We start from the raw sequence: 142,994 nt of genomic DNA on the forward strand, positions 1-142,994 counted from the left end.
AGGCGGAGCTGCCCCGCCGGGTACAGCACGGGCGGTGCTGAGCCGCCGAGCAGGCGGCACGCCGCGCCCATGAGGGGGCACAGCCCCAGCCCCAGCCCTGCCTCCGTCGGGGTCGGGCACACGCAGCCCCGCAGGCAGAACGCCGGGACCGGGCTCCGCTCAGCGCCCGAGGAGACGGAACCGATGCCAGAGGAGCCTGGGGCGCTCCGGGCAGGGCCCTGCCGCTGCCCGCCCGGCTCTCCTGGGGCCATGCCAGGCGGCAGGGGCTCGCTCTGGGCCCCGCTCTCCCCGCCCCACGGCGCTCCGGCCGAGCGCTCGGCTCCTGGCACTGCCCTCGGAACGCTGAGGGGCATTCGGCGCCGGGACTGGGCTTGCCAGGGAGAGAATTCACAGGAGACTTGTTTAGGCCTTTTCCAAGATTAACTGAGAAACACCTTAAAATCCCAGGCTAAATCGTGTGGTTTAACGCGTGGGGATTCCTTGAAGACGCTTTGTAACCCCCCGTGGTGCCAGGCCGGGCCGTGTCCCAGCGAGCACCAACACCCAGCAGCTCGCTCTCATGTGTGCAGCACGGCTGGGACCAGGGAGACGAGTCAACATCTCTACGGCTGCCGGCTCTGCCTGCAGGGGGTGTCACGCAACAGCAATGTTCGAGCAAGAACAGGCATTTTACATCCTCAGCACCACGTGCTCTTGTGCTTCTGGTGGTGGATCAGAGACAAAAGCCAAATGGGACAGACTAACCTCGACTGTAGGAGAGGGATGGCTCAGCAGAGGGTCTGTGGTGCCAGCCAGTGATCGGGCTCTCGGACATAGCAGGAATACCACAGACTATCACACTTCAGCTGGGAGGGTATCAAAGCCCAGGGGTTCTTTGCTCAGCATCCCCCAGAGGCACCAGCTCAAGCTGCCACTGTTCCACCACAATAAAATTGTTTTAAGGATCCAGAGGTCTGACACTCTGCTACCAAGGACATTCCACATTTCCAATCTTTTGGGCACCTAGGAGCTTTTGATTTTGCTTTGCACACAAGAAAAATAAACCCCCAAATGTGCACAAGTAACTCCTTTAGCATTCCTCCTTTTATTTTCAGCTGATTGTTCTCTGCTACCTTGTCCTCATCTTTCCAAAATTCCTGTGCCTATTCAAGCCCAGCCTGCCTTTGTGCACACATTTTGTTTAGTTCTGTAGTGATTTATCCCCAGCAATCCTGCCAAGCACACCCATTTCAATGTTGCAAAAACCTGACTCTGGGCTGCAGGATGTGAATCACACACTGGTGTGGGAGATGGCAGAGCACCAGAGCAGGCACTGAAGAAGGGACATTCTGTAGATTAGTGAAGTGACTGCAAGAACCTGGCCTCTTAGAACTCTGGCAACATGGTTAGGAGTAGGGGACTGCCTCGGGATAGGGAGTTACCAGATGCAGACCCTTTGGAGCCACTTGCTGTACTGTGCCAGACACGAGCCACAACAGGGACCAGGCAGAGGAGAAAGGCGCAGGTCCTCCATCTGAGGTTTCACAACGAAGAGTTTATTCCAGGCAAAGACAACAGGACAAAAAGCCCCCCTGCTCTCTTGTGCAAGGGGTTTTATAAAGATACAAGTCAGGGGCTGGATACAAGCAGCTGACAAACAGGGAATTCTCAGGAGAGGAGTGAGGGGATTACTCAAGTGTCTGGGGCCCATTGGGGTAGGAAGGTGGAGAGGATGGGTCACATGGGCCAGTGGGGCTTCCAGGAATAGGGGAATTCCACAGAGGTGTTGCAGACAGGGTTTGGCCTGAAGATTTGGAACCAAGGGGCTGGGGTGCCATGGCAGGCTGGGAAAGAGCTGGGACAAGGGGCGGGGAATGGCATGAGGGACAATTTTGAGGGAGGGTGCAACCCACAGGTAAACCAATTCAGAGAAAGCATGGGGTTACAAGAGAATGAACCATTTAAAATGGAATCAATAAAATAAGTTTGGACTGCAACAGTCAAGAGTATCTCCAGGGACACAGCCTGACTGACCAGCAATGCCATCAGGCAAAACAAAGGTTTTACTGAGCAATGGCCCTTTCATGAAGCAAAACATTTACAATCATGGCAGTCCATTTGTACAGATGGGTGTACACTCAGGGGTACAGCTAAGGCCATGTGGTCACAGCAGGCTCAGGGGTCACAGCAGGCTGAGGTCACAGCTGGCTCTGAGGTCACAGAGGTCCCAGAGCCCTGTGGTTGCACAGCAGCACAAGGACCAAGCAGTCAGTCCCTGAGCACAACTGTTGCAGCAGCAGTGGCGGTGGCAGCAGTGGTGCTGACATTGGGACAGCGGTGTCAGGACAGCGGTGGCAGCAAGAGCTGCGGGACTGGCAGAGGGCAAGGCACCATGGCCCTTGCTCTGCGCCTCTTCCTGCTGCTCCTCCTGGCCGTGGCCCTGCCTGCCAGGGCTGCCCAGGCTGCTCCACTGAGAACACAGAGAGCAGGTGAGCCGGCAGCCTGGCTCCCCTTTCCCGGGACAGCGCTCCCTGCTCCCCAGGAAGCGCTGGGGATGGTTTTCCCCAGGCCTTTAGGGAGGGTTTCCTCTGGGGGAGGGAGAGAGCTCCCATGGGCCCTGGGCAGCACCTGTTTCCTCTCCATGGATATGTCACAGGGCATGGAAAAAGGGTGGAGAGTGGCCAGGAGCCAGCCCAGAGCTCCCCAGGCCCCTGTGCAGTTTGGCCTTGTCCATTCATACTGGGCTTCCACGCCTTACCCGACCCCCTTGCAGTGCCCAGTTCCCTAAGGCAGAAGGAGATCCCAGCACACCATGGAAATGGTTCTGGTCTCTGCTCCCGTTCTAGATTGGAATCGTGACATGGGTTTCCTGGAAGTCCTGATGAATGATGGTTTGAAGTTCTTAGAGGATGTTGGAGGCAAGTTTTCAGTGTGCCTTTCCGAAGAGAATAATCAGTGTCCATGTGACAGGAGCTCAGTCATGAGCTATTTCCCTTAAGATAATCTCACGGTTGAAAGAATTCTGAAAACCTTGCTCCCTTCTGGAGTCCTGAGCGATCCCACAGTATCACTTCAGTGGGAGGATGGAGCAATTAGCTGTCCATCTTCCTCCCGTGTGCAATGCCAGTGTGTCCTTTCGTGTGCACTGGGCAGCCACGGAGAAGAGCAGGGCAGGAAAGAGTCAGGCCTGGGCCTGTGCCCCAGGGCTGAGCCTTGCCTGCAGCCTGAGGTTCTCCTGCAGTGCCATGGGTGCTGTTCTGTCCTGCCTTTCTTTGCAGCTGAACCTGTTGGTGAAGGTAGTGCAGCTTCCCATCCCACAACCGGGACTGAGCCTCTGGGATATGGGCAGGGTAGGTCAAGGCCTTTCCCCTGGGAGAGCTGCCAGCTCAGAGCCCAAAGCTCGGCCAGGGGGCATTGCTGCAGGTGCCAGGACAGATCCATGCACGTGTGTGCCCTCGCCCTGTGCCATCCCCTCACCACTCATGCAGCTCAGTGGTGCCTGTGCAGATGAGCAGAGATGGCAGAAGGTTCTGTGGCTGTTGAGTTACAGGTGTGTCTGCAGGGAAGAATTTTCCTGCTCCTTTGGTGGATGCTACACGCAAGCCCAGCTCCCATCGCAGGGGTGAGTAGTGTGTCCCTGCTGACCCCACAGGCTGAGCCCCACTTTTGTGGGATCCAGTCCTAGAAAATGGAAATATTTTGCTCTAAGCACCTCCAAAAGGGAAGATCCAACTTGCAACAGACAAGATATCCCGGGAACCATCCAAACACATGAGGCAAATGCTGATAGAAATGCTGCAGAGAGCACAAGGTGGGTGCATTCCCTCAGCCTTCCCCTGGGGCTCTGCAGCCGGGCGCTTTGGCTGCACATCTGAACACGCCGTGCCCGGCACAGCAGGAAGGGATCCATGGCAGCCTCACTGCCCCGCTGCTGCTTCCATGCCCTGCAGGGCTGTTCCCCAGCCTGGCCTGGCTGCAGCTTCTCCCCAGCCTCTGCAGGAAGGCATTTGGCAGCAGCTGACAGGCAGCCCAAACTGCTCCATGGGCCAGGCACACTCTGAGGTCCCCTGCAATTTCCTGGTCTCAAGGCAGGGGAGATGTAGGGGCTGTTCGGAAAAGGGACGAGTCTGGGACAGTCCCAATATCCAGGGTGGTTTCAGATGCTTATCCATGCCTTTCACAAGCATTTCCTCCTGATGTTGTCACCTTCCCCATTCCCAGTGAGGAATCATTCCATCTGATCCAGCTGTCTCTTTTCCATTTTCCAGAAATGAAAGGAGAGGCTGTGCAGAAGGAAGCATTTCCCAGAGGAAGCAGTGATTCTAAGCCAGCTTCTGCTGCAGGAAGGGAGGCGATGTCAGGCACCGTCACTGGAGGTAATTACTGTGCCTCTGGGCCTGAGCCCTGCTGAGGCTTGAGCTGCCCTCTCTGCTGCTTGGCACTGCAGGCACAGCCAGGACAAGACGGGCACAGCCCAGAGGAATTATCCCGAGCAGGCTCAGGGCACTCGGGTACTGAGCTGTCCTGATGGGGTCCCTCCATGGGAGACACATCCCAAAACCTGGGAGCGGATGCATGGGGTGCCCGTGGTGGGAAAAGGGCAGAGGGGGAGAGAAAGGCTGCAGTGGGTCATGAGAGGGCCTGGCTGTTTGCCCTTGAGAAATGGGCACTGTCCCAGCAGAAGGAGGGCAGGAAGGACAGAGGGAGGTAGGGATGGCTGTGGCACTGCCTGCTGCATTTTTCCCCAGGGATTTAGGCAGGATTTCCTCTGTGTGTGAGGGAGAGAGCCCCCTTGGGCCCTGTACTACTGCAGCCGTCACTCCAGGGATATTGTAGAGGGACTGCAAAGAGGGTGGAAAGTGACCAGGAGCCTGCCCAGAGCTACCCGGGCCCCTGTGCACCTTTGGCCATGTCCATTGACATCTGGCTCCCCCAGCCTTGAAGTGCCCAATTTCCAGAGGCAGAAGAGGGGTCCCAGCATGCCCTGAAAAATGTTCCCATCTGTGCTCTGTTCTAGATGAAGTTGCTGGGAAGGCTTCTCCATTAGATTGGTTAAATAAAGTTTTGAAGCCATTGGAGCCTCCTGAAGGTATGTTCTCAGTCTCCCACCAAGGAGTAATCACTGACAACCTGGCAGGACCAGGTGACAGAAGCTTCTGTGGCTGTTGAGTTACAGGGGTATCTGCAGAAAGGACTTTTCCTGCTCCTTTTCTGGTTGCTGCACGCAAGCCCAGCTCCCATCGCAGGGGTGAGTAGTGTGTCCCTGCTGACCCCACAGGCCAAGCCCTGCTTTTGTAGCATCCATTCCTGGGAAATGGAACTACTTTCTCTTAAGGTCCTCCGAGAGGGACGAACAAACCAAGAGGAGAGAAAGAATGGCTTCAGTTGAAGGACATCTTGAAACAAATAGTGTTGAAACTGCAGAAAGGGAATGGTGAGAGCATTTCCCTCAGCTTTCCCTGGGACTCAGCAGCCGGGGGCTTTGGCTGCAGATCTGGACACACCATGCCCGGCACAGCAGGAAGGGATCCATGGCAGCCTCGCTGCCCTGCTGCTGCTTCCATGCCCTGCAGGGCTGTTCCCCAGCCTGGCCTGGCTGCAGCTTCTCCCCAGCCTCTGCAGGAAGGCATTTGGCAGCAGCTGACAGGCAGCCCAAACTGCTCCATGGGCCAGGCACACTCTGAGGTCCCCTGCAATTTCCTGGTCTCAAGGCAGGGGAGATGTAGGGGCTGTTCGGAAAAGGGACGAGTCTGGGACAGTCCCAATATCCAGGGTGGTTTCAGATGCTTATCCATGCCTTTCACAAGCATTTCCTCCTGATGTTGTCACCTTCCCCATTCCCAGTGAGGAATCATTCCATCTGATCCAGCTGTCTCTTTTCCATTTTCCAGAAATGAAAGGAGAGGCTGTGCAGAAGGAAGCATTTCCCAGAGGAAGCAGTGATTCTAAGCCAGCTTCTGCTGCAGGAAGGGAGGTGATGCCAGGCACAGTCACAGAAGGTAATTGCTGTGCCTCTGGGCCTGAGCCCTGCTGAGGCTTGAGCTGCCCTCTCTGCTGCTTGGCAGTGTGGGCACAGCCCGGACAAGACGGGCACAGCCCAGAGGAATTATCCCGAGCAGGCTCATGGCACTCGGGTACTGAGCTGTCCTGCTTGGGTTCCCTTCATGAGAGACATGTCCCAAAACCTGGGAACGGCTGCACAGGGTGCCCATGGTGGGGAAAGGGCAGAGGGGGAGAGAAAGGCTGCAGTGGGTCATGAGAGGGCCTGGCTGTTTGCCCTTGAGAAATGGGCAGTGTCCCGCAGAAGGAGGGCAGGAGGGACAGAGGGAGGCAGGGATGGCTGTGGCACTGCCTGCTTCATTTTTCCCCAGGGCATTAGGATTTCCTCTGTGTGGGCATGAGAAAGTACCAGCAGGCCCTGGGCTGCTCAAGTTTCCCCTCCAGGGATGTTGCAGAGGAACTGCAAAGATTGTGGAGATTGATCAGGAGCTTGCCTGGAGCTCCCCGGGCCCCTGTGCACCTTTGGCCATGTCCATTGACATCTGGCTCCCACGGCCTTACCCAAGCCCCTTGCAGTGCCCAATTCCCAGAGGCAGAAGAGGGTCCCAGCATGCCCTGAAAAATGTTCTCATCTGTGCTCCATTCTAGATGAGATTGCTGGGAAGGCTTCTCCATTAGATTGGTTGAATACAGTTTTGAAGCCGTTGGAGCCTCCTGAAGGTATGTTCTCAGTCTCCCACCAAGGAGTAATCATTGACAACCTGGCAGGACCAGGTGACAGAAGCTTCTGTGGCTGTTGAGTTACAGGGGTATCTGCAGAAAGGACTTTTCCTGCTCCTTTTCTGGTTGCTGCACGCAAGCCCAGCTCCCATCGCAGGGGTGAGTAGTGTGTCCCTGCTGACCCCACAGGCCAAGCCCTGCTTTTGTAGCATCCATTCCTGGGAAATGGAACTACTTTCTCTTAAGGTCCTCCGAGAGGGAAGTACAAACCAAGAGGAGAGAAGGAATCGCTTAAGTCAAACAACATCCTCAAAAAAATAGTGTTGGAACTGCACAAAGGGAATGGTGAGAGCATTTCCCTCAGCTTTCCCTGGGGCTCAGCAGCCAGGGGCTTTGGCTGCAGATCTGGACATGCCATGCCTGGCACAGCAGGAAGGGATCCATGGCAGCCTCGCTGCCCTGCTGCTGCTTCCATGCCCTGCAGGGCTGTTTCCCAGCCTGGCCTGGCTGCAGCTTCTCCCCAGCCTCTGCAGGAAGGCATTTGGCAGCAGCTGACAGGCAGCCCAAACTGCTCCACGGGCATGAGATCCCCTGCAATTTCCTGGTCTCCAGATTAGGAAAGGGTCGCGGTTTGGAGCTGGGAGTGCTCTGACCCAACCCCAATAACCTGGGCATTTTCCTGGTCTTTAACAAATACTGCCTTCTGTAGATGCCACCACCCAAATGGGGAACAGTTCCATCTGATCCAGCTGTCTCCCTTCCTTTCTCAAGAGATGGACATAGACTTTCTGTGGAAGGCGGCATTTCCTGAAGGAAGCAGTCGCTCCTCATTGCCAGCCCCTGCTTCAGGAAGGCAGGCCATGCCAGACATGGGCACAGGCACAGGAGGTAACTGCTGTGCAGGGATCAGCCCTCGGCGGGGCTGTGTGGCAGCAGCTCTTCCCCCAGGGCCTGCCCTTGCACGGCACAGCAGCAGCCAAAGCTGGAGGCACCTCTGGAGGCTTGGAGGCCTCTGAAGCTCGTTCACAGCCCCGGGGAAACGGGACTCGTGCACCAACGTCCCTCCCACTGCAGCTGCTCCAGAGCTGGCCCTGAGTGCACAGAGGCCCAAGGCACAGGAGCAGCCCCGAGCGGGAGCCCTGCCGTGAGCCCAGGGCCAGAGCCAGCCCTGGCACACAATGGAAACAGTTCTCATCTTGGTTTTATTCCAGACTGGGATACTGGGAAGGTTTCTCCATTAACCTGGCGGTATGAAGTTGTGAAGCCCACTGAGAGTCCTGCAGGTATGTTCTCACTGTCTCACTGTAGCAGATACAGGGCCGGCTATGGCCCCATGGAGGAATGCTTAGAGATAAGAATATGCTAAGTCATAGGAATTGAACCAGGAGTCCTCACTCTGGTCCTCCAGGCCTGCTTATCTCTCTGTGACCCCATAGGCTAGTTTCCCTAACCCTTACTATTGGTGAGTTTCCAAGCCCCCCTAACCCTATAAAAGGGGCTGTCTTGGCCCATTTTGTTAGAAGAGCTGCATTCGGATCCTTCGCGAATCCCTCAGAATAAACCATCGTGGAACACTCTGATGCCGCCTTCGTTCTCTTTCCAGTCTGCTCTTCTGAAAGCCACGATCAGCTAAAGCCCCTTGCTAGTTAAAGAGCTGAAACCATAAAAGAGCTGATATCACTAAGAGCTGACAATCACTGAGCTTGCTAAGGTGGCCACGGCTGTGCAGTTGTTTGGGCTACGGCACTCAGCCCCCGAAGGGCTGAGGTATCCGGCCTTAATACTGCTTGCCTGGGGCACTCTGATCCTACAGGGAATCAGCTATCCAGCTAAGAAGTTAGCCCCTGTGGCTTTTTTACATCCCACCAAGGCATAATCATTGACAATCTGGCAAGAACCAGCTGACAGAAGCTTCTGTGACTGTTGAGTTACAGGTGTGACTGTAGGGAGGACTTCACCAACTCCTGGGCTGGATACTACACACAAACCAAGCTCCCATCACAGGGGTGAGTAGTGTGTCCCTGCTGACCACACAGGCCAAGCCCTGCTTTTGTAGCATCCATTCCTGGGAAATTGAACTACTTTCTGTCAAGATCCTCCAACAGGAAAGCCCAAACACACAGCAGATGAGAAATTCCAGAAGCCATTTGAAGTCATGTGGCAAATGCTGAAGGAAATGCTGCAGGGAGGACAAGGTGGGTGCATTTCCCTCAGCCTTCCCCTGGGGCTCCGCAGCCGGGGGCTTTGGCTGCACATCTGGACACGCCGTGCCTGGCACAGCAGGAAGAGATCCATGGAAGCCTCGCTGCCCCGCTGCTGCTTCCACGCCCTGCAGGGCTGTTTCCCAGCCTGGCCTGGCTGCAGCTTCTCCCCAGCCTCTGCAGGAAGGCATTTGGCAGCAGCTGACAGGCAGCCCAAACTGCTCCATGGGCCAGGCACACCCTGAGATCCCCTGCAATTTCCTTGTCTCTGAGCAGATCAGCAGGCACTGTTTTTTGCCCAAGGGAGTGCTCTGGCACAGCCCCAAGAGCCTGGGTCTTTTCCTGATCCTTATCCATGTCTTTTAGAAGCATTTCCTCCTGAGATGCCACCTCCCCAATGGGAAACAGCTCCATCTGATCCAGTGTTCCTTTTCCATTCTCCAGAAGTCGATGGAGAGGCTGTGCTGAAGGCAGCATTTCCCGGAAGAAGCAATGGCTCATTAACAGACTCTGCTTCAGGAAGGGAGGCGATGCCAGGCACTGTCACAGGAGGTAAGTGCTGTGCCTCTGGGCCTGAGCCCTGCTGAGGCTTGAGCTGCCCTCTCTGCTGCTTGGAACTGCGGGCACAGCCAGGACAAGACGGGCACAGCTCAGAGGAATTATCCCGAGCAGGCTCAGGGCACTCTGGTACTGAGCTGTCCTGCTGGGGTCCCTCCGTGGGAGACACATCCCAAAACCTGGGAGCAGCTGCACAGGGTGCCCTTGATGGGGAAAGGGCAGAGGGGGAGAGAAAGGCTGCAGTGGATCATGAGAGGGCCTGGCTGTTTGCCCTTGAGAAATGGGCAGTGTCCCGCAGAAGGAGGGCAGGAGGGACACTGTGGCACTGTGGCACTGCCTGCTTCATTTTTCCCCAGGGCATTAGGATTTCCTCTGTGTGGGCGTGAGAAAGTACCAGCAGGCCCTGGGCTGCTCAAGTTTCCCCTCCAGGGATGTTGCAGAGGAACTGCAAAGATTGTGGAGAGTGACCAGGAGCCTGCCCAGAGCTCCCTGGGCCCCTGTGCACCTTTGATCATGGCCATTGACATCTGGCTCCCACAGCCTTACTTCACCCCCTGCAGTGCCCAGAGGCAGAAGGAGATCCCAGCATGCCCTGAAAAATGTTCTCATCTGTGTGCCATTCTAGATTGGTATCGGGACTTGGATTATTTGGAAGCCCTACTGGAAAATGGCTTGAAATTCCTGGAGGATGGTGGAGGCAAGTTCTCAGTGTGCCTTTCCTGAGACAATAATCAGTGTCCATGTGACAATAGCTCACCCACCTTCCATTTCCCTTAACATTATGTCAGGGTTGAAAGAATGTGGAAGCCCTGTCCTTCTCCCTTCTGGAGCCCTGAGCGATCCCACAGGATCGCTGTCAGTGGGAGGATGGAGCATTTAGCTGTCCATCTCCCTCCCGTGTGCAATGCCTGTGTGCCCTTCCGTGAGCTCTCTGCAGCCACAGAGAAGAGCAGGGCAGGAAAGTCAGGCCTGGGCCTGTGCCCCAGGGCTGAGCCTTGCCTGCAGCCTGAGGATCTCCTACAGTGCCACGAGAGCTGTTCTGTCCTGCCTTTCTTTGCAGCTGAACCTGTTGGTGAAGGTGATCTGGCTTCCCAGTCCACGACCAGGAATGAGCCTCTGGGATATGGGCAGGGTAGGTCAAGGCCTTTCCCCTGGGAGAGCTGCCAGCTCAGAGCCCAAAGCTCGGCCAGTGGGGCATCGCTGGAGGTGCCAGGACAGATCCATGCACGTGTGTGCCCTCGCCCTGTGCCATCTCCTCACCGCTCCTGTGGCTCAGTGGTGCCTGTGCAGATGAGCAGAGATGACAGAAGCTTCTGTGGCTGTTGAGTTACAGGGGTGTCTGCAGGGAAGACTTCTCCAGTGGCTGGGCTGGATGTTTGGCACCAACCCAGCTCCCATCGCAGGGGTGAGTAGTGTGTCCCTGCTGACCCCACAGGCTGAGCCCCACTTTTGTGGGATCCATTCCTAGGAAATGGAACTACTTCCTCTTAAGTTTCTCCAAAAGGAAAGACCCAAGATACTGGAGCCAAAAAGTCACATGAGTCAGATGAATTCCTGCGACAAACACATAAGGAAAAGCAGCAGGCAGAACAAGGTGGGTGCATTCCCTCAGCCTTCCCCTGGGGCTCCGCAGCCGGGGGCTTTGGCTGCAGATCTGGACACGCCGTGCCCAGCACAGCAGGAAGGGATCCATGGAAGCCTCGCTGCCCCGCTGCTGCTTCCACGCCCTGCAGGGCTGTTCCCCAGCTTGGCCTGGCTGCAGCTTCTCCCCAGCCTCTGCAGGAAGGCATTTGGCAGCAGCTGACAGGCAGCCAAAACAGCACGGGCCTGAGATCCCCAGCACGGGCCTGAGATCCCCTGCAATTTCCCAGTCTCTGAGCAGATCAGGAGGCACTGTTGTTTGCACAAGGGAGCGCAGTGGCCCAGCCCCAACAGCCTGGGCATTTTCCTGATTTCGAGCTGTGACTTTTACAAGCATTGCATCCTGAAGATGCCACCTCCCCCATGCGGAACGTTCCCATCTGATCCAGCTGTGCCTCTTCCTTTTTCAAGTGATGGACCAAAAGTCTGTGCAGGAGCCACACTCCGGAGGAAGCAGTGTGTTGGTGCCAGCCACTGCTTCAGGAACAAATGTGATGTCAAGCACAGCTGAAGGCACAGGAGGTAATTACTGTGCCAGGCTCAGCCCTCGGCAGGGCTGTGTAGCGGCAGATCTTCCCTCAGGGTCTGCCCTTGCTCGGCCTGGCAGCAGCCAAAGCTGGAGGCGCCTCTGGAGGCTTGGAGGCCTCTGGAGCTTGTTCACAGCCCCGGGGAAACGGACTCGTGCACCAACGTCCCTCCCACTGCAGCTGCTCCAGAGCTGGCCCTGAGTGCCCAGAGGCCCAAGGCACAGGAGCAGCCCCGAGCGGGAGCCCTGCCATGAGCCCAGGGCCAGAGCCAGCCCTGGCTCCCGACTGGGCAGGGGCTGCACTGGGTCCTGACAGGTTCTGACTCTGTCCCCTGGGGCTGGGGGAGCTGTCACGGGGCAGGGAGGGCCAGGGCTGGCAGGGGCTGCTCAGGGATGGGTTTGGCCCGTGTGCCTCGAAGCAGCGACTGCCCAAGCAGCTGCGCCGCCCCTGGGCTCTCCTCCCGGCCTGCTGGGCTCTGTTGGGAGGCACAGCCTTTGCCAAGGGGCGGCAAGGTGCCTGCAGGCCCCAGCTCTGGGGGAAAGGGAGAGCGTCCTGCCCAGATCCACTGTGCTGCCAGCTCAGCAGTGCAGCACAGCACGGGCTCACGCTCCCCATCGCTCCCACAGGTGCAGCCAGCCCCACAACAAGTGTTCCTGATTCCCAGAAGGACCTTGGAAGCGGTTTCTGTAAAGGAACAGGCTGCTGGCTAGGGTTAATGGCAGGCCTGCTTTTTTTGGAGTTTGTCTTCATGTTGTGCTGCTTTGGAATCTGGTATTCCTGTAAGAGAAAAGGGTGAGTGTTTTGTTGCTCTCCCCCTCAAACAACTTCTTTTGAAAGTCTCATGTAGACAGGAAACATTCTCAGAGAGGTTGCAGTGGAGTTGTGGACAGTCCATGATTGTCCAAATAACTCTGCTGAGGGTTCTGCTGCTGCCCAGTGCTTTCTGTGGCCCCTTCACTGCTGGGTCTTGTCCTGAGGGCCCACTGGGGCTGCAGCCAGTGCTGGCTCCCACTGAGGCTGCCTGGCCAACAGCAGCCCCAGGAGCACAGGGCAGAGGCAAAGCAAGGTGGGGAGGAGAAAGAGCAGGGACGAGCTTGCCCTGGAAAGGCAGAGGCGCTCTGGGGCCCGCTCCTGGCCAGAGACCCTGCCCAGAGCCGTCCCCTGCTCGCCGGGGCCGTGAGGGGCAGCTGTGCAGCTGGGCCAGGCTGTGCCAGCAGCTCCAGACATGCTGGGGAGCCTTGCCAGCTCTGGGCCCTGCTGTGCAGGAGGGTCCCTGTGTGCCACTGGCAGTGGGGCCTCAGCCACCTCTTCTCTGCACAGGAGTACCTCAGGACAGGAGTTGAAAGGCAGTGGCTGCACCTCGCCCCCAGAGATCTTGAACAGCTCGTCCAGCAATAATAAGGGCCTGGGCAGCCCTCTCAAGAGTCCTGAGAAGAGGACCCCGGAAAAGCCATCTACGACAAAACCTCCTATGCCCGTGTAGATCCCAGTGCCACTTCCTCTCCCCATGTGTATCCCAAAGCTACCTTCATCCGTTTTTGTATTTCCCCCTGTCCCATCCCAGCTCATTCCCAAGTTCTTCTAGAGACCCCAAAACCAGCCCGGCTCCCTCCATTCCCTCCAGAGACCATCATGTAGCTTCCTCTGCCCCTGAGCCACCTGGCCCTACCATCTAAACAACAGTTAAGGTTACACCCCCCCACCCCCACCAAGGTAGGCAATTGCTCCTTCTTCTATTACAATAAAGAGATGGAGCTGTCACCCCAGTGTACCGGTGGCAGCAGCAGCAAAGCCCAGCCAGCACCAGCCCTGGCTGAGCTCCATGGCCAGGGGCAGCCGTGGATGCCCATGGGGTGGGCAGGCAGGAGCCAGGCAGGGGCTGCTGGACCAGCGGTGGGGCCCCGAGGGTTGGGGGAGCCCATGCTGAGCGTCCCTGGGCTGAGGGCACATTTCCTTCTGCGGGATCATCTGGGCCTGGCCCTCCTCCAGTGGCATGCCCAGGAAAAGAGGAAAGCCTTCAAGAGCATCTCCAGGGACACAGTCTGACCAGCAATTCCAGCAGGCAAAACAAAGCTCCTCCCTAATTAACACACACTGGATAGGACCTAACTGATCCAGGGTGCTCCACAGGGTCTGCTCCTCTGGGCGAGGGCCAGAAGGGAAGGGAGGGGAAGGGCCCTGTGGCCTTGGGGCCCAATGGGGCTGATGAACAGCCCCAGAGGCACAATAACCCAGCTGCAGCTACACTTGGTTTCCTGGTCAAAACACTTGGCCTAGCTGGCCTGGGCTTCCCCGTAAGGCACATGGGGGCTTTGGAGGCCTCCATAAGGTGCACGAGGGGCTGGGGTCCCTTGTGAGACACACAGGGATATTCTAGGTTGCCTCTGAGGCATGGAGGGCGCTGGGGTCCACTTCAAGTCATGCAAGGGATTTGGAATTCTCTGTGAGGCATGCAGAGGGTTTGGGATCTCTCCCAAGGTGTGCAGGGTGCTGGGGTCTCTGCTGAGACACATGACGGGGCTTTGGGGTCTCATTTCAGATGTGGAGACAACTGTGGGCTCTCATAAGCGTCCCGGTGCTTTGCGTCCCTCCTGCTGCACGCAGTGGAGCTGGAGTCTCTGCTGAGGCACGCAGGGGACAGGAACCTCCCGCGCTCCCTCCCGGGCCCGTCCGGGTCGGGGCTGCGCGGCCCAGAGGCAGCCTCCGTGCCCGGACGGCGCTGGGGCGAGGGGCTGAGGCGGAGCTGCCCCGCCGGGTACAGCACGGGCGGTGCTGAGCCGCCGAGCAGGCGGCACCCCGCGCCCATGGGGGGGCACAGCCCCAGCCCCAGCCCTGCCTCCGTCGGGGTCGGGCACACGCAGCCCCGCAGGCAGAACGCCGGGACCGGGCTCCGCTCAGCGCCCGAGGAGACGGAACCGATGCCAGAGGAGCCTGGGGCGCTGCGGGCAGGGCCCTGCCGCTGCCCGCCCGGCTCTCCTGGGGCCATGCCAGGCGGCAGGGGCTCGCTCTGGGCCCCGCTCTCCCCGCCCCACGGCGCTCCGGCCGAGCGCTCGGCTCCTGGCACTGCCCTCGGAACGCTGAGGGGCATTCGGCGCCGGGACTGGGCTTGCCAGGGAGAGAATTCATAGGAGACTTGTTTAGGCCTTTTCCAAGATTAACTGAGAAACACCTTAAAATCCCAGGCTAAATCGTGTGGTTTAACGCGTGGGGATTCCTTGAAGACGCTTTGTAACCCCCCGTGGTGCCAGGCCGGGCCGTGTCCCAGCGAGCACCAACACCCAGCAGCTCGCTCTCATGTGTGCAGCACGGCTGGGACCAGGGAGACGAGTCAACATCTCTACGGCTGCCGGCTCTGCCTGCAGGGGGTGTCACGCAACAGCAATGTTCGAGCAAGAACAGGCATTTTACATCCTCAGCACCACGTGCTCTTGTGCTTCTGGTGGTGGATCAGAGACAAAAGCCAAATGGGACAGACTAACCTCGACTGTAGGAGAGGGATGGCTCAGCAGAGGGTCTGTGGTGCCAGCCAGTGATCGGGCTCTCGGACATAGCAGGAATACCACAGACTATCACACTTCAGCTGGGAGGGTATCAAAGCCCAGGGGTTCTTTGCTCAGCATCCCCCAGAGGCACCAGCTCAAGCTGCCACTGTTCCACCACAATAAAATTGTTTTAAGGATCCAGAGGTCTGACACTCTGCTACCAAGGACATTCCACATTTCCAATCTTTTGGGCACCTAGGAGCTTTTGATTTTGCTTTGCACACAAGAAAAATAAACCCCCAAATGTGCACAAGTAACTCCTTTAGCATTCCTCCTTTTATTTTCAGCTGATTGTTCTCTGCTACCTTGTCCTCATCTTTCCAAAATTCCTGTGCCTATTCAAGCCCAGCCTGCCTTTGTGCACACATTTTGTTTAGTTCTGTAGTGATTTATCCCCAGCAATCCTGCCAAGCACACCCATTTCAATGTTGCAAAAACCTGACTCTGGGCTGCAGGATGTGAATCACACACTGGTGTGGGAGATGGCAGAGCACCAGAGCAGGCACTGAAGGGACGTTCTGTAGATTAGAAGATGGTTTTGGTTTGAGCCTGACTGCCTATGCTGACACAAAACTGCCTGTCATGTTGCGTTGCTGTTTTGCAAAGCTGGATTTGTGTTTGTGATTCACATGTGATATATTCCTTTCAAGTGTGCCTATTTTAAGATGCTTCTGCCAAAGTAGCTGTTTTAATTTGAATTTGATATAAAATTATCCAACAGTTGAGGCATGTATAAATTTCCTGTATTTCAAGCTGGTCTATTTTTAACTCTTAATGTTAGTCATTTACAGAAACAATTTAAAATATTTTGGAAAATGATAGATTCTTGTTTAACTACTTAAATTTATCAACCTTGATAAACTTCTCATTCTGCAAACTGGCATTCCAGTCCAGATCCTAAGGCTGGAATCCAAAACTGTTTCAGGATGATGGCCCAACTGCTTCTCTTTTATTAGATAAAACTGTCTCAGCAAAGTGTATTGCAGCTAGTAAGGTTTGGAATAATGTTTTTTTGGTATGACTATATCACAATTCTTTATGTAAGTATTTGCTGGATGTAAGTATGGACAGAATCATAGCCTTATGAAGATTTCATGATGAAGTGTTTTTTCACTTAAAGCAATAAAAGCTTAGCTAAACAAGTAAAATTTTATTCTCATTCAAAGCACATTAAATGCCTCAATCAATTTTCTGTTAAAAACAGTTTGAAGCTTTCTCAGCTAAAAAAGTCTAAGTTAGGGCTTGATGACTACTGCTCAACACAGTGCATTTCTCTCCTGCAACACCTTCTAGAAATACTTTACAATTATTTAAGAGATCTGAAGGAAATACTGTCTGCTGTCAATAACAGATCTCAGGATCTGTCAATCTCTCCATTATTACTGTTGGTCTTACTTCAAAATTTCTGAAAGGAAAAGCAGTTTCACAGGTTCAGTCAATATTTATTTTCTGCAAAATGAAATCAAATATCTTTAATGTAAACATGTAATACATAAATATTAATCCATTAAACCTTTGAGGACCATGGCACTGAACTTACAGCAGTCATGTCACTCGACAATAATGTTTCTTGCCAATAACAGAGGTTTCCACATCAATAAACACATCGAGAATAGGAGAACCCTTCACAACATAGAAGAACAGTACCTGAAACAAAATGCTACAGAGAATGGTCACATGGAGCCGTTCTTTAAAACTATGTAGACTGAACAACTGCCACTAAAACTCCCTCTAAAAAAATAAAATTATTTGTTAATAACTTCTATTACCTGAAGTTAGGTAGATCATGCCAGGTAGCACAAAATACAGTAGCTGGAAAATGCAAAATAATTTGGTAGGCCAATCTAATGCTTTGGCAGAGCTGTGTAGAAATCAAGAAGGATTCTCTGTTCCTTCTTTAATCCTTTTCCTTTTTTCTTCCAGTGCTTGTTTAAATACAGTTTTCAAGGTATTGTAAACATATGGCCCATTCTCAGAATCGAAGCTTGTCTAATAAAAGAGAGAAATTTCAGTTCAGTTGTTAAAGAGATGCCATACAGCAAAATGCAAAGTAGATGCACAACATTAAAAAAGAAAGCTTTGAGATTTATCGGAGAAAATATGTGGTTTTGATGGAGTGCTTAATGCTAAGTGTTTTCAGTTTTATGCTAACTATAAAATAAAACAGAAGGAGAAATGTGGTGATTGTTTTAACAGGCAGATTTACAAGAGATGAGGAAGCAGCATGGTGAACATTCTGTTCAAGCTCAAATTTCATTGACTGAATCTGAGAAGAAATCTGAGCTGAGCAATAGCTTCACCTGTCACTGTTCCTCAATGAGCCCAAAGTAGAAATTAGTTACTCACATCCTGTGGTACAGGCCTGGAACAGAACTGACTTGCAGTGTAATTTCAGAAAGTGATTTAATCTGATGGAAAGAATTCACATGGTACAGAATCTACCAAAGCCTTTGGTAAGCTACTGTAGGTGATTAGTCAGTGTCACCCTGTAAAATTCTCTTTTCCCTAATCTGAAGATGCCCATGAACTGGAAGGGGTCCAGAAAGAGAAAAACGAGACTCCAGGATTAAGGTTGTAGTGACAGAATTTAATTTTGTTGAGAATATTTCCAACCCTTTATGTATGTGATTATTATAAAATGTAAACTCTGAAATAAGTAAGCTTCACACTGAAGCATGAAGGAATTACTGTAGCTTTCTCATAAAGGCCTCCCTCTGTTGTCTGATTCACCCTTCATGATTTAAACCAAGTAAATACAATATCTTGGATAGTTATTTGGGATTACTTGCCTTGGTGAAAGCTTTAATAGCACGATTAAGTAAGGCCTCCTCCACATCATCTGGCAGCGCTTGCAGGTTCACCACACAGTGTAAAATACAAAGGATGGTCTGACACTGCTCCTGGTGGGGGAAAGGAACAGCAGCTCATCAGAAGAAGTATTTCCATAAAAAGCAGTTTAGCAGTCAGATTTTGTTAACTGCTGTTTAAACACCAGGTTGTGCCTTCCCGTGCTGAACCTTCACGTGCAGGAGTTGGTGGGGAATTCCCACCAGCCCAAAGAGCCTCTGCGTAATTATTTCAGTCACTATGGGCAAACTCTTCTCCTGAGTGCCACAAACCACTCTGGGAATTCCTCCTTATTTCTGGGAATTTCAAGATTCCCTCCACGAACAGTAGCCTTCCTGTGAATCAGCATAGGAAAGGTGAGATTTGATCTTTTCAGCCCAAAATGCTGTACATGTTCAGGGCTTTTTTTCTCCATCTTGTACCTCTCTCTGTCCTTCCAAGTCTCTGTCACCACTGGAAGCTGGCAGAGAGCCAGCAGTGCTGTGAGGAGCAGTGCTAGAAAGGAGGAAGAAAGGGAAGAACAATCTTTGTGGCTGTTCCTTCCCAACCTTTTTCCAGCTTAATTAAGGGGCTGGAGCATTTGTCACACAAGCAGCCTGCTCTAGGTAACTCTGTTTTGAGCAAGACTCTTGGACTAGAAGATATATAGAGATACCCAGACAAGTCACACAATTTGATGCAGACTGAATTCTCATTCAAGAATTTCGAAAGAGAATTAAGTGGCTTTTTTAAAGAGCAACCCTTGCCTAAAGTGAAAAATGAATTGTCACATCCAATATATACCTTTCCCAACAAGTAGAGCGCATCCTGGGATTCTGTGCAATGTTTTGCCAGCATGTCAACATCATCTTTGGATATAATAGGTTCTTTCAGCTGCTCTATCCATGACCACATCAAGCTGCAGAGGATAAAAGGATCTCTTTCTGTGCAGATTTTATCCCAAGCTCCATCTTGAGAATTCAGTTCTTTCTTAAAATCAAAAAAAAAAAAACCCAAACAAACAAAACAAAACTGAAAATGCATCATCTATATACCTTTGCCAGCATTCTCTTTGATTGTAGCAGTATTTGGCTCTTATGTTCCAACAAGAAAATCCAAAAAAATTGTATTTTTTTTCCAGAGTTTCAACATTAATCAGCAGTAATACAAATGATTTTTTAAAACAGATGGATGACAGCAGCAGTGCAGCTGAGAACCTCCCAATACTCCACTGGAATACATAAACCAGCTTTGAATTACAACTTCAAAGCAAATGTTGCTAAGAGGATTTGGGTTTGGCAATAAGCAATTAAGGTTCTACTAAATTCTTTTTCTTTTACTCACAAACCCTCTAATTAGTTCTCAAAAAACACTGATGAAAACCAACTCAAACCTTTAAAACATGTACTATTTCTGTGCCACCAGCAGCCATGTTACAACCAGAAATAATGGCATCAATTTCCCCCAGTTAGGAAAGTTAACATAACCAGAACCTCCACCCTCCTGCTATAGACCAGAATGTGCAGGTGCACCTTGCCAGCCTGTGAAAGACCTGAACCCAGACCTCATATAAACTGCTATCCCAATGTGCCGTTTCATAGCCCCACGTGGCATTTTTGCCATTCCAGGAATTTACTGAGGTGAAATATGCAGAGCCTGTAGCATGGATTTGAGTTAAAAATTACCTGCCACATTTCTACCTTCTGCTTCACTTCATCCTCTCCCAGAAATTCATTTATATCTGCAAGTGCTTTGGCTGCCAAAATTCTTCGGGCTTCCAAACTTAATTCTGACTGCAGAACAATGTGTGGAATTGTCTCTGATAGCTCTCTGCTACTCTCACTTTCAGATCCAATGGAAAAGTTCACTTTGGAAGACGAAGAAGAAGAGTCAGAGTCCTCAGAGAGATACACTCTCCTGCCATATATATTGGTCTTGTGGTCCTTCCTGTGAACAGTCTCACTGGCAATGCTGTGCCTTTGCATCCCAGGTTCCTTGGGATTGTGCATGGACACGAGGCCTGAGGAATAGGTCCTGCTGCGTTGTACTTCTTTGGTAGAGCTCCTTCTGTGACAGGAGCCACCCCTTCGTCCATCCAAATGAAATCTCCCTTCATTCGAGAACATGCACGTGTTACGCACTAATGCTTCTTTGTTTAACTCCAGCTGTGGCTTTGCCTCACCTGTGGCAGAACATTCCTCTCCACTGTTCTGCTTGGGTTTGTTGTTCACTAAGATCTGAGCAGGAACTGTCCAGGCAGTGTCATCCTGTTCCAAAAGAAACTCAGTTCTCCTTAGGTCTGACTCACTGTAGCTCAGACGCCTTCTCATATGAGTAAGAGGCTGAAGGCATTCGACATTCCTTCTTTTACAGAAAGCATTACATTCGTGTCCCAGGGAGACGTGTGAGTCCTGGCTGTCGAGAGCAGAGGAATGGGTGTAGGACGAGTCCGACGTGTCGCTGTCGTGCCTGGCCAGCTCCCGCTCGAGCTCCATGGATGCCAGCTGGGACACGGTCTTCTCAATCTCAGCTGAGAGGTCTGGGATGTCCAGCAGCTCTGCCTCTACCACCTGTCTGTTCTCAGCCAGGTCCAGCAGCAGCTTGCACACCAGGTGGATGAGTTTTGGCACGTGCTTGAGGTGCCTGCTCTCGTAGCCGTGGAGCAGGTGCCTCTGGCGGGTCAGGTACTGGGACAGGGTGACCGCGTGTGCCTTGGGCTCGCAGCATGCAAAGACATTGCGGAGAGGGACCAGGAACTGGGAGAACTCCCTGACACAGAGCAGCTGCCCCCGGGTCTGGATGGCATTGGGCCTTTTGGCTCTGACAAACAAAATCGCTTGGTCAGCACTCATTCTGGTGGCAAAAACCAAGTAGCAAGCTATTAGAACACCTGGAAAATACAAAGACAGGATTAGTGAAGGAACTGTCCGACTCAAACAAATACTCAGTGGAAATGTGGGATAGGAATTAATAGAGGTGAAGACAAGAGTGTCCTCTGTTATGTGATGCTGTTACTTAAACGTGATTGCCTGTGAAGAAGACAAGACAGTGAAGCCCTGCTCACTGCACTGCAGTAGGAGTTCCCCACAGCCTCTCCAGGAGTTCCACCATTCGCAAACATGGGAGCAATGGTGGCTTCTATGGGAAGGGCACAACCAAAAAAGACTTGAAAGAAGCATATGGAATTTTAGGTGCTCCACCAAATCTACCCAGTTCAACAGTGACTGGCAGGTTTGTGAACATGTTATAAATACTGGACAATGAAAGTGTACCGGGGGAATCTTTCCCCTCTAGAAGCAGCTGTCAGATTTGAATGTAATGGAACAATTAAACAGATTAAAAACTTCTCTATCTTACAGGTTTTTTGTTTTAATATACTAAAACTGATCTTCTCTAGCCATTGAGGACATCTGGACACAGTAATTTAGCACTTTTAACCATTTTATAGAGGTCCATCTTGCAATGACACAGAATCTAGCCCAGTTATTACGGGTTTATAACCAGAGATGCTTGGAGTTTCTAGAGGAACCCTGGTGCTGCTCCTGCATGGGGCATGTACCTGTCCTCCCAAGTCCTGCGTGGCAGTGAACAGCCACCCTCCCCTCCTGCAGGGCGAAAGACATCACCTTTACCATGTCAAGGATAGTTGTGAGAGATGCCACTCCATAATCCTTCCATCCAAAATTATAAAAATAAACTGAAATAAAAAGAGAGACAGTGATTTTCTGCCACACCAAATGTGAACGGTGTAGTATAATTTGCAGAGTAAAGATTACTAATAAGAAATTATAGTACTAAAATTGCATAATGGAACTTAAAATCTGACTATATCTTGTTTGCAAGAGATTATTTTCCCATTTCAGTGTATGCCTGCTATTGAAACTTGATAGATACATGAAGCTAGCAAAGATTTGTCAAACCAACTTCAACTAAAATGTAAAAGAGGTAACAAAACAGTGATTCATGCAAAATTGCCCATCTATATATAGAAAGAGGGCAATTTTTTCTTTTCAGAAATAAAAGCACTTTTTCAGTCAGCAACTGCTTTTTACAGAGAGGCACTTTCTCCCTTCTCACCATAACATGAAAATACAAAAATAATGTCAAGAGCAGTGTCCTCACATGAAATAACCTTTTATAGTCTAGGTTAGAAGACACAAGTGTACCAGAATTTGTGAATACAGAAGAAAAAGAGAACTGTTGTGCTTCCTTTAGAAACACGTGAACACAAACCCTCCATCTCTCTCTGTATAATACGCAATCTTCAATAATGTGTTATTTGCTCTTCATTGTATTTGCCACGTTTTGTGCAATGTTTCCTACATAGCTGCATTTAACTCACAGGAATTCAAGTAAAAATATCCTTAAATGCCAAAGTCAATAATTAATGAGGAGCAAGAGCAGGAGGGAACTTACTGCCAGCCTCCATAAAGGCTTCAGGAAGGTAGGTGAAGCCACTCTCCTGCTCCAGGGGGTTCCCACAGCTCGCATGCTCTCCAGGACGCTGAAGGTTAATTATGGTTTTTATGCCACAACTTAAGGAAGGAATAGATAAGTCAAAGTATTACTGGCAGCCAAAATCTCATTGTCCCTTATTTTCTGAAACACATATTTATTCTTAGTGGAGAATAAATCTTTACCTGTAGAGCGTTAAAATGAAAGGATCTTTATCAACAATCCAAATCTATGTTGAAAGAGAAAATGGATCAGGAATTACACCAGTTATACTTACAATAAATACTGACTAAATTTGTTACCTTTTAAACTGCTCAATAATGTTGTACTTTTCAATTAATTCTGTTGAGGGTCGAGCCATAGCCAGGATGTTATCTGTTATCCTGAGAAATTAGAAAAGTAAATAATAATGTTATCATTAATAATTTCCTGGGTATGAGTCTTCCAAAATAAGAATACCGTTATATTCAAGAAACAGAGAAATACCTTGGTGATTATTTAGAAATTACTTTAAAAAATCTACTATGCCACAGTGTTAATGATAAATCCTATTAAACTGATACAGATGGAACATTATCAAAAGACAAATACTGGAACTGCTTAAATGCCAGGACATAAGTAAAAATTCCTTTGAATAGAAATCTGGACCCAGATCCCTGTTTGTCCCTTTAAGTTTTGTAAATGCTGCTTAAGCATTTGCTGTTAGAAAAAAAAAACCAGTAAGAATGTCAAGATACATTTCATGTGACTTTTGCTGCACATGAACGTCCTTCTGAACACATGCCCACATTATTTCATCTGCAGGAAATGCTTTTACTTTTCAATTTTATTATTATCATATTTAATTCATTTGCATCCTAATCCTTCGTAGCCCAGAACATCTTTTTGATTCATGACACACAGATATTCTTTTGGATCTGAACCAAACCCACTGTAAGTCAACAGGAACCTTTCACTGTCTTTCCTGACGGCCACTATGTCAGGTTCTAATTCCAGATAGAATTCTCGTTACGTTTCACACTTGGCAGCTGATTTTTCATAAGCCCAGCTATTTTGCCATGCTGAGCAGCTCACCAGGAGGAGTAGAGCCCCTTGATGGCCTGCTCATGCTCAGCCCAGCGCGCAGGGTTCTCGTACTTGCAGGCGCGGCCGCCGCAGGCCATGGAGCACTGCATGTGCCCAGGGATGACGTGGCGCAGCCGCTCCCCCATCTTCGTGTACTTGGCCGTGGGGCGCCTTGAGCTCCCTGCGACACAAGCAGAGCCACGTTAGACAGGAGCTCACTGAAAAATACCACTTCAGCCTTATGACAGAGTCACAACCATCAGAAAAACATGCCATGTGTATTTCAGGCTCGTTGGTCAAGGAAAGATTCTGAAGGGAAAAAATCGCTTGGATTACTGCCAGTATTTTTTCTGATGAAGTTAGAGGTTAGTGACATCCTTTGCAGCTCAAAAAAGTGAAGGTCCTCTTCAACCTGAAATCAATATAGTTAACCATGTACTCGGAGTATGCATGAATGTGTGCTTCTGTTTTACCCGTTGTTTATAACTGAGCTGTTAGAGTAAAAAGACTGCGTAAACACCTGAATAAGGAATCAGTGAACAAAAGAGAATACACAAAATACAAGAAGAAAATTAAACACTGCTATTTTATCCACACATAAAAAGTACAGTTAACAGAACAAAAGTATAGTAATAGGAGAAAATACCCAGAACTGCCAACAGTCTCAATGAAAAGTACTTTACTTTTTTTTTCAGGAAAAGTTGCATCTAGCTCCTCGGGGCTGAGCGACGACAGAGCCACCATGACACGGTGCGTGGACGAGGAGAGCAGCTCCACCACGGAGCTGCGGCGCCGCTGGCTGAGGCGGAGAAGGGGATCGGAGGAGGAATGCCTCCGCCCCTGGAAGAAATGGCTAAAGATGCTGACGGCCGAGCGCCTGCGGGGGGAAGGCTGCATGGCTGCGCGGCCCCAGCTCCGCCCGGCGCCGCTGCCCGGGGCGCTCTGAGCGCAGGGGAAGTTGCTCAGCGCAGAAGTTGCGGGAGCAGAGCGGAGCATCCCCGAGCGCACTCGGCAGCTGGTCCCCGGGGCTGAGCTGTCGCCATGGTAACGGAGGATGCAGGCGCTGCTGCCAGCCAGCCCCGGGCTGCTCCTTTCCATAGGGATTGCGTCTGCTCGGGACAAACTGTTCAACCGCTTGATGAAAATAGTTGCTTGTCAAGTAGGTAATTTTCAAAACGCGCTGGGAACAATCAAAATGTTTGTCATAAACAATAGGAGTATTTAGTTCCTGCTCAATAACAGGCATTCAGAACTGCTAAGACACAAAATACTCCATTCAACAGAACAATCAAAATGTAGCTGGAGGTTCTCCCTCCTGAGAGATCTGTAAGGAAGCACATTATACTCCCCCACCTCTTGGTTCTTCATTCCACAACCATCTCTCCTCCTCCACTTCGCTGCTCCAAAATGCATCATTAGCTTTGTAATGACTGGGATTAGTGTGTTCCTGCTGAAATGCTTCAGTACATGATGAATTGTAGACTGTTTGCCTGGACCATTCACATCTTCTAACAAAACACAATTTGTTATCCAAAACAAAAGGCTGGGGTTTTTTTCCAGGGCACAGCTTTTTCATGAAGCAAAGCTGTTAACCCTGCAGCCTGACAGAAAGCAGATCACGAGGAGGAGAAGGTGTGTCAGCTGAGTGCTTCAGGCTTCTGAAGGTAGGTATGAGGTGGCAAATTGCCTCCCACTTTGCTTCTAGTGTGCTGAGCAGGAGAATGAGGTGGCCGGAAAGATTGCAGCACTTGAAAAAGCTACTAAGCACAGAATGGATTATAGTGATGTAAAAAGCCTCTGTCATCCCAATGTCTGTGCATCAGACTGCACTGAAAGGGGAAGGCTGGAGAAATCAAGAAAATTCACTTTAACTTTGTCAATAAACAAATTAATCCCATTGCATTTTCCTAAAACACGTTTGTGTTTCTTCTTGTACCACAAAACCAGTAACTTGTAAAGCAGAATTTGCATAAGAAGAAGTTCCCTTCTGGGACAAATTCACCAGGCAGAAATCTGCTTCTTCCAGGCACTGACCAGGAACTGAGGGCCTGAACTTTGACTGCTGCTCCCCAGCTCTTACAGAGACCTGGCAATGTTTGCTATGGGTACCAGGCCTGAAATATCAGCAGTGATTGTTGCGGTGTGATCCTGTCTCTCAGATGTGCCAACTTACTTCCCCTCCCCCTGCCCCCTTGTCTTCCTTCTAACTGCTGTCTGTCAAGTTCCACATTCCAGCAAGGCCGTCGTGTGATTGGCAGAAGTTCAAAAGATGCTCCTCAGACCTGGGGTCATTGGCCTGTCCAGGTGTCATTGTCCCCTGAGACCCTCCCTCTCCCACCTGGTTGGTGGCTCACCTGTCCTCTCCCTCCCCCCTCCCTGTGGGCTTAAAAGGCACTGGAACCATGCAGTCGGGATTCTGCTGGAGCTGTTACTGAGATTCAGAACTGTGTCACCTTGGAATAAACTCTGGATTTAACCCTCCGACAGAATCTGCTCTTTTCTCTTCACCATCGCCTGAACTTTTTCCACTAGAGGTCAACTGAGTTTCTACTTTGCTTGGACTCATCCTGAGTGCCTAACTCCCACCAGCCAAGGGTGTCTCTGAGGTGAAAAACCACAGCTGCTACCTTTGAGCACTAAGGCTGGACAAGCCCAGGCACGCTCCACTCAGCAATATTTGGATTATATTCCAATAAGGGATGTTGTGTGATGAAAGGAAAATGTTCAAAACCTTGACTTGTCATTCATCAGTGGAACTGATACCAACAGGTGTAGAAACATGTTTTTATTTTGGGGGTTGCATGGAAGAGAAAGGAGACAAAAAAAGCTATTTCAAGTGCTACCTGTGAAGGTAGCACTTGAAATAGCACATTCCAAGGAATGTGAAAAATATTTTCTAATTAACTACATTCCTTTCTTGTATTAAATTATTTTTCTCTTTCTCTTCCCAGAAACTTAAGTATATATCAAATGATAGTGGAGACAGAAGCGAGGAAAATAAAATGCTACACATCATTATTTTCCTACTGAATCTAGCAGATTTGCAAACACCCAAAACAGTAAGAAAGAATTGTATCATGTACAAGTTTAAATAATTAGAAAGGGGAGTTTTGTTGAAGGCAGGTTTGTGTTTTCAGAGAGCTAGGCAGTTTCTCAACACAAAAAAGGCATAGTTTCTTCCATTAAGAGATCTGACAAAATGAAGATCAACATATTATCACCATGATGTGTTGATGAAATAATGCAGTTTGGTTTTGTTAGAGACATTTTACATTTATAAACATGGATATTATTGCTGTTTTTTTTAAAACTTTTTGGGGTTTTTTTTCTGGAATTGTTCTAACCATTTATTATGAATGGCACATCAGAGCCAAATTCTTACCTGAACTCATATTTGCCAGATACACACTGCTCTCTATCAGTGAGGAGTACGGTTGCTCATTTTTCAGCAAAACTCCTGCAGCCATTGCAGTACCTGTTGAAACAATTAAATAATCACAGAAAACCTACAAGAGAAGCTCAAAAAAGGCAGAACAAAGGCACATGCTCCTGGTTATGGAGTTGTTGAAGATTTGGGCAGTCAGGCATGGGCTGGTACTTGACAGACATATTGTCTACAATCCATGGCCCCTCGCTGCTCTCTTCCCTGTATTCTTGGGCTTTGGAATCACACCTGTCATGGTTCTCCTCTAACTAGAAAACTGAACCCACTACTCTCTCCAGGCAAAACAGATTTTTTCTCTACTGTTATTTCTAATACAACGTAGGTCCTGCTCTGAAGACCTTCTATCCAACAGAAAGATAAAGCAAGCTGTAAATATGAACACAGTAATCAGTCTGTGATGTTTAAATACACCCTTTGCATGGCTCTTGAGTGGAAATCCTTCTCAGTATAAGATCACCCTTCTGTTCCTCTTATCTCTATAGGAAAATAGCTTCAAGCATAATAAAAAAGAGCATTTTTATACCAAACTAAACACATCTCTGCTGCATCATTAACTACAGAAACTTTGCTAAATAGACAAACCTTGGGTTCCCAAATCTGCAAAACCAGTATTAGGATTCAGCATAAACAGGGTTTTTAAAGACTGATTTGCTAAAAACATACATATAAACATAGAAGAGTCCTGTGGGGATTAGGTGATACAACAGGCCTGTGTGGTGCTAACTGCTTGCTGTTCATTGTCCAGCTTTCATTTCTAATTCTGCATAATTATTTTTGTGGCAAATATTTAAATAAAATTTATTCATTCAGATATTACATTGTCTATCACATACTTGAATAAATTAAAGAATCCAAATGGACTTTATTCCACAAAGTCAGCCAGTGCAGCTCTGTTCTTTTCAAGATGCTAAATGGTGGGAATAGATCACAGATCCACATTAAGAATCCTTTCATAGAGCTGCACCCGTCCTCTCAAAGGGATGAGAATTACACTTGTCAGTGAAAGACAAAAAACCTTCTGAACCTTCATAGATGCTCAGAAGGCATCTCTAATGTAAGTATTTTAAAAAGAATATGAATCAAGAATACTCTTTAATAAAGATTAAAAGAGTATCTGGAGCATTTTCTACTCAGCTACTCGACCATCAGACTCTGTATTCTGAAAAGTCAATCCTTTAATAAAGTACCTTCATATAATTGCAATCTATTTTAAGAAGCTCCAGAACTTCTGGTTTTTTTACAATGGATTTTGAAATCAGTAAGGGGTGGCTTCCATTATCAGAGGAAACTTTGAACCTAAAGAAAGAACTTCATTTTATCCCCTTCATTTTCTATTTTTTATAATAGAAATTTTTAATAATTTCTTTTTTAGAGTTAATAATGCTGAATTAACAAAAATTATTAGTTTCTATTTCTCAGAAAGTTCTCTTCAAAATTCTTAATAGCTTGTCCAGGTAACATTTGGAAAAGGTATCTCATCATACTGGCAGTAGAATAACCACCATGATGACTATTTAGTTCTCTTATTTCCTTGTACTCAAGTGATTTTAAAAAAAGAGATTAAAAATCAGGGATATTTCTATCTAATGTTATTTCTTTTTTTTTTTTTTCTTTTTTTTTTTTTTTTTCTTTTTTATTTTTTACCCAGGAATCAGGCTGATAAGAACTCTTAACTGGAAAGGAACGAGATGGAGGTTAATGCAGAAGAGAATATACCTAGAGTATGACAAAATACTTGCAACATTCTTCTAAGTGGCAGAGGTGAGCTCTGTGTTTCTTTGCTGTCTAACCGATTTTATTTCATTTATACACCAAATCCATAATTCCTGTGTTGCCCAACTGACCTGAATATTTTGTCTGTGCCTTTTAGTTTGCAAAACCTGACTGACAGCTCAGTGCGATCAATGGGAGCAATTCCCTTAAATTTACTTCTGAAAAGTTGGTAATATTGTGACAAATGACTTTGAGTTACACGGCACTCCCTCAGACAGGTGTAAGGTGGTAATTTGGGACAGGTCAGTGCTGATGTTCCTACAGAGGGGCATCACATTCTTGCATCAATAAAAAGCATGCTAGAAATAAAAATAGTGCTTAGGTTAAAGCAGCAGCTCTCTCCTGCTTTGCCTCTGTACCAGATATTCTTGGTTTTTAAAGACGTTCTTCAGCATTTTGCTCATCTCATGAACACTCGGTAGCTGCGGAAGGCACAGCCCGGAGCGCTATTCCAGGTCGCGGTGCCATGAGCTGCCTGAGGATCTGAGTCAGGTACCTTGGGGCAATCACAGTATCGCCTTAATTAGCTCTGCTGCTTGATCTCTGCCATGCATCCCTATTGCCATGACAGCAAAGAGGCCACCCCTTAATCCCAGCTCCCTGAAGGAGTGAGAGGAGCAGGTATCTCCTGCGGTGGAGTCCCGTCTCTGTCCCATCCCAGAGTGAGAGGAACGGTATCTCCTGCAGTGCAGTTGCACCTCTGTTCCAGCACATGCAGCGGTGCCATCCAGCGAGCGGGTACACCCGGCTCCTGACACCAAACACCGGGAAATGTGTCTGTGCTGTCAGCTGGCAGAAGGTAAGAGCAGGACCACGCTGCCCAGGGAATCTCCTGGAATCCTCACGCCAAGCACTGTGGGGATTTCAAGAAGTCCCTTCCAGGTGTGGGTTTGATATGTGCTTTGATGTTTGTATGCGGTTTTGAGTTCCTTTTCTTTCCATACACTTTTGAGCTGAACAATTTCTACCAGAAGGGATTTTTGTCTCCTGTTGCACTGGATTCAAGTGTTGCATTTGGAAACACAATAGCTGTCGTGCCCCACTTGCTGCTGCGCATGTGCAGGGGTGCATTTCCTGCAGGGGATGCAGTGTGGGCATCCACACTGAGAAGGCATCCACCTTCTTCTGTACAGTGAAGCCTCTTGCCCACTCCATTTCCTCTGGAATAAAGGCCCTGCTTGCTGTAAGGTCACAGGGAAGCAGCAGGACAGCTGGGACACTGGGGGGTCTCAGCACCTTCCAAAGGCCACCTTCCACAGGCAGCATCCCTCACTGGCTCTCAGGAGCTGGCTGCAGGATGGACCCAGCAAACCAGCAGTGGGGTTTGCAAAAGAACAACTCTTCCTTGTCACAAAAAAACCCATTTCTTTCTGGTGTTTCAGGATCTGGAAACCAGTGGCTTCCAGTGGCTGGGCTGAATTTTTGCTCCAGACTGAAATGAGAGGAGCAATGTCCATTACTACAGCAGCCAGAAAACAATTATACAGTCAAAAAGTGAGGAGACAAGAAGATGCTGGTCTCACATAGTCTATCTTGGCAATTGGTTATTAATAAATGCAATTGCTGCCTTTTACTTCAGAACACGTTTTCAAACAGAGAGAAGAGCTTGCATTCCCAGCTGGAAGGATTCCAGTGAGGGCAGTGTAGCTGCTGGCATGGACAGTAATCCCATCATAAGGCTCCCCACTGTGCCCCTGTGCACCTATCTATGAATAGTGAGGGCCCAAATCCTTAATTCCTGTGGCTTTGGCAAACAAAGATGCCACAGCAGACCACACCCTTAAAAAGATTACCTGTATGTATTAACATTAAAAAAGAATTAGTAAGTTTTCCATTTAAAATATCAATATATGGGAAAATTATTTTAAACTTCAAATATATTCATACAATACAATGCTGATGCTTAGGCCTGTCACATGAAATTCTGAGATTATTTTTACTGTTTTATTGTCTTCTAAAGTGAATGTGTTCTCTCCCTGTTGCAGGCACCTGTAAGTAACTACCTAGCAGCCCAATTTTTAAAGAAACATAGTGAGCTTGCTGCGGGTAGGGGCGAAGGCAGCTTAGTACCTAAGCACTTGGCTGACACCTTTAAAATTTCCTTTGGCCTAATTCTGCAAGCACTTGAGAAGCTTTGCTTTAGTAAGACAGAAGTCAACAGAATGTCTAAATATAAGATCACATGGGATAAAGTTTCACTGCCAAAATGCAAAATCCTGTAAACAACACTAATGGAGATGTTTCAGGCAGATGACTAAAGATAACTTTGATGATTAAGACTAAGTAAAAATAGGATAGTGTAGTGAGGACTGGGTATATTTAATGAAGTGGTTAAGAGCTACTAAATTATAACCTTGTCTCTCAATTCAGGCTTTGAATCTGATACTTTAAGATTGGCAGATCAGGAGACTTTCTAGCAAAAAATCCTCTAAATTGGCTGAGACATGGTTAGTCACTGGTACAGGAAGCACTGGTAAATGAAAATGCATTTTAAATTACCGTGGATAATCTAATTTTAACATTGCCAGGAATAACAAAGCATTTCTAAAGATTTGTAAAAAAATGATGATAACTGAGGGTTTTGCTAAACTTGATTATTATGATTAATGAAAAAGATGCAAAGGTTGTTGTTCTAATGCCTGTACCAGTGAAAAAGCTCACTGGGAACAGATATTTCATGAATGCTTAAGCTACAATCTAACCATGGTCTGGAAGGCCCTTTTAGCACTGAGCACACATCTTTCAGTAGGCACATACCTTAATTCCCAAGGTGCTTTAAAAAGCTCAGTTATTTGAAATTTGAAATGTTTGCTACCTGTAAGCAAACACCAAAATACTGGAAAAGCAAATAAACACACAAATAAAGGACAGAGAGAAGACTAGGTAAAAATGTAAACAAATTTTCATATAGTTTAGTTATACACTACTTACACAGCAGGATGATACTACAGCTGCTGCGAAACTCCAGGGGTTTCACACTGGAACCACAACCAGAATGGATTTGTTATTTCCACATGTCTTATACCCTCTTTGGGAAAAAATATTCCCCACCTGTCTTAGTAAAAATGAATGTCATTTAATCATCACTTTTGATATTTACAAAGGACTCTAACTCTTTCATGTACAAAAGAGACAAGAGACTATAATTCATTAAAAGATTATGTAGGTGCTGGTTTGGTGATTCAGTCTTTGCTGTTCAGAGATTTTTGACATAAATAGCAAGAAACTGCAAGCTAAACTGATGGACAAGTCTCTCAATTGACTTGAGCCATGCTATTGAAATCACCTTTCTGTGGTAGGGCTAACCTAAGAGTTAACAGAAGGTATTTTAAACTACCTTGAACAGGCTGGCAGGCAGTAATTACTAGAGAGACTTATCAAGGAGATGGCGTAAAGTGAATATATTAACTGTTCTACAAACAAAAATGCTGGCTCTGAGACTCTTGATCATGAACATCATGTTTACCAATAGACTCTCAGACTCATCACACTGACTACATGCAGAAGAATGAAACAGTCAATAATTGTCAGCATTCTGACAGCACTGAAGTGCAAGTTCAAAAATTATCTCTGCGAGTTAGAGGATTTTTACATCTAATACAGACAAAACCATAGTAAATTTACAGGAGTTTTAATAGTTTTAGTAATTTCAGTGTAACACCTTACCTGTTACCCTGCAAAAAGAATGAGTGAGTGCTGATGCCTTCATTGCTGCCGTATCAGCCACAAGAAACACGGGGCAGAGCAGTCACGTTTTACAGAGAAGCTGAATGAATTCCCCTGGTGTTTCCTGTGGCTAATCGGATCGGGGATGGTAATCTGGGAGGAGCCAGCAACGATCTTTTCTTAACCTAAACGGTGCGGGATGTGCCTCGGGGACTATGCAGATAATCATCGCTAAACTGCTTTCTTCGTCTGCCCGGCCTTTAAAGGGATTGAGGCAACCAGGCCGCACCAGCCTGATGTTCTAATAACTGACTCTCCCAGCTCTGCTCTTCCTGTTCCCCTCACTTCCTATCAGCAACAAGTAAACAGGTATTTATTTTTGTGTGTCGACTTGCACAGCACAAACACAGAGCCAGAATTTTGTGAAGTGAGATTAATTAGTTAAACTGATACATTGATTTTAAAATGCCATGAAAAGAGAATTAGATAGAAATGTTCCATTGTTATCTGGGCCTATCATTGCTATCTGCATAAAACATTTCTTCTTACCCAGTAAAAACACAGAATGTCACTGAAGTATTTTTAGCAAGTATAAATTAACTGCATTAAAAGTAAGGTCTCAAAACCATAACAAAGATAAGTTCAGATAAATGTAATCAACTGTAATCAACTAAAAATATAATCAACTAAACCCCAAAGATTATGTTGATTTAATAAATACTAGATAAAAATTTTATATAAAATAGGATACAATATCTCATTCTATCTTTAAAATAGATCTTATCTCAAAACCAATTTCAAGCACTAAGTAGTAGCTGATAAAAAGGGCTTTCATCTATTCCCATCACTTCCCTGCATCCCTTCCATTAATGAAGCTAGGGATTAATTTCAAAAACCTCCCAATTATTTAGAAACAAACTATCCTTAAAATTGAAATCCAACCTGATCTGTTCTGTGATTCTAATTTTTTTGGGGGAAAAAAAAGGAAATGGGACTTCAGAAGATTTGTACACAATTTAGGAAAATCCACCAAGGTACCTTGACTACTTAAAAACCTGAACAGATTGTGGAGCACACCTTTCTTTAGTGTGTTGGTAGAAGTATCAACCACAAAGGGGCCAAGCAGCCACAGTTTCCCCAGCCTGCAGCTGCAACTGGGGGGTTCAGAATCTCCAAAAATGAATCCATGTAAGTTCTCAGAGTGCCAAGAGCTGGTGTGCAGTGCCACTGCTGCAGCAGCCCTGCCCAGGGCCAGGGGCCAGGCACACTCAGGTGTTGGTGAGAGCAGAGCCCCAGCAGAACAGTGAAGACTTCCTGGAAGGACAGACCTTCAGGAGGAATCTGTATTGGAAATGTGAAGTAGCAAGAATCAGAGGTCAGCTAGAATATAAATTGTACAGTGAAATAAATCTGCTCTTTGAAATTTGGCTGTGGTTTGAGGGTTGCCTTGGTTACCAGTCTGGGTCAATTCACTCAACAGGAGCAGCCCCATGGCAGCACTCCTTGGTTTCACATTGTTCACTCACTACAGAAGTGGCTCTAGAAATCTGAATCTGTGAATTATGAGTAAAGGGATACATGTATTTTCCAAGTGTCAGCACACTAAAATGTGTTAACAAATGGAGCATCTGGTAAAACATTTTGTAGGAGGAGCTGGAGGAAGCTGGCATCATTTCAGTTGACTAAAGAACAAAGAGCAGCTTCAGATAACTAATAAATATTAATTAAATTCTTAATATAAGCATACTCTTTCGGGGAAGTTCTGAATGTTCACATTTGAGAAGCTGACATACCTAAGTTTTATTTCCATGTGGGTAATATAACACTATTTACCTATTTGATTCCGGGATGGGGGCAGGGGGCGGGGGGGGGGGGCAGTTAATCCTTGGAGGGTTTGGATTCCTGGTGCAACAACCTCTGCTTTGCTGTATCCACTTGTAGGTGTCAGAGTTTTGCTGGCTACTCCTTTATCGGTTCCTACATTTGTACTTCTCACTATTAATGACACTTTGTTCAGCTGAGGAACTAATTTTTTCCAGTGCTCTGCAGAGTTTGGCTAATTCCAGGCACCAGTGCCAAACATGTTTGCTCAAACAGGACGTGCCACCATATTTGAGTCAAAACAAGGCTTTGTGCTAACTGAGGGTGACTTTTTGGGAGAATTAACCTACAGGGTAAAATAATTTGCCATTTCCAAGGAAAGAGTACACAGAGTAGGTGGGTTGCTAATGACTGAACAATCTTCATGTCTCTAGGCTTGGCATTTTCCTGTGTCAACAAAATGAAGAATCCCAAGTCCTATGGAAAATTCTGCTGAACTATGATTGACATTTAAAGCATTTTAAGAAAGTAGAACAGGATCACTCGGCTTCTGGCAGCTTCACTTGCACTGTAGGAGCTGCCTCATGGCTACTTCACAGCAGACGTAGCAAATCCACCTGTCCTTTGACCTTAGGTACAGGTTTATCAGATTAGGCAGGTAGAAAAGTGTCTAAACTGCCTCATCAGAAAGTCTGACCACTGCCTATACTGCACTGTTTTCAGTGGTACATAGAAAAAATCAAAACATCACATTATCCTAAAACTTAAAGCTGACTAAAAGCTAAGATTCATTTTCATTTAATACAAACTGTGTGTTTGGATTCCTAGCTGGCTTTGGGCATTTCCAGCTTCCCTTTTTGCTTTTTGCTCTTCTCATAGTTTGGAACATAAAAATCAATTTATGTTGCTTTATTTTCAGCCTGTATTGAAACTCTTCAGGGGAGGCTTTAACTTTGGGTAACTTTACAACTGTAAACATATCTATAAGTTCTGCTTTTAGATAGTTTACATATATATATCTATATATAGACACATGTAATTTTTTTCTGTCCATTAAGCATAATGCTGTACCACCACAAATCAATCACAAAAGCAGACTCAAAGCCTTTGGCAGACCTCAACTTTACCAGCAGTGTTACAGTTGTGGGAGAAATGTACACATTTAGCTGCTTAATGAGATCCCATAGAAGCAGCCCACCTGTGATCCCTGTCCTCTTTCATCATCTCTACTTCTGACAGTCTCTTTTCCTGTTGTTTCCACTGTTACCTAAAATTGCCAGTAAAGGACAAAATGTAGTGAAATGTTAGGTAAAGGCAGCAGCGTAATATGAAAATTTCAATTCAAAAGAGTTCCAAAACTGAAGAGTTGTATCAGGTGTTATTTATGGGTCATTCAATGGACTTACAATGCAAAAGATGACTACACACCTAGGAAAATAGTATAGAACCACTTAAACTAGATCTGGCTAGAAAAAAGAAAGCTCTGATTTATGAGACAACTATCTTCTCCATGTCAGATTTCTGAGTTTCTAGACAACTCATTACACAAAATAAAATAGTCATAATGATGTCCAAATGTTAAAACTGGATTTTCCAATGAAGTTAAATATTTGCTGAAACATGTGGAAAAAACGCTTTTCGGGTTGCTTTATGTGTCCAGCCAAGCAAGTACACCACTTGCTTGCAGAGAGAGGACTACATTGCTCATTGCATCTGAGGTGATACCCTCACAGCAGCTGGCCCTGCAGACTATCTCCCTCTCTCACTTCGTCTTGCCTTAGACATGCAGGTACTCCCTCTGTCTCACATAAACTACTGATGGAAACAAGAGATGGAAAAATCACAGAATCCCAGAATGGTTTGGGCTGGAGGGACCTCAAAGCCCAGACAGTGCCACCTCTGCCATGGCCAGGGACACCTTCCACTCTCCCAGGGTGCTCCAAGCCCTGTCCAACCTGGCCTTGAACACTTCCAGGGATCCAGGGGCAGCCACCACCTGAATCACAACCTGAAAATGCTTTCAAGCAATACAAAAGTGCAAACACATTTATTTTCGACACACTATTTTGGGATTAATTCCTCCACAGATGTGAAGCTCAGTGTTGCTCAGAGGTATGAAGGACCCCCAAAAACAAATCTCTGAGAAAAGCAAAAGCAAAGGATCTGTACCAAGAGAAAACACTGAAGTCTAAATTATTAACATATCAGGTAACTGTTAATCTTTTTGTTATTCCACTGAAGAGTGTAGTGACAGTCTGTAGCCAAAAGCAGTAATAGCTACATCTAAAAGGTACTGTTGAGTGTGTGGAGTGACCTTTGCATTGAGGTCCCTCAAGTGGGACTGACTGAGCTGCGTTTTTTCAGGGTGACTAAATGATGATTAGAGGTACAACCACTACAAAACATTCAGACACTGCTGAGAAGGGGAAAATCAGTTTCCATTGTGCTACCCTGCTGTCATTCATGGACCTCTCTCTCCCTGACAGCTGAGGGCCTTTGCAAAAGTAAAACTACACAGATCATTTATTATACTGAAAGCATTTTGAGGTTGTGATTCAGGGGGTGGCAGCCCCATCCCTGATAGTATTCAAGGCCAGGTTGAACGGGGCTTGGAGCACCCTGGGACAGTGGAAGGTGTCCGTGGCCATGGCAGGGCGTGGCACGGGATAAACTTTAGGATCCCTTTAACCCCAGACCAGCCTGGGCTGCTTTGCTTCGGTTCTGTGACTCTTCAACAGCGGGTGGCAGAGGGGCTGTGTCACCGCACATACCCCGGGGGACCACAGGCCGTTCTCGGCCACAGCCGGTGCCGGGCACGGCCCGGGGACAGCAGGAGGAGAGCCCGGAGAGCCGTACGGGACCGCGGCGGGGTCTCAGTCCTTAACGGAGGGGCCAGACGGAGCAACGAGCGCGGGGCTGCCCCACAGCCCGGGCTGCCCGGCGGGGCTGGGCGCTGTGAGGGGCTCGGACGCTGTGAGGAAGGTGCGGGGTACTGTGAGGGACCCCGGGAGCTGTGAGGAAGGTGCGGGGTGCTGTGAAGGGCCCCGGGCGGGCGCTGTGAGGAAAGTGCGGGGCGCTGTGAGGGGCGCTGTGAGGGGCGGGGCGGGGGCACGGATCCACCTCACCTGCAGGGCCGCTCGCGCCGCTCCGCCGGCACTGCCCCGCGCCTGCACATGCGCAGGGAGGGACCGGGGACGAGGGAGGAAGGAGCGGAGACGGCGGGGTCCGGATCGGGAACAGCGGGGTCGGGAACAGCGGGGTCGGGAACAGCGGGGTCGGGAACAGCGGGGTCGGGATTGGGAAACAGTGGGATCGGGAAGAGCGGGATCGAGGAGCACCGGGACCTGGAAAGGCGGGAGGCGGGGAACGCGCATGCGGGATCGGGAAAGGCGGGAGCAGGGGGAGCCGGAGGGGAGGAGTGGGAGCGCGTTCGGGGAAGGCGGGAGCGAGATCGGGGAAATAGAGCGGCGGGTGAGGGTCTGGGGCAGGTGCGTCTGGGGCTGTGGGTGTGTGAACATTTTCACGCCGTTTTACTGACACGGTTTAATGTTTAATCGTGGGCCATTGGGTTCTAGTGGTAAAAGGTCGGGAACTTAATTGAAAATGTCCAAGTGACCGTGTTTTCCAGGTGAATGGTTCCTACAGGTGGAGGTATGGTCGCACTGACACCCCGAAGGTTTCAGCTTCATCCGCCTGCCCCATCCACATCTCAGCAAGGATTTTATCGAGGAGATGCCGCACATACATAGGTCAGGGCTTTGAGAGGCTTAGCTGAAGATCTTTGATAGGCAGGAAAGGCATTTAGGTCTTGGACGGAGCAGAATAGGTTCGTAATGGTTTATTTTAATACTGAAGTTGAATATACAGTTGCTGATTAAAGGAGGAGCGAGAGCCATAAACCTCTGCACACGTTAGTGAGCTGGGCTGGAACATCTGTCCGAGGGTCAGCAGGGTGTTCTCGGAGTGAGTGCCTGCTACCACGCTTGGGAAGTCTAAGTTGTGGTTTTCAAGACACTCACAGACTTTAGGCAGTGTTCTTTGTCTGTCTCATTAGCCACATTAGTACATTAGCACCTAGAGTAAGTGTCCCTAGTATATCAATTACTTAACACTAGCAGGGCTTACATACTTTTAATTGACTTTTTTTAAAGGTAAAAACAGAGTGGGGAACTTTGTGGAAATGCTGACAAGAATTCTGTCACTCCTTTCTGCTAAGCTGAAGGAGTTGTCAGCACAGGGGACGCAGGGCTTTTTTCTTGAAATGTGTCAGTCCCATCAGTGCTGATGTGTCTTAAATATGTCTTGATTTTTGGCAGCATAACGTGTTCCTACAATAATAGTGATTTATAAACTAAAAAAATAAAAAAATGTTTTGTGACCCTTCTGTCTTCCTCTGAAAGATTTGTATAGGGTTTCCCTGTGTCTACCTATGAGAAAATGTTATTAAAATTCACAAGTTTCGTTTTTTAAATGAGCTTCAGGGCACACAGTAACTGTTGGTCCCACAGAGTGAGATTTGTGCCTTTGCCGTCAATTATTCTCATGTGTTTAGGGTTTGGCTGGCTTGGGCTTGGAAGCCATGTGTGATCACGCCATGTGATCTGTTCCCCAAATTGGTGTTTATCATTACATAATTACATGAATAAACAATCTTTTGCATGCGTCACAAAGAATTTGTAAAATTCACAGAAGAAAGCACAAAGCTGTTTTTGTTTTGTTGTAAAGATGCAACCACAAAGGCATGAAAATAAATGCTTGCTTTGCTCTTTCTTGTCTGAAATAAGGAAAAAGTTGAGGTTTTCACCACAGCGTGTCCTTGGTTGGGGTCGTGGTGCAGCTGCACAAACACTTCTGCTTGTGCAGTGCTGCAGAGGGGGCAAGGCTACTTCTGTCACAAGCTGAGCAGGGACAACCCCTCAGGACCATGGCAGAGAAATCTGTGCTCCTGGAATGCTCAGAAATGTATTTTGAATTATATGGGTTTTTTACTCCAGAGAATGAGGCAGAACCAGCAGAAAACTCAGTGAGGCTGTCCTTGAGCAGCAGGCTCCCACGTACAGCCAGGAAAAGGAGCTTTCCTTGGCAAGAAAAACTTCGGGGGTGAAAAGTGGAAAGGGAGACTTCTTGCTTTCCCAGAAGTGTGACTTGGGGTCGGCTGATGATCCTGGGAGCACGATGAGCCTCTCTCATGCTGCAGAGCTGAGCTGGAGCCTGACACTGAAAGAACAGCTCCAGGGAAACTGAGTTTGCCACCCCAGGTCTGCCCAGACCTTTCCTGGCTCGAGCTGATTTCTCATCAGCCCGTGCCACCGTGTGGAAAAGGACCACGGTGCACAGCTCCTCTTCCAGCCCCGAAACACTTCCTGCAAGGTTCTGCCCTCTTTCTGTGTTCCTGGGATTGCTGGGGGCCGAGGGGCAGGGTGGGTTTCATCTGCGAGGTTCTTGAGCTTCCTCGCAGCAGCTCCTGGGTCGCTCGGAAATCCCACGGGTTCAGCGTGGTGGTGTTCTGCACTGTGACGTTATTCCAGCACACAGTGTGCTTTGGGGCCAGCTTTTCTGAGCATTCCCCGATTCCAGCCAAGCAGGTAACTGAAGAATAACTGTATGGGGATAATTCATAAAGTGGGCTACGAAGCCTTTAACCTTTTGCCTTCATTTTTTCATCCAAATTGCTTGGAGTCCTTCCCTTGCACGAGCATGAGGTTTTGCAGCCTTACAGTGTTTTAAGAGAGAGAGGGACTTTTTGTCTGGGCAGACAGTGACAGGACAGGGGATAATGACTTTTAATTTAGGCCAGATATAAAAAAGAAGGTGAGGGTGAGGGTGGGCAGGCCCTGGCACAGGGTGCCCAGAGCAGCTGTGGCTGCCCCTGGATCCCTGGCAGTGCCCAAGGCCAGGTTGGACAGGGCTTGGACCCACCTAGGATAGTGGAGGGTGACCCTGCCATGGCAGAGCTGGAAGTGGATGGGCTTTAAATGTCCCTTCCAACCTAAATCATTCTGTGATTCCATAATTCTGTGATTTGAAAACTTTATTTCACTTTTTGTTTCTTGCCACCCCACTCACTCCCAGGGGATAGCAGTGTTCTTTTCTAGCATAAACACAGGCTTTACAGAGATGATTCAGGTTTTCTCTGGGAGCCTTTCATTTGCACTGTTTATGCAGGCACATTGTGCGTTGTACAATGCCTCTCTTGTTTGCTGTGAGCATCAGCATGGTGGGAAGGCAACAAAAGACTCCGAGGGATAATCAGCAGATGTAAGGAAACAATGCCAGCAGCAGGAGAAAAGAGCTGGAGAGGCTGCTCCTGGGGCTGGACAAGTCCTCAGTGGTATGTGACAATCCTGTGGTGAGTGTGGAGAGGATCCCAAGTGAAAGCAGGTTTGTGTGCAGAGTCACTGGAACCGGTGGATCTTCTGGATACTGGGTAATGTGCTGGAACTCTCACCTTTCCTGGAAACAATGAACTATCCCTACTGCCACAGGTATTTTGAGGGATTTAGCCTGGGCAGGATGCTGGTGGCAGCTCCTGTCGTTTGGCACACAGCAGTGCGAGGATGGAAACCCTCCCTGCCCACTGGCTGTGGTGTCAGAGCAGGACAGGTTCAGCAGGTGCAGTCCTGCTTTCTGTAGTGACCATTTCATATCCTTTCATTTGGCTTTGTGTGGATTTGGTTCCTATTTCTCCTAAAAATATGCAAATGTGTCTCTGCCAAGTTACCAGTCTTCTCCTGATTCTTTAGAATTTTCTTGTTCTGACTACTTTTTTTTTCTTGGCCTTTTTTATGGGCCTTTGTATTGAGTTTCCTTTTACTCACCTTTTTGGTCTTTCTATGATTCACAGTTGTTAACCTCAAGACCTTAAAGCTGTGCTTTGGCCCTTACAGCTCTGACAGCTTACTAAGTCAAGTGAGAAGTTGTCCAAGGAGAGTTAGTTATCACAAATGAGTAGATGTTTCCGTAGTTTACCTTCCCCACACTTTTCATTAAAGCAATTTTTATAATGATGAACTAATAATCATCCCATGTTTTACAACATCACAGGTAAAGTAATGGGAAAAGATCTGAGTGTTTTCAGTTTCCGGTACTTCAAAATAACAGTGAAGAAATTTGGAAGTCTGCAGCTTTGACTAGAGTGAATTCTTTTTCAAATGAGGGAATTGAGGAATTTTGAGACCCTCTTCTCTCCCCTGTGCATGGTGTGTGTCCTCCTTGCAGAAGGATGTTAACACACCAACATGGCAGGAGAGGAAGGTGTAACCACTGTGTTTATTTCAGAAACCTGCTTTTATCATTCACCTGGGTGTAACTGTTTGGCTCTCTAAAATGAGTGCTTAAATATTTTGCACTAACAAAGCCTACATTGGTTGGAGGTATATGTTGCAAAAGTGGAGTGTTCCAATTTTAAAACAGATTTGTTTTGGTTGTGGGCTCGTCTACCATCCATGGAAATCTGTGCCAGTAAAAACAGATGTGGAAGCTGTTTGTCCAGAGGGTGAACTGAGGAGCCTGTGCAGTCATGCTGGAGCAACGTGGACACTTGGTTCCTTGGGAACATGAGCAGCACCATGTGAAGAACCCACTTAGTCACAACCAACTGTTCTGGAAGTGACTTCAGAGAGTGATTTTGTTTTTAATAAAAAAAAATACAGTGCTTTAAAATTGTAATTGCACTTGAGGAAACTGTATTTGATTCAGAGATATTATGGAAGCAATAAAGAGATTTAAAATAAATCAGCAGTTTTCTGGCAATTATTTGCTCAGCTCAACTATTAATATTGGTTTGTTTGCCAGAACATGATCAAAAACATTTGGCAGGCAAAACTTGGTCAGGAAAGTGAGCCAGTAAAATTGAGCTGTCATCTAAGTACATACAGAAAAACTGTTCACTTGGCATGAAAAACAGACTGTTTACAGAAATAATAAACATGCCCTCGAAAATTATGTTCCTTCTCTCTAAAATCACGGAAGGTCACAAGACTTTGACCTTACAGAAGGAGCATAACACTTTATGAGACTCCTGTCAAAGCACATGATAAAAAATAAATACACTGCAATAAAGAAATGTCAGGCTGATGGCTCAAATGTGTCTTCCTGTCGTATCCTGTCTCCTTCCCACAGGATGTGGGGTGGCTGCTGCCAGGCCACACCAGCCCAGCTGGAGGGGAGGGCAAATCCACCTATTCTCCTGACAGATCACTCCATGTAATTAACTTGTGTTTCATCTCCCAAGTAAACCTTGCAAAGAGCGAAACGTGTCAGAGTGAAATAGAAGTTATTGAAAAATGTAATTTGCAAAAGCTCTTCTGGTGATTCAGCTGCTGGATGGAGCCCCAGCGCTGGGTGTCCATGAGGAATTCGGGATTTGGCTGCAGCTTGCTGGTTTCACTGAGCCCTGAGGATGGAGGAGTGGGCTCTAGGGAAGGATGGTGCCTGGCTACAGCTGGAGGAGGTGTTCACCCCCTGGCCAGCTCCCCTGAGGGCAGTGGTCTCACTTGTTTGCTCCTCAGGATTTCCAGGTTCACTCTTTATGTGAATTCCTCCTTCTGCCCCTAGAAAGCTGTTGGTTTTAAGGCTGCAGTGTGAACTCTGGCCCTGGGAGGGAGAAACACCAGTCACTCTTGCACGCCAGGGAACTGGGGTTATTTAGTGAAAGAAAAGGAGGCTCAGGGGGCCCTCATCACTTTCTGTTGCTGCCTGAAAGGAGGTTATGCTCAGGTGTCAGCCTCTTCTCCCAGGTAACAAGTGACAGGACAAAGCAAAGCGCCCTCAGGTTGCACTAGGTGAGGTTTAGGCTGGAGGTTATAAACAGTTTCTTCACTGAAAGGGAGGTCAGGCTTTGGAACAGGCTGCTCAGGGCCACGGTGGTGAAAGTGTTGGACAGAATGTGTAGGTGTGGCACTTGGGGATATGGTTTAGTGGCAGCACTGGGTGAACTGTTGGTCTCAATGATCTTTTTCCATCTGTAATCATTCTGTGATTTTTCCCTCCCCTAATTCCTTGCACACCCATTACTTTTCTACTCCTGCTGCCTCTGCTGGTTTTGGCTTCCCTCTGCAGTGCCTCAGGGGCACAGCCAAGGGGCTTTGCAGCTCAGGTGCAGCGGGGCTGTGCTCACCTGTGGGAGCAGCATGGGCTGCAGAGCCAGGGAAGCACCAGGACTGTCTGAAGCTCCACACTGCCTACAAAGAAATTGGTGTCACTGAGCAAGATAGAAAAAGAAAGGCAAGAAGCTTCAACTCTTTCTTGAGGGCAGTTCAGACTTGTAGTCAGCACTGCTGTGCTTCCTGGAGATTTTGCAGACTGACATGATGTCATACAGCCACTCTCCCTTCTTCCAGCCTCCCTGGAGTTCAGAGGGAGCAGAAGAGTTTCCCTACTGCCTTCCTCAGTTGCCTCCTCCCAGCACAGCATGAATCTAGCCAGATAAGCTGTATTTTGGAATTCCCCAAGTAGACCTTATACATATGCAGAACATAAAAGATACTTAAATTTATAAAGCCTCTCTGCGTGCTGAGGTTGAGTATGCAAGTATTTGGCTTTGAGTCTGTCTGCCCCAGCCCCACAAAACAGCTTAATCCAGAAAAAACAATCTAAAAAAACCCTAATTTGCTGGCAGTTTAGATTTTGTTTAGTTATAACTCACAACCTCAAAACATAAGAATTAAGTTTAATTGTTCATAAATTATACAGCACACAGCACATACTGTTGTAATCTGTGCTGCACATATCTATATGAACTATTAACACCAATGTTTAAACAATGTTTAAACAAAATACAAAGTCACCACAGGCAGCCTTAAAGCTCAGCTGTACCATTTTGCTGAACTATTTTGGCTATGGATGTGATTTTTCACCCCTCTACCCTCATATGGTATTAATTCAATTGTTTTAGATGTTATACATGCGTAAGAACTAGAAGGGATTTCCTCAAACAACAAACACTGAAGATAAAAAGGTCGATGTTTATAAAAATGTCAAACTCCAAGGCTCTTCCATGAGTTGTCAGAGGATTGCTCTCGGTGAAGACTCCGAGCCAGTCACTCAGGAGTCCTCCAGCGAGGGAAGTTAATCCTGAGTTTCCGCTCCTGCGTCTGTGGTTGGGTTCCTCAACTGAGCACCAGCAGCAGGAGTGCAGAAGGGAGAACAGGGAAATTTGGATGTGGTTTAAAAGATCCCAGAAGTTAAGATCACTCTGGTTTTGGGTTTGTGCTTGGGAGCTCTCTAGAAGCAGCTCCTACACAGCGCTATTGATGTTCCTGCAGTGGTCTGTGGCTGCCAGGTGCTGAAAGGGACCTCCCTGTCACAGCTGAGCTGCTCCTTTTCTGTAGCAGGGGGGCAGACAACAAATCTTTAAAAGACATTGTCTTAATCTTGTTAAAAGAGGGTTTTGTATGTTTCTGCTCTTTATTTGCAGCTCTAAGCACGTTCTGGCACACCATGCTCTGTCACGGGATGGACAGGAGAGTTTTGGGGGTCGCTGAGCTGTGCCCATTCCCTGGGGGGGCCTGTTCAGTGCCCCAGCACCTTTTCCTGCCACCCAATCTAGCCCTGCCTGACACAGCTCCAGCTGTTCCCTCAGGTCCTGTCCCTGGTCACAGAGAGGGGAGCTGTTGCCTGTGCAGATGTCCTGGTGCTGCCGGTTAGGTACCAAACCTCCAGTTCCCTCCACAGCCTCCATGGAACTGACTCCAGGAGCTCCAAACCCCTCCTGTCCCCACGAGCTCAGCATGGGCTCAGTACTGCAGCTGCAGCAGCCCCGGTAAGGGAGGCAAGGCCTGCTGGCAGTGCCCCCCCCCCCCCCCCAATGTTCCCTCTTCCTCTTGCCCTCTGCTCTCACCTTCTTCCTATTCGGCAGATCCCTTCTGTGGATGCCTTCAGGGCAAGCCGGGGAGCTGCTCTCAGCTCGCATCTGACCTGGAAACACAGAACGGGTGCCCTCCCATCTCCCTGTGCCTGCGCTCCCACCAACCCTGGCGGCTGGGACAAGGCTCTGGGAGGTGGGACCCTCCAACACACCCTGAGCCGGGGCACTGGGAACAGGGACCCCCCCCAAGCACCCTGACCCCACAGCACCGGCAGCGGGGACCCCTCAGAGCCCGGTCCTGCGACACTCGGGGGACACCTGGGGACAGCCGGGGCCACCTGCGCTCTGTCCTGCCGCCGCCAGGGGGCGCTAGCGCCGCGGGACACGGGACCCAGGAAGGGGGACCCGGGAATGGAGATCCGGGACAGGGGACCCGGGACAGGGAATGGGGACCCTCGAATGGGGACACGGGACAGGGGATGGGGACTCGGGAATGGGGACCCGGGAATGGGGCATGGGGACATGGGACAGGGAATGGGGACCCAGGAACGGGGACACAGGACAGAGCATGGAGAATGGGGGATACCAGATATGGGATATTGGGGATGGAGGATACGGGATGGGGGACACAGGGTGAGGGAAGAGTGGATATAGAATATGGGACATGGAAATGAGGGCTGTAAGATACAGACTACAGGACATGGGGGGAGAATACAGGAATAGATACAGGGGACAGGAATGGGGACATGGGATAGGGGTGCGGGAACTGGGATATGGGAATGGGGGTGTGGGAATGGGGGATAAAGAGTGCAGGATAGGGGGATAGGAGGGCAGGATACAGGGCACGGGAAAGGGTGCAGGGTGGGGATATGGGATGCAGGGTGTGCGATGGGGGGTGGGATGAGGGTTCATGGTGGGGTTGTGGGATGCAAGGTGTGGGATGGGGAGTGGGATGGTGTTGTGGGATAGCAGTGCAGCACAAGGCTGTGGGATGAGGGTGCAGAGTGGGGTGTAGGATGCAGGATTGCCCCAGCCCAGGAGAGAGGCTAGGGGAGAGGCTCCAAGCCCAGCAGGATGAGCAAGCCGTGGTAAATGGCTCCATCTGGAGCTCAGCAGATCACTATCAGTGGGTCTCAGAATGTCGTGTTAGTGTCCAAAAATTTGCAATTGTCATAATATATGTACAGAAAGGGAAATTGTTTAAACTTCTTAAGCAGCCATGGCCATATATGGGTTTGAAATGTAGTTCTGAGCACAGTAAATAGAAATTTGCCATATCAGATATAGGAATTGCAGTGTAAGCAATGTGAAACTCAGGTCTCATCTCGCCTCAAGTGGATGGCAGATCTCCTTCTGGTGGCTTCAGTGTCAGTAAGGGTTTCTCCCTTAGAGCTCAAAATCCCTGTTGCAGGGTCAGGGGCCTTAAATCCTTGTGAGGGTCCCTGTCTGTGTGTGAAAGGAAAATAAAAGACCTACTGGACATGGCAGAATCACTGAAAGGAATGGTTTGGAAGAACCCTTCATCACTGAATTGTTTTGTATTGTTTGGCCTTCAGTGAGAGCTCTTTGATGTTACCAGCTCTATGACTTAGGGAGATTACCTATGGTAGTGGTGCTTATGTGGGACAGGGAAGCTAGCTTTCATATTATTTTAATACGTATAAAACATGTTGATATTTTTAAATAAAGTGTTTCAATTAGCCATTATTGTGTTTAATGGTTTAAACATCTCCCTGCTGATCTATAAACCCAAATCATCCAGATGTGATGTAGCACTTGAGAACTGGGAACTAGAAGTGACTGGAAGCAAACCATAAAACTGAGGAGTGTAAGGATTTCATTCTGTTTCTTCCCTTTTGAAAACCAAAAGCCCCAGCTCTGCACAGATGTAGTCATTAACTTAATTTTATGAACCATAAACAGTCCCATTGCAGTCAGCCACGTGCGAGGGAACCACCTCAGCACACTGAGGGTGTCAGCAAAGCATCCCTGATTTTTTACACAGATGCAGGGCTGGGTTGGATTTCAGCTCACACATGAGTGATAAGGACAAATCATTGTTTTCTGCCTGAAACTCCTGAATCACCTAGAAATGAGTGGTGCAGCCAGATGTACTGTTCCAGGTGAAATATGGCTATTTAATGAACCACTGCAGTGGTGTTTAACTTGCTCTTTTGTGTGTGTCCCATCATTTTCAGAATGTGTCACCAGCAGTGTCACCTGCAGAGCTCTTGGCCATCGCTCCCGTGGCAGCCAGGACAGGTTTGGTGTGGGCTGGGCCTTGGTGCTGGGCACTGACCACAGCCCCAGGCCATGGCACCACTTGTCCACAACAGGCCTGGGCGGAGAAGGACAGAGGTACAGCTGTCACCAAGGGGAGGTGTCACTGCACTCACCTCTTACCGGACCCCGGTTTTAGGGGCAGCCACTGCCCTCCTGGCCAAGCTGGGGAAGGAGCTCTGAACCTACAGATCTGTTCATGGCCTGGAATCAGTTCACAGAAAAGAGGCTGTCCCAAAAATACTGCCTGGCCTGAAATCTAATCACGTGTGTGGCAGCTTACTGGTTTGTATTTCCGAGCATTGCATCCCTTGTCCATGAGCTAACTAAAAGTAAAAATAAATGAATAAAAATTTAAAATCCTGTGTGTAAAAAAAGCAAGAGATAGAAGGGGGCTTTCACAGAGTGTGCCTTACTGTTTGTGCTGGTTTGGGGCCCTGCACAATAAAAGATTTGGGCAAGTGTCACAGCTGGGTACATGTGTGGCACTCAGGTTTGTGGTACTTGAATGCAGCAGTGGGGATAGAGGTGGCACATTTGGGGAGCTTCTCATTCTGCTGGCTATTCCAATGGATATATATGAAATGGTTTCAGACAATAGCAGTTTCAGGGATGATTTCCTTATGCTTGGACAGAAATGGAGAACACCCAGTTTGTGAAGAGCTGCTGGGGTGTCGGAGGGAGGAGGATGGATGATGGACCTCGAGGGATAGGGAAATAAAGGGGCTACAGCCCTCACTCAAACCTAACTGCATCCTCTGAACATGTCTCTCAAAGATAATTCCATAGACTGACTTTCTGACAAGGCCAGGTGTTCACAGAAAATAATTTTTAGGGGGATACGTGTTTAACAGCCTCTGATGAAGCTTTACCCAGCCATTAAACATAACTTATTACTCAGGGCTGAGCTATTCCCTCAGCCCTAACGCTCCTTCCCAATTAGCCCGTGATGTCACGTTTTCCACTCTCTTCGTAGCACTTTGTGGATTTCCTGAATATTAAGTGCCGTGTGGAGGAAGCGGGAGGGACGTGGCTGTGCCTGACTCCCCTCCTCGGCCCCCCGTGGGAAGGGCAGGGACTGCGAGAGCGATGCCTCCGCAGGGCACCGGGGTACCGCAGTGCCCGGCAGGACGGGCGGGCAGACCCCCGCAGCCCCGGCACAGCGCCGGCAAGTCCCGGCACAGCCCCGCAGCTCGGGCACAGCCCCGCAGCTCGGGCACAGCCCCGCAGCCCGGGCACGGCTGTCCCGGCGGGCTCCGGGCACCGCTGCCCCCGGCGCTGGGGCGCGATGGGAGACGCCGGGACATTTTATTCGAGTTTTAGAAAAGGTGATGTTGAGAAAACAAAGAATTGGTTGTGTTTAAAAGTCATTGAGAGCTTTGATACGAGTTTTTATAAAACCCTAACAAAACCACCTCAGTGTAGAATTGATCTCAGCAGCGCTGCGGAGCAGCCCCGCGACTCCCCGGTCCCCGCAGCAGATCGGGGGTGACTGGGCTCCGGGCCCCGCTTCCGTGAGCGGGGACTTGGCTGCGAGAGCCTTGCTCAGCCTCTGGGCTCCGTGCGCTCCCCTGGGCTGCCCCTGGCAGCCACGATCTTTTCCCGGTTGGGATATTTCCCCTGGGATCCGGGAGGCGAGAAGTTTGAGTCTTACTGTTTCCCCCGTTACGGCTGTAGAAGTCGGGAGAACTGCGGGAATTCAGCAGAACTCTTCTTCTCGTCAAATCGGGAATGAATCAGCGGGGCAAAAGTATTCCCATCCCAGGGAAGATTTTAGATCACTGGATGAACTTATTTCTTTTTTCGTAGCAAAATTTTCACGGGTGGAAATGTCATTCTTCTCTGAGTTACTTAGCTGAAATAGAGACATCAAAATATCTGAAGCGTGAAAGTAAGCGAGAGGAGCCTATAAAAAACGCGTTCTGCTTTTATGCAAAACGAAGATCAGAAGAGCCTCGTAATATGATAAATGCATGGATAGTTTCTGAAACCAGTTAAAAACATTTGTATAAAAATTATTTTTAAAAAAGCTAACTAGAAATAGTCTGTTTGAAGCAGTCATATAAAGTCTGTACCTGGTGCAAGAAAAATAAAATCAACAAAACAACCCAACCCTAAACAAAACAAATAAACAAACAAACTGCAAAATAACAACAAAACAAGAACTTTAAAAACCCCCTCGGTAAATGAGGAGCAATTTTGTAAATAAAGGTGATTCCATTCTGGTTGCTGGGAGGAAAAATATTTGCGGTCTGCAGCTTGTTCATGTGGTTGGTCCCTAAAACCCCACGTATTTTGCTGAACTCCCACTCTAAGATGCTGCTTTTTATAAAAGTGGTTGCATGAATCTACCACACAAATCAATGTGAAATAAAAGTACGGGTTTTCGTGCTCTGTAAGAGTACTGGAGATTAGACATTACTGCACTAAAGGTAATAGTAGCAGTGGTAGTAGTAGTAGTAGTAATAATAATAATAATAATAACAACAACAACAACTTCTGTCCTTTTCACTACAGGGTTTGTTTTTCAACGATTTAAAATTCCTGACTGTGAGTACGGCCAGATGGTGAAGCTCACCCTCTCTTTCTTCAGTGCAGCATCGAAATGTTTCAATAGGAGATTTTTCAGAAATGCTATTTTTATTTAATTTTTTCGGTGACCTGAGAGGCTGTAGGCCTGCTCGCGGGGAGGATGTGGGATCCGCCGACCGTCCGTGCCTGCCCCGCTGCGGCTGCTCTCCAGCGCAACCTCGGGGTAGATAGATCCCAAGGATTATAAAAACTTTAATTGTCAAAGCAGATGGCGTATGATAGGAAATGATACCGGGTCTGTACCGTTCTGATCCTAACCTGCTCCGGGGTGGGGATCGAAGTATTATTATTTAGAGTTATTCTTGAGCTTTGATTTATTTTAAAGAAACAAAAAGCTCAAGGGAGGCGTGGGTAATTTCTTTTACGTGCAATATTTGTTTATGAGCGCGCTGGTCTAGGGGGTGAGGTTGTTTAAACAATCCGATGTGGATTTGCCTGCTCGCTTGAATGTGTCCAAAATTCTTCTCACTTTACTATAATTATTCTCCTCGTTTCATGGTAATAGTTCCAATGGCCTCTTTGGCATCGGCCGTAGGGAATCAGCACCTTGGCATGGGAGCACCTTGTGATCTCAGCAGAGCAGACGGACAAAGCACAGGCGGGCGGATGGGCCCGTCAGGAAATGGGGAGGCTTTGGGGTTGGGATTTTTTATTTTTTGGGGGGCCCCGTCGGTCTCGGTCGGGGCTCCGCGGAGCTCAGGTGTGCACAGGGACACGGCTGCCCCGACATCCCAGTGAAGAATTCGGGGAGGTGGGGGGGGGGGTGATGGAGGCGCCCAGTCCCACCGCCGCGCAGCATCTCGGTGGGCTCCGGTCCCCGCTGCTTCTCCCGGGAGGGGAGCGCCGGTGCCGGGCACAGCCCCCGCTCTCTCGCGTGTCACGAACTCGTTGGCGGTGCACACACCAAGATGATGTCTGAATAAATGACAACCCGCTAACAGCAGGGAGCACCCGGGCAGCTAACGGGGGTTCAGCCCGTTAGTGCTTCACAGAGCGAGTGGTGTAATTTTAAATTGAAGAAACGCGGAGAAACCAGAACAAATCCGCTCGGAACTGCTCTGTACAAGTCGCAGTAACCATATGGAACAGGTTATGTGGGCAGGCAGTGAAGTACAGAGCATAAATTAATTCGTTGTTGTCGCATGCAGGGGTGAATAGCACAGAGAAACAGCAGCAGGACTCAAATAGCGCTGACAGGAGCAGCAGGGCGGCCTCGTGTTCTCCGTAGTTCCCTGAACGCCTCCGCCTGCCCCTACCTCAATATATAGTTCAAGTTACAGGGCCGGGGGTTCCTGCAGCCGCATCTGCCGCCGGATGCGGGGCCCCCGGGGCTGTTCGCTGGCTCTGGGGGGGGGGGTGGCCGCGGCTGCGGGCCGGACGGGGAGCCACGCGTGGGGACCGACGGGGAGCCACGAGAAGCTCTGGAGCCCTCACGGCTCTGGGGAGCCCGGGGCCGGGGGAAGGTGTTCGGACACTCGGGCCCCGACGGCAGCCGAGCGCTGGGACTTGTCCCCCGTGTGCTGCGCTCACGGGCGGCACTCGCGGGTGACTTCCGTGGCCATCGCATCTTGCTTAGGGCTCCGAAACGGAGCCGGGCTAAGCCCGTGGGTGCCTCCCGCGAGCACCGCCTAGGCACGGTCACGCGTGGACATCTCTGGCCGTGGGCAGAGGCCGAACGCAGCCGAAGCCGCCCCACGCCGTGGGAACCCTGTCCGGGCTGCCGGGGCTTCGCCGAAACGATTCCCCCGCAATCCATTAGCGCCGACACTACTGGGAGGGATTTGGGCGTTCGGGTTCCTGCAGACCAATCTGGCTCGAAGCAAGTCAGTAACGAGCAGGGGCGGCTCGTAGGTCTCTGCTGTCGTGCGTGTCGCAGGCTAAAGGGAATAGAATGAATCACGTTGTACCGACCAAAATATCCATGTAAATGATCTAAAAGTCCAGGGAAATGCTCTTCTTCGTGCTGGGTTTTGTTCCCTGACCAGGTCCTTTTAGATGTTTACACCGCTTTGACCGAGGCCAGGCGGGAGCCCGGAGCTGAGGCCATCGGGGCTGGGCCCCTCCAGGGGCACCCCCGGCCGTCAGCGCCTGCCGGCCCTCGGCCTGCCTGGGTTCCGCCGGGCCCCGGACACAGCACCGGGGCCGCCCTGAGGGCTACGAGCGCCTGTGCTGCGGGGCAGGGACATGGGGCCGGGCCGAGAGGATGGGCCCCGATGGTCCGTGTGGCTCCGTGTCCCCCTCCATCGGCCGAGGCAGCGGTTACCCCGTCGGGGGAAGGGATGGGGAGGGCTCCGAAGGCTGGAACCGGAATGGGAAAGGGACCGAAGATTGGTGTGGGGACGGGAACGGGGATTGCGATGGATATGGCGACGGGGATGGGGCTGGAGACAGGGACAGGGATGGTCACGAGGATTAGGCCGGGACTAGGGCCGGGGCTTCCAAGGGGCCAGCGGTTGTTTGGGTGTCTGCTCTCCCGCAGCGAGCAGAACGGGTAATTTGCTTTATATGGCGGGGGATCAAATGCTGGGCTGTAACCCCCGCTGCAGGTACTCGCCCGCCCCGGCCCCTTCCTTCCTGCGCAGCCCCTCCCGCGCCCTCCCCCGCCGCGCTGACGGCCCCGCCGGGCCCGGCCGTATAATAGGCCGCCGCTGCTGTCCCGGGGCGGAGAGACAGACGCTGCCCGGTGCCGCGCCCCGTGTGCAGGCGGCGGGGACGGCTCCGGGCCGCCGCGCAGGGCCAGGGGAGGGGGCGGCGGGGCGATGGGCAGAGCCCCCGCTGCCCGGCTGCCGGCCGGGGTGCTGCGCTAGGGCGGCCCCGGCGGCCGGGGATCCCCCCCGCGCCCCGGGGGCGGCGAGGATGCAGCACCCGCTGGAATTGGGCGCCGCGCGCTACTTCCCGGCCGAAGCCTTCCCCGACCACCGCTCCCATCGCTACCGCAGCTTCATGATCGAGGAGATCCTCACCGACCCCCCGGACGCCAAGGGGGCCGCGCCGGCAGGAGAGCTGCTCAAGTTCGGGGTGCAGGCGCTTCTCTCCGCCCGGCCCTACCACAACCACCTCGGTACGTCCCGGGGGGCTCCCCGCGGCTGGGGGGCGGCTGGGGGCGGCAGGCGGGGAGGCATCGCCCGCCGGTGGTCTCCAGCGCCTTTGGGAGCCGGGTTCCTCCGAGAAAAACTTGAGAATTCTACCTACAAAAGTTGCTGCGGGGCTCTGCCGGCCGTGCGCATCCCCGCCGGCTCCGGCCGTGCCGCGGGCGCTCCAGCCGGGAGTTTGGGGCCTAAAAGCGAAGAAAGCGGCTTTGCTGCTCCAGCCGCCTCTGCACAGAATGGCCTTTGGATTTCGGGGAAGAAGGTTGTTGTCGATAGTTTTGTTTTGGGGTTTTCCCCCGTGTTTTTGGATGAGGTGAGAACTGCTAGAGCCTAGCAGCGGGGTCTGTGCATGGTTGCGAGAGGTGGCAAGAGGCCCTGCAGACACAGATTTAGCTGGAAACCCGACTTAAGTGTAATTTAAAATATATATACGGAGATATTATATATAGTATATAAATATATGCTATGTTTATATAATAATAATATAGCACATGTGAGGCATAACAATATTGTTCATATTATAATATTATAATACATGTTTGGGTTTTTCTTTTAAAACGGGAGCCAGCATTCACTGTCCAGTCGGATATAGCATCCAGGACAAATGCAGTTTATTAACATATTCAAATAGGTTTGGGGGTTTTGTAATTGTTGTTGGTTTTATCGTTTGGGGTTTTTTTGCGGTTGTTTTTTGGTTGGTTTTTTTTTTTTTTTTTGTATTTTGGGTGGGGGTTTGTTTTATTGTTTTTTTTTTTTTTAAAGGTAGTGTTTAATGCATTTTGAAGACTATTACTTAATATATTTTAAATGCCGATATTTAAATGCGTGATGGCGAAAGCTTTCACTTCCCAAGCCATCTTCAACTGCACAGCCGTAGCTTGACCTGAACAGAAAAGGAGTATCCCAATCTCATTTTCTGCGTTTAAGAGAAAAAGAGGAAAGAGTCAAGCCCCTGAGCAAGGGAGCAGCATGCATTAGAATATCTAAAAATTAGTATTATTTTCAGGATGAACTATTCAGAACTGCCCGGAGTAGCGGATCAGATAAAAGTCTCTTTACACCCCTCAGGGCTCAGTTCCGCAGGGATAGGTGGGAGCCGGATCGGGCCCTGTAGGAAGGGAGGCGATTTCAGGCAGGCCGAGGAGAAGACCCCGCAGAGACTCCCTAAAGCCCTTTCCCCGGCGCTGAGGTCGCTCGTGTGTCGCTGGCGGGGAGGCCGGGCCGAGAGGGACCCCAGCCCCAGCCTCCCGGCAGGCCGAGGCCCGGGAGCGGAGCTGGGGCGTCGGGAGGGACCCAGAGGGCCGGGCCGAGCCAGGCGAAGGATTCGAGCCGAGCAGCGCCGGGCCGGATCTGGGAGAAATGAATCGAGCCGTCCGAGCGGCGGCCCCAACCCGCTGGAGCAGCATTCTCGGGAGTGGCTCCCTGTCCTGTCCTGTCCCCGGGCGCCCCTTCATAGGCTGCTCTTCTCGGAGTGGGATAGAAATTATTATCAGATCGAAAATGTCCTGAAAACTCCTAGGAAGGGAATCCTGGGACCGTGCCCGCCCCCGCTGGTCTCCAAGTTCAGCCGGGTCCGGCAGCTGTTGGGTGACACCGAGGGGAACGCTTTTGGGTTGGTTTGAGTTATTTTCACTCGCAGCCCCCAAGTAACTCCGTGATTAGCATGTGCTGGTTAAAGGGTAAAACGTGTCTCTGTATGGCGGAGGTGGCGGAACCGGGGGGCTCAGGACCCGCGGTGGTGCCGAGGATGAAGGAGAAGGCCCCGGGGCTCCCTGCAGGCGCTGCTCCCCGGGCAGCCGAGGCACCCTGCAGCCCCGCGGGTCCCTGCCCGCCGCTGCCCACCTCTGACCGCCGCTCTCTCCCGCAGCGGTGCTGAAGGCGGAGCCGGCAGCCGTGTTTAAGTTCCCGCTGGCTCCCCTGGGCTGCTCTGGGCTGGGCTCGGCGCTGCTGGCCGCCGGCTCGGGGCTGCAGGGCGGATCCGCCTCGCCGCATCTCCCGCTGGAGCTGCACCTCCGCGGGAAGCTGGAGCCGGGGCCCCCGGAGCCGGGCAAGGCCAAGAAGGGCCGCCGCAGCCGCACCGTCTTCACCGAGCTGCAGCTCATGGGGCTGGAGAAGCGTTTCGAGAAGCAGAAATACCTCTCCACGCCCGACAGGTAGGCGCCGGCCGACCTAGGACCCGGGCCGCGACGCCACGGGACGGGGCTCATTTTACTTGAAAAAGTCGAGAAGCTGCCATCCGAGACGAAAGCTGCCGGCCTGACCTCCTCTCTCTCTCGCCCGCAGAATAGACCTGGCCGAATCGCTGGGGCTCAGCCAGCTCCAGGTGAAAACCTGGTACCAGAACAGGCGCATGAAATGGAAGAAAATAGTAAGTGCCCTTTATTAACAATCCTTCCCCTGGGCGCGTCGTGTCCGCGTTCGAGCCCTGACCTGCGGGCTTCGTCCTTCCGCATAACGGCCCTGGCACATTTAACGATAACGTTAAGGATAATTATAACAGTGGTGATGACGGTAATAACAATATGCCCCTGGTCTTTAACACCGTGCCTCTGGTCCAGCATCTCCTGGGCCCCGGCCGGCCGTCCCTCCCGGCCCTGTCCGAGCCCTCCCGTTGTAGCGCTCGGCCGCCGGGGCAGCGGGCGGTGGGCGCAGCCCGAGAGAATCCGCACCGGCAGCTTCGCTCCGGCGGACGGGCGAGAGAGGGGCTGCTGCGCCGCGGGCCGATGGCAGCTCGGTTTTGCCGAGGTATGCCCTTCCTCCGCCACCTCCTCGCCTCGCAGGTGTTGCAGGGGGGCGGCCTGGAGTCCCCCACCAAACCCAAGGGCCGCCCGAAGAAAAACTCGATCCCCAGCAGCGAGCAGCTCTCGGAGCAGGAGCGCGCCCGGGACGCCGAGAAGCCGCCCGAGAGCCTGGGCTCGCCGGCCGAGGTCAGCCAGGAGGAGTGAGGGGGGCCTGCCCCGCCGGCCTGAGAGGATGGAGGGCAGCTCGGACAGTGGCTGCGGCCGCCTTCGGCCTCGGGACGTTTGGACGCTTTGGCCGCACGCCGGCCTCCCTCGCCCCTCTGCCCCTCTCCGCGCCCGCGGAGCACCGCGCTGCGCCACGGCCGCTGTACTGTGCGACGGCCCGAGGGGCCAGCAGGACACTGGATCCCACCATCCACATCTAGTCGCTGTCCAAATCCCTGTGGTGCCCCTAGTTATTCGAAACTGCATTTTATGATCAGTTTTATTAATGCGAAGATATTTACTTTAATTCAATAAAGTATTTTATGAACTATTGCTCTGAGTAACGTAATGCTTTGGGGTTGATTTTTTAAAAAATTGTTGTTGTTTTTTTCCCCCCACGGAGGCAGATTAGAGATTCAAAACCAAGTCCAGGCAGACCTACAGAGAAAGTGCAAAGCACAGTGGTACTGGGAGGATTCTCCCATCGTTCTCCGCGACGGTTCGGCTGCCCGTGGCCGAGAGAGGTCAGACCCTCAGTCTTCCCTTGGTCAAATTCGGATGCTTTCGGATTTTAAAGATACGTTAGTTGGTGACAAAACGTTAATTAAGTTCTGCACTGCGCATCCTGAAAATGTTACTTTTAAGAAAAACTTTTCATGTGCTGCTGCGATGAAACAACAAAAATCCTACTACGAAATCCTGGCGCTTTGTTGTTCGGGTGGGGTTTTTTAAATTTTATTTTTTCGCTGGTTTTCCCCGAGTCTCTTCTCCACGTTTTCCGCTGGGATGTTAAATTACAGAGCATCCACCGAAACATAGAATTACTGCTATTCTGCTAAGAAAACAAGAAAAGAAAATAAAAGACAGAAGCAGCAGCGCAGGGAAGAACGAGAGGAGGAGAGCGAGGGCCGGGGAGCGACGGGACAGCCCCGGGCTGAGCCGCTGCTGCGGGGCCGCCTCCCAATTAACGGCGGTAATTATCGCTCTCGGATCGGGGCTCGTCTGTGCCTCCCAGCCCCGGCGGGGTGCGCTCAGGGCCGGCCGGCGGCGGTGCGGGACCGCCCGTCCCGGGCAGCGGGTCCAGGAGGCTCCAGCCCGTGCTCAGGGCACGGAGAGCCCGGCCCGGTGGGAGCGGAGAGCAGGGTCAGCATCGCCGGGCTTTAACCCCAAATCGCCCCGAATCGCCGTCGGCCGAGCCCTCGAAGTAAATCTGCTCTGAACCCGTGCCGGTCGTTCCCAGTTTTCCTCGTTTCTCCTCTGCTCCGGCCCCACTGCCGCCCACGGCCCGGCTCAGGAGGTGCCCCGGATCCAGCCCGGGTTAAATCAGCCCCCGGGATGAGCGGTGGAGGACACGGCCAGTGCTGGGTAAACAGGAAATAGCCTCGTATTCTTACACTGCAATGACTTAGATATTTAACCGAACAATTGGCTGGAAATGTTTTTTTTTAATCTGAGGATGAGGACGGATGCTGGAAAGAGGTAAAGCGGCGGCCGGGCTGGCAGAGCCGGGGTTTGCGGGACCCTTCGGCGCGGTCAGGACACAGTGGGCGTGTGGCTTTGTCACTTCCTCGTCACCGCTGGCTGCTGTTTCTGGTGCTTTCAGTGCGCGTGAGAGAAGCACCCGGTTTTAATTAAAAGAGAGATTGGCTGGCGCATTAAGCTAAATTAACAGGACGACGGGCTGTGTTCGTCACCGGTGTCACACACAGGGCTGGAACAGCCGGGCTTCACTAGGTGCTAGCGCCTTCGCGAGAGAATGTTAATCTTTTCTTTTCACAGCTGAGCAAGTGACGGAGAAGAGATTGTAATTTCTCAGATTATAAGGTGATGATTTTTTTTTCAGCACACGAATAATTAAATAGAGTAAGTCTTTTTTTATTTGTATTTTCTCCTCGTAGACAGCCGAGAGAGGGTTGGGGATGCTCTGGTGAAGCTGCGTTCTGCCGAGCCGGGGCCGAGCGGGGTCCGCTCCTGCCGTGCCCGGGTGCGGTGCCGGCCGCTCTGTCCGCGCACGGAGGTCCTGGGGCAGCGCCGGCTGAGCACCCGCAGGGCCCCTCTCCGCGGACCCGCGCAGGACACAGAGGTAAACATTTTTCTTGTTGTGCCGCGGCAGGAAAATCTCCGAGGGCGCTCGGGCGACCCTTCCTTCCGTCGCCCTGGAAGATGCCAGAGAGCCCCGCACCGCATGGGGCTGAGCCCGTGCCGGGGCCTCCCTGCGGAGACGCGCCCGGGCAGCGCGGGCACGGAGCGCCGTGGGTGTGCTGCCAACGAATACCGGCACCTCCGGCTGACCGGCTCCCCGCCGAGCCGCCTGCCCAGCAGCGCTTCGGTCACGACTTTAATGAACCATTTTTGCTTCGGGAGGAGCCGGTTACGGCCCCGAGAGGGTGCGAGCCGGGCTGAGGAGCCCTCTTGCCTCCTCGGCGACGCTAATGAAACCCAGCGTCCTTTGAGACACGGAAGAAGCCTGTTAGAATCATCGGACAATATACCTGACTAATGGGATTTCTTTATTGGTTGGTTTGTGTTTTCTTGTAATGTGTATATATACGTACACGCACCCACCCACATTTCGATTATTTTTAACGATTTTATGTATTGCTTTCTGTCAAAATTTAATTTCCCACAGCTTCTCCAGGTCGGCTGCTTGCTGGACTGGCCGGAGTGACAGCAGCTGGGAGTCGGCAGAGAGGTGCGCTCAGAGGGATGGGGTCCCTGCCGACGGCAGGGGTGGAATGACATGATCTCTGATGTCCCTTCCAGCCCGAACCATTCCGAGATTCTCTGATTCCGTTTGAAAAGCGAGGGTAAAGGCCACCGGCCGTCAGCGACAGCCCTTCCAAATGTGCTCGATAATATCCCAGTGCATTTAGAAGCAGGGCTGGGGCTCCCCCTGACTAGCACCGATAAACCTTGGTGGCCCATGAGTGACCATAAGGAAATCACAGCAGGCCTCACCTGCACACAGGTTTCGTGGTGATGGATAATTTTGGACAGTGCAGCATAATAATTTCATTTTCTAATTACATTTCCCAGCTGTGAAGAGCCCGTGTGGTGCTGCTGGGCTGCGATGGGCAATACCCGCAGAGTTGGCTCAGCCCAGGCGCTCGGAGATGCCCAGCAGGAGCTCCGGGGAAGATCTGGATGAATTCGTTCCATGCTGTAACTTCTCCTCAGAGCCCTGCTCTGCCTGTGGGAATGATCTCACTCGGCAGCACCCAAAGCTGCTGAAAAAACTGCGAGGGTGATTTGCCAGTGCAATGTAATTCTGGGGCCAGTAAATGATATTTGTAGCTAATACACCTGATGGTTGCTCTCTGTGTGTAAATAAGCCGTATTACCATGCACATTCATTCTGGGAGAAATGCATCCACACTGGGAAGCTCCACATTTTAATTACACTTGTGTAGGTAAAACAGCATGTGTTTTCTCTGCAAACAAAGTAGAAGGGTGTGGATTGAAGGCTGGAAAAGTGGGTCCTTCCATGTTTGACTGCTACTCCGGTCACAGGTAATCAGCAAACTTTTTGATGGTTTTCTTAACAAAAATCCATTTAAGGTGAGTTTCCAATTCAAACATCCTAAAATCCCTTTTTATGAAGCATCTCAAAGAAACCTGAGAAAAGTTCTGCTTTTTTATCAATGTCAATTTAAATATAGCTGCACGGAGCCAGGGGGTTTGAAGATGAATGCCATGGGTGTTTATTCAGAGGCAGCTCTGGCTCTGCCAGGAGCAGAGCGGACGCCAGGAGGGGCTGAGGGGCTGCGGGGGTTGCCCCGCTGCAGGGGGCGGTGGCCTGGCCCCGACTCCCTGCTCCACACCTACAGGCAAGGGGAGGTCTGCTCTGCCCTTCTGGAAGAAAAAAAATCATCCTAGAGCAATGCTTTGTGGGCACTTGTCACAAAAAACCCCTAAAGCACAGACTTGATGCTGCCTTTCCCCCTGCAGGGGGTGGGAAGTGTCGAGGGGGTGGAGTGGGGATGTGGATGGGGCAGTTCAGTGGGATGGGGAGGGTTTGATGAGGAATGGAGGGGAATGTGGGGGGATTCAAGAGGAAATATGGGGGGCTGTGAGGTTTGTGGGGGATGTGGGATGATGGAGGAGCAGGGATGCAGGGTGCTGTGGAAGGACACAGGGGCATGTGGAGGGGGTGATATTGAGGGATGTGGAGGGGATGCAGCGGTGTGGGGGGATGGGGGACTGGGTGGTGAGGAGGCTGGAGGGGGATGCAGGGAGGATGGAAGGGTGGGAAGGGAGATATGGGGGCTGGAGGTGTTGTTGGGAACATGGAGCAGGATGTGGGAGGATGCAAGAATATGTGTGTGAGATTGTGGAGGGTGGGGTAACATCAAGGGATATTGTGGGGTTATAAGGGAAGGGGTGCAGAGACATTTTGTGGGGCATGGAGAGGAGGGAGGGGACTGGAAGCTGCACCCCCATGTACTGATAAAACACATCACTCAGTACCATATATGAGTGCTGAGCCAAGGCTGGGGTGGATTTGGGGTGAAAAAGTTAACATCTATCTGGGGCTTTCCCTCACCATTTTGGTCCGAAAGGAGCCGAATGCAGAGGTTGAGATGACCTACTGAGTTCAGTCAAATTGTCTAAAGTTCATTAACTAACATGTGATGTCCTGTTATTAGATGTTTGTCTTAAGCCTAATGTTGGGTTGAGGTCATTGCACACACATTGGATTTGGTTGTTTCAGCTGAGTTGTAGAGTAGATAAAATCTAAACACTAAACTCCCGATTCCCTGAAATTTGGCCCAGCAATGTGTAAATAAAGCTCAGGGCAAGTTTGCATTATCCATGCTAACACAGCTCTCCATGCTGTTATGTCTGCTTGGCTGAGCTTTGCCATGAAATCTGTAGGAAAAGTGCCAGTAGGAAAGCTTGGGGACAGGGATGGTTACCTTTAATGAGGCTGGTGCCAACCACTGGGTCAGCAGGCAGCAGTTTTCATGGCAGACTTTAAAAATACATCCCTTACAGCCCAGCCGTGCGTGGATGGAAAAGTCCTGGTTATGTATGGACTCATCTGTTTACAAACAGAGTCCATTAAAACATGATTATGTACAACATGGGCTCTTCCTCTGCAGGGTCTCCAGATCCATTGTTTATACTGCACCTATACTAACAAACCACAAAATGAGCTCGTGGTATTTTCAGAACATGTTTCTTTTTAGGATGGGAACGTGGGAACTTTCTGAAATTGAAATGGGACACAAGGCCAATGAGTAAGGAACAGACTTGTTCCTGAAGTCTGAGTATTAGTGGAATGAGAAGATTCCACTTTCTTGAAATGGTTTTCCCCTCAGAGGTGCAGTTCAGGGAGCACTGGGCAGAGCACACTTGCTCTCCGAAGACACTGAAGTCAGTGGGGTTTATTTAAAGGAAGAACACCCCTGGGGGAGGAGATCTTGTGGCTGAGCTCAAGTTCAGATGTGCTTGCAGCACCACAGCCCTGCTCTTTCCCACTTCACAGTTCCTCAGGCGTGAGCTGCAGTGAAAATGACACAAACCCCATGAATTTCTGGCAATTGTTCCTGGGCTGATGTCCCTCGAGTGCCCGGCAGGGAGCTGCCTGTGCACCTTCCCCAGCCTCAGCACATCCTGCCAAGGAGGCAGCAAACCAAGGGTAACCAGAGCCCAGGGCAGGACAGGCAGATGAGCAGGAGAAAACGGCATGTCCTGGGAGCTCTGTCTGGAGACACAGGACTGCAATAACTGGGAGAGGAGAGCCTCAGAAACTACCCTGGGCTATCTTACATAAATTACAGCATTTTTATGTGGATTAGATTAATTTATTATCCAGCTCTTTACTTTGTGAAGAATGACCATTTTGTCATGGAAGAGTTCTGGGTAAAAATCTACATAGGGCAGGAGATGTCAGCAAAGCACAAGTCTGACTTTGGCTGGCAAGGAAGGTGCTCCCAAAATGCACATTTTTCACCACAGTGAGCCCTCTGAGGGACAAGCTGGCTGTTCATTTTGAGCTAACAGGCTTTTTCCTTCTCTGCTGCTTGACAAGGTCTTAGAGAGATCCCACGCTGTTATTGCTGCTAGAAATGCTTTTTAAGGTGTTTACTAAAGATTAAACACAAGGAATATAAATCCCAGATATTTTCAAATTATATTATCTCTTAATTGTATAATTTGCTGAAATATGGAAATGAATAACATCTTGTCTGAGTCAAAATAGATGTTTAAAGAAACGAATCATCTCTGTGTCTTGTCCTCTTCTCCTTTTTGGGAAAGTGAGAGCCGGGTTGCTGAATATTCCCATTTATGAAACAGAAATTCTCACAGAGCCTGTTCAGACTGTGCAAAATGCTGGATGTCTGTGCCAGTCCTTGCAGATACTCAGAGCCTCCTCTCATTCCAGCTCTTTGAGGCTCAGCGCTGCCATAGGTAAGGTTTAAAGGGTCCCACAGGGATTTTTTTGAATTCTGTGGTGTGCTGTGAACTTTCCACGTTAATGAGTGTGTAAATATTTCGTATTCAGATTTCGTACTGTTAATTTTAGAAGTCACAGAGTGCTGCTTGTTTCCTGGCGTGTCTTACCAGGCAAGTGTTGGTGTACAGACCATGGTGTGAAACAGAGCAGAGCATGTTGAGCTCAGCGCTTATTTGAAATTAAAATTCCTTATCCACCAGGATTTGTACCAGTAAAGTACAAGTGTTCAAATATTTGCAGAGAATGCCTGTGAAGAAGCTGCAAATATGGCTGAATTTGCCTCTGAATTTCTAAGAATATTTGCAGATTTTGGGCTAAGCTGTGGTGCATGTAATGCTGCAAGGGGACAGGTTTGTTGGTGCCAGTGCTTTACAATTGCCTGTGTGCAAATTGCAGCTAAGCCAACTGGATTTAACTCTTATTGATTTAAAGGGAAAAATACAGCCCAGCTTGAAAAAAATCCTAAACCAAACCCCTTCAAGAAAACACAGAGAACATCAGAAGCTTTAGATAAACACACACATTAGTGCTCTGCAGCTCTCACTGAAGCTCTCACTGCAGCTTTCCCTGGCTCCTGGGTGGAAAGGAAGCAGCGTGTATTTAACCCTTTCATTCCCAGGCAGCAGGAGCAACATGCACAGGCAGAGGGAGGAGTCTGCTGTACTGGGCTCACTGCTCAGGGATGAGTCCTGCAAGTCCAGATCTCCTCCTGAGGCCCCAGAGAGCTCTTTCTCTGGGTGGAAGGTAAGGAATTCACAATGGTTTTCAGAAAACATAATTTAGCAGAATTTTGTGTTTTCAGCCTGCAAATGGGTTCAGTGTGATCAGGACTCAGGAAGGAGTACTTGGCTCCAAAGGGATGCAGTTTGCTGAGGTTTGGAAAGCTTGGCAAGGATGCTGGGCAATGTGCTCCAAAGGCTGTCATGGCATCTGGCAGCTGCCTTGATACACGGAATTCCCAGTTAGTCTTGGTCCTCTTGCTGCACCAGGAAATATCTGGATGGCAAAACTTCCATAGATTTCTGTGACCATCTCTTGTCTGTCTCCCTAATGCTGTTGCCATGCTTATTTCTCTTAGGAAGATATTTATAAAAGCAACTGACATCCTGACAGACATTTCCATGACCATATTGAGTTGAGATCTGTTGGATATTGGTAAAAAATAGCAGGAAAAGGTATTCCTTTGTATCTAATTTTTTTGATTCTCTACAATCCCTCACAGTGTCTTCTCCTAGATGAGATAAACCCCAGAGAAGGTGTTATCCCCGCATGAATTTGGAAGAGTTATGTTTGGGTTGGATAAGAAAATACTGTCTTTATAAGCAGGGAGCCCAGAACTGGCAGCATCCAAAACTGGGTCAAAGACTGTGGTACACATTTGAGTTTTCTGCCCTATTAACATTAAAAACCCCACCATGTTTTCTTAGGCTTGGATAGATGCACTCTACAAAAATCCTCTTCTTTGACCTTTCATTTACAGATCTCACAATTTCCAGGAGTGTTTTTCCTGATGATATTTTTACTGTTGGTATTCATGGTCATTGTGTCCTTAGGGTCCACAAATTCTCCCCAATACATATTCTGTTCCAGCATTCAGTGCTGATGAAAGCTCCAAGGCCAAGCACAATTTTCAGGGTCAGAGATTTTTATAAATAGAGCTGCTGTACCTGAGAGATGCAACTTCTCCTCCCAGGAATGAACGGTACTTTAATCCTGAACACTTCCAAGAGCTGGTTTATAAAGAGACAGGGGGGTTGGAGAGAATGGTTCCTCTAGAGAATACAGGTGTCATCCTGTTCTTTTCTAATAATAAGGATTTTCCCTGCACTGCCCGAGTTCTTGAGCTGGGCCTGGCACAAATGTGTTAATTATATTTGGATCCCTCTTGTTTCTGTCTCAGTGCAACATTCAAGATTTGACTTGTGACAAATGAACCACTTCAACAGTCATAGGATGAATAATGAGATAACTCCAGAGATTTTACAGTCTGGATTACACTCCCCTTTCTTCACTTCAGTCTTCTGATTTCCATCACTTGTGGCTCGAGGATTTCCCGTGGCACAGGTGGACACGTGGATCAGGCTCTAGCAGGCAATTCTTGTGTTTGTTTGCCATTTTCAGCCAGGTTGTCTGGGAACAAGTTCTGTTGTCTGTGCAACAAAAGCTACTCCCCATTGTTTGCTTTGCTAATTGCCACCTGCTAATTTCACTTGTGGCACTTCTCCCAAGTGTTGTCACAAGGAATACAGCCTCTTCTCTCTTTTCCCTATGCAAATCTTGGCTTTATGGAGCTCTGCCATCATTCCCTCAATGTTTTCCTGCCTGGAGGTGATCCCCACTGGGCTGTGCTGAGCTTCTTTCCACTCTTTGGTCCAAAACATGATGGGTTGAATTTCTGGCTGAACAGCATCAGTGACTTGCCTGTCCACGGCAGGGAGGAGATGATTTTTATGCCCCTCCCAGCCCAAGCCATTCAGTGATTCTGTGATTCTTTGCAGGCACGTGCAGTGCTTTTAGAACCAGACCCTGGCATGTTCCTTTCTGCCTGGTGTTCTTCCATATCTTTCATCAAGAGCTTTCTCAGAGTCCTGGATGCACACCCATGGTATCTAAATTTCCTGCATGAGTGTTTTTGGAGAGAGTCCCAGTCCTTGAGCCAGCTCATGCTGTCAGGTTGCCCTCCAATGGTTTGCTCAGAGCACTCTCAGGCTTTCTGATCACCCGAGGAATTTCACTTTGATTCCCATGGAAGAGGCCTCAGTGTTTTATTCCATGAGGTTCTGGAATTGGCAGTGGAGCTGTGCTGCACAGAGGGAAAGGTGGAAGCCTCCATGGAGACTGTGGTTGCACCCCTGCTCATTTATAGGGCTGGTTTTGATTTCTTTTAATTGTACGTGTTAAGAGTTGGCATTCATAGATGTCAGGGCTCATTACTGAAAAGTGTTGGTGGACTGTTTAAAAATTTGGACTGAAGACAGGAGAATGAGAACTTTTTCTTATATGGCTAAGGTTTCATCCTATCCCTGAAGATTTTCAGTGAATTCAGAGATGTTCTCCAAAGTCAAATGGCACAAAACCTCCATGGAAACCAACCAAAAAGGAGAAAAATGGAAAAAAGTTTCTTGCATAAGTAAATGCAAAAAATGTTCCCTCCAACAATGAAAAATGTTGGAAGGTTGTTGTGATTTGATTTGAATTTGAAATACTTTTTAAAAAAAATTAATTTTCTGTTGTTGTTGTATTAAACCTAGGTAATATGATGCACTAAAAAACTGCTGAGGAAGACGGCGAATTTTAGCCCATTTGATTTTTTTTCATGCTGAGTGCTTCGTTCAGCACTGTTCAGAGAAAAATAAACTTGGGGGCTCTGGCAGTACCCTGTGCTCTCCATGAATCCATTCTGACTGCACTCAGGTGATACGTTCAGGTTGATTTTTCTCAGAAGATGTAACCGAGGATCTGAATTTGAGGAAAAAGACTTCTCTTTTTTCAGAAGAAGAATGCTGGCCAGCAAGACCGAGACTGCAGGACAGCAGAGCTGGGCTGCTGCATTGAGGGTGTGTTTGAAAAATCAAAAATTTTCACAGCAATACAGTTCTCCTCCAGATATCTCATGTGTCTGGGAGAAGGCTCCAGGACAACAGTGTTCCATGGAAGTTTTGGCGGTCTGGAGCACTGACAGCCTTCATTCATTTGCAAGGGTCTGGCCTTGTCTAGAGAAACAATCCTGTGGTGTCTAAATTGGTAAGCTTGACTCAAATCATAGACATGAGTGCTGCTGGGAGGTTAAGGGAAGCAGAAGGAATCTGTAAAGGTAGCAGAGCTCTATCTATTTTTATATAATAGCCTGCATAAGTTTCAAATCTGCTGCAAACTTAAATCAGGGTGAAATTTTGCAGTGCAGGGACACCCCTAAGTGGACCTGGGTGTTAGTGTATATTAAAGAAGGAAAGGGGGGGTGGGGAAAGAAGAAAAAGTCTCCCCAAGAGTTCAGAGTAGGATTCTGGTTTGTGTTGGATCCTTGTCCTGTAAGCTTAGAGCACTCTGGTAACCTGAAGGATCAAAAGTGTTTCAAGCCCTTAAATAGATGACTCGAAAATACTTGAAATGTGTTTCATTTTATGGTAAGTTTAATGTTTCTAATCTCAGTGCAATTTACAATTACAATAAATATCACGAAAAATTAATGTGGCCACTTCAAATACAAAGGAACGACAAAGTGTAATCTGAGAAAATTTTATCAACATGCAATTTCCTTAACAAAAACATCAATGTATCATTTCAGAATGCCAAGAAATATTTATCTTTTGGGACAGCAAAATCATTTGCAGAACATTTTAACTGCTAAATAAATATTTTACTGGCAACTTCTGAGGCATCATAAATGCAGTCAATATAAACAAAGCAATGTGGAAAGCAGCTCCAGCCTCAGTTCAGATGGTGCTGGGCTGGTTCAGGGCAGCACAGGACTCTGGGATGCATTTGGCTGAGCCTCTGTGCTTGGAAAGATCTGATTTCTTCCTGCTCTTATAAGCAAGTTTGCTTAGTTTATTTAGAAGTTCTGGCAGCGGGAGCCACAGTGAGCTCTTAGGAATGGCAATGCAAGCAGTTAGCATTGAGCTGAAACTGGCATTTAATAGTTAAATTTGGTTTTTTAATTGAATCCAGTGCCTATGAAAGCTACAGGATTTGCAGCCTTGGAGGGACAATTTGTGTGGCTGCAGAACAAGAACATCAAGGCTGCGGGGGCTCCAGCTTCCTCAAGGGTGTGGGCCAAGTGCTTCAGCACCTGGTTCTGCCCTCCCTGTCCCCTGCCCTGTCTCCCCTGACCGCCCAGCTGCAATGGCACTCCAGAGGGTGGCTCCAGGAGGCTGCATTTGGAAAGGTCGCTGGAGGCAGAGCCAAGACTTGTTCTGTAGCACAGTTGAAGAAAAAAGTTACTTCTTACACTATTATTCCCAAGGACAACATCAAATCTTAGACTGAGCTTTCCTTTCTGTGTGGTCATTACTCAGCAGCTGTCCCCTTTCAAGTGGTGCTTCTACCTGGGTCGGGTGATAATTGTCTGTTTTCAGCAGAGCTGCTCATTTCCATTTCTGTGCCATTATCGGTGTCTAATATGGAGCAGTGCCCTACTTTACGGAATATTTGTTGAGAAGTGTAACCTGTCTGTAACTCTCTGCATTCCAGCCATGGTTTGATGATTGTCCTGGTGACCTGTGTGCGCTGATTCACACATTTGGTGTGGCTGGGAGAGACTATTCCCAGTCACGCTATGGCTGAGGGAAAACTGGGGACTCCAGAGGCTGTGATGGTGATTCCCTGACTTTTGGGATGGCCTGGAACTGATGATGCAGCAGCAATTACTCCACAGATGGTAGAATGGGCTGTGTGGGAGTTCTCCTGGAAAGCAGCACGGATTCTGCTCACAGGCCAGCAGGGAGAACTCCTGGCAGGTGCTGGAGCAGCAGGAGCAGGGCTTGGTGGCTCCCTGACATTGCTGCTGCTGTGGCTCCTCAGCAGGAACGGGATTTGTGCCCCTCCGTTCCTCTCCTGCTGGCTACAAGAGAAGAGGTGATGGCATTACACGGTGACATTGCGTTCCCCGTTTGTCATCCAGGTGTTAATTGCCCCAATTAAGGAACTTACCTTGGGCGCTGATGTGCTGGCAGGGCCAATTCGGAACGGCTGGTTTGGTTTCAGGGCTCCACAAGAGGGATTTTCCACTCCATCTGTAATTGTGTGTGAGTTCCCACAGTGGGATCCTGTTGTGCTGCCAGTACCTGCCAGGGGGCTGAGTGCAAGGAGAAATCACATTCCAGCACATTTACTTCATGGAGTGAGCAGTTTCCCCCTGCATGACTGAACCATCCCCAGAATGCTGTATCATCCCGGGGAAGACGAACACACCCCTATTTCACAATGCATCTTTCAGATGGGACTGGGAAATGCATCCCTGTGTGCTCATACTTGTGTAAAAAAAACCAAGGCAAGAGAGTTTATTTAGTCCCAAATTCATTGAAATGGTGTATATTGCTAGGGTTTCTTGGAAGTAACTGCAATTTAATCCTTGCTTAAAAGTATTTTTTTTTATTAATTGAACACACAGGAAGAAGCCAACAATACTGTTCCTCACAAAAGAAACAGCTATTTTTAGGCATTTGCTTAAATTTTAGGTTGCTTTGTTCCTGTTAAATCTCAGCCTTTACTTTGGCAGAAATCCCATTTTAAAGCACACTCTCACGTTTGGGGAAGTCAGCAGGGCTCAGGGGGTTGCACGTGCTTGAGGGCTTGGCAGATGAAGTTTTAGGAATGGTTTTTACAGTATTGGGGCCATCAGTGGAGCTGATTGAGCCTTTTGCCTTTACAGGATTTAGGATGACATTTAGAGCTAGATTGGCTTTATTAAATAACAGCTGGGTAAGACCTGTGACTTAGGCTCAATGAAAAGTGCCACAGTAGGAGATTCTGGTAATTGTACTGAACTGGGTGCTTTTCTTATTGTTCCAGAAAATTTAAGAGTTAATCTTCATTGTAAATACTGGGAAAGAGATTTTCATTTTCTTTAAGAAATGGTCTTTGCATGTCTCAGGGGCTCGAGTTTCAGCTGTTCTTTTCGTTTTGCACTATTTTCATTCAGTAGGACCTCAAATGAGGTACAGAAAATGGGATTTGCATGTGTGTGCAGGTTGGTGAATGTGCTGTTATCCCCACCTGGACATCTGACTACAGCTTGGGGCAACCACACTCAGACCTCCACATATTTTTCCCTTGAAATAAACTATCTGAAAAGCTGGAGAGAATAATGAATATTTGCACCATTTAAAAAATTACGATCTGTTTCCTACCTAAATCTGGGAACTTTAATAGGATTTGGGATGCATAAATACTTGGCTGTTCTGATATTGGCAGGTAAATTGTTTTGGCCATTGTCTTCCAAGCCTTCTATAATGCAAAGGTTGTTCCCAGATCACTGAGGACACTTTAGAAATTATAATATGAAAAGTGTGATTAATCAAATATGCAAATCTTTCTGTTGTTGTATAGGGTGATAGGGGAAAATAATCCCTTACGTTTGTTTTTAAAATATGTCCATTGCTATTCTAGTGCTTTATTTCATTTTTGACTTCCAACTCCCTGACACTTTCGAAAAAAGCCACAGTTTATTTGCACCAAGAGAGAGAATTCTTTTGTGTTCAAGTTCATGAATTCTTCTCTTCTGAAACCTGCCTGATAAAGGCAGGAATAAATAATTGTGGGGATGCTGAGAGGTTTTCTCTGGTTAACAGTGTAAAATGTTCTGGGATCCGGAGGTAGGAAGCAATTTCAATGATTAAAGTGGGTTTTAAAAGTGTGCTTGGTATTGATGTTGGAGGTGGTGTCAAAAGAGAGGCTTCCCTGGGTGCTTCTGAAATTCTTGTTGTAAAGAGCCCAGAAGTTACTCTTAAATACATTGTGGAAATCTGACATAGTTCTCTCCTTAGTAATTTGCAGAATAGAGTAGGATTGGTTCATGGTAAATTTGGCTGCACAAATAATCTGGTTTTATTACAGAAATTATGTTACCTGCACCTGCATCCTGTTACTAAAGAGTGCTGAAGTGGGAGGGAACCAGCTCATGGGTCAGTTTGTGCAAGTATTACTTTAAATTGTCTTTTCTCCCTTGACAGGTGGTTAATGTATAACATTTTCTGGCTGATAGATCCCAAACCTTTCACTTTAAACATTGTATTTATCAGGTCTTTATTAAATATATGAAACAAGACCACACTGGCCAAAATCTGTCACAGCACATTTTGTTGTCACAGTGCATTTTGCTGTGTGCTGAGGAATGAGAGTCCAAGCCACAAAGTCAGCTCATTTCAGCCTCAATGGCTTTTTAAAAAGCTTGTAGCTTAAAATAATACATTATTAAGGTATTCAGACTTGTCAAAATTAATAATTAATATCACTTTCTGTTCCCCACACAGGCACAGAGTCTTTCATTCCCTTCCCTTGTTTGTGTTCCAGCCAAGCAGCTCCGAGCTGTAGCACTCTGCTGGGGCAGGAGGGTGCCTGGGGGGCAGCTCCTCACAGCTGCCTCCTGGACCAGGTAAATAATCCGTGGATTCGTTAAAAATAATATTACAAATGCAAATTGTGAGAGGGAGAGATATATAAAACTTCAATACTGTCAGTGTTTATTGCATCTGTATTTGTGACTGTCCCCTTTGCTCTGCGCTGGTGCAGCCTCGAGTGCTGGGAGCAGTTTTGAACACCATGATGCAAGAAGCCACTAGAGAGCACCCAAAGGGGAACACAAGGATGGAGGAGGGTCTGGAGGGGGCCTACAAAGAGTGGCTGAGGGCACTTGGTTTGCTTAGCTGGAGAAGGGAAGATTGAGGTCAGAGCTCCCCAGGGACTGCAGCTCCTCCCGACGGGCAGCTCCAATCTCTGCTCCCTGGGACAGAGACAGCACCCAGGGAACAGCTGGAGCTGGGCCAGGGGAGGGTTAGGGTGGACATCAGGGAAAGGTTCTTCCCCCAGAGGGTGCTGGGGCACTGAACAGACTCCCCAGGGTCCAGTCATGTCCCCAAGGCTGCCAGAGCTCCAGGAGCTTTTGGACAGCACTGCCAGGGATAGCCGGGGTGGGATCGTTGGGAGTTGGGGTTGAGGATCCTTGGGGATCACTTCCAGCCCAGGATATTGCATTGTTCTGTGATTCTACAGTTTGTTTTTACAATTAACTGAATTATACTAAAATGAGTTTCCTGGAAAACCAGGGTGCAGGGAGCTGTTGTCTCAGTACTGGGCGTTTTTAACCATTTATCCTTACTCTATGCAAATCCTCCTTGTTAGTTTACCTGGGGATTGAGGGATTTACATTATGGGTACACCTAAACTTGCTTTCCAGTGCTGAACTTGCCATGGGAACTTTGCACTCAACTACAACTCCTGGAAAGTTCCTGCACTTCTGCATCTGTAGAACCACACCAAATGTGGCTTCTTTGTTGCCACCTCCCTTTAGATAACCTGTCACATGTAATTTCACAATAAATTAATAATATAATAAATAAATAATGAATTAATAAATTAATAGATAATAAAGGGGGAAAAGGAGAAGCATGTGGTTTTAAACTAGTATAAGTCTCAATTTCTTTGTCTTACCTCTGTGAATCCTTGGCTGGGATACCTGAATTGGAATTGATAATTTAGGATACAGTTGATGTGCACTAATAGGGAATGAAATTACTGATGAATCCGTGCTTTACTGGGAGCTGCTGAAGAACCACTGTTGCCCCCTCTGTTCCCAGTGCTGTCAGGTTTGGGAGCAGAGAGCCCAGGTCCATGACTGTTCCTGGTTTTCTCTACAGCTGCACCAACCTGGAGGCTCTGCAGGTTTTTGTGCAGCTGTCCTTGCCCTATGCCCCACACCCCACATTCAATGGGTGTGCTCTGTAGGGCCTAAAAACCCCTTTCTGTGCACCAGAAAGGGAAAGGTTAACTCTGGGCTGAAGAAGGCTGGATGGGGAAAGCCAAGAAAACTATTCCCAGTCCAGAAAACTATCCAGCAGTTTGTACTAAGGAAACACATTTGCTTTTTCTCTCACCTTATAATGGATGCTGGTATTAAGGTGACTGCATTGCAAACCCTGTCCAGATAATTTGGGCAGGGATCATGCTAACTCTAATAAACAGTACTTGGGGCCCAAAGTGGTGCAAAACATTTGTAAAGAGATTTTTTTGGCTAGGTTCCTGCAATTTGGAGGCCATAGAACACAACCATTTGGGCTGCAATCTAAGAAGCATGAATTTAACATAGAGATTGTATTTCCCAAATGTTGGAGTACTCTTGCTGGAAAATGCAGCCTTCAGTTGGCCTCCTTTAAGATTTTAAGTTTAGACAATACGAGCCTTGAAAATCTATAGATGTGTGTCAGAAAATACAGAAATTGTGGTTGAGGCTGAGCACAAAGCAGAATGATGGGCAGTTTAGCTGGTGTAAATTTATGGCTGGAACAATTTACATTGAGAATAAACAGTTTAATGGATAGCTGGAAGGATTAAAGGATGCTCAATCCATCAGATTAAACATGTCTTCTGGCTGGTGGCTGGTGCCATTATCTCCCTGGGAAATGAACATTCTTTCAGAGATGTGTTTGCTGTATCTAATGCCCTAATTGTGTCACTGATACCCTGGCCCTGCAGAGCTGGGGGCAGAGCTTCCCTGGGCTGCACTGGGTCAGAGCTTTCTCTGTTAGCTCCTGCTGGGTGAAGCCCTGGGGGCTCAGCTGCCTGCAGCATTTCCCTCTGCAGGCAGAGCAGCCCTGGCACACCGGGGACTGGCTCTGGGGCTCTCCATGCTGCCCTCTTTGCAGCTCTCCATCCCACTCGTGCCGCAGCTGCCAGGCAGTTTCACCATCAGTGAGTGCTGCGCTCACTTCTCCTCTGAGATTGGGTACCCGGCGAAGGAAAAGCAGTGCTGCTTTGGAGAGAAGACAGGAAGAGCCATTTTCTGTGGATCATAACTAGTGAGGTGGCCCTTAATTTCCTCCCCTGTGGTTCCAATTTACCCAGTTCAGAAACAGAAAGGTCGATTATTTTAATTTTTAAATATTTATCATTTTTTTAAACCATCAGTCTGCAGATTTTAATTCTTTCATTAGCTGACCCAATGCAAGAAGAATCTTTTTCTTTTTCCTAGATAAGAAAATATTCATGGACTGTTTTGGTTTTTTTTTGAAATTTTATACAGTTTGAAGAAATAGGGCACAGTTTGAAGAAAATACACTTTAAATATTTAGTTTAAAATTTTAATATATTTTAATATAAAGCAAAAGTTTGATTCTTTGCTCTGAAGACTGTGTTTTTCATTAAAAAAATGGTCTGTGTCTATATAGAAAGACACAGCAAGCCTAGCAAGGTGCAGGATGATCCCTCTGCTAAATGTTTGAAAATGAGACAATAACCCCAGTTTGAGAGGGGAAAGGAGCCACATTACAGATCTATGGGCAAAGGATGGAAGCATTAACTTAGATTAGAAAAAAAATTTCCTGAGGTGAAAGAGGTGAAGAGATAATATTAGGTGAAGAGATAATATTTAGAATAGCCTTTTCACATGAAATGTGGAAAGTGGATAATAATGTGTAAAGAGAAAAAAAGGAGACAAAAATTTTACTTCTGAGAAGTGGAGGAGTAGGAAGAGACAAGGTGAGTGGGGCAGGCTGGAGGTATGTAATGAGAAGTTGTAGAAACAAGGTGAGATGTCTGAAGCTTGACATTTTATAATGGAAAGTCCAGCAGTCACAACTAAAATAAATTATGGACACAAGAGCAGCACATGAGATGTTTCATGGAAGTGGTATGCTCAAGTAAAAACAGTTCCCTTCTGAATATTTTTTCCTTTTTTTTTTAGAGGTTTATATATTATACTGTAGCTGATTTTACTTCAATATTTTGAAACTTAAACAAGGGTAATTCTGTGGTAGTAATTTTATCTTTCATAGGTGTCATGCTATTGACCAGCTTAAATATCAAATGGAGCACTGGGGACAAAAAGCTAATTATGAACCTACAAGTCCAGAAATTTACTGAAAGATCCATTTATTACAAGAGCCTGTTTATGCATTATGACAAATCTAAGTTAGGTTTTACAGCTGTACATGTGCACTGTGGATATTCAAGTTTTCAGTGTGTGACTGTTATAATAAAAGGCATGAATAATGTGAGTGGTAACTCTTCTCAGTGGGAGGAGTGCTGCTCATTTTGGTCTCCAAATGTAGCCCAGTTTTTGGAATGATGAGGACTCCACTGAAGCCGTGGTTCCTCAGAATTCATGCTCCAGCCTGGCAGGAGCAGGGTTTCACCTGTGTGAGCAGTGTTTCCCTGTGGGCTCAGTGCTTCCAGCTTCATCCTACCCAAAGGGATGAAAATCCAGTGGGTTCTGACACATCACTGGTTCCTCTCCCTCCCCACTCAGTGCTGAACACAGGAACCATTTTTGTGCCCTGTCTGCCCTGTCTGGCTCCCAGCAGCAGCACAGTAACAGCAGATTGAACAGTGCCCAGTGAGCCACCAGGATCCATCCCCAGCTCTTGGACTATCTCCCCTGGCCTTCATCTCTGTGCGCTTCACAGAGACAGACTGGAGGGAGGGCTGCTTCCAGCACAAACCTCAGTCACTCCTCTGGAATCTGCACATTTTTGTTTCTATATGAGATGCAATTTAATCATTAAGGGAATTTTTTTAGCGCCAGTGCAGCATACCTTCCTAGGAGGAAGTTGACCCCAATTTTGTAAGCGGGTGTTTGTGAAGTCAAAGGTGGACTCTTAAACAGACTTAGAAGCTGGGCCAGCAGCATAATGCCCAACCTGGCACACACAGGAGAAATTATCCACGATTAAAGACTTTCTGATTAATATGGCTTATGTGCCAAAACTGCACATGCAGCGTATGATCTCAATTAGAGTGAAACCTAATTCTTCAAGGCTAAGCTCCAGATTCATTCTGTAATTTCTTCTTTGTTTAACTTGGACATTTTCTGACAAGAGGATCTAAAAGAAATGTGGTGGAAGGGCACAGGACCCCCCTACCATTATAAATTGCAGTTCTGTAGAAAATATCTTCCATGGTGCTGGTCTGAATAACTTGACTATTTAATTTTTAGAAGGGTTGTTGTGCATTCCTCTAAGGCACTGCCATTTAGTGCTGCTAATGGAACTGTAACAGTTTTTGGGAAAGAATGAATACTCGTGTGCAGGTTTTCTACTGAAAAAGGAACTCCTGCCAAAGAAAACTGCTGGAAGGTGGAAAGGAATAAGTATATAATCACGCCACTGTCATTACCTCTGATATTAAGAAAGTAGGAAATGTCAAAGGCCTGTAAGAAAAATAAGTTCAGGTTTAATGAGTCTGCTGGAGAGGAATTATTAACATTAATCATTTAGCTAGTGGACTAACATAGCTGGCATCAATAGAATAACTTTTTCCATCCTGCTTTAATACACAGAAGTTGCTCCAGCTTGTTTCTGAGACTTTTTTTTTTACTGCTAATCTCAAAACATCCTGTAAACACAGCCTCCAATCTACCAGTATCTCTTCATTGCAAGCGTTCTCTCCCAAACTCATCTGAGTGCTGCTCAGAGGGAGTTCAGGCTCCCCTTGTGTGGGAGCTGGGGGGTCCCAGGCCCAGGGCAATGGCTGTGGGAGGATTTTGGAAGCTCCCAGGGGAGCAGGCACACAGCCCTACTTGCTGTGTGCCAGGTAAATCCCTGAGCTTGCATGGAGGAGCAGGGCCAGACTCAGAGCTGCTGCTCTAGCCCAGAGGGAAACGGCCTTGGGCTTTTTTTTTTATGAATTGCTAAACTTTGGTCTAGGAATCTTGAGAAAAGGGTCCTTTTTCAAGGAAAAGAGACAGGGACATCACATAATGTCAAATGCCGATCCAGATCTGATCTTGCTTTTCTGGGTCTCCTCAGTAAGTCTGGCTCTCTCACCCCCTCAAACCAAGCTCTAGGGCTGGGTTGGAGTCAGGACCGTGGCCCTTCTGGGGTGGAAGGCTTGGTCTTGGAAGGAAGCTTTGCAAATCTTACAATGCATAAAGCAAGAGATTTAGAACTGCTTTGTATGGATATGCCATTAAAAAATACATATTTTTTAATGGCATATCCATACAAAGCAGTTCTAAAAAAATACATATTTTTTTAAAAATACATAAAAAATTAAAAATAAAAAATAATATAAAATACATATTTTAAAAAATATTAAAAAATACATATTTTTTATGGATTCTTCTGTGTTAGAGCAGGAGAAAGTGGTGTTTGTAAACCACAGTAAGGCAAATACTGAAGAGGTGGTAACTTCAAAGTCTGGAAGAGGTTGTAGCTTCAGTTGAGTTGGGGGGGCTGTATCTTTTTTTAAAGAGGTATTAGTTGATTTATAAAGTCATACATGTTACAACATTTTATAGCATCCATATTCCTTTTTTTAAATTTAAATAATTAAATAGCAGAATGTTGTGCCTGCAGACATGTGAGCAATCTTTCAAAAAGCCAATTCAGAAAATTTCTAAGTCCATATATTTTTTGAGGTGCAAGGGAACCACTGCAGTTGGGCATAATCTAAATAAAATTTTCATTTTCTTGATGCAGTTTTACATTTAATGGGATGAAACTTCAGGTGTCATCCTGGAGTCCCTTCTAGCAGCAGACAAACCAACGTTGTGCCGTTGCCCAGAGTGGCTCAAGGATGGCATTCTGCTGTTTGTCAGGAACGAAAGAGAAGGAAAAGTGGCAAAAATGACCCATTTTGCTGCTGCTCCTGGGGCCGGCAGGTGACAGGTGAAGTTCAGTGCTGCTGCTCAGGGCCAGGAGGAGCTGTCTGCCTCTTCTGCTGTAGGGAAAATTCCACACTGGAGTGTCTCTGTCTCTTCCCTTGACTGGCTCGCAGCGGCTTCAGCGGCACGGCCAGCAGAGACAGGATTTGCACAGAGCCCTTCTCCTGCAGGGCTGGGGGAGCACATCCCCTCCTGGGAGCACAATCACCCTCGTGGCTTCTGCGTGGCTGGGGCAGACATTTGCCGTGAAATGGAATCCGTATGCTGGGCTGACCCTTAATGAAACCCTTTCTCTAATTGCTGCATTAGGCTTGCTATTTCCTAGTCACTGTTTATGCTTTTAAATCTAGAATATATTCCAAATTAGGTATGTTTGAATGACAGCATTCTGATCTAATTATAGACTTTATCATTGATTAGGCCAGACAATCCAAACTTAAGCTCTGCTGGAATGGCTTCATGAATAAAAGGCAAAAATGAGGTTCTTATTCTAATAAAGTAAAGCTATATAAAAATATTCCATTTAATAAATTAGAGCTTCTGACTCTGTAATTCTGCAAAATAGTAGCAGTGTTTTCTAGACCATGACCAGGTAATAATTTTCTAGCTAGCTATTTTTTTCTTCAAATTCTTGATTCATTATGTAATTTAGTTTTTAATATCCTTTTATTCTTTGCTTCCAGTTGTTCAGCATGCTCAAAATAAAAATGAATACAGTTAGCATTGCTGTGTTTTTATAGGGATTGTTTAGAAATGTGTTTTATAGCAGGATTTGTTTAGAAATGTGCTCAATTTCATACAGTTAACACAGGAAAGGAGCAATGGGCAGATGAAGCTGAGGGAGTGTAAACAGAGCAAACTTGTCAGATCCTGCAGTGTTCACAGCTCTGCAGTGTGGTGATGTCAGGATTGCAACAAGGGAAGTTCAGAAAGAGAGGGGCAAATGTGATCCAGGCAAAGAGAGTGATTGTGTAAGGCACAGACCTGGAAAAACGGAGAGAAAACAAAAGGCCTGGGCAAGGGATGGAAATGCTGGACAAGTCTCTGTGATAAGCTCAACCAGGAGAAGTTACCAATGCTAACCAGAAGAACTGTGATGACATAATTGCTTCTATAAAGAGTTTATAGTGCCACAGCAAAATAATTAATTAATGTGTTTGTGGTACAGGAATGCCTTGTAATGCCTTGTCCTCAGGGACAACACTGGGCAGTTCAAGAAGACAAAATTTTCCTATTAACCCCCAGACTTCCTAACAGAGAGACTTCCCAGAGAGTTTGGACTGCCCCTTTGTCCAAGGAAAGTGGAGGTAGGACAGGACATGGGAGTAGCTCTCACCATAGAGATCAAAGTCACTGCCAGAAACCTGGGTAACACTTTCTCAGTGTCTTTGTGCTGGTGCAGACTGGGGGTAATTGACTGGAGATCATTTCAGAGCAGCTGCAGGTTCTTAAGAAGGCCAATGCAATACGTATAATTTTATAAGCCTGATGTTGCCATACTCTCACTTGCGGTAGAGCTCTGCACAGCAATTACAGCACAGTTTAATTTACAAATCATTATTGCATTTAGCTATTACCAGTACAAAGTAGTTGCTTTCTCTGTGCAATTGAAGCCTAATTTTCATGCCAACTGAAACTCTCAGGCATCAGGTAACACTTTATTTTATAAGGAAAAAATAACCATTTATTTAAATTATAAAATCTGTGTATTTACAGAGTGGCTGGTTTTGCTCTTCAGGCTTCACAGCAATTACATTGGAAGCTGTTTCTGAGAATCTGGGCTCTTATTTCTGTAAAAATAAGTTATCAGCAATTGCTTCCTATGCTTGCATAATTGCTTGAAGAATTGTACTCTACGAAGAGAAGGCAATTACCTTTTAATGCTGCCTAATAATTCTGGTAGTTTGTTACTCCACAAAGAGCGCAGGGGCTGTAAAAGCTGTGGAACTTGGATGCTGAGGCAATAACCTGGAACAGTTCCTTGTGCTGCTGGTGAGAATGTGTTTGCACCTCGTGAGACAAAGGGCATTCAGAGTTAATTTGGGGTTTAAGTTGAAGGAAAGAACCTTCAGTCCTGGGGACACAGAAGGCAGCTGACTGGAGTTTATTTGGAGAGGCTTTTACCTGGATCACAGGCCAGTGGAACCCTCTCCTCTGTGCGCAATCCCACCCCGGGTGTGGGTTCCACGGTTCCCTTCCTGCCAGGGACTCGGTGCCCATTTCACACGTGGGGACTCCCCCACAGAACTGCCGGAATTTTGCTGGATACATTGGCATCCCCTTTTCATTCCTTCCTTAGATTCCCTGGGGGAAGAGCAACAGGAGTTTTGCAGAACTGACTGTAAGTGCCTGTCCCAAATCCACACCCTCAGTGCAGCGCTGGGAGCTGGCAGGGATGGGCAGGACTCCATGGCAGTGACAGCAATTCTTTCCCGAGACCTGTAGGTTTCAAACAGAATTGCCAAACAATTTTTTTTTTTCTCTTAAAAATGACTTCCTGTTTAATGTAAGGCCTGGGTTTATGTGTAGTACTCTTTGCACGCTTCACATCACAAACATTATATTGCATAAAGGACTTGCATTCTTCATGGCACAACCTAGTCTGTAGGTTTTTCATTAAATTATAAAAACACCAGACAAAGCTACCTTTTATTGAAACCTGGACTACTGAGATATGGGTGAGCTTCCAGAAAAGGAAGGTTTTTCAGTATACCTCCATTTTTTTCTGGTAGGAATAGTTTCAGTCTTTGGAGGGGAACACAGTTTTCCTGCAGCAAGGGCTCTGAACGCCTTTATTTCTTCATGAAATTTCTACCTTCATGATCTTTTTGTTCCCAGAATGTACTCTGAGTGCAATCTGTGTGCAGCCTTGGGCTTCAGAGACTAACAAAATTTAAATCAGTTTTATACAAATAGTTTTGCTCAGAGAAGCTTGGTCTTGCTGAATAAATTCCACAGATTATAAAAAGTGTTTAATTACAGTATGTCATTAGCCCCAATATTCCTGTCAAAAATGCTCCCTTTCGAAGTACCATACACTCTGGGTTTTGTAGTTAGCAGAAAGACTTAACTGACTGGCACTGATTCCGTCTTTCACTGCTTTTCCCTGGACCTGTTGGATGTTCATCTGGCAGTGGCATCCACTTTTTGAACTTTTCCTATGCTTTCTTATTTTCCACAGCTACTAACTTTTAAATGTTGCTTGAAAGTTGCTTTTGGCCTTTATCTTTTATTTTCCCAGAATACGATGTCATTAATTGTTATTTTGTTCATCTTATCATTCTTCTTATGCATTTTATCTCACGTCTGTGATTCTTTGGTTTTCTTATTCCACATGCTTTTATGCAGTAGCAAAGACTGATGGGGAAAAGATACAGGCTTGGAGGGCACATGGCTGATAAAAGAGGTGCTGAGAGTAATTAGGTATCCATGGTTTTCAACAATACCAATTTGTTAGATCTAGGATCCCCAAATTAATTTTATTCAGGCATATCTAGCAATCTCTATTTTCAATTAATTCTTTTTAGTGAATATAAGGTTGGATGGAGAGGCCTAATCAACAGTTCTAAAAGACCCTGTTAGCTGTCTCTGGACCTCTCTGATGTCTCAGATTTTAACCCTTCCTGTCCTGTTGGATCTCCTTCAAGGATAGGACTCTTTTAGAAAGGTGCATGTCCAGCAGGCCAAGCCAGGAGAAGGAGCAGAAGTGAGCAGCATTCTAAGGAAACACCTTGTCCTAGTATTTCCTAATTATGCACATAACTTCCTAATAAAGGTAGAGAAAGAGTCTCAGCCTCCAGCAGGCTGGGTTTTTTGGGTTGGTTTTCATGGTAGCAACGTTTTCACCCATTCTCTAGGCCGTCCTTCATCATGCAGTGATTTTAAGGTAGGAATCCCACTCTAGCCCACTTTAGAGGATATTTTAGAGGGTTTTCGGGGATCCTCGTTAGCTCTGCTGTGTTTAGGGAGCACAGGCACTGCCTAGTCCCCGTGCCCTGCCCTGGGGCTGTGGATGTCTCCACCAGCAGATGGACATCCAGTGGTGAGACCAGCCCTGCAGGGTCCTCGTGGCCATCACCTCATCCCTGGCTGCCACTGCACCCCAGTGACACTTCCATGTGCTGGACCTTCAGGTCTGATTTCAGACCAAGGACCTGGAAGCCTTTAATCCTCTCCAGATGTGGGCTGAGAACCTGGACAGCAGAAGCAAAGATGAGATGAGTGGGCACTGTTTGCTTCGCAAACACATTATAGAGTTCCTGTCACAAAGGACTGTAGGACTCCTTTCCCTGCAGTAAAAGTACTATAATCCCTAGAAATGGCCATTTATTGGAGGTATGCTCTCTACTTAAACTCCACTTACCATCTTTACAAACCCTGAACATTCTCTGGATGTTCTTGCTTGGTTCAGATTCTTGGGTAGGGACAGAATATGTGTAGGCTGCCTGTTTAAAAACAAAAAAAACAAACAAAAAAAAGAAATTACTACTATTTTGTATCTTAATCTTGCCTGTTCTGATCACCTGACTTTTGGGAAAATCATCCATCTTTTGCAACAATTGGCTGAACCCCTAGCCGTGTTGCACAGACCAGACTGTTCCATGGAGCATGGCTCTTACTGATGGCAATCAGAGAAAATCCCCTAGAAGAGAGGTGAAAAAAAGGAACCTGACAATACTCAACACCCAGGGGACATCCTGCTGAGGGCTTGGGGAGTGCAAACAATCTTCAGGGGCTGCCTTGCCTTTAGGAACATGGAACTGGTGTCAGCCATGTCCAGGTCACTCTGAAACTGTTTCTGAGAAGCTAATGCATTGTCACCAGCAGTCAGCATGGAAAAATGCCTGGGAAAAAAGTGTGGCCACATGTGTTCAGAACTCTTCAGCTGTTGTGGCGTGCTGTCATAGTTTGTCTCAGGTATCCCGGTCCTTCCCAGGTGCCAATCACCTTTCCTCCCCCCACCCTGACCCCTGCTGAGTGCTGTCTGTCAGTCCTGGCATTCCAGAAGGGCATCGAGTGATTGGCAGAGTTCAAAAGATGCCCTGCATCCCTGGGGGGCCATTGGCCCACCCAGGTGTCCCTCGCACCTGAGACCTGCCCACCCTGCACCTGGTTGGTGGGATCCCTACCCCTTCCCTCCCCCTCGCCCTGGGGTTAAAAGAGCCAGCGACCACGCGGTTTGGATGGTTCTGTTAGAGCTGTTGCAGGATTCAGAAGCTTGCAGGTCAGAATAAAGCTCTGGATTGAAACCCTCTGGCAGTACCTGACTCCTTTTCCTTCACCTCGCCTTAAAGCATCTGCGCAGAGGTAAAACCAGAGCTCTGCATGTCTGGACTTGGCTCTGGCGCTAGCTGCAGCACCCAGCATAGCCAGAGGTGTCCTAAAGTGAAAACACCACAGTTGTCACCTTTTGGTCAAGCAGGAGAGGCCAGTCAAGCCCAGACTCGTCCCATCCGGCTATATTGGTAATTATGCCAATATTCAGCTTTTTAAAGCAGTATTGAAGTCAATTGTGATGCTTCCACCTACTTGAAAGAAAAGGCTCAAAGATGCTGAGTGGGCATTAAAGGATGACAGTGCTTCAAACCCAGCTTCAATTTAATTGCGCCTTACCTTTCTGCAGACACCAGCTGTTTATAAACACAGCCTTTCAAGAAAATGCTCAAGTACAATATTTTAAAAGGTGTCCTGAAGCCCACCAAACATTAGGCCTTGTGTTTATAGAGGAGTGTGGAAAATGACAAGCAGAGGTGTTACAGGTGCAGTCCAGCCTGGTCTCTGAACTGCATTTTTAGTAACTGCATGCTAATGATCCAGAACATGACATAAATAATGTGCACAGGTGCAGGCTAGGAGGATTCCACACCTATTTTCAAATAACAGATATTGGAGAATTAAGATATTTTTAATGGCTATCTGTGGAAGCAGAGGGAAAAAGAATATAAGAAAGGACACCTGGAAATGATGGGACATTTTTTGACATATAGAGGCTATAATTAGAGGTTTTTAATATTTTCCTTAAAATGTAAAACACCCGTTTCTGTAAGAGTTAAATGACAAATATACAACAAGTGTGAATATACAATTACCTGCAGTTTTTAAGGCACAACTTTAGCCTCTGGAAATCTTAAGCTTCATGTACAATATCTGCACTTTTCTGGCCTTCGGCACTGTAGACATCATCTGACTTTCTTGTCCTTTCCCTTGCAGTCACACATGACATGAGAATCATGGCCAAATTGCTGCATAGTGAAACTGAAGGTTTTGATACTTTTTTCTGAGCTTGAATGTTATGTCTAATTTTTCTTTCATTTCCTTGATAAATACAATTTCAGCTTTTAGGGTAGATTTTGTTTTGGTTTTGATTGGCTGGTCTGGGAAGCCACTGCCATGGCACCTGTGTTTACACACTGTCCACACTCACATCTCTGAGCTCCAGAGCTGACCCAGCCAGATTTATATGTCTGGACAATTCTGAATTTCCTGGTTCTTGGGCTGGGAAAGTAAAGGGAGGGCAGTGATGAATAAATGCAGGAACTGGAAAGTCAGTGTGCAGGGCACAGCAGCAGGCAGGGCTCTCCAGACAGAGGATCCATTTTCACACTTCTTGGGTTGTTGGGCTACCCTCACCTGCCACAGTTCCTTGTGGTAAGCCCTTCGTAAGCTGTGAATAAGGAGCCAGACAGCAAAGGCTGCAAATCTTGGTTAGATGCTCCTGGGATGGGACAGGGACCAGGATTATTCCATGGACACTGGACTCAGCAGGGCTTCGGCGCTCAGTGTGGGGCCAGAACCCAACAGCTTCAGGCAAGTCGTGGGGCTGGTGGCTCTTGCTGGGGCAAATTCCAGAACGGGTTTTCAGTTCAAATGCTGTGAGTTTTAGTCCACCCCTCTCTCCCTGGACTCTGGGAGCTCTGTGTTTGTATCCTAAGATGTCTTGCAATTGTCTAGTCCTGGTGATTTCACCCAAGAAGCAGACCTTTTTTTCCCAGAGAAGAAAAACTTTTATATTTACATTTACAGTATCCAAAGTCCTGAATCCAAGACTATGAATATTTTTTTCCTGTTACTTCAGGACTGTGAGCACCAACAGCTCTTCCCCTGTGTTCATGCCCATAGACCTACACGCCAGAGCAACTGAAATCCAGCTGCAGGTTCTGGCTGGGACCAAAGTTAGCTGTGCATGGAAACAAAATCCAGAGAGGGAGTACCAGCGGTCAGTGCCTTCTATGCAGCCTGGAACTTCATGCTTGTGCATATATAAGAACTGACAAACCCCAAATCCTGTTTTGGTATGAGCAGAAAATATTCACCGTAAGAGGAAATGAAAATTATTTAGATTAAAGTCAAAACAACAATTTAACATCCCTTTGTGTACACAAACACTCTTCTGAAAGTCACAAATCATAGATGCTAGATGTCCAGAGTAATTTTAAATGCTACTTACCTAAAGCCAGGAGATGAGAAACATGTGGCAGACCTTTTTTGCAAAAGTTCAGGGCGGGAGGGGAGCAAGAGGATGTTTGCATCTGGAGGAGGAGGGCCTAAAAATACTCTGAAAGCCGACAGTTCACTTAAATCATTAATCCTACACTGAAGACATTTCCACATTTTAATGGACTGCAATTAAACCCAATATTTCTTAATACGAGTGTCAGGTGTTTTCAGCAGTGATGCAAATGACTTCTTAGTGCTGTAATTCTGAGGGGGAAGGCATTTAGACTGGGCTCATTTGAGCAGCCAACTATAAACAAGAGCACATAATTCCATCTGCTTTTTGGCAATTTGTTGTTCCTTTTAGGTTCTCTTTCCCCGTTTGTCTTGTGGACACAGTTTGCAGGAAACGTCAGCCAGCGTGATTGATAGCATGAGATTGGATGTACTGACTTCATGCTTTCATAAAGCAAGACAGCTGTTGGGAGAAACCTTCCTTCAGGAGCTGGAAAGGTTTAAATTTTCCATCTCTTTGACTGTTTGGCATGATGAAGGATTGGGTTTTACCAGACAAGTAAATAAAAAGATGGCTAAGATGTACTAGAAGGTCATTCAAATGATCTTTAAATAGCAATTACTGGAGGAGGGTGGAGGGAATGCCCTCAAGATTCTGAGTCAGCTTCAGTGAGCCCTAAAAAATTATGCTGGTGTTCTCTTGGTTTTTTAACCACTCTGTACAACAGACAATTTCTAATAATGTGATTTTACCCTGGGAGTTTTCTGCAAGTGATGGAAGGGATTCCATTGAACTCCCTGGTCATCACCTGACTTTCTGTGGCTGTAAAATGTTGGTTCTCCTCCAGAATCATGATACACCTGTTTGCTGTTCAATTTCTTGCTCAAAATAGATATGCTTATTAAATATTAATTAATTTGGGGTTTGGATAAATTACTTGTATCTATCAAGTACACTTTCTTTGCAAGGCAGAAAAGAGAAAGAAAGTGTGGTGTTCGGTTTTGCAGTTAAATCTCCCTCTGGAGCATATTATTTTATTTAGAAGAATATGTCAGTGGTTATGAGCATAATTATGAAGAAGATCAGTATGGGATGCTCTTTTTTTTTTTTTTTTTTTTTTTTTTTCCTTCCCCCATGCAGAATGTTTGTGGGGTTGGGTGGTATTTGATCATTTGAAAGACTAATAACTGGGTTCTTGGCTATGCTGATTTTGAAAATCTTTGCCAGATCTATGGTCTTGCTGGAAATGGACCGGAACCAAAACTCAGGAACTGAAAATGCCTGGAAGTGAAATTTTGGTGGAGGCTGCATTTCAAAGGTGGTTTGAGTCAGACTCCAAATTCCTCCTCAGTCTCGTTTTTGTTGTATTCAGTCACATCAATATAAAATGTGGCTGCTCAGGAGCTGTGAACAAGCTGGGCTGGGTCTCACACTGTTCCTTGACTGCTATGGAACTCTGCAAAGGAAGTGTCCGAAGTCAGCAGGAATAGGAACAATCATGTGGTGCTGTCTTTAAAACAGGGAATGGGGCAGGTGTGATTGTCAGGGAACCTTGAGCAGTAACAGCTCCCTGCCAAGGAAAGCATGGCCAAAAGCCCCACACTCTGTGGAGCTTTACCCTGGGCAGTTCAGAAGTGAGGCTTTTCCCATGGATCCCCCTCAATTCACACAAGAAATTAAGGAGAGTGCAGAGTGCTGGATTAGCCAGGTTCTGTGTCCACAGCCCTGATTTAATGGGGAAAGGTGGAACTGGAGAGCACAAAGCCCTTCTATGCCCACCCACAGCTCTCAGTGCTGGTGTGGAGCCTCTGCCTTGCTCAGCTCTGAAGTCTAAATTCAAGACAAAATGCTCTGAGAACTGGAAAATGAGTTTAAGAAGTGGTCATGATTGTAAGAAAATTTGATACCACAGAAAATCCTGAAAAAGACCTCAAAGAAACTTTAGAAATGCTTTAGAAGCAGATTGAAATAGCAACAGTTTCTTTGGGCAGCTGAGGGATGACGTTGGCTGCTGTGTGGGGATGTTTGGCAAAGCTCTTGGGTAAGGGGATACCAGGGAACTCTGTGGGTCACTTCATTTAGATCCTGTAAATGTTTCCATAATCAGTAATCATCTGCAATGTTTCCTAACTCTGTGTGGATCACTGTAACAGTCTAATCACTTACACAAATACACAGTTCCAACACCACTGATTAGGATTCTGCAGAGCTGGAAAAAAGCCAGTCTGTGTTCTACATGTACAACCAATTTATTGTGAAGCATTCAAAGAGCCAACAATTTATTTAAACCTTAATGAGAACTTTTTTTCTCTTAACCATCTTTTAGTATTGTTGCATTAAATGTTGGGATGTGATGCCCCTGGAGAACTTCCAGTCTCTTTGCTGCCTCAACAGACTTTTTTTCTTTTTTAAAGTATAAGCAGCTAAACATAATTTACATTTGAAATGAAAGTCCTCATAACTTCCAAAGCATCCAGAAAACAATTACACATGCTCAGAACAGTTGTCTGCTGCCTAATGATAACTTGTTGTATTTCATACACTTCATCTGAGAAATGTGGGAAACCTCAGATTATCAAAAAGTAATTAGGCAAATTCTAGTCACAAAGGCAGATTCTACAAATCCCATATTCCTACAGATTTTGCACTAGAGAGTCATTGGACAGCAGTGATACATTCAATCTTGTGAAGGAATAGTCTAGGTACTGACTTTATCCAGGATTGTGTATTTTTTTACAAACTCCTCCCTTTTCATTGGAGAGCCAAGTAATCTTCCATTCTTTTCCCTCCAAGCATCCATTATTTTTCATCTATGGCTTGACATGATCCTTGAGCAAAAATGAACTGCAAGAAAATCAATGAATTGAGTTATCCTATACCTTTGTTGTGTGATTAAAGAAGAAATTGAAAGCTCCAAACCATACAAACTTTTCTTTTTTTCCTTTTCCTTTACCAAGTGAGTCAATACCACAGAAATAACCTTATCCATTTTTAGTCCTGCTGTCCTACTTCCTACTCTGAAGAGCTGTCCGTGTCATTTTTAGCTGTAAAATTATTTCTTGCAAGAATAGAGAAGACAGCAAGAATGTAGTTTAGAATTTTAAGACGGGCAAGTGATACTTTAAGCAGAACTTTTCCTACAACTCTGCAGCTCTTGGAGCTCAGGTTTGGTCCCAGAAACATCTGGGGATTGGATTCTGCAGCTCTTCTCAGGCCTGTGCCGAGGTGTAAGGGAGCACAGCTACATCATTGCCATTTTAAATCTTTTCACACTGTTGTGCAGTTTTTATTGCAGCCTTAAATCAGTATAAACCGATGGCTGCCCCCAGAAGTAGCTCTGACATATAATTTAATGTATGAATTGAGACAGAACGTAAAAAACAGGCGATAAAATATTAGGCCCACACTGAGAACATTAAAATGCTGATGTTTGGAACAGCTGGCTTAGCCTTTTTTCTCAGCTGGAATAAATAGTAATATTAAAGGATTAGCATAAGCAACAACAAGTGTTGAAGGAATTGATTTCATTCCAGGCAATAAGAATCTTTAGGAACCAGTATTTTGAGCTTTGATCAACAGAAGACATTATTTCATCCAAATGCACTTATAATAATATTGTCTAGATATGTTTATTATTATGTTTATATCAGTTTGATTTTTAATTTGGAAACCTTTAGAGTATGAGTTCTTGAGGCACAGTTTTGGTCTTGGTATTTTACTAAATGTTTTTGTGTGCCGTTATTTAAAGAGTATATCTTGGTGTTTTTAAGAAGGACCTTTCCTTGGTTTACCACTACTAAATTAGAATAGAAGTGGAGGAAAAGTACTTAACCATTAGAAGACATCAAGATCAGACAAGGAGTAAAGGTGGATCCAATCTTTTGTATGTACATTTGAGATCTCAAACCAGATTTCAAACCAGTAAAACCTAAAAGAACAAATGAAGAAAATGAGAAAGGTTTGTGGTGGTGTCATTCCTACAATGAGAGAAGGGGATCATGGGGCAGCTGAAAGGTCAGAAAATTGAAGGCTGAATATCAAATAGATATATTCGATATCATCCCTACAGGAGATCAGTGCAGGTTCTCAGAGTGAGGGTTCTGCTCCCTGCTCCTGGCACAGGGCAGCTCAGCAGGGACCAGCCCTTCCTCTGGCCTGGTCCGTGGCTGTCCTGAAGCTGAGGGAGAGGAATGGACAACTGGGGCTCTGGGGGATCATCTGAAGGAAGATGCACACAGATGGCTGGAAAGAGCAGTGGGGCAGCATTCAGCTTTGTCTTGCAGTTTGCTGCAAGTTTGGGAAGTTAAAATGGTTTTTTAGGGCCTTTCATTAGTAAATCCTTGGAATTAAAATAAGAGAATGAGGAGTACTATTTGGCTCTCTGGCAAATCCCACCACTTTTGTGATTTGGTTTTCTTTCCTGAATGTCTCAAGAGTTGAATTTGATGCCAGCTTAATTGTTAGGGTCTCAGGGTAGATCAGCCAGCTCTTCATTCATTTTTTAATGAATGACTTTCTGAAGTTAAACGAAAACATTTCACTCATCAAAACACCCTTCTGCTTTTCTTTCTTTGAATGTTTCCATGGGGAGACCAGAGCCAGGCTCTGCACTGTGTCCCTTCCGTGCCACCAGTGCAGAGTTGAGAGAGGCTGTGAGAGCTTCACTGTGCAAAAGGACAGAGGCTCCTGCAGGGGTTGGAGCCCAAGCTGGGGGTGTCTGTGCATGGCCAGGAGCTGGACTTGAGGGTCCTTGTGGGTCCCTTAAACACCATTTTGTGGTTCTGTAATTAAGTTTAAATCCCTAGATGACAGTGTTTTCCTTCACCCCACAGGTATAGTGAGGCTGAGGGACTGTGGTGTACCCATTGTGCACAGACCACGGGTTTGGACCCTGCTCCCAGCAGAAAGGGCTCCTCACCTTCCCCTTCTGTCACTGGGGACAGAAGGGGAAGGTGCTCTGTCCAGCTCAGCTGCCCAGGAGGGGGTTCCCTCCCTCAGCTTGAGCTGCTGAACAGAACTTGCTCGTCCCCTTGCAGGTTTGTTTGAAGTTAAGGCATTGAAAAGAGCTGCGAAATTCAGAAAAGGAGGGAATTGTTTAAAAGCTTAACCCAATGCCTTGGGTGTGATAACAAAGGAAGCTCTGGAAAGGTAAGATGGGCTTCCAGACAGCCCGGTGATGTCAGGGGAGGCTGATGGGAGAATGTGCATTTACAAACTGGAGTTAGAAAACCACAGGGAATAGTAACAATTCATTGACGTTTACAACTCCACAGTTATCAGAGGCACGCTAAGTGGATTTTATGAAGTGTGAATCCTCCAGAATGCAAATATTTATCTTTTTCATTATTTTATTCAGAATTTCTGAAAAAAAAAAATCTGAATTTGTGGGACATCCCTTTGCTACAGAAGGCAAAAATTAATTAATTTTCCTTTTAAATAAAGACTGATTTAAGGCTAAATTATCATTTTGTTTTCAACATTTGAAAGTTCCTTGGGAAAAAAAAAAAAGTTACATTTGGGAGAATATAAAATCACTAATTAAAAAGGGGTAATGTTCATCTCATGAAAAGTGACCCTGTGAAGTTTACAGAGTGACACAATCACCACACTCATAATGACCTGAGAGAGAATTTGCAGTTTTATGTGGGGGCTGTTTTACCACAGGTGTCATGTCCCACATGTCTCACCAACCTCCCACGAGAAGGACATGGATGTTAAAATAACCTAGGGAGGTTAAAAGATCTTCCTTGTTCAAAAAAGAAAACACTGACTGTCCGTGAATTTTGTGTTGGAATTTCACTGTATCCCATTTTTTGAGGAGTTAGTGAGCATTTACCTTTCAAACAAGCTGTCCAGGAGGGCACAGGCTGTGGAGCTGTTAGGACACATGTCCTGTTTCCACCAAGTGCAATGCCTTTGTTGTTTGTGCATCAAGATACAAAGACTTCTTGTTCCCATAATGGATACAGCTGGTTGGGTGGGGGGCAGGGAGGTCCTTACAATAAAAAGGCATTTGATTGCTGCTGGGATCCTTGTCAGTAAAAAACTCAAAGATAGTTAATTGGACATTAATGTGTCAGATTTTCAACAAAATAACAAGAAATTTGCCAAAAATAAAGCCTGAAGGAAACATGCCTCCAAATTCAACAGCAAAGCTTTGTTTAAAATAGAAGTTAAAGCAGTGAAGATTTATGACATGTTGACATAACTGATGGTAAAGGAGTTGGCTGAAGCTAAGGGTGTGAGGGTCCAAATGAGAACATCTGCATTAAGAAGCTAATTCTCTTAAACATACTGATCAAAATATTAATGCTACAAGTAAACACAAGTGCTTTATCTGACAGTGATTTACATTTGGAACGACCTAATCCAACTATGCACTGCATCTTTATTCATTACCAGCAGCCTTTACTTAACACTTCATGCCCGCTTGCACAGGTGGACAATCTACTCAGAGTGACTATTGTGTTTATGTTATTTTTTCATAAGCAGGGTTTGAAATTTGTCAAACTGCATCATTGTTTAACTATGTGCCAGTCAAAGGGAAATTGCCAGATGGAGCGGCTTTCCCCTAACCTTGCTCCAGGCAATGAAATTACACATAGGCCACAGTCTTATGTCAAGTCTTTAAAAAAAAAAAAAAAAAAAAAAAAAAAAAGAAAAAAAAAGAAAGAAGAAGAAGAAGAAAAAAAAGAGCCAGGCCATAAATAGGCATGACTATGTGCATTCACAAAACCTAGCTTTCTTATGCCACTAATTTTATATGAAGGCTCATGCCAATAGTAAATAAAACTTCATGTCCGTCATGTCACTCATTAACTAGGTGCTCATAATTTATGTATTTCAGGCTTGCTTGTCCGCCAAGCAATCAAACAGTAAACCATGTTTTATAGGTGTTAGTGTTTATAGAAACTGTAAATAAATGTCAAACAAAAAAAAATCAGGTTTCAGAAAAATTATCAGGGTTAAGTCATTTATCATTGCTCCAACTGCAAAAATCTGAGGACCTGTCAGTGCCAAAGCAAATGTTTCTCTGGCTTTTTCTAACATGCAGCTTAAACTACCAGATTGTAGAATTCTTTAGCAAGATTTGATTAAATGGAAAATTTGCAGATGATGTGTTTTTGCTGAACCTCCTGCTCAAAGAATGGGGCAAGCTGGCTCTTCTTTACTACAGTGGCCATGCATTGTTAGGCTTGGTTGCCTTTTTCCATTTATTCCGCACCCCAACGCTTGGTTGAGATGGTTTGGGCAGAAGCCAGGCTGCTTTGGAGCAGCTCTTTGGGAGTGAAGGCAGAACAGTGTGACCCCTCTCTGAGGTGGGCACTAGCAGCGCTTCAGTGCCTGCTGAGGGACTGTTTCCTCCCAGACAGGGCACAGGGAAGAACCTACAGGCACCTCCTCCTTGCTGTTGTCAAGTTGGTGATCTCCATCACTCAGAACTACCCTTGTGGGCCCCAGGTAAGTGTATTACAGCTGGTTGTAGCTGCAATACACTTACAAGCTGCATGTTCTACATGCTGCTCACCCGTATTGTAGCTCAGAGATTTGGAAACGAGGAGATTTGGAAATGAGGAGATTTGGAAATGAGGAGATTTGGATACTGAGAGGCTCCTGCTGGTGTGCACTGATGCTGCAGAGCACAGATGCTACAGGTGCTACCTACCACATCCAGAGCTGAGCACAGGATCTGCTCTGAGATGTGCGTGCACGCCAGTGCTAGATGCAAACACCTTTGGTGGTTCTGGTGGCTCTAAAAAATAGTGTGTGATCCTAATGCCTTCTTGATTGGTTTGTCCCTAAAATTTGCATTTAGATGGAGCTCCTTGATGGGTTAGAAATTCATGGAGAACCCCCTCATGGCATAGAGAAATCAGTAAGGTGGTGTAGCCCACAGGAAAAAAGAAGTGAACAAAGTGTAGGTGAAGGTGGTGGCATACCTGTTACTGTTTCAGAAATATTATTAAAACATTAGTACAGGTATTCTTATGACTATGAACATGAGAGACGTGACTTGTGCTTTGAGAGGGAAAGTTAAACTCCCTGCATGTGGGAGTGCCTTGAGCATTCCCAAAATCTCCTGCTGGTACAGTCCAATTTGCCTGTATTGAGATGTTCACAGTGAAAATAAATTAAAACCAGCCAGAGGATCCAGTGCCTCTAGAGCCTTGCTGAAGAGCTACTGTTGTCTGTGAGGTACCAGTGCTCTGGTGGTGTCTGGAGATGTCAGAGGGAGGTGACCCTGATCTGCTCTGGCCAGAGCAGCAGCTGACTCCAGGACTGCCCTGCCTGGGTGTTCCTGGAACGTGGGGCTGCTCCTGTTCCCCCATCCCGTGTTCCCACAGGCTTCCTTCTACTGACTGACAGTGCCAGCACGTGGCACCAACTCAAGCTGTGGTGGACAGCTTGTATACTCTCAATAACCAGAGAAAGATCATTCAGCTCTGCCTTCATCTTGATCCAGATCCTCAGAGGATGGAAATTGCCTTGGCTCCACTGATGCTGGTGGGGCAGATGAAACCTGAAGGTTGCTGAGGAGCTCTATCATCTAGTAAAGGCTAAGAATTGTGCTACAAAGTGATGGCTCTGAAAAGTATAAATAATCTGTGATTGCTGACTTGAAGTCAGTTTGCTTGTTATGCTTCTGTAATCACTCTGTCCTATACTAGAGCTCAAATTTGTCTATAGTTGTATACTATTAATAAATAATGGTTGTACTTCATTATACTCTTTAGATTTTTCGTTGTTTTCTCCCTTCATGCTAAAATTAGTTTGAGTCTAAATTATTACATTTTCTTTTTTAAATTGTCATTTCCATTTTTATTGATTTTCCACACATTTTGAGTAACATTTGCTAAGAAAACTTGCCTTGGTAGGTCTGGCACAGGCCCCTGGGATGCATCTACAAGTCCTGTTTCAACAGCTCTGGTGAAGGGTGCATGACAGAGCAGCTTCAGTATTTCTCCATGCTGTTGTGCCCACCATAGATAACTTCAGTTCTGAGTTATTTCAAAGCTCATCCAAATTAAACAAATGGGCTCTCATAGTATTGAGTAGGGTAATGTGTGGTATCCAATTTCATGGTGTTTATAGGGAATTTTAAGTGACATTATTTCCGTCTGTTTGACCAAATTCTGAGGCCTGTGTTGAGGGCTCCACTGCAAACTGCGCTGTGCACCTGTATCAGGGACAAGCCCTCAGATTTCCACTGAATCCTTACTCAGCAAAACTCCCATCCAGCTCTGCTGGCATCTGTGGCTCACCAAAGTCCACGGAAAAGTTCTCCTGATTGCTAAAGCTGCTGGTGCTTGTCCATGATCACTCGCATCTATTCAAGGGACATTTGGAATGCTCTTCTGTGGTTGAATTTGACTTTCTGGTTTATGAATGGGATTTTAAAATATACGAAGTATATCTATTCAATGTTTTCTTGCTTTCTAAGGATAGCCTCTGATTCTACAGGCTTAAAAAAATGCAGGCAATAAATACCTTTGTATAGTTACAGGCATAATTCATGCCTTGCAATGCATGTTCTAAAAATCAGGTCTTTTTCTGGCTCATTACCCAGCCCGTAGACTTGATTTTTTTTAAATTAATGTGAGAACACCTTCTTTATGGCATGTTCATGTTTACCCAAAAGTCACATCATTTTTCAAATTATACAAGGTGTCAGTGCTCAGGGTAAAGATCATTATTGCTCACATTCCAAAGTATTTTTAATTTTTTTTTCCTAAATCTGTCCAGAAAAGGAGAATCAAGAATGTTTTTCCCCAGTAGGATTTGCGTTCTAGACACAAAAGCCATGAAGAATCCATCAGGTCTGCTTTGACAGGAGGTATTGGGGAGGGCTCAGCTCCACCAGGCAGCAGCAGCAGCAATGCTGATGGACACATGTGGGCTTCTGTGCATGTGAGTTGCCTGGGGTTCCTCAGTGCTCTGTGAGCAGAAACACAACAGGACTGCAAGAAAAAAATGTCAGCACCTGGCAGCACGACATTCGAAAAACTGACTTCCATATTTTCCTGAAATCATCTGATTTTATTAACTCTGATGACTTCCAGTGTGTGAAGCCTTTCAGATTACAGAGCCTGTTAAGCATTATCGTTCTGAACACCCAATAGCTGTCATAACTTTATAATTTTGATTCAATTTTTACATCACTTGCTGTTATTGCCAAGTCTAAAGGTATGAGAGCTTCTCCTCGCACAGTTTTTCGGAGATGTGCAGTTCCCAAAATCAGCAAGGCTATCACTCACAACAGGAGGGCAGGGGAGCTGTGTTGCTTTGGCAGTCTTTGATCAATGCTCATTTCAGCCTGCCTTTGATGCTGTCAGTGTTTGCATGGAATATCCTAAGCCATCCGTGTCAGGAGCACACGTGGGTTTCTGGGGAAAATTCAGCCCGTGGTTGTGTTTTGTCTTGGTAGAAATCCTCCATGCTTTAGAAACCCTCAACACTGTAAAAATCCTCCAAGCTGTGTGCTCCTCCAGGGATGTTAGAGCTGCAAGAAGACTGAAGCATTTTGCCTTTGCCCCCTGCAATGGGACCTTTTGCTCACATGCAGCTGATGTGGATCCTCCCGAGCACATTTCACACCCCCAGCTCTCCCGCCTCCCCCCCACCCCAGCCCCACTGTACTGGCAGAATTGTCTGTGGCAGAGGAGCCCAGGGGTCTCAGCAATGCCCAGCTGTCATTTATTCAATTATCATCAGAACTCAACAGCCCCAAGAACGGAGAAGTGCAAGTAATTCTTGGCTCCCACGCAATATTTTGGCAGAGCAGGATCATTGCCCCAGTGTTAGATGCTGGGGAACGTCTTTGCAGACTTGCTGTATTTCTGACAGCTCAGGGAATTTTCAAAGTTGAAACCTATTAATGTTTCTTGATGACTTATTCTGTTTCCTCCTTCAGTACAGAACATCTCTTAGTGGTTTAAAAATATGGGTTAAGGCTAAAGTTCAGTCGTTTATAGTGCTGAAACAATATATAAGAATCTTTCTAAACTGCAGGGGATGATGCAGATTTTTTTCAGTGCTGTAGCTGAACATAGATCCACATTCTTTCTGAGTCATAATGAATAAATGTTTCATTCACTGGTGCAGCAACCTCACTTTCCTGAAACACCATGTACAGTGCCATAGTTTGGGTTTAGGGCCTTTGTTAGCCTGGAGTTCCCTGGAAATCATGTCAGGAAAAGCATGACCTCCCTTCCTCTCTGCATATTATTCAGCTGAGTAGGAGATGAGTTGTCTCATCCTCTTCCCAGGATGAATTTTAGGCCATGGTTTAGTTTGAAGTCCCTTCTGTTGTGTCTCCTCCACAGGAGCTTGTGACAGTGGCAGCAGCAGAGTCCTTGGCAGGGGGACAAGAGTGTGACAAGCCTTGGAGGGCCAGGGTGGGGAGGGAACTCTCTCTATAGGGAAAGGGTGTTATCCCACTGCTTCTACAAATTCCTGGGACAGCTTGAGGATCAAACCGATGGTGCCTTGGATATTGATAGAATTGTCATGATGGCCTTAGTAATGGTGCGACTTTTGACTGAGGGAATGAAATTAGTCAAGAACCTAACCCTGTTTTGGAATTTTCCTCTCCCAAAAATGCTGTGCAGAGTAATTACAGTGCCTACAGTTAAAACATGGATCTTAGAGCTGCTCTTTGTACATTGCAGATGCCAGCTAAATATCCAGATAATAGCTTTTCTTAAATTGTACAAAGAATTGTAGCCAAATGTCAGTGTGAACTTGAACTGTTCACAGCTTAAATCCGACATTCTTTTTTACAGCAGTTTTTTAGAGTGGCTGACCTCAAGAGCATCCTGGTGTTCCAGGGGATAGCATTCCATTTTTCTCTTCACACATAATGAGCAGTGAACTCCTTGATTGTTGCTGTCTGTTCCCTCTACTGAGAGACCACTGAAGCCAACAAATCCAGCGTTTCATGCTGCAATCTAAACAGAGTGATGCATTGCAGGTGCTTTCCTCATCTCCTCACACCTCACAGAAACATTAGGGGGGATTTTCAACTTCCTACTCAACTTTTAAATGGAGAGGCAGGTCAGTCTGCGGATTAGAAGACTAATAAATCTTCTGCCTTCCCTTGTTGTACAAGTATCCAGCTAATAATATCTCCTGTAACCCTGGCTCGCAGCGCTTGCCGTGCTGACCTCATTCCAGGCTGGCTGAGTGATAGCTTAATGAATATATCTAAAGACCAACCATGAATTGCAAGCAAAGAAAACATCACTTCTCTGATGGTTGTGTATAAAATCGGCCCCTAAATCGCCTTCTCCCTTCAGCATTCTTTGTTTGAGTTCCCTGTAGGTGGCCGTTCCCCAGGATGGAGACCCGGTGCTGTAAATAAAGTCCAGCAGGATGCAAGGTGCTGAAAAGAGTGACTTCACTGGCTCTGCCACCCCGCCGCAGCCAAATGAACGATTGTTGATTTGTATTTAATGCTCAATTTCCTCTCCATTATTACAAACCATGCAAGGCAGGCCTCGTTTCAGGCTATTCATAGGAGAACTCAATCTATCCAGTTTCACATCTGCTAAAAGCCCCCATGTCATGCTAATTACGGTCTTCCCCTGGAAAGAATTTGAGTTTTAAGTCCAAAGAAAGATATGCTTATTTGTAACTAATGCTCTAATCTATACAGTTGCTTGTTTGCAAGCTAGAACCCTATTTGTGCAGCTTTATTTGTGTTACAAATGCAAGAGGGATGCAAAAGGATGGCAAACAAGTGTCACGGATGTACCTTCTCTAAGTATTTTACAACAAGTGTGTGCAAAATGGAAAGCCACAGTGTCCCTGCCCTAATTTCTGTGCCACGGCAATTACTTCTCCTTGGCCCTTGGCCTGTGCCCTACCACAGAGCACAAGGTAATATTTGTGCTCCTTCTAAATCAAGGGAGATGACAGATTAGCTCCAGACAAATAAGCCAAATGAGCAGTGGGAATCTTCAAAGGCTATTTTACCTTGTTGTGTGCAATCTGCTGCTTTTTCAGGGATCTGTACACGTGACTTCTTTTATGATCAACCCCAATCTTCAAAATAGGGTTTTGTTCACTGTTTCTACTAAAAGCTTATTCCAGCTATTGCTTGAGGGTTTTATAAATATTTTTCTAAATTTTAAAATAAATGCATTATCACCAGTACTATCCATGTACTCTTCCACATCACTGCTACAGCGTACACTTCATTTCCTGGCTTTTGCCTTGGATGTGAATACTCTGGGAGGGAATTGGAGGAGCTGTTAATTCCCTAGGCAAAGGAACTGACAATGACTCCCCAGGTCCTCCAGGCTCCCTCCCCAATCAGATGCAAGGGGAGCTGTTCTGGAGCAGAGGTACCCCAGCCCATCCCTTGTAGGGTCCCACATTCAGCCGCGGGGCTGTTTCTGAAGTGCTCAATAACAGACCCTTAAGGAAGGCACAGGAACTTGTCTACTATGGAATTTTGCTCCTCCTGCAAAGCTTGAAGACTTCCTGAGCCAGAGACTGTTTCCTGTTGCTCAGTAGCCCTTGATGAATATTCTGCTCTGAGAATTTGGATAGTAACTTTGGAATCCAGGCAAGGTTCTGGCCAAGGGGCAGCTCTTCTCCAGCTTGGCACATGAAGACCTGCTGCTTTCTGTTTGTCTTAAACCTGCTTCTCACTAATTGCTTTTGATGTTCCAAATCTTTTCCTATTATAGGAGGTAGGGAACAGTGGTTTACTACTCTGTGTCACAATTTGCCAAGTCTTTCCCCACTTCTTGCAGTTTTCTTACAGTTACTATAAAAGACAGGGATCTGCCACATTATATAACAAATTCCATAAAACAAATTGCATAAAACAGAACTGAGATCCTCTTATTGCAAATAAAGTGTAGCCTGTTGGAATCTGGGGGTTTTCACAGGCACTTATTTGCAGGTGTTCTAAGCCAACATTTAAGTAAGCAAAAGAATATAATTTCGAATTTCATATGATACTCTGTACCACGAGCATGCTTCAAATACAGCAAATTATTCAATACATAAAAGCCTTTAAAAAAAAAAGTTTTTACTCCCACATGACCATTTTCCTGTGAAATGCACATTACATTTAGTGCTTGTTTATATTATAGTGAAGTGAAGCCCTATGCCTCAGGTTGCAAATGCAAGGTGTGGCCGGGGGTGTGGGTTCTGTTGCCAGCTGTTAGAGGTGGGACTGGTATCTGCTGTTAATGGACCACCTGCTAAAACCTGGTGGGGCAGTTTTCTTTATCTCTTCCACAACCAATCCTCCCTCAGGGGAGATACCTTCTGTTTTTGGGCCATTGATGGTCACTGCACGGCTGATAAAAGTAAATCATCCCATTGTGAGAAGCTCTGCCCAGAGGGAGGAGCAAAGCATTCCTGTCTGGGAATAATGTGACATTTGGAAGACTACAGGCAACCTTTTCCACTGGATTCCCAGAGGAGCTGCTTTCTTCTCCGCTGGATTTCCAGAGAAAGACCAGGCCCATCTACACCACCACTGGATCTTCAGAAGAAGACTACACCCTTCTACAGGATCACTGCTCCAACAGAACCACACCTGTCACTGCAGGAGGACTGCAGCCACCACTTAATGGGACTGTTGCCACCACCCTGACCCACTGGGTGTCAGTTCCTATTCTTCCTCTGTCAGTGTTGTTTTGTATTATTGCATTTTTATTTTTCCCTAATAAAGAACAGTTATTCCTGTCCCCATATCTTTGCCTGAGTGCCCTTTAATTTCAAAATGTTAATAATTCAGAGGGAGGGGATTTGCATTTTCCATTTTAAGAGAAGCTCTTGCCTTCCTTAGCAGACACCTGTCTTTTCAAACTGTTATGAACAAAAAAAGGATTACCCATTTTTTCCCAAAGGTTGTAGAATTACAGGTTTACCCAGTTCTGGCAGAGAGGAGTGCTTTCTTAGCTGCATGTAGTAATCACCTGTTAACCATCTCTTGTTGAGAATTCACTCTATTGTATCAGCATTACCCGGCTTGTGGCCAGGTGGGAGGATGGCATTCCCCCCCCCCCCGCAGACGGTAGAGGGGAGGGGACCAGGAGTTGATATGCAAATAAGTTTAGAGCCAAGATGCAACGGGGCAAGCCCCCCACCAAACACAGCTAATAAACCCCTAAACCAGCGAGCCAATATGGAATTTAGAGATCAAAGTGGTGTCTGGACAGAAGCCAACAGAGATGCTGAGAACCTTAGTTGTCCCTCGCCCAAGTAAAGAAGACCTCAGCTGGGGCCAGTACCCTAGATGGAAATGTCCAATGTTGTGATCCAGAGGTGTATACCCCCGCCTGCTCTCGTGAGGATGGATTCCCAGGTCTGCCCACCTGGTAGACAAAGCTACCTTTTCCTCCTCTAAGTCAGTCCTGGGAGCTGCGATGGTGAAACCGCGAACCTGTCAGGCCTCCCAACCTTGAGCTGATCACTTTTCATAAAGGTGTTAGAAGGAGAAAGATCTACTGTCCTGTTTATTTCACACACCAAGACACTGTACGTGCCCTTAACCAACAGGTGTGATGACAGGAACTTTTGCTAGGAAAATTAATGCACAAACATCAGAGGTTCATGTCCAAAAAGGAGAGAGAGGAGTCCTTTGACTATTCGAATAAAGGGAGAGGCCATGGGGCATTCCCCTGGGATCTCTCAAATTTTTGGAGGATCCAGCCTCCTTTTTATCCCAATTTCCCTTCTCTCTTTCCCCATTGGCTGAGGCACTTGAGAGGTACAGACTCCCCGATATGCCTGATACTGAAGATTCCCCTCTAATGTATAACCCTCCCTTTTAATTGTTAATTCTTACAGAGTTTAGGGGTTTTTCTTCCCCATTATTTCTTTCATCTTTCAATGTCTAATTTCATTTATCAGCAAACCTAATGTCTATTTGTAAAAGCAAATATCTTTTTGCATTCATCAGTCAGTGGAATCCTTCCCATGGTTTCTTTTATCTCCCAGTGCTGTTTTATCTATCAGCAGCCCCACAGCTTGTTTGGAAAGACAAATCTGCTATTCCTCTCACTTTGATGGAGGTTGTTAAACCTGCTTTTGCCCTGTTTTTTACTTTCTTGGGGAAATGTGGAATAGTGTCGACAGCCAATATCTGTGCTTCAGTTTAAAAATATTTCATTAAGAAAATAGTTGTGGAATGTAATATGAACAGACACATAGCACAAATCTGGATTACTGTGTCTCAGTATCACAAAACAAAAGTGTAAGCTGTTTAAATCGGAGCCTTTGTCCTCAAGGTGATGCAGGCAGTTCAGTATCATTCAAATTCCATGTTAAATAATTAATAAGGGCACTGAAGAGATCCCACCAGTTCAGCTGGAGTTTGTGGCCAGGTGTTTTAGTTGCATCACTGGTTTTCTTTACATAAGGCTGGTGCTTGCTGTGTCCAACACACTGAGGTAATATGTAAAGGAAGAATGTTTTTATACAGAGAGATACAATTGCATCATAAATCAAATGTCATTGAGAATTTCTTGGTACTGTTTATGGTTTATGAGTCACAGCTGCTGAAAGCTTATGATGAAAAAGTGATACCTTAGAAATGGCTGCAGAAATATGTGTTGCAGTTTATTATTGTTTTTTTTTATAAATATGGTAGTGTTTTGATCCTCAAGTTCCTTTCATTCCATTATAGCAATTGTATAAACCCAGCAGGAAAATAAATGCACAAATAGATGTAGGCCTGTATATTTCCTCTGAATTAAATTTCTTTCTTTTTTGCATGTATACTCTACCCAGATGGGCATCACAAATGCCATTTCAAAGGTGTTTACTCATAAATGGCATGAATTTTTTTCCCCTTTCCTATATTTTCTCTTTTCAGAAATCCAGTTTTGCTATCAGGACAAGGGGATTGTGACTTTATGGGATGTTGGTGACAACAGAAAATCTTGAGCCGCTGAGTTGAGGCCTTTTCAGACCCCATACCCAGCATGTGTTTGCAATGACTGCACAGCTTTTATCTGCATACAGAATTGTGTGACTTTAGGTTTGCTACAGAGGCAGAGCTGCAGAGAATAAAATTGGAAATATCGCCCTCACATAAAGTCAATGTAATTTGTTTTGAGCAGAAATCCTAATAATTTTAGTCTTTTTATTTCCCTTGGCTCATCCAAAGATGTGACTGTCCAGTGCTTGTCTTGTATCAGGTCATCTGCTGATGTTTTCATTTGTAGTTTGGACTTTCCCCTTTTTTTCTTGTAAGATCAGTCCCTATACCCTGTACTTCAGGCATATTTACAGCATGAGACTCACTGGATTTATGATGGAAGCAGCCCAGGAAACAACCTATAGAAAGCTCCTTAATTTAAATTATTCCACAAATAATTGGATTGTATGTCTATTTTGACTAATACCCAATAACCAATTCACTTGAAAGGTTTTATGAGGACTCATTGATACAAACCTGCTGTGGTAAATGTTTCAGGTAACAATTCTATTTTTTTCTTATAGACTGATAATTTTAAGGATTTTTTTCAAGATCTTTTGATACTTTTCCTTCAGTTTTGTTTTTAGGAACAGTTCTAACCTTGTTTGGACTGAACTCTGAAAAAGGAGTTAAAATAAAAGGAATGTTTAAGTTTTGCGTCATGACACAAATAAATATTGGAGCTGCACAGGATGTTTGAACTCTATGCAGGGCCAAAAGGAAACAAGAGCTTTGTTACCGTGGTGGTGGCTTGACAAATCTCTAGGTTAGACGTTTTCATAAAAGGCAATAATTTGTCTGATTTCTTTGTTTACTGTCCCACATGATGCTGAGTTTCAAGGAACTGTCAGCTTGCTGTGGTTTATTCCTTTCCATGGCAGACAAGAGACAAAGCAATGTTGAAATGGAAAACAGTCCTGTTGCTTGCATCTCCCTTTTTTCCTGCTGGAGCCAGTGAAAGCCTAGCATGCATTGTAATGGATGGGTGTCACTTTACAAAAAGACCTTGGGCTGGCTTGTGCTTTTCAGTATTTCAGCTCTTCACAGCACTTTGGATCTGACAGTGATTTTTTTACTTCCTCAAGTAAAGAACAAAATACAGTTTATTTCCCTCAGTAAAAGTGAAAAGGAACAACAATGCTGAGGTCTTTTGAATGGGAAAAAGACAGAGTGCAGGCAGCCCTGGAAACTGATGCAGGGCTTGGCTTGCCTGAGGTGCAGACATTTGCTACCTTCGTGTCTTCCAAATAATAAATAATGAAAATACAAGTTTTGTGCAGTCACCATTACCAGCATTCATTTGTACTGTACACAGAAGATAGGCTGGTTTGGGGGATTTCTCCTCTTTGTATCTTGCCTAGGCAGGGAAAGGGACTGGCTGGAGTCCCCAGTATTCCTTCAGAGCAGTTACTCTCCAGCCTGCTCTGGGCAGACTCAGCCCCTTCATTCATCTCTGGATGACAGGGGAAGGGTCCAGGAGCTCTCCCTGTGCTCACTGGGAGTGACTGGAGAAACTTCCCTGGCCCTGCTGGCACCTCTGCAGCTGCAGCTCTGGACATTTTCCTTCCCTCTGCCTGGATCCCTGCACAGCCCTGGGATCCCTGCACAGCCCTGGTGTCCCTGTGATCCCTGTGCAGCCCTGGGATCCCTGTGATCCCTGTGCAGCCCGGTGATCCCTGTGCAACCCTGGGATCCCTGCACAACCCTGGGATCCCTGCACAACCCTGGGATCCCTGCACAGGCCTGGGATCCTTGTCATCCCTGCGCAGCCCTGGGATTCCTGTGCAGCCCTGGCACCCCTGTGCTCTGCCCACAGCTTGGGCCAGGGGAGGTGAGGCAGTGCCCACAGCTTTGGGATGGGACTGAGCAGCCCTGGCTCTGGGAGGGTAAGGGAGCAACTCAACAATGCTAAAAGAGGTGATTATCCAGTTCCTGTGTCTGCTCCAGTGGAAAAAACCCTCCTGTAGCCTACTCGTGGCCCCAGACACTACAAAACAGATATTGTTGGTAGGGATTATGAATTCCAGTGCTCTTTATGGTGCATATCTACTTTTCTATCTGTATATGTTGCAATAAAACAACATGCACAAGGTTATAAAAATAGCCTGGAAGTGATTGACATGCTAATAATGCTCAATCAAGTCAATAACGCTCGTGTAACAAGCTCCTGAGAAAATAATATTTTTGGTCAATAAGACACTTTGTAAAAATGAACTGTTTGTTTTTAATTAACCTCATATTTAGCCATTTAGTCATGCCATGTCCATCAAGCACAGTGGAGAAAAACACGTGCTGTCTTGAAACACTGCGTTGTTGCCTTAAACTTTCATCTCTTCCTTCTTGGCTTTCTCTTCTGCATTCCACATCAGCATGTTTGGGAGGATTGAGGCAAATCATGGCTTGTCATGTTACTTCGAATTCAGTGCTTCCCTTTTGTAAGGAGGGCATTAGGTAATTCATCTGTGACAGAACATCCCATTATGTTGTGACAGACTGTCAGAGTGAACCTGCTGTAAGTACTTAATAACAATATAGTGCTTCTAATATGTCACTTGACTCCTTTTCTTTTCTCCTTTCTTCCTTTTTTTTTTTTTTTTTGGCTAAAGGCTGACAGATTTTAATCCATTAAGTGATCCAAAAAACCAGTGTTTGGGATTGTGTAATGCTCAGTAAAATTGAGCAGGACAGACGGTGCCCACAAATTCCCGACAGGGATGAGGGTGTTGGTCCCGTGGTCTTCCGACTCTTCTTGTCACATGGTGTTAAGTAGTGGTGTCTTGTTTGCTTTGGGGCTTGTTTGGATTTTTTAAGGGAAAATTATATGCAATCAGGGGAAGGATTTTTAAAAGAAAATGGATTCATGTCCCAGTTATGAGGGAGATCTGAAATAAATTCGAGCATTTGTGAGATGACTTTAAGGTACGTAATTTTTTGTGCTGTTCTGTTTCTGCACTTATTTGCATTTAATGTTTGGGTTAGGCCAGCTCTGGAGGTCAGGGTTCCCTGGCTGCTGCTCTGCTCCAGGGACTTCACAGTAGCCTCTTGTCCCCTGCACAGGGCTTGTCATTAATTACAGCATCCTTCCAGCCCTCTCATTAGAAACAATCTGTTGTACTTCCCAGCACAATCAGACTGGATGCCTGAATTCAGATTAAGAACAGGGCATGAAGATGAACTTCAGAGACTCAGAGACTGCGGGCTGCCTCGCCCTTTTGTAAACGAGGAGCCTTAATTAGATGCCTGAATGTCATGTCAGGAGCATGTCCTCAGTGATCATTGCTGGGGAGTTTTGTGTGCCCGTGTGCTCACCTGAGGTTACAGAGCCCATGGGAAACCCCACCCTGTGCTGGTGCCAAACTCACTTATCTTCCCCAAAGTCAGGGGGAAATTGATGACTTACACAAAAATCTGTCTCATGGTTTTGACAAACTTACAGTAGATGACATCCATCAAGCTGTGATTACTGGGTAATGTGCTTAAAATAAGGCAAATACTGAAGGTTAAAGGGAAGACAGAAAAGGGAATTGGATGCATTTTTCATGTGAAAATGAGACCTACTTAACCCTTCAGTATTTTCATAGAGGCATGGAATCCCAGAATATCCTGAGCTGAAGGGACTCCCAAGGATCACCCAGCCCAGCCCTGGCCCTGCACAGCCACCCCAACAATCCCACCCTGGGGCTCCCTGAGAGCTCATGGAGCTCTGGCAGCCTCGGGCAGTGCCCATTCCCTGGGCAGTGTGTAATATGAAGAAGCAGGAGAAGAAAAAAGCCTGGAGAGCTAGAGGCCATGGAAATTTTTCCAAAACATGTCTGCACAGTAGTGCTGCCTTGTTCTGGTGTCTCAACTGGGGTTGAAGCTCAGGGAATTTTTTCTTGTGCTGCTGCATTTACGAAATCTGGAGCTGTGGAACTGTTCAAACCATGGATATTTTGATTAATTTCAAATACTAGACTGAGCAACAGTTTTGGATATTCCTTACATTGAGGTGTTAATTAGATTTTGCGTCCTTGATTAACAGACCCTGAAGCTCTCCAGCTCCCAGGAGAAGGGACACTGGCACAAAAGGACTAAATGCAGTGCTCCAATTCCACCCTATTTTGCAGCTACATTTTGGGGAGTGCAGAGCTCTTCATGCCCTCCCTGTGTGAGCAAAGATCAGGGAGGTGTCTCACACCTGACACAGAGGGTGACCAAAGCACAGGGACAGCCCTGAGGATGTCCCTGTCTGAGGGTAACAGAACTCCTCCATTCCCCGAGGCAGTGCTCACAGACCTCTGGCTTTATGAGGTGCCCAGGGTGGCTCCAGCAGTAACAGGGACCTGTCCCTTGTAGGATTCAGTCCCTCCACACCTGCTGGAGATGAAATGAGCAATACCTCAAAGCACAGAGGCCAAGTCTCTATTCTAGGACCTCCTTGGGTGCTGCATGACTCTTTAGCTCTCCCCTGGGAATTGGGAATTTCTCAGGAACCCTCTGGTTCTGCAATGCTGACTCCTGGTCGTACTTACGGGCTGAGTTCCACAACCACCACCCCAAACCTTCCTGCTTATTCGACCTGCCCTCTTCAAGAATGTCTTAGATTATTCTGCCCCAAATTCTTTATTGTAGCAGAACATTAAGTCCTATTCTCACCTCTTTTCCATGTCAGGAGAGCTCTGCTTTTTCCCTGTTAGCATTTTTCCACTGGCTGTAGCACCTTGCCCCATGGATAAGTGTGAGGAAAGGGTTGGACTTCCCTCTGTGTGGTCCCTCTGAATAAACACAGAAGTTGGTCTCTGGTCAACATTTTGTGAAACTTTCTTTGTGTCCTGTTTTCCATCATATACAAAGCACACTAGTAATTCAGCATTGTGGGGATTTGCATTCCACTACTATTCATTCATATGCCATGGAGGACTATAAAAGGAAGAAAGACTTGAAATGCAGGACATAGAGGACTATAAAAGGAAGAAATACTTAGATTTCTATTCCTAATAAAATATTATTGAAAGTCCTTATGTTCACTTTAATACAGGAGTACAAGTAACGGAGACTTCGGAGATGCACAGAGATTTCTTACCCTGTCTAAATGAAGCTGGATGACTTTTGGGGCCAAATCTGAGGGACAAATTACTTTTTTTTCTCAATAATTTTTCTTTCACAACAGTTTCTGATTGCCAAGAGCTGGATGACAAAAGATGTGATTTGCCAGCCACAAAGTGTCGCATCCTTGTCCTAACCAACTCAAAAGCAGTGTATTTCAACAAACATAGAAGAAAGCAATATGTAATGTTTGGAACACTGCAAGATGTTTCTGCTTCTTCCAAAAGTGGATATTTTGAGGGAGTTTTCCTCTAAAAAGATACTACATTTATGGAAGTTCTAAAATAAAATGTTACATAAGAGAAAATACTTTCAATTTTTACCTCTGCACAAGAAATTTTCATTTAGCAGCTTCTGCAAGATGAGGATTTAATCCCCAGACTTAAAATTTGTATGTCCTCTATTGAAGGTTTTTGCTAGGCTGCTTAAATTGTTGCTAAACTGTCAGGCAGATAAGTGAATGAACTGGAAATAAAAACTGCTTTGGCTATTTTGAGAAGGAAATCCTGAAAAATGTGGGTTTTCTATTTCCTATTGACTGAGTTTTGTTAGGTCAGTCCTAAAAGATTTTAGAAAACAATATGTGTAAAAATCCGTTGAGTGTGCTTGGTCTCTCTCACCTTTATTCTGGAGACACACCAGTAATCAGTGATTTGATTCACTGCCCATGGTGTAAAAGGCTCCTTTCAACCCAAACCCTTCTGGGATTCTGCATTTAAAATCTTCCTCCTAATTCACTCCTGCTGTTTCTTGAATGCTCCAGTAACGACTGGTCAGGAATTTGCCCCCATCGGTGCTCTATGAGTGTGTGAACAGGTGAGGGTGCGATTTAGGGTGAGGTGGGGAACCTTCCCTGCTCAGGCTGCAGCTCATTGGGGTGGGTGCTCTCAGACAGCATCAAACTCCTGAGCAGGGCTCCTGGCAGGGCAGCCACCAGGGATTTCTCCCTCTGGAAATTCCGAGGTGCACATTCAGGGGTAAGGAAACATGAATGGCATTTCCTAAGGGAGGCTGTGGCTGGCTGGGGCTGAAGGACACCTCCAGGTGTGACAGTGGGGAACATAAATGGGCTCTTCAGCCAGAGGAGGATCTGCTGAGCCTGCCTTGCCCTGGGAGGGCAGGGGAGGAGCACTTTGGCTGTCCAAACCTGCAGTGTTAATTGAGTATCTGAATACACTTCAGATGTCACTGGCAGCTCTTCTGGGAACAGCAAAGGACGCGCAGGAGATGAAGCACAATTTAAATGCTTCATCAGGAAAGCTTCTGCTCGCTCAGGGTCTGAGGGACCCTCTCTCTGCAGTGATTTGGTTGCAGTGAGGAGATAAAAGTCTGACCTGTGCTGGTTACCTGAATTGTTCTGTATCTGATCCCACCTTTAAATAATGGATTGCAAAACCCAGGAGCACATCTGTGGCTCTGCAATTAAATAGTTTATGCATTTACACCTGTGATCTCTCAGGCTTGCAATATTTATTTTGCTTTAATTATAAATCTACTTTTACTTCTACTTACACATTGACATAAGCTGGGAATTGGAAATGGTAAGACCTACAGTTAAAGTGTCTGTGTTTCGAGCCCATAAGGAGTTGGAGTATTAAGCATCCATCTGCATACCCAGAGGTTACCTCAGGTGCATGGAAGGAAGGTTTTCATCTTTACTTTTGATACTTGATATGTTAAATATCAAACTCAGCCATACTTTCAACATTCTCTACAAATATATTTGGGTTATACTTGTCCAGGTGGGACAACATCTTAGCAGCACTGCCTGGCTATTCTCCTGCTGGCCCAGAATTCCTCCAGCAGCCTTGGCCCCAGGAACAGAGGTGAAGGGCCTTGTTTGCCACATTAATCGCTTCTGGATGGGCCCAGCAGTGAGTCAAGTCTCCAGAGCAATGAGGGAAGTGTGTAAACAACACTTGCTCAATAGGTTTTTGTTGAGGGAGCTCCTGCCTGCTCTGTTTGCTTTGTGAGAATAGGCAGTGAGGTGAGAACATTCAAAAAACTAATTCTAATTAAATAATTCAACTTTTGTGTTTCCGGGAAAATTTTGACCTTGTTGGTTTTTGCGTGCACAAAAAATGATTCCAAGGACTATGCACACCTAACATGTTTCACATGCAAAAGTTTTCAAGAAGTAGCTCTAGAAGTTATTTGACAATAAATAATATACTCATAGACAGTTTTAAAAGGGAAAGATGTAGCCACTACCTATTTCTATTAGGTGACTGCTGGTAATTCCCATTACACTTCTGGATTTCTCAGGCAGGCCTGGCAAGCTTCCTTATCCTACTCAGTAGAGTTAATTGCATTGCCTGCTCTCTGGTTTGTTTTCCAGAGTGCACAAATACCTTTGGTTTTAAAGGCAATATTGAGGCAAACATTTGTGCTGCTATTAAATACCATCGTGGCACAAGAGAACTACTTCACACTTTAGCACTGGCCATCTGAGGACTTGAGGTTTTCTCTTTTTTGGGTTGATTATGCTTTGGAGCACAGGCTTGCTGAGTGATTTCTCTTGAACCAAGTCCATCTGCATGGCTGGGCTCACCCTGCTCATCTACATACATGCAGCCCTGGTGGGCTTTTGGGTTTTTTTGTCCAATTTACTCCCTGGCCTCTGGACAAGTATCCATGGTGGAGCTGAGCTAGCTGTCTAGCTGTCCCCTTGCTGTCTCTGTTCCCAGCAGCTGCCAGAAGATCACCAGGTTGGTACTGGCAGGTTCTCATTCAGGCTTTTGTTGCAGAGGTGGAATCACAGATTCACATGGTGAACAATCCCTCTGAGAGCAGTGGGTCCAGCAACAGCTGGGTGCTTAAATGGTGCATCTCTATAAAGTTTAACAGGTAGATCATAGACCTTAAGAAACCTTTTGTGATTCTTTTGTGAAACTTTTTGTGATGTCCTCTCATCAAGCTCTAAGCCTGGTTGATAATTGTAGGTTCTTCTTGACTTTGAGGAGCCAAGAACTGGCTGGATGGACGGCCCAGAGAGGGCTGGTGAGCAGTGCTGCATCCAGCTGGCAGCCAGGGGTGCCCCTCAGGGCTCTGTGCTGGGGCCAGCTCTGTTCAGTGGTTTTATTGACAACACGGATGAGGGGATTGAGCCTCTCATTAGTAAATCTGCAGACCACACTAAGCTGGGAGCATGTGTCCATCTCTTGGAAGTCAGGAGGGCGCTGCAGGGAGACCTCAAATGGTTGGAGGGATGGGCAGAGTCCAATGAAAGGAAGTTTATTAAGTCCAGGTGTCCAGTCTTCATTCTGGCCACAATAATCCCCTGCAATGCTCTGGGCTGGGGACGGCGAGGCTGGACAGTGCCCAGGCACAAAGGGACCTGGGGGTACTGGTGACAGCCGGCTGGACATGAACCAGCAGTGTGCCCTGGTGGCCAAGAGGGCCAACAGCTCCTGGCCTGGATCAGGAATGGTGTGGCCATCAGGAGAAGGGAGGTTATTCTTCCCCTGTATTTGGCACTGGTGAGGCCTCATCTCGAGTGCTGTGTCCAGTTCTGGGCCCTCAGTTTGCGAAGGAGGTTGGGACAATTGAGCACATCCAGAGGAGGCAACAAGGCTGTGAGGGGCTTGGAACATAAACCCTGTGAGGAACCACTGAGGGAGCTGGGGTTGTCAGACTGGAGAAAAGGAGGCTCAGAGGTGAGCTTGTCACTCTACAATGTCCTGAAAGGTAGCTGTGCTCCGGTTGGGTCGGTCTCTTTCTCCAGGCAGCAACAGACAGAACAAGAGGACACGGTCTCCAGCCATGCCAAGGGAAATCTAGGTTGGATATTAGGAAAATGTTTTTCACAGAAAGACTGATAAGGTTCTGGAATGGCCTGCCCAGGGAAGTGGTGAAGTCAACAACCCTGGATGTGTTTAAAAAAAGTCTGGAGGTGACACTTGGTGCCATGGTTTAGCTGAGGTGTGGGGACATGGGTTGGACTTGATGATCTTGAAGGTCTCTTCAAACCCAGGATTCTGTGAATTCTGTGAATTAAGAGACTTAACAGAGCATCTGCTCCAGGGACTGGACCCAGGGCTTTCACCACTACCCCTTGTGTCAGAAAAGTGATTTTTTAGGTGATCCTCTTGCACCATCATCTTTTCTGCCTAGCTGAGCTTTGCACTGGACTCCTGGTATGTAAGATGGACTTATTGAACTGGACTAAACAGCACAGTGAGCTGTGCATGTCAAGAGCTTTAAAGAGTGGAAACATTTCTCATAGAGAGGCTGGGAAGTGCAGGGCAATCTTGCTTCAGTGAGGAAAAGGTCCCTTATCCTGAGTGATGGAAAGGAGATGGAGAAGAGAAGCTAAGACCATGATAGTAGCCAGACGGAACTGCTCTGCAGACTGTATCACATTGGGCATCAGGAAAGCATCAGGAAAATGTAGGTTGTTCCTTGTGGTTACAAGCTACAGTGCTAAAAAGTGATTTTTGTTATTCATTACAACCATGTTTAGATTTCTTGTGGTGACTTTTTGAGAGGATGTTTTGTTGTATTTATGAGACAGATGTAATTACAAGAAAACTGTTTTTCTTGTGTCAAAACTGCCTGTGAACATCCCTGAGTAGGAAGCAAGTGCTTTCATCATTACAAGTGTTTGTGGACAAACAGCTGGGGGGGGGTTTCCTTTACCTCTTCTTTTGAAACACATAATGGTGAGATAAAAAGACATTAATTGGAATTGTAAGATGAATTGTGGAGGCCTCAAAAGATGTAAGATGAGTGGACAGTGTGAGTTCTGGACCCCTCTGTTCCTTGACTTCCACCTCTGACTTTGGCAGAGGCTCATCCTGTGTTTATTGGAGCACTGGGGGTGATAATGTCAAATCCACTGCCTGTGTATTGCTGTTTAATTTTGAAAAATGAGGGGTGGGGATGACTTCTGAGGGGCAATGCTGGCATGACCTAAGTAGAGCAGCACATTTGTCTCAAACACAAATCAGGACTCCACCTTGGTTGTTCCCATTGCCCTTGGGATAACCTTCAGAGAGAGAAAAATAGGCTGAGGAGGTGACACCACTGTGTGAAGCTGTCTCTGCTAATGCAGGGACCTTAATCCACCTTGAAAGCAAGTTATCTGATAAATCCTGCATTTCTTCTCTTTCTGGAAGGTTCTGTTACCCAACTATTTCAGCTGAGCTGAATGAACACAAAGGGAGCTGCAGAAATGAGGCAAGAGCTCAGCATGAGAGGATGCTGAGAGTCTCTAAGTCCCACTGATGTTGCTCTGTGACTCCATCTCTCTGTACAGGCACATTTGCTCATTAGGACCAAAAGCAAAAAATCTCTCTGCAGTTCTGCTTGACAAGACTGCGTGGTTTTTGTCCCCAGTGCCAAGCACACAGACACCCTGCTAGGGATGCAGAAAGAGCTGTAATGGCTGTGCCTTGACTAAAACTCCTGGCAGCAAACATGGCACAAGGCTGTGGGATTTATTACTGTCTGTGTGGATTCTGTTTGTTTTTTCCTATGGAAATCCAAGTTTATACAAAGGCCATCGGATGGAACCTGCACGCCTTTATTATTACTAATAGTGGCTGGGAGTGCAGATCCAAATGATGCATAACATTTTTTTTAAAGTAAACCATAAGCCAAGTTAAATGAACTTTAAAAGTGAACATGATTCATAACAGATACCATTTTAAAACTGACCAGACACAGCAAATGTAAATTCTGTCCTTTTAACTGTAAAATGTTTAAGCTTATTTGCAAAGGAGTTTGAAAAATTAAAACCATACCTTCTCTGTGTTTCTCCAGCCATGGAGAAACATCAGAGTTTGCATTTGAAAGGATGGCAATGCAAACTGTAGAGACAGGCTGGATGTCTACTTGAATTATCCTGCTTGTTGAGGGGAAGTCTTAAACTGATGATCACATATAATCTGTAATGTATTAAAAGCATATTCTTTATTGGAGTCCCCATATTACATTTCAAATACATTTCCATGGAATGTTTCAAAATGTCATTTAAAATTATTTATATTTTCATTGAAATGACATGTGTCCCCTCAACACTCATCTAGAACTTTATTATTATGATTCTTTGGACAGTTTAAAGACATGAGATCACTTTTTGTGGTTTTGTGTGCCTCCCACTACCTCTGTTCCTGCTTCAGTGCTAATGCCAGCTCCACATTCCCCCAACAGTTAAGCTCCAGCTTCTTGGCTTTTATAGGCTCTGTTTCAATTGATCAGAGGTTTGGCTAACTTAAATATTTAGGCAATATATAATAACTGTATCTCAAACAAACACTTATTGTAACCATCATTCGAAGTGCTTGCTATCGTTAAGAAACAGAGTTCTGGCTTCCATTCTAGCACCTCTTTTTCAATTGTGTTTTGTTTCAGTGGGCTTTTTTCATACCCCCAGAGTGATTTCTGTCACCTGGAGAGTGATTTTTCAAGAACAGAGACTTTGAAGAAATTGTGTCTTGAAAAGCTGGAAGTTAACAAAGCATTCACAAGTACAAATAAACTAGAACCTTAAATGTGTTCCAGAATTATCCTGAGTGTTTATACTCTAGCAGCAAAACTGAATTTTATATCTTACATAACCCAAAAACAACCCAAGAGAAACATGAATTTTCAGCACTGAAGATAGGCCAGGAGTGGGAGCTGGACAGGTGCTTCTTGTAGTCAGAGAGGTTGCAAGGTATCATCAAAGTACTTAAAATACAGGGGCTGCTGTGCTGAAAGGGAAGACTTTGAGAAAACTTCACCCCCACTGATTTAATTCAGTTTATACTTTTCAGTAGCTGAGCTGTCTTGAGCCTGTGTTTGTTGACTTCACTTATTCATCTGACTTAGCAGAGTTAAGACACCTAAAAAAGAGGGTGGCAAGGCCCTGGGCAATACCCTGTGCTTATTTTTCTCCACTCCTCTTTCACTTGGGACAGTGGAATTTGGTGGAAACATCCCCCATATTTAACTGACAAAGAAAAGAAGCTGCTAACATATTCAGCAGAATCTAATCATTAATGGATTTAAACCACTGCCCTTTTGAGTGATTTTTCTGGGACTGCCTGAAGATTGACTTGAGGTGTTCACTTAAATCCCTCTCCAACAGCTCTTGTTAAATTATATGAGTCAAGCAGTAGCTTGTGGACATATGTGTGCTTAAACCTTGTATTTTATTTACAACTGATGGCTTTGGGAGAGCTCCTAAAACTGTTTTCTTGTAACTGATGGATGCTCAGACACTTCTACTTTGAAAGAGAGCACCTCCTCTTGACCAGCTTATTAAAAAAAATTAACTTTCTGATCACAAAAATGCTAAAAGAGAGCAACAGGTAAACAGACCTCTCTGTCTATTGGCTCCAAAAAAACTTGGGCAACTTGGGAGCTTAGTCCTGTGTGTGCTGCCATCCTAGCAAGTAAACTGAACCCTTGAAGATTAGTTGTGAAATTAGTTCCTTGTCCTCTTGTGCCTTGATTGCTGCCCTTGTCAGAGCCAAAGGCAGCCGTGTGGCTTTCCCCAGCCAGATAAAACACCATCCTGTTAATGAATAAATCAAGATTACTTTTATGTGTAATATCAAAGAGGTCTGGCTGAAGATAACCCTGCTCATTGCAAGGGGAGTCAGACTAGATGGTCTTTAAAATGTCCATTCCAACCCAGACTATTCTGTGATTCTGCAATTTTGTGTTTCTATTCTTTAATTTTTGTGCACATTTGTTTATGGAGAGAGATTACATTCAGAGCTTTTGGTCCCAAGGGTGTGACATCCACCCAGGCAGCAAGGCTGGGAACAGTTCAGACTTGCTGAGATTTCTGCACATGTAAAATGGTCAATGCATCTTGGGCTTCTGAGACCTTCTACTTTCCATTATTTCAGCTCTTATTTCTATATTTCAGCATGCCATCTCAGGTGCTTTCTCCCAAGGAACCTCTGTTCCATATCATCTGACTGTTTCAGGAGCACTTGGACAAGAAGAAAAACACGACAGTCAATTAAAAACCAATTTTTTTGCTCTGGTGTCATTAATCAAATGCACAAGCAGTCCCAGCACTGACACCTGGCAGGGTTAATGTTTAAGACCTGTGGCAATTATAGTTCCCCTGAAAATCGCTTGGCCAGCTAGTCACATAAAAGCCTGTGATTATGAAGGAAATGGGAATTAGCAGAAAAAATTAGGGAAAGCAGTTGAAATACACTGGTAGCAAGGAAGGCAGAGAAGAATCTGACTGATTGGAGCTTCCCTGGGGAGAAGAAACAGGGTCTAAGGGTCACTCCTTCACTGAATTAGAAGTGTCTGTCATGTGAAACCAAAATAAAGCAGCATCAGAAGTAAAAGATTTTCTGTAGAGAAATTGGACCCTGTTCTCTTGCACCTACAACCCAGGGAGGCCAAGTGCAAAATAGTGGGCTGATTTTTACTATCCTAATTCAGCCACAATTCTTTTCTCTCAGATATCTATTTCTTGGTACAGAACATAATGCCCAGAGATTTGACACACAGATACTTTCAGCCATGAACAATTCCAAGATTACACACAGCTGTCATTTCCGTCAGCTCCTTGCCCAGCACATCCTCTGTTTTGCATCTTTGCACTCCCCAAAAGTGACACAGCTGGAGTAAACACAGCTCCAATGAGAACTCCTGTGGTTAGAGCAGACTGCAGGACATGTGTTTTCCCTCTCTGAAGAACATGAGCTGGGTGCTTTCTGTGCCAGATGCAATCCTACCTGCAGAAAAGTTCTGGTAAGTAAACAGTTTACAGTAAGTAGTTTAGACAAAGAACTTTGACTATTGGGAGACAATTTATTTGATATCAATTGCTAGAAAAGCCTTAGGACAACTGAAACAGCTCCTTGTTGCAAGTGTGGGGCCATAGACCAAGTTTTGTGAGTTTAATTTAGTGTTAGAATAATACTGAGACACAAAGAGTGGCCATGCTTTCTGCTTGGCCAAAATTTCTGTGTTTCACCTGAAAGTGTTTCCCTGATGTCCACAAGATGGGTCATTCTTTGTGAGGTCTGTCACAAACATTTCAGCTCTCTCACAGGGCTGCAAAGAATAACTAACCTCTGATTTAACGCCTAATTACTTGGAATTGTGGCATGCTCTAAAGAGCAAGTGACTAATTACAAATTTTAGGACCAATTCAGTAGTGATGGAGAAAACAACTGATGAAAATGCCAAGCTGTGGTAAAGGAAACACTGAAAAGCTCTGAGGCAGTGCCAAATTTTGGGAGAATTTTGGGATTTAGGTCCAAACCACAGTCATGCAGCTTCCGTGCTGCAAGAGGGAAAGTTGCTTTAAGGAGCACAAACAGCAGTGGAGTAGAAATGACCACAAACAGGATGGTCTTTAGGGTCTCTCCAACACAAACCATTCTATGATTCTGTGAAATGGCTAATTTTGACTACACAATGATAATTAGGATGGAAAGAAGAGATGGTTATGCAGTCTAAATGAAAATATAGCAGAGATTTTCTGTTTCCCAAAGGAAAAGATTCATTCCTATTATTTTTTAAAATAAAAATAGATCCTTCTTTATTTCATTGCAGAGTTAGTTTTTGTAAAGCTCAGAGTCACTGAGATAACAGAGTGGGTAGATTCCTGGAAGGTGCTCCCAGGTGGAATATCCACTCTGGGAAGAGGAGGTGGCTGTGCTGAGTAGTCCTGACCCTGTGGCCTCCCTCTGCTCTGCAGGTGAAGATTCCTCATGGCATTGCTGTGAGTTCCCAGTCCTTCTGAGCTCTCAGCTCCTGCTCAGCATGCAGTGCTCTGAGGGATTGCTGCCTCCTCAAGAGAAGCACGACCTGCAGATCCATGAAAAGTTCCATTTTGAGACCACAGAGAAAAGTAGGGACATTTCACTGGGGGGGGCAGTAAGAAGCCACTTCTCAGCGTGCTCAAACATGGCTTTGAGATAAATCCTGCCTCCAAAACTAAAGGAAAGAGCAAGGGAAATGAGGGTGGAGGTCAGTCTGTACGATGGCTTTGTCAGGTTGTAAATGAGGAACACTTGACATCCTTCAGACCCTGAGTCCATCCCCTGAGCTGGGGAACTGGGCAGGGAAAGGGAGGAAAAGGTAAAGAACTTGCTGAGAAATGTGTCTGGGAAGTGGTGGTGGTGCAAGGGGATTTTCTACCTTTTCAAAATGGTTAATAGATTTAAAATAGTGCCCTGGTAATGCAATATGTGCTAAAATCCTCATGTCCCAACTGCAGAAATACGTGAATGTTTATATACTATGACAATATGTTGTATTATGCATTATGAAAAATATGGATCAATGTAAGAAGACATTTAAATTAACCCCAAACTGGCTATTTTCTTGTATATTTAAAACATCTGGCTGAGAACAATGCCATATTCTGCATTTTGTATATCTCAACATGCAGCCTGTTTTTCCCATTTCAACTGAATGTCTTTCCAGTAAGCACAGTTCATTCTGACAAGAAGGTTTTTTGGGGTTTTTCCCCCTATTTATTATTCCCTATTATTAACAGGAGGTAAATGAACTTTGGACCAGGCCCTGTAAGAACTGTATTTATTTTGTGATATATTATTTAGCAATTTATTATTGCTAAAATGACAGTAATGCTTATTATTATATGCAGACTTAGAAGGTTCAATTTTCAAAATAGTAAATGATTTTAATCAAGATCTTTCTCTTTCTCAGTCTTTCATGCTTCAGTACAAATGTGTCTACTGAATTTAATATATCATTTTATTAGACAAAATATAGGTAGTAAACTGATATAATGGAATAAAAATAACAAATCCTATATATTAACTGAATTGATGCCTTCTTGATTCAATACTAGAGTGTTGCTTCCAGTCTTTAATTTCCATGATATTTCTGCTGGAATCTTGTTTGTTTTCAAATGCATTGTTGAGCTTTATGTTGATATCTATTCCAGCTGTTTTCAAGTTCTGCTAATTTGTTTCCCAGATGATACCTACTTACAGAACCATCTCACTTGTAGTTATTGCAGTTGTGTTGTCTAGCTGCATTGGCACCTGGATGTCACATTTTTCTTCCATCAGGACAGGTTTCCCCACTACTTCTGCTATTTATTTCTGTGTTTCCATAGCAGTGGCCAGGGGCATTGAAAGTCGGGTTCGTGTGCCTGCTGGAATTTACAGGTTGAGATCTGGAATTGAAAGAGGCTGGTGAATTAGTCCAGAGCAGTAGTTTGACAATTTTGGAAAATGAAATAAAAATTAAACTTCAGTTTTTAAAATAATGTAACGTAGGATTTTGTTGTAGCAATTGTGTCTAATCTCATCCCATGGATCCAACAAATGGATCCAGTATTGTTGTAAATTCTGTGAGCAGTTGAGGGGATTTAAACCTGCACTTACACACTTTGCTGTATTCACATTTTGCTGTATTCACAATACCTTTTGTGCCTGTACAAAATGCCTGACCTTTTCCTGATACATTTTATAGAGGAAAATAAGAAAACAGGGTAATAGGGCCTGCCCAAATCCAAGCATTTTTGTATTCTGGGACTTTTTAACATCCAAACCTACACCTGAATTCTAGTTTAACACTACTGGAACATTCTCAGTGTCTGCTAATACATTTTTATTTTTTTCCAGGTCTATCTTTATTTGCAGCTTCTTCAGTTTCTTCTTTCAGGCATCTTGCTGCTCTAAACCTTGGAATTATTAACACCACAATAGAGTGGGAATAATTCAGCAAATGTCAACAGAGGGATTAAAGCTACAACTGAGGATATGCCCTCAGCATTCACTGAGAAATTTAAAATACTCCTGAAAATTCTGGCGTTTGTGTCCAAGCCAACACCAGCAGCCCCTGACAGCACCAAAGCTGCAGTGCCCTGCTCCACCTGCGCTCCTGGTGCCCAGCTGGGGTTACTGGGTCTTACTGGGCTCCACTGGGCTTTTGGGGAAGGACCTGCAGAGTCAGGAAAGCTGCTTTAGGACAGCCAGAAATTACAAACCTCCTGCTCTCACCTCCCTTGTGGTGTCCCTGTCTTTTAGTAGTGGGGCCTGTCCTGGGCCGATATCATGGACAATTTATCAGGATAAGACCAAGCTGCTAATTTGAAAATTTGCCTGAAAGATAAAATTGCACTGGAGAAACACGTTTAGTAATTAACTGGAACAGGCAGCAGTTTTTTTGGCACAGCTCAGTGTGGTTTCTGCTTACTGTGGTCTCTGCTAAAAAAACCTTTTCTGTAATTACAGGTTAAGGCAGTGTGCAATGTAAATAACACAAATAAAGTGACCTCTTTTTGTACAGTTTTGAACTCTGTGGGGTCCTGTTATCTGGTATGCAGACAAATCCTAAATCTACTGATTCTTCTTCAGGAAATTAGTACAGTTATGTAATATAAAACTGTACTTTAATAGGATATTTGGGGTTTTTATTTAGCTGTATATTCATCTTTAAATGACATTTACTGTTTCTTTCTAAAACAGAAATAACTACAAATAAAAATAACAGATTACAAACAGAAATGAAGTTCCTAACAGAGATATTAAATTTAGTTAAATTTGTCTCCATGGCAACACTTTAGGAAGATTTCCAGAAAGAAAATACATAATTTCCTTTTTTCTTAAACACTGTCCCTTATATCTACTGCAATATGTTTCGAGGAGGAAAATTTTGCATCAAGAATGACAAACCCATATTTTACTTTGAAAATAACCTGGAAACTTAACTTATTTCAGTTACGTAATAATATTTTTCTTCTATGTAAATAATTGTACAGTATTTATATAAACTCCAAGACACCGGGTACTGATCAATTCTTGTAACTACTAAAGAAAGCATTTCACTTCAAGGTTTGCAAAACATTCATAAATTGGCTGGACAGAGTCACAAATTGCTTTTCAGTTGTGATCAGCCTTCCCTAATGAATTTGGACTTCCTAAAACTCCTCAAATTGAATTTGTATGCATAATGTTTCTATGAACTTCTCAAATGCTCACAAATAATTGCACTTGGCAATGCACCCTTTGAAAAAGGATTGTATTACCTTTTGGAAAAACTCAGTTTGAGCTATGCAAACTTATTGGTGAAATACGTCACAGTCCTACAGAAGATTCTGTTTCTGGAGGATTTTGGTCTTTTTGTACTCACACCAGTGCTGCAGTTTTTCACTTTGGCGCCTCCCTGCAGCCGGTCCTTGTGAAATTAATGGTGCATTTTTGATTTAGGGGTGTTTATAAACCGCAAGGAAAGTTCCATCACCACCTTTCAGATTCTTTATTATATAGTGCTCTTCGGTGAGTTGGACTACATGAAAATACAAAATAGAGCTCATTATTAGCCTTTTCTCTCTCTTAAAGTCCCAGTGACTTGCTTCACATTTACCTGACTGCTCTCAAAGTAACGTCCTTGTGCACTGCAGCATTTCAGACCATTTCGCTCCTGTTCTCTCTGTGGTTGTAAATCATTGCATGAATAAAACCAAAAGCAGTGAAACAACAGAATGGAATCAATTCCCCCTCTATTCCTGAGCCATCTTTTAGGAGAGGATAGTGTGGTGGTAGAGGGTTTGAGAAAACTCCTTCTCACTGACCACCAGACAGGCTGAAAACTGTCTGCAAGGCATATTCCTCTAACAGACTGGCTCAAAATATACCAGATTAAGTGTTATTTAAATTGGTATTAAATCCTTGCAGTGTGCTTGCCATATGAACACTGTATCTTCATCTCTGGGGATTAACAAATTCAGTGGTTTAAGGCAGAGACACTTTGTAAATACACCCCATAAATTACACGTGGGCTTTTGGGAATAACCCAGACTGCTGTGGGACACCCAGCCAGACAGAATTGCCAACATGTGGCTTTTTCATTGCCTGTGCACCTCGGGAGTACTCCCAGGTATGTCTGAGGCTGGGACTCCCCAGCCCCTGGGCATGTGCTGCTCTGGGGGCTATCCTGAGTTTCACTCTGAGTTTTCAGTCCTTACAGCTTTCTTCTTGACACCAAACCCAAAAGCCAAAATCTCTTTTCCTCCCCACGGATCCTGAGGGTGCATTTCTTCATATGGACCACCTTGATCCTCTCTGTCCACAGCTTGGTGTGCTTTTCCTGCACTGAGCTGCATCATCAGCGTGGTGTCATGAGCAACTACACTCATGGAGCAAGAAATGGGTTTTAATATTAAATTGGGAAAGCCTGCACTAATAAAGCAGCATGTCATTTTCCCCCCTCTCTTTTCTAATGTAGGTAAATTCAAATTAATGCTCTCAGCTTACTATATGTTGGCATAACTTACATCATGGATAAATCTCATATTTCCTTCAGTGTTGTGATCTGATATGCATTGCCACATGCATGTGCTACACATGAATAAAGCTTTAAAAAGTCTGCTTTTATAGCTGTTTATGTTATGTGATTGAGTTCTGGTAGAGAGAAAATTTGCCAGGACTAAAGGTTATTACTGGCTGTTCTGCAACTAATATTGCCTAGAACTAAAGCAATTAGGCTTGACAAAATACGAGCTGCTTAAAAAAATGCACTCTTGAAAGTTGGGCTTGTAATGGAACTTGAGTTAATACATGCTACTGACGTGGAGATTTTAATTAAAAGAAGGAGAGAAAAATAGCTGCTCTGCTAAGATGGAAGTCCAAGGGAGGTTGTCCTGCAGGTGAGCAGAGTCAAGGTGGTTTTGCAGCAAAATGCATCCCCTGAGGGGATGGGATGGATGACAGAGGAAGGATGGATTCTGAATGGAGCAGTAATGATCAACATAAAACTGTGAAAAATAACCAGCTTTGTCATCGTATCATTTCCTCCTAGGACACAGGAATTGTTTTTGCAGTGGATTACCTTCACTACATGCAGCAAACCCCAAAGGTTTGGGCCAGGAACGGCTGCCATGCATCAAGAAGCACCAATTTCCACGCTTTATTTCATGGCTGTCAAAAAGAAGGGGGAAAACATTTGTAGGATTGTCCAGAAGATTCTCACTCATCGTTCTGCAAGTGAGCCTTGACTCAGACTTTCAGTTTACACCAGCGGTATTTAAAATACAGATGTGTGAATACTTCATTCTTTTCATTTATCTGGCCAGCCCCAAAAATTTTGGGCTGAGTTGGATCATTTTGAGTCACTGTGTAACGAGACCTATTTCTTTTTCCCAGCAAAATGAAAAACTAAGCCAAAAAACTGGAAACAAACCAATCCAGAGTGCTTAGTTCAAAAAAATAACACATTTCGTCTGATTATTTTTAGTTTGCATTTAATTTATAATTAAATAAGCCTAGTCTTAAGACACTGTGTTGAAACACAAATAGTATTTGAATAAAAATTGTTTTTTCATCTCCTCAGAACTGGGGAGGCTTTTAGTTTTATTTTTAGCACAAACTCTTGCTAGAGTTTGGTAATCCTTGTATCTGGCTTAAATTTTGGAAGGGTTTTACTGGCTTCATTCACACAACCAAAAGGACATCCCCCCATTTAGACATTCCATATTGCTGTTGGTATTCTTTTAATTATATTTTACCAACACTCTATCTTCTCCCAGTCCTCTGAGATTTAAATTTCAGTTGTCAGTCACTGACAAACTGAAGAAGATGCAGCATTTCTAATTCTCTACATTTTTCTATACTGAGAATGAACCAAATGTCTTAGAAATAAAGACATGGCTAAATGCTTTGAGTTCTACATTCTCCATCAGGTGGTAGTTTAGTACAACTGGGTTAAACACAACTACAATATAGTTGTACTTAACTCTGTAGAAGTCTATTTATTGATCTACCAATCAAAAAATTTTCTAAGGAAAAGGAATTTTTATGTATACAATGAGAAGCAAAACTACAACTGAGCATTCACATCAGAAAAAAAAATCAGATATTGAATATTTGAGATTAAGCCAGAACAAGAAATACCAACAGGATGACATTTTTCTATGCATCTTTGAGGTTTTATTGGAAAATGACATTCTGTTTAATGATAGAAGAATGACCTGATAGTTAAGAAATGCAAATAAAGCTTTATTTGCATACAGCAACACACATTAATAAATACTGTCCTCCTGGGGAGGACAGCAATGGACCAAAAGCAAAGAAAATTGCCAGAACTGCTGACAAAGATGTATGAATGACAGAAGTCTAAAGAGTAACAGAGCCAAACGAAACCAGGAGGTATCAAAGTGGATCTTGTAAAAGCTTCTCAAAATTTTCTGCTGCGATGCATTTTGGGACTTCTGATGTCAAGGTTTTCAATCAAATCTGCTGTTTAACAACAACAACAAAAAAGAAACATTGATATGCTCTGAAATAATCTTGCTGTGAGATGTTTCCAGGAAAATCTTTATTTACATTACCTGTCACAATGGCCTACGGAGATTGCCCGTGTAATGACAGACAAATCTGGTGTACTATAAGTGCTTTAAAATGTTTGACAGACACTTCCAAGAAGTTGGAAGACTGAAAATAATATGAATGGTTTCACAAGAGGAAGGTCATAGAAAGCCTCAAGGTTTTTTTAATTTAGAATTCCAGCGAAGCATAAAGAGTATAATTATTTGTATTTGCTGCATTTTATAAACTGCATAATACAGTCATTCTTTCACTCCTTAAAGTTGTCATTTTACAGTACAGTTCAGGACTGCAGTGGTAACATATTTTCCAAAGGTCAGTTTTCCAATTATAATCCAAAATTTGATGTTAATATTTTTTCTTATAGCCATGTTGTAACCGCATTCTGTTAATTTCATAAAGATTTCATTTAGCTGAGGTAGGTGGTATTCTGGGCATACGAACAGTCACCTAACGTCAACAGCAAGCAGTAACTGTAACTACTGACTTCCCATCATTTGCAAAAAAATATTTTCCCAAAAATTATAGCATGTAGAACTAGACAGCATCCAAGTCTCTCACTGGGAAATGACAGGGATTTTCTTACTGCTTTATATATTCATGAACACTTTAAAGTCTCATTAGATTTTGCAGGCAATCCTATACATTCTTCAGTTAATGTCCGAGATAAACTTATTTGACAAGTCCTAAAAACAGAATGATTCCATTGAGCAGCAATGATTTTTATCTATTTCTTTCCCACCTCCCTCAACTCAAACATCCCTTTAGAGACAGTCATCATGGAAAAATCACAGAATTAATTTAGCTCACGCAAGCATTAGAATTGGGAAAAAATGTAGTATTTTACTGCTTTATTTAATGCTGCTTTTCAGGTTCTTGCCATTTCTTTACATTGTTTGCAGTAAACTTGCAATTTACATACTCTGGCATATTTCAGAATAAGCTAAACGCTCCAAACCACCAAGACGCAACCTCAGTTGCCGTAGAAAATTCCTTAATTGGCTTTGGGATAAGGAGAGATCCCAAAAGCTTTCTCGTTCCCTTTGGTCTGCAGTGGGTTTTAAAGCATGAGCTCCAGGGTCCTGCTCTTTCCCCTCCCTGGGCAGGATGGGCACCGCTTCTGGGTGATGGAGCAGCCAAAGGCAGCTCCCTTGCTGTGCTCCAGACAAGGGGAGAGCTGGGGCTGCATTGATCAAACACTCCTGATGTTCCCCTCTCTGGAAATGAACAGCAGCTCCTGGTGCAGCTCCTCAAACAGATTCCAGCTTTCTTTCCAACCCTCACTTTCTTGCAAGCTTTTGGGGAGTTAATGTCCAAATATTTGGAGAAGGAAATATTTAAGAGGGAAGGAGGCAGGTGAGAGTTGCCAACTATCTGACAAAGAAGTGGAAAGCATCCATGTGAATGAACACTCACCATGTCAGTTGTGCTGGTCATCTCAGGACCTCTAATTGCTTGACTTATTTTTCCAGTTTTGAACCATGCTGATTTGAGAAAAAAAGAATGAGGAACTGTGAGGGGTGGAGAAAGCCTTAGGAATTTTGTCTCTTTGGTCACTTGCTTATGCACATTGCAAAGGTACCACAGGAGGCAGCAGGAGGATTTATCTTTATTTGTTCTTCAGGACAGAGTACGTCTCTTGGTACCTCCATGCTCTGTTCTGAGAGCAGAATTTTCAAGGGTGAAATATTTTGAATGAATTCAGTGCTACCCTTTTGTTTTGCCTTTCTTCAATGTACTTTAAAATTTTTAATATATTTCTAAATTTCAGGGAAGGGAATTACTTTCTGGAATTCATCTGATATCATCTGACATTTCAGAATAACTAGTGTGTGACAAAAAAAGAAAGCTTTTTCATCCTGTCCAGTTACTCAGTATTTAAATTGGGTGTTGGGATTTTTAAATAAATATATTTTAAATAGATACACGAGTTAGTATTTTTGCAATTATTCTTATTTTTAATACATAGCTACAGCAGTTTCTTGAGACAATTTTTAGTGAAGAATTACTACTTTCCTCTTTCCTTGTTATATCTTGTATCAATTTGGAGCAATAATGACTCTGCATGGAATATGTGGGAAAACAAAACCCAAAAACAAAATAAAACCCAAAAACAAAATAAAAAATTTAATTCTGAGCTCATTAAAGTTAATGAAAAAGCTCAAGTGAAAACACCACAGTCAGAATCAGGCATCATTTCCAAACTCTTCAGGAGGAAGCAGAGCCTTCCAGGGAGGTTGAGCTGTTGGGTGTTTCACCTGTGGAAGGGGATTTGTTTCCCTGCTGATGGATGGGGCAGCGATTCCCAGTGGGATGGGTGACCCTGGCCCAGTCCTGAGGTGCCTCTGGACACGGCGCTGACCGTGGAGTGGCCAAACCTCGCTGTGGCTTTGGGTCTGGATAAATGTGCTCTGCCAGAGACCACCTCAGCATTTCACTGGTGACTTGAACTGCATTTGAACCCGAGGAAAGCAGGAATGCATTAACCCCCTCAGCCCCGCTGGAGTCAATGTCAGGGTCCCTCAGACCCATGAACGTCACACGTCTGTCCCAGCAGCCTGGAGCCCCAGGTCACACCTGTCCTGAACACCTTGGGAAACTCCTCATCAGTGCCCAAATAATGGCATATCGGTTAATATTTGTTTGGCTTCTCAAACTGCTTCACTTCTCATTTTAAAACCACAGGTAGGCAAAGCCTCTTCTCAAGTAATATTAAATTCTTGCTCTTGATATGCACTAACAAAGCTTCTTCTAATGGAGTAACACCTTCTGAATTGTGTTCAATAAACAAATGTTTGGCTCAGCAGGCCAAATTCCATTTTCCACCATTCCCTGGTGTTTTCTTTTATCCTACAGCAAAATGAAGGCAAAAAAGTAACTAGCCTGAAATAGTAATTACTGGAACTGAATCCATCTGGTACAGGAAAAGGGTGTGGAATTCTTTCATCTGTGCCGTGCATGATAAATCATGCACATAAATGCAGAAATCATAGATAAAAACATGACTTATTTTAAGAAAGAATTGCTGCATTTCATGGTGAAATATTGAATATTATGCTTAAAAGCATTTCAGAAAAATAAGTATGAATCAACAATGTGACAGCTGGAGAAATTTTTAAAGGTACCATAACCTGTTTCCAGTCCTTCCTAACTTTATGCAGTCATGTAATAAAGTACAAATTTCATTTAATTTCTGCTAGATATCCAGCTGTGGCTTCCAAAACCTGTTAAAAAGATTTTTGCAAAATAAATTACCATGTGCTTTCTGCATCATTGGTTTTCAGTCTTCCAGGACTGTTAAATGCAATCCTGAGTAAATAAGATTGAGTAAAGAGGAGATTTCTTGAGGATCAAATTTTGCACTTCCACTCTCATGATCCAGAAATTGGTCTGAAAAGCTGGCACCTGTACTTTAATGTTAATTACTTTGCCGACACAACCTTATCTCAGCAGCTGTTGCCAGCTGTTATCAGCTGTTATCAGCCAGAGCTGCCTGAGATAATGTAACTGTAGTGACATTCTAGGGGTAGAATTTCTGAAATGCTTTCTATTGCAAGAATTCATGTTTAACATGACAATTATGGAATTCAGTATTTATTACTGGCAGGATTTACCTTTTCATCCACCACGACCTGCCCATGGTTTCAAAGAGTGCATGAAAAAGTGACGACAGCTCCTTTACAAGGGGACTGTAATGGCTCAGTGCTGAAATGAGATCCACATCTTTCCTGGTGTGGCAATAAAATTATCTGGGAAGAAGCTGTTCCTCAATGTTTGCAATGTGACAGCATTATTGCTTTGGGTTTTTTTGTCTTTTAAGGTACAGTCACCTGTGTGCATCTGAGGGCAGGGCAGGCTGCCTCTACCTTGCTTTCAGCCTGGCTCAGATCAAGCCTGGAAGAGAAGATGGTAAAGGCAAGGTGGGATGTTACTTTGAGCAGAGAGCCCTCCTTTGGCTATCAGCTCAAACCTGGCAGAAAATAGCAGCTCCTGGCAGCCTCTACAGCTCTCACTAATAATGCCCCTGGGGCTCTCCTGCCCCTGGGTCAAGCCTGTGTTTGCTCTCTGCCCTTCCACTGTGTCCCTCCAGCCTTCTCTAGTCCCCTGGTCCTGCACCCAGCCAAGTGTCTCTGCTGAGTCAGTTGTCCACACAGCAACAGCTTCATAGTCTGTAAAATTTCTCCTCTGTGTTCTCTGGGAAATCTTGGATATTGTGAGGGATTGGGGGAGTCCCTTTGTATGTGTGAAATCAAACCACGTCCATCAACATGGGGCTGTCAAGATAATTTGAAGCAAACTCCGCAAACCCTGCAGAACTGCAAACAATAAAATTGTTTCATGTTGGACTGTTTATAAAAGCATCCAATGAGAATGATTTTTTAGTAGTACTGGCTACTGATGGATTTGACCTTGTGACTTACAGACGAAAAACTTATTAGGAACTTATTCCTAATCTTACTAGGAACTGTTGGACTCATTGTAACTCTCAGCCTTTGTTTGTTTGTTTGCTTTAATTGGAACAGTTACAAATATTTTTATTTAATTTGAAGAGTCATAGAATCTTTTATGTTAGAAAAAAGCTCTGAGATTATTGAATCCAATCATCAACCCAACACTGCCAAAGAAAGCTTAGCACATTAAACACAGAACAATTTCTCAGTTGATTTAATGGTAGAGATTTCGTTTATCCCTAAGATTAAGATCCATATAAGGATACTAATGGAAGTCCCATACCACAGCATTGGCTGCTCTGTGTGCATCACAGTGTTTAATAAACCTTATGCATCATTTGCTTCCAATTAAAATGCTTTTTAAAAGTAAAACACAAACATGAAATTCTTTGTTGAAGTGACAAACTGGTAATTACCTCTTTGATGGCCTCTTCCTCTTGGGGATGTTGTGGTGGTCCCTGAGCTGTATGCCCACAGGGCCATGGAAAATGGAGGCTGATGTGGACCATCCTCCCCTCTCTTCTTCCTTCCCTCCGTGTCCCGCTCATCCCACAAAATGTTTTAGAGGAGCTGGTGGCTGGTCCTCTGTCTGGGTGAGTCAGTAACAGGACCATGGGATAGGCTGTCCCCATGCCCCACAGATCAGCTCTAAACCAGGGCCTTGGGTCTTGTTTGTTAACTTGGAACGATGTTGTGAGGATTAGAAGGGATTTTGTGGACTTCTCCAAATTAAATTGTTTGGTTCAGCTGCCTTTGCTAGATGTGTGCTTTAATTCAGGCATATAATATATCCCAAGTTAGCACAAGGTTTGTATTTGGAGTTAATATTATCTATGTCTATATTACCATCAAAGCTGCTTTAGGTGAGTTAGTGAGAATACTCACATTTAATTAAAAAAAAAAGTTATATGAGCTAAGTTTTTGGTTGTTTTTTCTAAAAATAAATAAAAAACATTATCCTTGCAGCCTGAAAAGAAATCAAGGGTTGCTTGATTGGCTTTTAGTCACCACCATATGTTTTTTTCCTTTGCAAAGGGCAGTAGGAAATTATTGCATTACACAAGTGGAATTTAAAATGTTGCTGATGCACTTAAGGATGCTCTTTCCTGAGAAGAATCATTATGTATGACCACTCTCTTTAAAAATGTGATTACAACAGTTGAGCAGATGGTAGACACTTGGGGTCAGCTCTAAGGAGATCTGTATTTACAGTGTATTAATAATGGTTTAAACTTTCTCATAAATAGATGTTGATTAATTTTAAATCCATTTGTAGAAATCTAGCATTGCCAGACTATTTCCTGAAACCACAATACAAAGTATGATAAACACCATCCGTTAATCCAGACTAATGTACTCCACACATTAAAAAAAATTCACTAAAAGGATTAAAGTAATTTTTCAAACATGAAAAAAACCAGATTGTATATTTCATATATACTTTGCGTGTTGAATTTTTGACAGTCCACTCTTCATGGATAGAATTATGTATTTTTATCCTTTGCTGTAACATGCTTTCAAGTAATTTATATTTAATTTTATATTCTGTTTGGGATTTCTTTGCTACTTTGTCACACATCTAGTTCATTCCATTGAGTGGAAAACAGATTAATTCACTCAGGTGAAAGAGCAGGAGGAAAACTTAGGAAAAGTCTGTTTTAAAGGCAAATGGGCACAATTTTGCTGGAAATAAATAGCATGAAATGGTGAGTCTCAACCTTAGGCACTTTTTGACCCTGTATTTTGGATTTTGGATCATAAAAGAGCGCAGGGCATTTCTGCAAGCCTGAGACCTGCTTGGAAGTCCCAAGCTAAAAGCTGTTGGGCCGAAGTGTCCGTCAGCTGACGTCAGGAGGGTTTTGTGTTTCCAAGGGAGGGAAGAGGTTCAGTGTACAGGTACCTGAGAGTTTCATGTCCCTGCTCACAGAGAGCCCTGTGTGCCCTTACAGACATTCAGACACCAGGGACAGAGCACACAAATGCACACAGAGGCCTGGGTGTGTTTTGTGCTTGTTTATGCAAACTCTGGTGCTCAGCGACTTTAACTGTCTGAAACTTGAGGGCAATTAGATTAAAAATTCAACTGACAGCTGACACTTCACAATCCACACAAATACAAAACCAAATTTGGGATTGTAGTAGGATTATTTTATTTCCTTCATAAAAGTTTATGTAAGAGAGAGATGCTCCTCATCCTAGCAATTGTTAAACACTAGAGAATTTATAGGCCAGAAAGAAAAAATAAATTGATCTTAAATGGGTTTGTGAGCTATCACAGTCTTGAAATGGTATGAAGTGACAAACTTTAAAATGGGAGCTAGGGGTGAAGAAATGATGATGAACTTTCAGTTTGACTTCCACCAACAAACTTTTGTGCATAATTTTTTGCATAAAGGTGTAGAACTGAGTAACTTTTTCTTCATAGCATTCCCTTCCTTTTCATTGTTCCTTTGTTTCCGGAAGATAAAGCCCAGAAATTGCCCTCTGAGCAGCAAATGTAGAAACTACCCATTCTGGCACTGTTTTACAAGGGCTGTGGAATTGAAGTATCCTTAGCAAGGGCTTCTAAGCAGTGAGAAATTTATTGCTTTTCCTATTCGGTTGAAATCTTGTGACTTGTGGATTTGACTTAATGTTCCAAACTCATATCTAAATTTATTCCTTAGATCTGTACTCCTACTGAAACAGACAAAACCCAAGAATGAGGGAAAGTTCCGAATGTGTGTAAATATCATGACACTGTCCAAGAAACACAGTCCCAGGTGTCTTCAAAGATCTAAGAGAGAGAGCAGGACTAAACTTCTGTCATTGTGAAGTTGCTGCTTTTGTAAAACATATTAATCCAAATCAGCAAAGCAACTAATATAGATTTTTAAATCCCACTGAATTCAACATGGTTAAATCAAACAGAGTGAGCTTCAGGCTGTGCCTTTGTCCAGTTTGATTTTCAGCTTAGTTTTCTCTGACCCTTCTCTGCAGTTTCTCCATGCCTACACATACTGTTTTGGATGACTAACACAACTTACCAGAATTTGAGTGTAGAAATTGCCATTCTCATATCCATATTTCCTCCTGCTTTCAAATTTTTTGTAAGTTGTACAAAATCCTGGTAATCTTTGCATGCTGTGCTGCACAAATGAAATGGTCTGTGCACCATACTGCACTTTCTACAGCACAGTTGTACAAACCCTACAGGAGATGTGCAATATCCCAGCACTGACCCAGTCCCTGAGCAGGATTTCTATCCCAACGTTGCCCGGTGTCACCAAGGACACCCCTGTGCCATAACAGTCCTTTCCCTGTCTGTCTGTTCACTATCCAGTTGTCCTTTCTCAAAACGTTTTCCTATAATGTTGCCAAAATTCTCCTCCTGGTTTCTGGCCATTGCTGCTTGTCTGCTTCATCCTCTGTGTGCATGACAGAACCTTCCAGCTGAGCAGCTCCTGAGCCCTGCGGCCACCACGGCCGAGGGATGGCTCCGGCAGCTCTGAGCTCTGCCAAGGGACCTTCAGCTCCTTCAAGGTGCATTCAGCTCTCCAGAACTATTTTTAAATTAGGAAATTTGAACCCCTTCTGTCTCACTATCACGAAACTTGTTCTTTGTGTTCGGTCTTTCAAAAGTTTCTCCAGCTTGGGAGACAAAGCTGTAAATTGCTTTGCCCATCCAATAAATGCCCTTTACAATATTTGCTTTATCTATCACACATACAAGTTCTGTGTGATACATGCAAGAGAGGGACTGCTTTGGTTTAATTCCCAGTCAGGTCATGTGTAAATATGGAGAGCTCCTATTTACTCAAATACACTATTTCCTAGTACTCCCAGCTTCAATTTTTCCCCCCAGCTCTGTGCTTACTTAGCAGTCAATTTTTTTTTTCTTTTTAAAAACTGTACTTGACTTTTATATGGAACTCACTGGCTAATCCTTCTAGGTTAAATTTGACTAGATAAGTCAGAAGTCAATTTTTCAGTCCTTAACAAACCTAAATTATTTCTATGCTTTGTAAGAATATTCATATACTCTCAAACATTTTCTGAAATATTTAAATGCCATTCTTGAATTGCCTTATTTTGAACACTTTTGGAATGCTTGGTGTCAAACAATTCTATTCTTTAACCAATTACAAATAACAATGCTGGCCTTTCTGTTTGATTTATCAGCTGACATATTAAAGTACATTCCAATTATTTAATTTCCCCAGCATGTTTTGCTGTTCTGTACAGCATCTTCATTACTGCTTGATATTTCTAAGTTCATTACTACATCAACCAGCTATGTTAAAACAGTTTGGTTGTATTTTTGGAAGCACAGAAAAACAGCACCAAATACATCAGTGAAATACTTCATAGTGACCTCTGCTGTTACATTTCTTTTGGATCCATTAAAACTGTTTTAAATAGCAAGAGCCATAATAATAGAATAATAGGCAGCTCATGGTAGCTCAGAGTATGTCTGATGCTAAAGAAATTAATTTGCAGGTGTCCTCGATTCCTGAGTGCTTATGCTGATGGCACTAAGTAGTGCTTGAGTGGAGCATCCATCTGCTGTTCCTGTCTCCAATGTAGATATTTTTGCAGTACTTAGGAGCACTTACTCTTGCTCTCTTAATGTGAGATGGTAGCAAGAGCGTGAGAAGTTTCAGCAGCTCTCATCTGCTGAAGCAAAAAGGAAATGTTTGACTTTCTGCCCAGCATTGCTAAATACAGACACTTGGAAAATAGGGATGTAAAAATACTCTTTCCCTTGAAAATGTTCAGTGATGCCATTTCCCAGGATACATGGGTTGATTTTTGTTTTTAACAGCATGGAGATGGGGGGTTTTTGGTGCTGAAATACATGTGCTAGAATCAATTGTTTAATGTGGTCACATGTGAATTGTAACCGGGAAGTGCAAAGGCTGGAGAAGTTTCCCAAAGATCCAGTAGTTAGGGAGTGACATAATGGCACTTTGGTCGTAGCTTTGTTCTCTATACTCTTACCTCACAAAAATTTGGTGAACATGTCCTTTTAGAATTTGGAAAAGCTGAATAGTATAGGTGTGTTAAATAATACCTTTTGCTGGTTAACACAGTGAGCAAAAATTACTCTTCCATTCCAAAAATTACTCCTTCCATGGGCTTGGGCCTCAATTCAGCAAAACACTTCAGTTTCTATTTAGGTTGATTTATGTGATAAAATCTTCCCTCTATCAAGAAAAGAGTAAGTGTAGTACTTATCAGGGGGTGCACAGTGACTCAATTACATCTGGCTCAGCCCTGAATCTCAGCTAAAGTTATTAAATTTTACTGAAATATTTCAGCCAGGTTATTGAAACAGTTTAATTAATTTTAAACATTTATGAGTCCCACTGTAACCGTGTGCCATGACTCTGGGTAAGTGTGGTGGTGTGGCGTTACCCACGAGAAGAACCAGTAAATTTCCAATAAACAAGGTGGAAATGCCATAATCTGGATAAAGGGCAATTAAGAATAACTTGAGCAGTCTGCACGTGCTCAGTTTCTGCCTTTTTTCCATGCAGTCTTTCTGTGTTTTCTGGGGTTTTAACTCTGTTCTCAAACCATGTAGGTATCTACATTTTTTAGAGCAGCAGTGACAATCTGCTCATGGCATTTAACATGGCAGAGGTTAACATGGTGTGGCTGGTGCCATGTTTGGCTTCAGACCATGGTCCAAAGCTGGAATACAGGGGTATACAGAATTTTTTTTCCTGAATTTGGATTCTTGCTTGAGCTGAGTTTGCAAGAAGGCTGGAAAGGGGCTTTTCAGAAGGACACATAGTGAAAGGACAAGGGTGAATGGCTTTGCACTGAAGGAGAAAAGGTTTGGATTAGGAATTAAGAGGAAATTCTTCCCTGTGATGGGTGGGCAGGCCCTGGCACAGGGTGCCCAGAGATCCCTGTGGCTGCCCCTGGATCCCTGGCAGTGCCCAAGGCCAGGCTGGACACTGGGGCTTGGAGGAGCCTGGGACAGTAGAAGGTGTCCCTGCCCATGGTGGGGGGTGGAACAAGAGGAGCGTGGTCCCTTCCAACCTATTCTTGATTCCATGCTTCTGCAATTTCTTTGAGCCCCAAAACTAAGTCAAGAAATTCAACATCCTTTAAGCTTTTCTCCTTTCTGAAGACCTGAGTTCACATTTGTCACAGATATTTTTTGGCTTGGTTTCTGTTCATTGTGGGTTCCTTAGGAAACCCCTGATTTGGAAGAAAGGAGAGTTTTTTCAGGAGAGTGTGTGGCCGTGGGCAGTAACCCTGCAGCTCTGCACAGCCTGCAGAGGAGCAGCTCCCCGTGCCCAGTGCCTGCCTGCTTGGCTCTACCTTTGTTTTTCATAGCAAACAACCCTTGGCAGAGAAGGCTGGTGGTTCTGTGCTGATGCACACACCTGCTATATATAGCACAGCCCTTTTAGCTGCTCATTAGTAATTTCCTGCACAGTGGACGCGGCGTTCGGATGAAACTGAGGCACATAAATCTGACTGGCTTTATTAGGATAGGAAAAATCCCCGGGTATGCTGCAGGAGAAATTCAGTCTAATGCAAGTAACAGCTGAAAGTGTTCTTTAAATTCCACAGAGATTTAACTTTCAGAACAATTTTGGGGAATCAGAGCACTATGCAGTCCGAAAGCAAAGGCAAAGTATATGAGTGCCTTCATTGTTGGCCCAGATGGCATGACTTAATTAAATAAAATATCTGTGCTGCCTGTGTGTTGATGTCTGACACTAGCCCTGGGCCAGGCTTGCAAATAACTGTGGTTTGCCAACGTGTTGCTTTTCAAACAAAATCTGTATTAGCGCTCATGAGCCGTGAGCAGCAATGTGGCCTGGGCTGAGGCACAGGCTGGGTACTGAGTGATGAACAGAGCAAGGCTTGAAGGAGGAATTCAGCAGCCTTTCGGAGACGCTACATTTGGGATGGAATGTACTCACCCTGACATCCTAGAAACCAGCCAGAGGAAAAATCATTGAGCATCATTAGTAACAGTTTTTAACTTCTCTCAGGTACACCAAGACCTTGGCTGGCAGCTGCTGTGGCTCAGTGGGGAGCCAGCACAGAGAGGAGAAGGGCAGCAATAAGGTGACCTTGTCTGCAGCAGCCCCGGGACCAAGGTGGGTGTGTGGGCAGGGAGTGGAGGTGGCACCGAGACACCGAGTTTGCCTCAGACTCCTGATTTCAGCTCCCAGCAGGACAGAGCTGTCCCTCGGGAGCACACTGCAGCTTCCTGGGTGCTGGTCAGTGAGGGATGGCCAGGGGCAGTCCTGGGGCTGTGCTGCATCTCTGTGGCTCCTGCTTCTGCAGTGGCATTTCTCAGTGGTGCCATCCCCTCCAGCATTTGGGGTGGACACCCAGGGAAGCAGAGGCTCAGGACTACCACGCTGGGGGTGTTCTTCCCTCCATTTCCCCAATGGTAAATATCAAGGTTCTACTTTGAGCTATAAAGAGAGGAGTTACTGTGAAAAGATGCTGTCTGAGGAGTAAAAACAGACAGTGTATTCATGTCTAGACTAAAGCATGTGCAAGTTTCCAGGTTGGAAAAAAGGTCTAAGGAGAAGTGCTGAAAGAAGACTAAGTGAAAGCTCCCCCTGGCACCTGCAGCACACAGAGCACATGGGTGACGTAGCTCAAGCAGAGGAGATGGGCACAGACCCTTGGGGGCAGGTAGAAGAATGGGTAGGAGAAGAAAGTTGCCACAGACAGCAACAGAGATCTGGTGGTGATTGCTCCAGATGTTTGTTTGAACATGGAATTGCCATACCTGTGTTTCTCTTAAGTAATTTCAGTTAATAAATGGTGGTGCGATTGTGAATTAGTAGAAGGACAATGGCTTTTACAAGGCCAACTTTAGGCTTTGCAAATGAGCCTTACACCAGGCATGCATTTTTCCACTCCTAAGTGGTGGAAGCCAGTCCTTTATATTGTTTGGATTTTTCCCGTGTTTTGTTTTCCCTCAAATGAACTTCAGGAAGAGCTTGCCTTCTAATTCTTAAATTTAGCCTCTCAGGGCTGGCACGTCTGTCCTTGCAAACAGAAGCTCAGGTGTTGTTGTGGTTCAGAATGGATCTTCAGTTAATGGACCTGACCAAATGCTCCCAAAACTTCATAGAATCAGAGAATCACAAGGTGGCTTAGGTTGGAAGGGATCTTAAAGACCATCCAGTTTCAACCCCCTGCCAAGGGTGGGGTCACCTTCCCCCAAACCAAGACTATCTTTTGGGGAATGTGTGTAGGCAGACCCCAGATCTATCCAAAGAGAGTCATTAGTCTAAAACCACCCTTTTAATTACAGTAATCTGATAGAAGGTGCTTAGACAGGTTGTTTCAATGGTATCGTAAACAGATGCCTCTGAATTTTATTTCCTACTAAAAAGCTGTTGATCTCTTGTATTAAACAGAGCCAGTTGCCATCACTAGCTGGAAACTGAACTATTATTTTTGGTGTTCTAGCTAATATCACATGTAAGGAATATTGAAAAATCTAAGATGTTTTATCTTGCAGTACATTTCCTTTTTAACTATTAATGCCCTTTTATGCAGACAAATAAACTAATAACTGGTCACACTTTGTAGCTAATAAAAAAAATTTAAGAAGCAAGTTGTGAGTGGGGAGAGAAAACAGCATTTTTAGTGGTTTTTTTCATCTTTGTCCATTTTCACTGGCCTGATTTGGTTTGCAGCCTCCCATTCATTAAAAGCTGGAACACATGCTTTGCCTAACACATCTGCCTGAATAAAATAATGTTTATTGGCTTAAACATCATTTAATCCTACATTTAAAGGACCCTTAAAGGTATTGGTTTGGGGTTGGTTTTTTTTTTAACAATATACCTTAGAATCAATTAAGGAAGAAACAGGTTATGCTTCAGTGCTCCAACTATGTGGATTAAAAAGAAATTCTGACTGGAAAGGAAGAATGCAAGAGAAGGCTGCCCTGAGGCAGCCCTACTGTAAGAGCTGACAAGTCCTGCATACCTCAGTGCTTGCTAATTGACTTTTTCAACAGAAAGCTGAGCCCATCATGGCACCTCCCTCACCACACAGCACACATGGATGATCCAACAAAACATGCCCTACCCTCCTGCACTTTTCCTCAACTCTGGTTCCTGGAAAATTGGGTAATGAGGTATTTTACAGCAGGGCACACTTGCTCATTGTTTAATGGCAGTAAAATGAGATAGAGTTTAACAATATTGAAGAGGGGCAGTGCAAACATCCTGGTGTGATGTGTTATATATGAGAGGTCCTATATAACAGTTACAATATTATATATAATTATTAATATACGAAATTATTTTATCATGTTTCTGCATCCTGCTGTCCATACCACCGAGCTAGGGACTAGTGAAACAATTCTGCAAGGTTTGGGATGTGACAGTAGTTTGGCTTTGGGTCTTTTTTTTCCTGGTCAGTTTTGATACCTGTTAAGAAGTACTGCAATGAGGCCAAGCATTAATGAGATTATTGTAGAAGAGTAGTGATGAGCAAGCAGAAGCTTGCAGCATGATAGGAATATGGCAGAGCAAAAGTATAGGCATTGAATCGGAATTAGTTTTCTAATATTTTTTATACTAGAACACTAACTAACGAAAATATTCACAATTTGTTCAGCAGGACAATAACTCAGATTTGGACATGCTCCACAGGTGCAGCCAGAGAATGTAGAGTTGGATTATTATTCATATTTTCATATATTCATATATTCACATATCTATATAAATTACAGATTTATAAAGTAATTACAGTCCTCTGTCCCACCCTGGGTTCTTGGGTGCAGGAGTACTGTCAATGCAGGAACACAAGGTCTGGAGGGGAAGGTCCTAACCAGGAGCGTCCCTGGGTGAGTTCTGCTGCACTGACACCACAGTGGACTCCAGGGAAATTAAGAGCTGGTCTGGACTGGATTAAAGCCAACACAAGTTGGTTTGTGGGAGCCTGAAAATCTTTGCTGCTAAGGTTGGATTGTTCAGCCAGTTTTGAGATGGCTCATGAATTTGGGAGCAGCCTGTGATAGTCTTATATCTCATTCAACTTTCAGAGCCCCAGAATATCCTGAGCTGGAAGGGATCCACAAGGATCACTGAGTCCAAGCCTCAGTGAATGGCCTACACAGGGATTTAGTTTCAGAGCAGCATTATTGACTCTGATGGATCTTTTTGCCCTTTTAAGGGTAAATAAGTCAGTCAGACCCATATGGACAGAGGTTGTTAAAGCCCTTCCAAAGCTTTCCTAGGCCTGGTGGGGACTCTTCCTGTTTCCTTTCTAGCTGCCAGCTTGGCCTTGGCAATGACATTTTAATCACATGTACCCACCAACGCCACCACCTTGTTTAGCCAGACCAGGAGGCTACAGCTCTGGTCATTACATTCACTGCTCTTCACAATAAAACATTTGTACTCAAGCTGTCAGTAAATGTTTCTATTTCACTGGTGATTTAGTGTCCTGGATTATGCTGAAAATACTTTGAACTGATGGTTTTCTTAAAAGGCCAAACCGCTTCTTACACTGCATCCAGCATGGTTTGAATACACTAGGAAGGCTTATCCAGCTCTGAATGTTTCTGCAGACTTCTAATAATATGTTGGGAACAAATTCAGAGAATCAGAAATTGCTGTGAAAGTTCTCAAAGTTCTCACACTTGATGGAAGATGAAGCAGATTTTATTATCTTTCCTCAGGATTAACAGTGCCCTTAATACCAGTGGATTTCCCCATGTGGATGCAAAGAGATCCCGTCCCTCAGCAGGTATTCACTTGCTTCTCAGGATACATTTTCCAGGTGATTTGTGGAGTTTTCACCATGTGCTTTCCATTAATCTTGGGATGAATGTTGTGCAAATCCCAAGTCAGCACTTGGAATATCTACCAATTAATTTTTAAAAGCAAAAATTTTTAGTAAGTAGAGCTGGAACTACCTATTACAAAAATCAGTCCTTTAGGCTAATTGTGAAGCCAAGTGTTTATTCATGGAAAACGGATCCCAAAGTAGTTACCTAAAGTAATATTTTATTACCATTTATGACAAACCTCTTGGAAAACAGGAAAAGAAAAGGAAAAAAAAGAAAGAGAAGCAACAAAGAAATATTTCCATATCTTTTAAGGGACAATGTGTTATGAGGGCATCTGTCTCTGGGAGTCCCTTTTGCTCCAAAAATTGTACTGGGTTTTAAGTCCTGCGAGGTTTATTCTGCCCACTCTCTGCAGCTCATTCATGGCCATTTGCTCTGCATAAAAATAAACAGATTTGTCTCAATCTTGCAGGAGTAGCTTCTGCTGCAGGGCAACATAGAAATTGGAAGTATTTCTTATAAGGATTGACACTTGAAGAATGTAGATTGTAGTTGCCAATATTTTTAGAGATAGAGAAATATTCTGCAACTTCTTAGATGCATTGAAGAAATCATCCAGAAAGAGGCTCCTGCCACTACCTGAAAAAATATTATAAAAAAGAAAAGGTATTTCAAATACAGCAGATTCTAAAAACATCCACTGTAGGGAAATGTGAATGTGACATGCTGCTTTATTCCCCTGAATGGTTTTTGAATTGTAAATGTTATTTTTTATATATCTGCATGTGCAGCTGTAATGCCAAGGAAATTTTCAGCAGTAATAAAAGCAAAATTAGATAAAACCTGACTGTAACTGTAAAATAGAAAACGTCTAAGGGCTAATTGTATAACACCGCATGAGCATTTTATTAGTCTTTCCTCTCAAAAATGTATTTAAATTATTTGGTTGTTCAGTGCAGGCTGAAATTATAAAAAAAATTTTAAAATTGGGAATTTTGATAAATGTGAAACATGTGCTTCACTACTTAAACCCTGTTCTTGTGGTTTGCAGACGATACCAGGGCGTCCAATAATAATAGCAGAACTGCAAAGAAATCAAAGAACGATTTATTTTAAACTGCTTCATGAAGACAAAAGCTGCCAAATCACTAGCAGATTCTGCTGTGTTTTACTGCACCTTCTCCCTAGATACTTGTGCTTAAGTAATTTATTCAGTTCCCAAATTACAATAAATCCTTCCCGTGTCCCTGAGCAGTTTTCGTAATTCCTTCTCTGGAGGTGCCTGCAGCACTTCAGAGAGAAAACTCGTGCTGTTCGTGCTCGGTGCGTAAAATCCAAATTATTCCTTTCGCACAATGCATTGCCATCTAGCGGCGGGCGGTGCCCGTGGGCTGCAGCTGCGGGAATGACCACGGGCATGGGCTGGGAATGACCTGGGCACGGGCTGGGAATGACCTGGGAATGACCTGGGCATGGGCTGGGAATGACCTGGGAACGGGCTGGGAATGACCACGGGATGGGCTGGGAATGACCTGGGCACGGGCTGGGAATGACCTGGGCATGGGCTGGGAATGACCTGGGCACGGGCTGGGAATGACCAGGGCATGGGCTGGGAATGACCATGGGCTGGGAATGACCATGGACATCAGCTGAGAATAACCATGGACCAACCTATTTCCCACAAAGCTGCATTGGGGTATAGTTAATTTTTACATAGTTGTATGTAGGAAGAAAAAGCCACCAAATTGGAATTTTTCTTAAAATCAATAAAAGTAATTACTGCAGTGGTTGTTCAAAAATATTTCTGAAACACTAACAAATGAGCTACACACCATTCTCTTACCTTTCAACTGGTCCCAGAGATGGTCTAAAACACCCAAAAAAATTCAAATACTGTTTTTCTCATAACAAAATTACAGCGCTGAAGTACTCTTTGTGCTGTGCTTTCTATCAGGATCTTGTGTGTCTCACTTGCCCGTGGGCTCTTGAGAAAACACAGCCTTGCCAGTACATCAAGTAGCAAATACAGGGCAATTTTAGGGCAGGACTTTGCAGTGATTTTTCATAGTGAGGTGTGTGTACTTAGAAGAATATAAAGGAAAATAAATTTTTTAAAAATATACTTAAATATATAATAAAATATATTTAAATATATAATTAAAAAATATATATTAAAGTCTAATAATAACATTAATGGGATATAAATGCATAAGAGGCAAATAAAAATTAAGTTCTCATTTTTGTTACTCAATACTAATTTTTAAGTGACTTTTTCTTCTTGAGTTACACTTTATTTCATTACTAATTAAGAGAAAATCAAAGGAAAAATATATACAAAAGGATTTGAAGAACTCCTTAATAACTGTACCTGTCTGTACAGAGTAACATCCTGGCAGTGAAAATACAGAAGCTGTTTCAAAGAGAAATCATAAGAAACCACAGAAATTGAATCACAACAAAACTCTGATCTGTTTCCTAGCTGTAAATTAGCATCTATTTATATTAGCTGAGATATAACTGTCTGGTTAACCAAATAAAACATTTGTAATTACTGAATAAAGCCTTTATAATTAATGTCTGGTGGGTTTTGCATTGATAGAGTGAGTAAATATTGAGCATTCAATAGTAAGAGAAGAAAAATCCCACAGTTGGATATCAGCCATGGAGAATTCATTGTCAAGCAAGGGATTCTATAAATTCAATAAGTGCAGGTATTTTACATGCTGAACTGCTGGTGCTGGGGGTTTAGTATTTAATTTTTTTTTTTTTTTTAAGTGTTATAAAGAACTAAGAAAGCTTTCCACTCACTTCAAGTTCTATAGTGTGTTAGCAGCAGAGGCAGAGATCTGAGCAGTTAAGGGTTGAGCTCTGGATATGTAAGAACCTGTAATTTTAAAAAGACTTCATTTTTTCCCGCAGCTTTCTTAAAGATTTGAATCAGAATTTAGTGCAAAGCATCAGTCTGGTCCAGTGAAATTGCTACCTGAGAGTAATGGCACATAGCAAACTCCCAGCTTTGAGGGCATCCAGTTGGTAGATGGGCTCTGATTTCTTTTGGAATAGATATTCAGAATATAAAGACTCACTCACATGATCAGTGGTGCAGGGTAAAGCACAGAATTTTGAACATCTCTGTTCCATCCTCCTGGGTGCTGTGCTCAGGGCATTCCTGCCTGTTTGTGCTGACAGGGGCTCATGGAACAGTGAGCACTGTTTAAAGGGATGCTGCAGTCCATCTGCTTGTACAACGAGTTGTAAACTGGGTTAATTCTATTTGAGGTTCCTGAAGTTTCCTTCCTTTTGTCTCAGGCTCTTTCAGCACCGCTGGCACTCTGCAGCTCTCAGAGAATAACTTCGATTGTGCTTTACACCTGCTTGCACTTAGGGAAAGAAACATTTGTCACTCCTATTTATATAATTGCTTAAATTGCATTTTCATTTTAACAGCTTAAATACTTTGATGGAGAAAAATGTTTTCTGAATGAAAGTTTGATCAAATGCCTAGGGAGCCAGTGCAAGTCTTTCCATCAACTCAAGAGATTTTGTTTCAGGCATTTTATTTAAAAAGCACTCCTCTCAGCCATAACTGATCAAAGTTACATGCTTTTCATAAAAGAATATTTCAACCAGGAATATCCACTATAGCCATTAAGGAAAATTACTGAAAATTAAATATTTCCATTTTATAATTTTGATGCAGTTTAAAATATAAAGAAAACTGGATATAGTTCTTTTTAAAAGCAATATATCTGCTTCAGTGTTAAAATACTGAATTTCTTCTTGCTAAAATGGAAATTGGATTAGATTCTGCTGGAGTAAACTCAACAATTGCTTAAGTTCTTTTGTGTTATTCTTCATTCCCATTAATAGGAATAATACGATACCTATACTCAGCAATTCTCATCCCTGTAGGCTCTGAAATAAACACTAGGAAATATCAGTCTCAAAGCTGAAGGCTCCATTTACAGTGCTCAGCCCTGCAGCTCAGATCTGCCAGCCAGCCCGGGTTTCTCTGAGCACTCCTTGCAGGCTTTCTTGGCAGGGCTCCTCAGGAGCTGAGCAGGTTCAGAATGGACCAGGAGGCCTTCTCACCAGAGTACACACCGGGGCACATCTGCCCTTGGTGAAAGATTTACATCAGTGCCCTGTTAGCAGCGTATCAATTGCATTTCCTACAGGCCTGGTTGTGAGCTGCCCCCCTTACCTCACCCCAGCCCGAAGATGATACTGAAGGAGGATCTGGCTACATTCATTTAACTGAATTATTTTAAACTCTTTAAGTGAAATCTTGAAGGTGTTAAATCACAGCAATGTCAGCAACCTGAGGTGCAGACTTTGATGCCCTGGGTGGTGGCAAACAGCACAAAACTCTGCAAACTTTCCAAGGGCTTCCTGGGGCCTACTGTGTAACCAGCACTTGGCTGATCTGATAAAATCTGCCTGAGATACCAGCCCAGAGCTTATCTCAGCAGTAATCCATCTGTTTACTGGTGAGCAAGCACAGGGAGGAGTTGGGGTTGGGAGAGTGAGTTTGGGCAGGATTCCCGGCTGTGCCAGCAGAACTCAGCACTCCAGGACACCACACTGGGGATGGCACCTGGAGCTGCATCCTCACCCCAGGCACTGCTCAGGGACCTGCAGGGAACTTCACCGCTGGCAAGGGCATGATGTGATATTAGGTCGCCAGTTTTGATTGATGGGACATGTTCTTGGTCGGTTTTGTAGGTGGAGGAAAAAAAAGAAAAAGAAAAATACAGCAATTTTGAGTTTACCTAAGGCAAAACCAGTTACTATTAGCAGCAAGTTGCCATCATTCTGTCATAGTACTCCATGCTTTCCAGGAAAGTTTTCCCTTTTGCCACAACCACTGCACTATATTTTTTGTTCAGAGAAGTTGCAAAAGACAGCTATCTGAGCCCCTTGAGCCTTTTATAAAATTGAGGTTCACAGGGAAAATCAGAGTAAAACAAGAGCAGTTCCTGTGGCAGAACTACATTTGCCACAAATAAATAAGTGTTGTGGGCAGGATGAGGATGACAGAGCCTGGACCCAGAACAAGGCTGTGGAGGAGAAAAGACCCCAGTCTCACCTGGGGTACAAAAAGTAGCTCCTGCCAGGACACGACTGTCTTGTCCCAAGTTCAGTTCCACAAGAAATGGCATTTTTTTGAGTTTAAATATATTCCAGTTGTGAACAGAGCCCTTTAATTGTACAGCAAGTTGAGAGTTTCTGTATTGTGTGTTTTTGGAACACTGTTTTTATGGCTTTTAAAATTCTCATTCTCTGTACTAAGCAAAACTCTGACATAT

The 142,994-nt window shown here is 45.4% G+C and overlaps 2 protein-coding genes and 2 long non-coding RNA genes across 11 annotated transcripts; 3 read left to right on the top strand and 1 right to left on the bottom strand.

Moving 5' to 3' along the window:
• Positions 1 to 16,444: 16,444 nt before the first annotated feature.
• PTPDC1 (protein tyrosine phosphatase domain containing 1) lies at positions 16,445 to 38,927 on the bottom strand. Of its 7 annotated transcripts, none has more exons than XM_050979434.1 (11): positions 37,345 to 38,927; positions 35,418 to 35,486; positions 26,897 to 26,989; positions 23,524 to 23,695; positions 22,752 to 22,832; positions 22,411 to 22,529; positions 21,554 to 21,691; positions 19,680 to 20,884; positions 18,799 to 18,984; positions 17,958 to 18,068; positions 16,449 to 17,157 (listed from the first exon to the last, which is right to left on the bottom strand). In XM_050979434.1, the coding sequence occupies exons 3-11, from the start codon at positions 26,979 to 26,981 to the stop codon at positions 17,041 to 17,043; spliced, it is 2,214 nt and encodes a 737-aa protein (XP_050835391.1). In that variant the 5' UTR covers positions 26,982 to 26,989; positions 35,418 to 35,486; positions 37,345 to 38,927; the 3' UTR covers positions 16,449 to 17,040. The 7 variants fall into 7 exon arrangements, with proteins under 7 accessions (XP_009089204.4, XP_050835391.1, XP_030083983.1 ...); XM_030228123.2 differs by lacking the exons at positions 35,418 to 35,486; positions 37,345 to 38,927 and adding exons at positions 31,664 to 31,710; positions 32,399 to 32,845; XM_009090957.4 differs by lacking the exon at positions 37,345 to 38,927 and having other exon boundaries at positions 35,418 to 36,812.
• Positions 38,928 to 52,754: 13,827 nt separating this feature from the next.
• On the top strand, positions 52,755 to 55,932 carry BARX1 (BARX homeobox 1). Its single transcript, XM_050979416.1, has 4 exons — positions 52,755 to 52,959; positions 54,855 to 55,140; positions 55,271 to 55,355; positions 55,768 to 55,932. The coding sequence occupies exons 1-4, from the start codon at positions 52,755 to 52,757 to the stop codon at positions 55,930 to 55,932; spliced, it is 741 nt and encodes a 246-aa protein (XP_050835373.1).
• A 2,264-nt stretch (positions 55,933 to 58,196) lies between these two features.
• Positions 58,197 to 59,232, top strand: LOC108962171 (uncharacterized). 2 transcript variants are annotated; one of them, XR_007778665.1, is made up of 3 exons: positions 58,197 to 58,448; positions 58,562 to 58,624; positions 58,969 to 59,232. It is a non-coding gene; the product is annotated as an uncharacterized LOC108962171 (long non-coding RNA). The 2 variants fall into 2 exon arrangements; XR_001990671.2 differs by having other exon boundaries at positions 58,562 to 59,232.
• A 3,041-nt stretch (positions 59,233 to 62,273) lies between these two features.
• On the top strand, positions 62,274 to 120,988 carry LOC115484121 (uncharacterized). The gene is made up of 3 exons (XR_007778629.1): positions 62,274 to 62,346; positions 63,012 to 63,136; positions 120,932 to 120,988. It is a non-coding gene; the product is annotated as an uncharacterized LOC115484121 (long non-coding RNA).
• Positions 120,989 to 142,994: the final 22,006 nt, after the last annotated feature.

Source organism: Serinus canaria, chromosome 12, assembly GCF_022539315.1.
Source record: "Serinus canaria isolate serCan28SL12 chromosome 12, serCan2020, whole genome shotgun sequence".
Taxonomy (NCBI): Eukaryota; Metazoa; Chordata; class Aves; order Passeriformes; family Fringillidae; genus Serinus; species Serinus canaria.

Bases quoted from the DNA above. Each gene is read 5' to 3' on its own strand.
- PTPDC1 (XM_009090956.4), bottom strand. From the start codon at position 24,411: ATGCAGCCTTCCCCCCGCAGGCGCTCGGCCGTCAGCATCTTTAGCCAT. The intron at 20,885-21,553 runs GTACATGCCCCA...TGTATTTTCCAG, and splicing joins CGCAGGACTTGGGAGGACAG to GTGTTCTAATAGCTTGCTAC. The intron at 17,158-17,957 runs GCAAGTAATCCC...CTCTTTTATTAG, and splicing joins CTATTAAAGCTTTCACCAAG to ACAAGCTTCGATTCTGAGAA.
- BARX1 (XM_050979416.1), top strand. From the start codon at position 52,755: ATGCAGCACCCGCTGGAATTGGGCGCCGCGCGCTACTTCCCGGCCGAA. The intron at 52,960-54,854 runs GTACGTCCCGGG...TCTCTCCCGCAG, and splicing joins GCCCTACCACAACCACCTCG to CGGTGCTGAAGGCGGAGCCG. The intron at 55,141-55,270 runs GTAGGCGCCGGC...TCTCGCCCGCAG, and splicing joins TACCTCTCCACGCCCGACAG to AATAGACCTGGCCGAATCGC.